Source organism: Myotis myotis, unplaced genomic scaffold (assembly GCF_014108235.1).
Source record: "Myotis myotis isolate mMyoMyo1 unplaced genomic scaffold, mMyoMyo1.p scaffold_m19_p_9, whole genome shotgun sequence".
In the NCBI taxonomy this organism is placed as follows: Eukaryota; Metazoa; Chordata; class Mammalia; order Chiroptera; family Vespertilionidae; genus Myotis; species Myotis myotis.
The window spans coordinates 85,333,221-85,477,399 of record NW_023416401.1 but is presented as its reverse complement, the minus strand read 5'-3'; the positions used below and the strand labels follow the sequence as shown (position 1 = coordinate 85,477,399).

The 144,179-nt window shown below is 47.6% G+C and overlaps 1 protein-coding gene across 9 annotated transcripts; it reads left to right on the top strand.

Moving 5' to 3' along the window:
- Positions 1-37,098: 37,098 nt before the first annotated feature.
- On the top strand, positions 37,099-108,520 carry BCAS1 (brain enriched myelin associated protein 1). 9 transcript variants are annotated; one of them, XM_036323467.1, is made up of 14 exons: positions 37,099-37,226; positions 46,134-46,210; positions 48,725-48,803; positions 55,663-56,243; positions 73,424-73,579; positions 74,468-74,512; positions 77,280-77,414; positions 81,668-81,844; positions 87,356-87,397; positions 92,041-92,214; positions 100,455-100,520; positions 102,090-102,380; positions 104,954-105,024; positions 107,933-108,520. In XM_036323467.1, exons 2-14 carry the CDS (start codon positions 46,139-46,141, stop codon positions 108,000-108,002), a joined length of 1,959 nt encoding a protein of 652 aa, XP_036179360.1. In that variant the 5' UTR covers positions 37,099-37,226; positions 46,134-46,138; the 3' UTR covers positions 108,003-108,520. The 9 variants fall into 9 exon arrangements, with proteins under 9 accessions (XP_036179360.1, XP_036179362.1, XP_036179363.1 ...); XM_036323469.1 differs by lacking the exon at positions 77,280-77,414; XM_036323470.1 differs by lacking the exon at positions 92,041-92,214.
- The last annotated feature ends 35,659 nt before the right edge of the window (positions 108,521-144,179 follow it).

Genomic DNA, 144,179 nt, shown 5'->3' with positions numbered 1-144,179 from the left:
GGTGTCTGCAGGATCTCAGACTGAGACCGGTGTGGGGAGCCTCTATAGGGTTAAGCCTCGGATGACCTGTTGGCAAAGTCACAAACAAGTCCCAGCTTAGAGGGCACAGTCCTCTTAAGCATAATTAGGCTTGACCTTATAGCGCTCCCTAGATCTTACCTGGGAAGCTAATGGGCTGAGGGAAATGCAGCAAGAACAAGAACAAAAACAAGTGAAACTCACAAGAACAGTGTAAACAAGAGAAACTCACAAGAACAGTGTAACCTTGGTAACTACTACCTGTTTACCTCTGACTATAAAATAAAGGCTCAGTTTGCCTCGAGATCTTTCTCTGTGGCTTCAGCCAGGCACAGGAAGATCCACGGAGACTAAAGAGAGCTAGAGAGTTCTGAACGCTGTCTCCTTGTAAAACATTCTTCGCCAACTCCGTCCAAACCTTTGGGAACCCCTGGACCGCGGGGGCTGGCCCCGGCAGACCGGGAACTGAAAGAGGTCAGAGTATTGCTTCTGTCCCCACCATGGCCACATGTGTGCCACTGGCTTTATCTCTTTCTTTCACCGCCTCAGCTCTCACTGGGCACCTGCAAGAAATATTTCCTCTTTTGCCCCTCAGGCTAAAATCCTAGTCCTCAGCACAGGTAGTGTTTCAAAAAGATATCTCAAGTGAATGAAAGAAACAAATGCTTGTTTCTGATAACCAGGGAGAGTACATCCTACCACGTACTCCCAAAATGAACTCATTTCCTCTTGGGAAGAAAAAAAGAATGAATGCCCTTTTCCTCAGAGGCAAATAAATGACATCATGATTACACACTAGCACCACGCTAGCCAGATCTTTCCTTTTTTTTTTTTTTTAAGTAAAAGCAAAGCACTGAATCAGACAAAAGAACTTTAAATCCTAATATTATTTCTAGAAATGATCTCTAAGAAGAAAGAAATGATTTTTTATGATAGAAAAAAAAAAAAACATAACACTTGGAAATAAATCAAAGAAATGGACTAGGACTCCAAACCTAAATGTACCCACTAGAGGCAACTCTCCGCCAAGCTTTTGTGGAACCCTAGGTCCCTTCTCCGAACCACAGGCACAGGCCAGCATATGAGTTCACTGCCCAACCCAAGCGAGAAGCAACCTAGACAAAGAAACCAAAAGACTGTGGATTCCTCTGCTGAGCATTTTATGGCCAAAGGACATACACAAAGGGTCTTCAGGCACACTGGCAAGATATTTCTTCCCACACACCTTGGGAGGTTACAATTATGGCCCAGAAATCACCATCCCCCACAGGGCTATGGTAATTACTAGATGAACTCATCAGAAGCTCTGTGTACAGCAAGTAATTAAAAACCCCCAATAAGAAAAACCTGTCCTGCTGTGAGAGGGCCAGATTGCTCCTGAGGAGCGCTGTATCACAAGGTACATTACCTGCTTTCCTATCAGCTTCAGCCTCCACTAATGCTGGACTTAAACATCACAGACTCAGGAAGAGTTTATTACCCTCTGCTGGCAATTTTGAGGAAAACTAATAATAGTAACCAATTAAAAATGGCCAATTAACTGACAATAAGTGGTAGAAAAAATACAGGAGAAATTTGGAGGGAAGTAAGGTAACTACTTTGGGAACCAACTTTGTAAAGACGACATATCCGTCTCGGGGTTGAAGACTTTTATGTGTCAAATGGAATAAGCATCTGAAGGCCTGAAAGGATTCTGCATTGACAGCAGTACTATTTCTCTTGAAGGAAAGGCTAACGATGCATCTCTGTGGCCCGCTTCCCCGAGCCAGTTAGCCAGTTATCATGTGCATGAGACTGATGTCTCGGGCTGTTTCTTAAACACAGGCTGGGATAATGACAGAGCACTCTGAGTGTCCCGAAACACCTCCAGGAAGGGTTGCACTGCATGTAAACCTAGCTCCTCAGAGGAAAGCCATGTAAGTACATCATGTCTGGGCTCAGAGCACCCAGATTCCTCTTTCCATCCACTAGGGCCAACTCTGACATATTTGTGTGGGGAAAGGAATTCATTCTTGACCTAAAGATGATCAGTTCACAAGATGAACTATGCGAGGTGAACATCCCTGAGTTGTCTCATTCCCCTCAGCTACTGGCCTTGTAAACAACCACAGATGACATCACCCTTCTCAAAAACGCGCCCAGAGCACTTACATCCATGACCTTCTGCTAACTGTTGGCAGCCAGGTGCCATGTTGAAGACATTTCCCTCCCTTTCTCCTCTGAGCGCTCCTCTTTGACTTTCAGACAGATCCTGGCAATCATTACAACGCAGCAGTGTTTTCTGTGGCACAGAAATTAGAAGGCGCTGGCTGGAGCTGGTATTTCTCTCTCTCTCTCTCTTCTTCAATGCTCGTAGTCTTTCCCAAACCCATGCTGCTGACAACATGACCAAGGCAACATTTTCACATTGTTAAAATAAAATGGGACCTGTTTCCTCAAACTAAAGGGGTGCGGCCACCAATTGTTGAAGTTTGGCTTTGAATTTTTTATAAATCACCCACACGTACACTCCTTTTCCTTGATCCAAATTTCTGGACTACTTATTTATTGAGAAGAAAATAACCAAAATCACCAAAAAACACTGTAATGCTAAAAACACAAAGAGTGTAGTGCATTAAAAATAATTAAAAGCATCAAATCATCATGAATCTAGACAGTATTACGTATCAGAAAACCGACTTGTGGAAAGGAAGCATGTCCTCCCTGTGAAGCAAGCCTTGTCATGATTCCCATTTTACAGATGAGGAAATCAAGGCAGAAGTAGCCTGCCTGAAGATCCGTGACAGAGCTGGGGCTCAAACCCTAGCAGGTGGTGACCGCTAACCTCGACCACACACTCAGTGGCCACATTTTAATGTCTTACTCCCGAAAAGCAGTTAGAGGCTTTATTGAGGACTTACTAAGTGCTTGGTGCAGGGGGTAATACAGGAAGCCTGAGCAGACACAGTGCCTGCCCCGTGAGGCTCCCAGGCTGGTGGGAGAGAAGGGCGCTAATCTGAACAGACTTCATCAGGACAGTGTGACGCCTTGGGTGGTGCCTTCATTGCAATGGTGATTGGCAGTCCTTGGTCATTGAGAGCTGCCTCTACAGAGACCCTCCCAAAGGTTGTCCTCCTTTGAGGGTGGCCTCTCTAAGAGCATCTGATTTGCCCAAATTCACATTATTATTTAAAGCACACACTCCTCTCGCTTCAAATTTCCCTTTCAGGGTCTCGGTGCACACACTTGGCCTCCTCGGAATTCCTCCTGTGGTGCTTGGAGCAGGCGACCTTCCTGGTGCTCTCCCCAAGTCAAAGGCGGTGCAGTGTCCCGCCAGCCAGTTCCAGGTGGAGCCGCCTCACGTGGAAGCATGCAAAAGCAGGTTTCTAACCTCAAGTTTATCAACTCTGAAAACCTTGGGACTCGTTGAGTCTCAGAGCAACCTCAGGGGTATGTTCAGTTATTGATGAGGCCATAAAACAAATACTCCCCTAAAGGTGACCCATCTCAGGGGCATGAATAAGGTTTCCCCGGCGTCTATGAAAAGGTTGAGACTTGGAAAAAATTGTGTCTAACATATGAAAAAGAAACATCAAACCCACATGTAATAGATGCATCATTAAATATCTGCAAAACATAAAAGATGTCACTAACCAGCTGTTCCTCAAATTAATGCACACATATGTACATATGTGTATACGAGTATGCATACACGAGAGTGTACGCATATATATAAAATTACGACTTAGTGTGGGATGTGGTTGAAGTCAGATCTGTATGGTGTGGGGTAGGAAATTCCAGATATAAGAAGAAACTGACTTTGAGGAAAAGGAATTTGTGAAAAATAATTGGAGGGGGTGTCAAAGATTTAACAGTGTTTGGAATTATGCTTCTGAAGAGCAACCAAAACAATTATTCTCTTTGCTATTGGTCAGACTTTTTAAAGTAGTTCTGCTACTGGGGAAGGACATGTAATGAGAAGAGAGCCACAGTTGTCCAATAATTCACCTTACTAACTATAGATAAGAAGTTTTCTTACAGATCCTCGGAAACTGGAGGAGGAAACAAGGCTGTAAAAAGATCAGATGCCTCGATGGGTCCACTATTCAGAAAAGAAATACATTTTGAGGACAGACCAAGGACAGGACACGCTCTGATTTGGTGGCTGTGCCCGGACCCTGACCCCTCCGGGAGTTTTTCTCAGGAACGCTGACCGTTCTCCGGTCCCAGGAACTGGCTGAGCTGTTGGTAACATCACAGAAGATGTTATTGGACTTGGAGCTCCTGAAGGCCAGACTGCAGACCTTCCCCTCCCTGTTCCCTGTTGTACTGCAGCTCGCAGCTGCACGTAGCTGTCTTCTCCCTTGTGTGTGTATAACCAGCCACTGGCAAGGGGGGTCAGAGAGCACATCTTTGTGGGTGACCCACTGCTCTCCCATCCTACCGGCATTATTGGAAAAAAATGCTCAGATAGGATTCAACCCCGGCTTCTGCTTCATTGGCTCAAGTGGTGACAGGCAGCCCGGACCCCTTGGTTGTCCGGCTACAGTTCTTTTAATTAATTATCAGAAACAAATGGCCCATTTTTCACGGCAGCAGTTCCCTTGATTCATGCCCTCGGTCTTTCTTGAGCGCCACACTATGAATGACCCTCCCATTTCTCTCCAAGACGAAGCCTCAGGATGTCCGCAAGGCCCTCTGGGCTCTGCTCCAGCGCTGAGAGACTGAGATGAATCAACAGTGTCTTCTTCACAGGCCCTTCGGCGAGAGAAACCTGACTTCCCTTCCCGGTGAGGCTGAGGAATGCTGCCCTGAACCTGCTAACCTCCACTCTCACCCTCCATCTGGGCTGAGTGACTCAGAGGAGACCTGCCCGTGCCTTCTCCTAACTGGGCTTGGTGAGCCGGTAAACAGGCCGTTTGCCTTTGTCTAGACAGAAATGATTCAGTGGCCCCCCCTGAGCTTCCTTAGCAGCTCTGAAAAGCGCAGGAGAGAGACAGCTGGCTGCCTTTGGAACTCCCTGCTGCTGGGAGCCAGCCCACGGGACAAGCGCCCCTCAGTTACTGTTCCCCTGAAGGACTCCCACAGTGACTCACCAGCTGGGAGATCCCGTGCTCTCCTTCCTCATAAACAAACATGAAACTTTGAGCCCAGCTACAAAGTTCCCTCTCACAGCACCTGTTTACCTGTACCTGTTGCCGTGGTTCAGAAAAGCTGGAAGGTAGCCTGACAATGACTGAAGAAGTTTGCACGCCCAAACACACCTGTCCATTGTTTCCGGTGTTTTTAGACAGAGGTTCTTAGCCTCGGGGTTAGAAAGTGGGTGCAGGCGAGATCTGTGGACCCCTGAAAGACCCTCAAACTTTGGGTGTATGTGACAGCGAGCATTACTGGGATAGGGGCCTTAGCTCAGGGCTGGGATGGTAAGAATCTCCTAGCTGGTGTAGCTCACATTTCTTGAGTTGGCACTTGGGGCCAGGCATTGTTCTAAGTATTATTTAGTCCTCCCAACCCACTTATGTGTTTCCACCACTATTTTCACCGTCCCCACCTTACAACCCCAAATTAACCAACCAATAGAAGCGGCCCAACCAGAAATCAACCCAGACACCTGGTTCTAGCACCCCCCTTCTACCGTACAGTTTCGTGGACTTGAAACAGGTAAGGAGACGGATGAACTCCCATTTTAGCTGTACCTAGTCTGAGTGAAAAGGTGGATTCATCTAAAAGGAAATGCGGACTTCCTAGGCTGTAGGCTGATTAAAATACTGGGACATTTAGCCAACTTTCTGTGCATTATACTAGCAGGCATGGCTTGTGTCAAATCTCAGAAGCAGCAACTGCCTACAAAATTCACCTGCTGCCCCCAGGGACTGTGTTTCTTCCCTTACATCTTCTATATCCCCCAAAAGATACTCCATTTCCCCGCCAAGTCATTTCAGAGACCCTATGCTTTACAGAGACATGGACAACTCGTGATCTGGGTCTGCATGGCACACACACGTTCACACTTAGTGGTAAACATGGCCCAGTGTTCACCGTCTCTCTTTCCCCACATGATGTGATCAGTAGACTCCGGTTATGAACTTGGGTTCTATTTATCCTGGTCCTGGGCTTCAACGGAAGAAATATGAGCTCTGGAGTTGGACAGTTCTGTCTGTGTCATTTAATAGTTGGAAGCAAGATACCTGTGCGAACACGAGTAGTGGACGCGCTAGCATTAGTAACACTTCCCAGGAATAGACGTTTTTTATGTACCAGATGCTGTTCTATGAGCTGCATTTTTATATCATTTTATCTTTACAACCACTTTCTGAGGGAGGCACTGTCATTACCTGTGTTTTGCAGAAGAAGGAGCAGAGGCAAGTAGAAGTTTAGTAAGACGGTAAGAGAGCCCAGAGCCATGAAGTGAACTGGTGAGACCGCTCACCCTAAGTAATCCCTCACTATCTTGTGTCTTGAATGCGTGTGTGGGGTGTGAGAGAGGAGGAGGGCATCCCTTGTTACCCAAATTTTAATAGATGAAAATTCATATTTCTACCCCATTATTTTGTTATTGAAGACAGTGGCTCTTTTAACAGTTCTCTGAAAGATGTCTGTTCAATGACTTTCAAGAGCAATGTCTTAAAGTGAACACATTTGCTCACTGAAGAGTAGAAATTACAATCTGGGGAAATGGCCTCATCTTAAATGAAGGTTTTAACCCGAAACTGAAGTTTATGGGGTTTATGACTCGCCTCTGACTCCCTTTCTCAGTTTGCATACAAATCCGGGAGAAAGACTTATAATCAAGCCGCGTGCTGTCATCCTGTTTTTTCTGCCTTAAAGATGCTCAAATGGGATTGAGAAATAGAGCGAAGCAACAGTGCATGAAAAATGGCATGAGCCTCCCGGTCAGTGTCTCGCTCCGAGCGCAGAGGCGGACACGGTTCGATGGCTGCTCCCGGAGGGAAGGGGTTGTGTTGGGCCATTAAAGATTCACCAGGTCATATTTTTGCAATTCTATTTTTGGGCTCAGCTGAGCAAAAACCCTGCACCTTATGAACCCGGACTCTGAACATCCTCTCTCTAGTTTACTATAAAAAGAAGATTCTTTAATGAACAATAGGGCTGGGGTGAGAGTTTAAACCCTTCTCTAGTTCTTACCAGCCTTCCTGAGTTTGTGGCTGGACAAGCAGATTGTGAATGGTAGGCGGGAAACAAAAGTTAATACTGTCTTTATTCAAGGTCCTCATTCAGAATAAAGAGGGGAGGAGATCGTCACATGAGGGCTTCTGACTTCAGAGCAAACAGGCTCCCTGGGAAGGGGAACCACTTGACAGGAAGTGAGGTGAGAAGGCTGTAGCAGAAACGTGTGGGGCACTGGAAGGTTCTTGAACACAAGTCACAAACTGGCCAGTTTCCAGCTCACTGTGGACCTCGGAAATGCTTTGTTTGACTTGCATGGTGCATTTTAAATTTTTAAATTCATTGACAACTTTTAAAAACCGGGAGGTTTCACTCTCAAAATTGAGATTCCCATTTCTCTTCTAACGTTAGATCTGTCTACAGTGGGCCTACTTCCTGGCTGGCACAGTTGACAAAAGCCCCTCTGGTTTGCCCCAGTCTCCACCATTCCCTGTTACCTCCCACTTGGTCCAGCTCACTCATTTAGATCCCTTGCCTTACTCTCTGTACCAGGGGTGGGCAAACTTTTTGATTCGAGGGCCACAATGGGTTCTTAAACTGGACCGGAGGGCCGGAACAAAAGCATGGATGGAGTGTTTGTGTGAACTAATATAAAGTCAAAGTAAACATCATTACATAAAAGGGTACGGTGGTTTTTTTTTTTTTCAGTTTTATTCATTTCAAACGGGCCGGATCTGGCCCGCGGGCCATAGTTTGCCCACTGCTGCTCTGTACATTTGGGTGTTTAGCAGGTGCTCTGGGCCATGGCAAGTCCTTCTTTTAACTCCAGTCCCCATTTTATTTATCTCCAAAATGAAAAAAAATATATTGAAAATGTGAAGTTCCCTTTTGTTGTGTTCAGCTTTAAGATTCTATTAAAGGAGTAGCCCTTTATATTCTTGAAACTTCTCGCTAGCAAAGGTAGAAAGTTACTTTCCCAGTGACTTCTGGGTTTCAGGATTTCTCTGGAGCCCTATGATTAGCATGTCTGAATTATTTTTCTCTTATTTCACCCGCTTTTCTTCTTTCCCCTAAAAAAATCAAAAATTAAATATCGAAAATCTGTTCCCTGGGTCCTGCTTGGTCCCTCACACAGCTCTGTCCTTTCTTCCTGGTGACATCTTCAGATCCCCCGACGGCCCTTCCTCCCAGCAGTGATGTTAGACTCAGTGGCCTGAACATTCCTGTTCTGCTTACACGAGCTGCATCCCCAAGTTCATCCTCCAGCCTCACCCCTGTAAGCACAGAGGCTTGGACTACAGATGCTGCTAGGAGTGCCCTCTGGGCACCTACAAGACAGGTGGACACCGACTACAGAATTATGTTCCAATCGGAGCGGATCCCAAGCCAGTCACACCAGGCCTTGTCCAGCTTGCAGACGTGCGCTATGTGGTCACTGTATTTCTAAGCATCGCCATCCATTGGCAGCATAAACAGATAAATGAGGCCTTTCACATAAAATCCAGATTTCCGGCCCCTCTGGAAGTCAGGTGTGTCTGATGTGGGCCCGCATCTTCATTTGGCAAGAATCAGCCAGGCTGAGCGAGAGAAATGATGGTCCCAGAGGGACCAGGCTGCACAGCTCGGTGACTACCCCAGATTTTTCTTCAAAAATAGCTGGAGGCAGAATAGTAGAGTGGTTTGGAGCTCAGCTCCCCAGTGGGAGAGATGAACAAATAGACAGCCTTCGCCCTTCCCTCACCCTTTCAGTGGCTTGTCCAACAAACAGGAAAAAGGCAATCCTTACCTAGCAGGATGGCTGTGAGAGTTATAAACAATCAGGCATGCAATGCACTTAGCTCAGGCCTCTGCATATGGCTAATCATCACGATCAGGGCAGCAATAACAATAACCAATATCTACTAAGCACTTACTACCTGTCAGGCTCTGTGAACTGCTTCATATATGTGATGATACTTACCCTCCAAACAGCCTACGCCTAGGGTACTGTGATTACCATGCTTGTTTTATGAGGACCAGAATCAGACTCAGAGATGTTAAGTAATTTTCCCAAGGTCACACAGTAATTAAGTGTTGGAGCCAGGATTTGAATCTAGTGTTTGCCGTCTTCACCACGCTGGGATGTACTGATTTCATGGTCACGAAAACTTTATGAAGTGGGTGCTATTAATAGCTCCATTGACAGATGAGGAAACTGAAGCAGGGAAACGTTCATTCATTCGCCCCAGGTCTCCCAGGTCAGGGAGTTCTCACTTGCTGCCCTGGTGGCAGGCACTATACAGAGTCCTCTGTACACAGTCCCATTTGACCTTTGCCAACACTCTGAGTAAGAAATGATAACCCCGCATTATAAACTAGAACAATGAGTTTCAAATACGCACCATAAATTCCTTCTGGCTACACGGTGTCACAGGCTTAAATCTGGCTCCAGCTGACCACAGAGCTCCAGCCCGTAGCTGTCCAAAACCCAGTGGCCTCTTCACCTCGTCCCAATGGCCCAGATCTCAAGTGCCCCCCTTTTCTCTCTTCCATGCCTCTTTTTCCCATAAATCCAAAAAATGAAGATCTTTTCAATCTGGCCCTAACTGGGACTAGACTTTAATCTCAAACGCTCATTTAGAGGTCAGAGGTCCCAAACAGAGAGGCGGGGGTCTGCCAATGATTGACAGCTGAACTTATCACCCCTACCACTCGCTGCGGAGTCATCCAGTTCACATGTTGCAAAATCAAATCAGAGATCTTTCCTCATATTCCTCTTTGGTAGGCAACCAACTCAAAATCTTGATCCCGCACCAGAAATGAATTGTTTTAAGTGCACTGAGGGTGTGGGTGGGGCAATTGGGGAGATTTGAATAGGAACAGAAATAAAAGTAGTATCACGTTAAAAATCTGGAATTTGATAATTGCATGTGCTTATATGAGGGAATGCCCTTGCTCTCAGGGGGTACTTGCTGAGTCTTTAGGAGTCAAAGGACATGATATTTGCAATCGATTCACCAGTGATTTAGCAGAAAAACAATATATGTATATTTTATTATATATTATACATGCTACATAATATGTCCTGTATATTACAAAGAAAGAGAGAGAAAGCAAAGGTGGTAAAATGTGAACAATTTGAAGAATCTGGGTGAATGGTATAAAGGTATTTGATGATGCTATTCTCTCAGTGTTTTTGTAGCTTGAGATTTTCAAAATAAAAATTGGGAAAACATTTCTTAAAGCGCCCCAGTGTTGGATGCAGAAAATGCAGTGTCTACACTCAACAGACTATTACTCCACCTTAAAAAGGAAGGAAATCCCGTCACAGTCAGCCACACGGGTGGCCCTTGAGGACACTATGCTCCGTGAAATAAGCCGGTCGCAGAAGGACAAATGCTGCCCGACCCGCTTCTGTAAGGGGTCCAGGACAGTCACACTCACAGAAGCAAAGACTGGCGGGCGGTGGCCAGGTGCTGGGGAGGGGAAGCCGGCTGCTCAGGCACAGGTACGAAGGCTCAGTTATGCAACAATACTGTATGTGGACTCCACCATCATAACATTTTTTAAAGTTTTTTAAACCCAACCAGCGCTTGTGTTTGCACCTGGCTTCCCGAGCCCTCCCTGCCGGCTGAGTCACCCCGAGTGTCCATCTGTGGTTAGACATGTCAGCTTTCCCAGCGGCTGAGCGGCGAACTTACAAGGCATTATACACAGAGCTGGTGACTTTAGATTTAATGTGTATGTTTTCATGTCCTGCCTCACATATATATACGCGCGCACACACACACACCCCCCACACACACACACAGACACATGCAGACACATGCAGAGTTGCCCGTCGGATCTGCCCCTGTTGGCTCTGGGTCTCATCCATGAACTCGGTGCCTCGTCTGCCCCCGGTGTCCACCTCGCCTTTCCTGGGTGCAGTCACACTTTAACATGGAAGTCACGCACCCCCTGACCTCTCTGAGCCTTCCCTCGTAGGCAGGTCCTAACTCCGCAGGCGCCGATTCCCTCGGGAAGCCTTATCTGCCCTGTGGGGACACTGAGAGGTGACGGGAAGATGCTGTGGACCGAGCCTTCTGTTCTTGCCACCGAGTCACCTCCCAGCCCCTCTCCTTCGCGTGTGAAGGAGTCCGCTGTCACGGCAGCTCAGGTTAGACACAGACCGCGTGGGAGCACCTGAAATCATTAACTCAGCCCTGACTCCAACCTGCACTTTCTGACCTCGCGGCCGAGCCCAGCAGAAAACAAGTTGTAACACTCGGAACTGAAATCTGCAAACCCCCGACCTTTCACAGAGGGGTAGTGGCAGGAAGAAAACACTGTCCCCAAAAATGCACATCTCAGCATGAGGTGCCAAGGGCGTTAAAATGGCAAAGCAGACCAAGAGAAAAGGTCCAATGAGAACAGACAAAACAAGTAACAAATTATGATATTTTTTAAATTGTGAAACACTTCAAGCAGACAGGAAAGTATCTAGCATCCAGCTGTTTTTTTATTTAAATTCTTTACTGTTTAAAGTATTACGTAAGTCTCCTTTTTTCTCCCATTGACCTCCCCCACCCCCCGCACATGCCCTCACTCCCCCCCCGCCCCCCACTGCCTGTGTCCATTGGTTATGTTCGTATGCATGCGTACAAGTCCTTTGGTTGATCTCTTACCCCCTCACCCCGAGCCTGCCCTCATAGGTTGTACAGTCTATTCAATGCTTCTATGGCTCTGGTTCTATTTTTGTTCATCAGTTTATGTTGTTCATTATATTCCACAAATGAGTGAGATCATGTGATATTTATCTTTCTCCGACTGGCTTATTTTGCTTAGCATAATGCTCTCCAGTTCCATCCATGCTGTTGCAAATGGTAAAAGTTCCGTCTTTCTTATAGCGGTGTAGTATTCCATTGTGTAGATGTACCACCGTTTTATAATCCACTCATCTGCTGATGGGCACTTAGCCTGTTTACAAACCTTAGCTATTGTAAATTGTGCTGCCATGTACTAAGGATGCATATGTCCTGTTTAATTGGTGTTTCTGATTTCTTGGTATATATTCTTAGAAGTGGTATTACTGGGTCAAATGGGAGTTCCATTTTTAATTTTTTGAGGAAATGCCATACTGTTCTCCACAGTGGCTGCACCAGTCTGCATTCCCACCAGCAGTGCATGAGGGGTCCTTTTTCTCCGCATCCTCTCCAGCACTTTCATTTGTTGATTTGTTTATAAGAGCTATTCCGACAGGTGAGATGGTACCTCATTGTTGTTTAATTGCAGCCAGCTTTGCTGAATCTTAATATTGGTCATTGATGCCCCAATATGTTTGTAAGATATAAAGTAATTTGGAAGCCCAGCCTGTGTGGCTCAGCAATTTTCCCAGGAAACAAGAGCTTGCACATTCGATTCCTGGTCCGAGCACATGCACAGGTTACAGGCTTGATCCCCAGCAGGGGGCGTGCAGGAGGCAGCCAATCAATGATATTTCTCTCTCATCTATGTTTCTCTCTATCCCTCTCCCTCTCTCTAAAAATCAATAAAAATATATTTTTTTTAAAAAGTAATCCTATAGCCCTAACCGGTTTGGCTCAGTGGATAGAGCGTTGGCCTGCAGACTGAAGGGTCCCAGGTTTGATTCTGGTCAAGGGCATGTACCTTGGTTGCGGGCACATCCCAGGTAGGGAGTGTGCAGGAGGCAACCAATCAATGTGTTTCTCTCTCATCAATGTTTCTAACTCTCTATCCCTCTCCCTTCCTCTCTGTAAAAAAATCAATAAAATATATCTATTTTTAAAAAGTAATCCTATATAATAAAGAGCTAATATGCTAATTAGACCAAACAGCAGAACGACGTCCAGATGACCTTCTGATTGAAGCCAGGGCTGTTAGGGCTGGCCGAGGCAGCCGGGGCTGCGAGCGCTGAGCCTCTTGCATCAATTTCGTGCATCGGGCCTCAAGCATAGATATAGTTGAATTGCCCTGATTTATTTTTTAAAAATCTGGTCCCATTCCTCCTTTCCCAGAAAGAACAGCTATCCTGAATTCCTGATTCTGTCATTTGCTATTTCCAAACATGTCTTCTACAGTTGCTACCTGGGAATATATTCATAATCAATATAGCTATTGTTTGTAGGTTTCGAGTGGCCTGTATCTTTCTGCAATTTGCTAACCATTCAATGTGATGCTGTTGAGCTCTTCCCTTGCTGATACTCAGAGCTCCAATTCATTTCTTTTACCTTCAGTATCACGTTCCCTTGAACGGCTTTACCCCAGTTTACTTGCCCATCATCCTGCTGCTGGAGCTTCCATTCATTTCCACAGTGTCTCCCTGTGCACTGGTACAAGGATCCTCCGGGCACCATGGGATGGCCAGGCAGCAGAGGCGGCCTCCTCACCCGCATCAGGCCTTGCAGAGTGCTTTCCAAAGTGGTTGGGACACTGTATGCTCCCCCGAGTACTATGAAAGCTCCCACTGCTGTACATTTCAATAGGATTTTATTCCAAGTCTTAGTCCATGTCAAATGCTTAGTATTTAACCATTTTAAGTCACTGGAAGGGGGGAGGGGGAGCCTATATAAACTTATGAGTTAAAATAGCATAACTCTTACTTGTCATTTCATGGGCACATATTACTAGTATATTTACCTTTTTTTTTTTTAATCCTCACCTGAGGATATTCCTTTCTGTTGATTTTCAGAGAGTGGAAGGGAGGGGGGGGGGAGAGAGAGAGAGAGAGAGAGAGAGAGAGAGAGAGAGAGAGAGAATGAGAGAGAAACATCAATTTGAGAGAGACACATCGATTGGTTGCCTCCCGCAAATGCCCAGACCAGGGCCGGGGGACAAACCTGTAACCCAGGTACATGCCCTTCACCAGGAATCAAACCTGAGACCCTTCAGTGCACTGGCTGATGCTCTAACCAGGGCTTCTATTTACATTTTGAGTAAAAGGCACCTACCTCTGAGATAGAATAATAGCCAACACGACCTAGTATGTCAACACAGTGACAATAATAATGATTTAAAAATAGCAGCTAACATGTATTGAGTACTGACTGTGTCAGAAACTTGTTTTCAGTACATGTAGTATCTCATTGAATCCCTGCACCAAATCTGCTATTTAGATACTATTATTCTGAGGACACTGAGAATGGAGATGCTTTTCCATCACTATCCACCTAGACCAGGTGGAGGCGGGGCCTACTCCCTCCGTGAGCACACTGACCTGGAAGAAATAGCTACTCAAAAACCTCCGGTGACCCTACCTGGGGATGCACCACTCTCCGGGCTGGAGCACAGCCCCTATCGGAAGCAGAGCTGGCCTTGCAGCCTACACCTGAAGGAAAGCCGACTGTCAGGTATCATCCAAAGGTCGGGGGAAGCTCAGCGTGTGTCAGGCGCCCATCCTGTTTCTTAGGGAGTCGCCTGCCTGGAATCTTCAAAAAATCTGCTCACTCTCATCGTTTTACGCTTATCCGCGTGATTAATGCCACAGGGGTGACAAGTCTCGCATGTTCTTGATTCACTCAGCTTGAAGCTTGGGACAGCTAGGATCACTTTCATCGCTTCCGCATCTGAGTGGGTGGGCCTGTGCTCACCTTGGGGTGTTTTAATTCCGTTAGCTGTGAAACCCCCGCGTTTGTCTCGGGGCTCTGTTGTATCTTTAATGAGAAGGAAAATGGGGGTAGAGGAAAAGGAAAATACTCTTTGAGGTGCATCGGTGAGTTTTGGGTTAGGTTGAATTACACACAGTTAACCCTCGCTTTAACTCACTGGGGTGGGCATTATTGTCCGAGTTTGCTCAGAGAAGTCAAGGAAAGCACTTAAGGATCCAGCTGGTCAGCAGGCTCCAGGACTTGGCCCCAGGTCCGCAAGACAGGAGCCCAAGCTCAAGCTCTTTCACCGTGAGGCCTGGACTGTATCCTAGGAAACGGATGATGAATTGGGTCCTTACAATCTATCCCAATGACGATGGTTGAAACAATACCATGTAACCCTATTAAATCACGGCCTGTAGTCCGGGAGCCACAATCTGCCAGGAAACACAAGAACGAAATGATTTAAGGCGGCTGCAGAAACCCACCCTCTCCTTGGCATCCCCAGCAGGAGTGAAGGGATGAGCCCTCTTTCTATAATCTTTGGGAGAAGATCTTTCCCCCAGCACCCAGCAGGCTTTCCCATACACTGGTAGCTCACTGGCCGCACTGGTCTGCAGCGCCACAGAGAGGGCGGTAGCTGAGAAACATCTGGAAACCTCTAGAGGTCTTCCTGCTTTCCCCCTCCACCTGCCACCCCAGACTATGAGCCGAGATGTCTTCCATTTGCCCCCCAGACCCACCCTCTGCTCTTCTACACCCCATGGAGAGCAGTGAGGACGACCAGTAAGGACTGCCTACCTGTGAGACCTCAGGGTCCCATCATGCCTGACTGGCTTCAGCCAACGGGGTTTCCCGCAGAGGTCAGGAGAGAGACAGTGATCGGAGGGAGGGGACCAGTTCCCTGGCTTCCTCCTGGGCATGACCTCCAGCTGGCTGGCTGGGAACCTTCAGCATAGGCCATTGCCCACCTCCGGGGGTGCCCACTGCTTGACTCTCCTCCATTCTGCGATGACCCTCTGCTCCCTTTGGCCTGGGGACGGTCACAGCTTTCTTGCTGCTAGTCTGTGGTTACCTCACCATCTCTGGGGTCTCACATCTCACACCTCTACCAACAGTCTATTTCACATCAACTCCTTTTAAGTCACTGTGTTCTGACTCTGCCATCAGGTGCTCCATGCGGCCCTTTTGCTATGACCAGTCATTGTCTAGGAAGAAGCCTGATCTAGACCAATGGCGTTTCACCCCATGGGGCCAGGGCACCCGATGGCGTTTCACCCCGTGGGGCCAGGGCACCCGATGGCGTTTCACCTCGTGGGGCAGGGCCCGTTGTGAGCAGACACAGCAGCCTGCACCACCAGCTGCAGCCGAGGAGAGGACACCTCTTTGGAACAGAAGTACCCCAGCCCACAAGCTCCGCAGAGAGGGCAGCCGCTGAGAAACACCCGGAAATCCAAGCAACGGGCCTCCTGCACTTTCCTCCCCCGCTTCCTCTCTGTGTGTCTCGTGCTCTCTCTCTGCCTCACCAGTTCTCACCGGTGGGCAGTTCATTCTCCCAACTCAGCAGCCCGGGGATGAACATCTGGAGTCTGTATCAGTGGCTCTCACAGCGCTGGCCCAGCCGCCTCCAGCATCTGGGAACTCGTTAGAAATAGACATTCTCGGGCCGCTTAACACCCCTCTCCCCCTCCCGCGCAGGAGGATTCCGATGGGCACCATGGCCAGAGAACCGCAGCCTTAGAGGTGGCGGACTGGTGATTGCCTGCTCCCTCCGAGAGGCCCACCCCGCCCCCTCCTGGCAGAAGGAGGTGATGTCCGTGTCCAAGGAGGGCCACTTTCTCAAGCAAGTTTTCCGGAGCTGGAAGGCCAAGTCCTTTCTGTCCGTCCTTTGGGTTTCTGTCCTCGTTGGCAGCCAGAACTACAGGGCTCGCAGTCAGAATCGGTGCGGGAAAAGCAAGAGGCGGGCACGGGAAAGGCAGGGAGGGGAGGGGAGAAGGAAGAGGAAGGAAAAAGAAGAGGAAAGAGAAAGAAATTGTGCAGAACCTCCGGGATCCGGTTGAAACTCGATTGTGGCCCTCGCTAGTTTTGCTCAGTGGATAGAGCATCGGCCTGGGGACCAAAGGGACCCAGGTTCGATTCCGGTCAAGGTTACCTACCTTGGTTGCAGGCTCCTCCTCGGCCCAGGCCCTGGTCAGAGCCCATGAAGGAGTCAACCAATCAATGTGTTTCTCTCACATCGATGCTTCTCTCTCTTTCCCTCTCTCTTCCACTCTCCCTACAAATCAATGAAAAAATATCCTCGGGTGAGGATTAACAAAAAACAAACAAACAGAAAACCTTGATTGTGCTGTGTGGGAGTGAGACTGAATTTTTAACCCCCCCACGTCGGGGTGCAAACTGCTGGTCCCTGGGCTCACCGAGTGTCCTCTCTTTACCGACTCGTATTTGGAGTTAAAACTGAGAGCGAGCTTTGCTCAGCACAGAGGTGTCCCCACCCTGCCACAGGAATCACCAGGAGGCTCATGACGCCCAGCGCTGGGCCCCAGGCATCTACACAGAGTCTCCCATTCAACCCTCTGGAGGTGGGGCTGAAAATTTTGCATTTCTAACAAGTCCCTCTGGTATCATTCTCTCTAACCAGCAGGGCATTTCCTGATATTTTTATAGCATCAAGTGGCAAAGATAGCCCTTATTTATTCCAGATGCTAATAATTCCTAGTGCTGATTAAAAAACAAAAACAAAAACAATTTATTGTTTGACAAAACCCAGGGCAGGAGAAGCACCAAGCCCTGACCATCTAAAATATAATGCAACTCCACCACCTGCTGGTTGTCTCAGGAAATGCAAGGGGTGCCGACAGTCCTGAGTGAAAATGGTTCCTTGCAAATTAACATTGGCAAACACAGTATCTAAGCACCACCCTCCTCACCTTTCTTTCTTTAGCGAATAAATGTGATTTGTGTAGGTAAGGAATCAGTCTCGGGATTCTCACTACATGGCACCTGGCACCTAGAAATAAAAGTGATAGCGAATATTTGCCACCCTTTGCAGTGAGCCAGTCATCTGCACATCAGCAATGTGGATGAACTCCACTGCTCCCGGGATTCCTATGGGAAACTCAGGCACAGAGACTCTAAGGAACTTGCTTACTGTCACACAGCACAGAGGTGAAGATACCCTGGCCAGTGTGGCTCAATGATTGGAGCCTTGGCCCACACACCAGAGGGTCGCAGGTTCAACTCCTGGTCAAGGGCACATAACTGTGCTGCAGGTTCCATTTCTGAACCCAGTCAGGCCCATGTGGGAGGCAACCAATTGGTGCCTCTCTTTCTTTCTTTCTTTTTCTCTCTCTCTCTCCCTCTTCCTCCCCTCTTCCTTCCACTGTCTCTAATTAAAACAAAACAAAACAAAAAAGTCAATGGAAAAAATATCCACAGGTGAGGATTAAAAAACAACAACAACACAGTGGTGAAGACAGAAATCAAGGTAGCCTGCTGGGTGACCTCAAAAACTAGCCAGAGAGAAGTGCCCAATTACATATGTTTTGGATTAATTAACTCACCCTTCCCAGAAATTTAGCGCTGAAAGATGCTTTAGATCCGAAATTTTCCATCCCCTTTATTTTATAAAAAGAAAGCCACTTGGGCACAGAGAGGTGAAGTGACTTACCTATGGTCACTTGGGCTCCTTCAGCCACACGCACTTTCAGCAGCGTTTACTGCGGGTAAATGCCAGGACTCTAGTACTGAGTTATCTTTGGAGACTAAACTCTAGAAATAATAACAACTCACTAAAAATACAAGGTGTTCAAAAAACTGAATACACACGTTAAAAGTGGATACCTCACTTAATTTTCACTCCTTTTCAGATTTAACTGATTTGAAATAATGGGTGAAGCCAGACTAAGCTTTGAACAAAGCAAATTTATCCTAAAGTGCCACTAGACTTTTTTTATGAGGGTACACAAGAGATAAACTTTACCGTACAAACCTGGCAAAGTCAATGAACTGAGCATGTACGAATACCAAATGAGATGATTCTTAATGTTCTCGATTCCATTGCTTCTCATTATCAGCAGTTCCTGGACCAGAATAGTCATCAGTTTGGAAACAGGCATTGGCAAAAAAAATTATTCATTTCTGTAGATTCTTTTAAATTTTGAAAATGAACTGTTTTAATACACATTAACTTTATAATCATTCAAAGTGAGACTACATTTTTGGGGATACCCTGTATATATATATATATATATATATATATATATATATATATATATATATATATATATTCAAAGGCATACCACATTTCTGCCATTTAAAAAAACATTCCCCAGTCACTCAGATAAGCTATTAACACTTCTGACATGTACTACATGGATTATTATTGACTCAAGACTTTTCCTGTAATCTACTCATTTTGGTTTTATTTGTCCTTGTCCTAAGCAATCATATCTGTCAAATTGTGCATGACATCACCTGCTAAAGTTACTGTTTGATTTATTCATTTGAAATACTCAGAATTCATTTGTGTAATGCCTAAAAGTGTCCTGCTCCCCACCAGCCACAACCCACCATGTTTTGGGGAGAAGTGGCTAGGCCTTCAGTTAGCCTGGGACCTGCATTCCTCTCTTGGCAATGACACCTGTAGGTCGTGTGATGTGGGCCAGGTTATGACCTCACTGAATCCCGGTTTTGATATCTGAAAAGTGAGGTTAATGCCATTTCTTATCTGATGTGGCCATTATTGGGATTAAAGGTAATAAATACTCCACATCAGAATTTGACAAGATGCCCCACACGTAGCAAATATCCAATCAATGCCAATATTCTAATGAGCATTAATAATTGCTCTTCTGAGGCATGACATTGCACCTTTTAAAATGAACTGTGAATTTCAAGGCTAGTCATCAATGTTGCACTTCATCATCTTCTTTGAGGATATAGATCTCTATTTGGAAGAAGGGACTATGTTACCCTTTTAACAGCTGGACACACAGAGGCATATCCTATATAATAAAGAGCTAATATGCTAATTAGACCAAACATCAGAATAACTAGACAACCGTCCGGACAACCTTCCGGACAAAGCCGGGGCTAAGCCCCTTGCATGAATTTCATGCATTGGACCTCTAGTGTCATTATAAATAGAGTTACCATATGATCCAGCAACCCTTCTTCTGAATGTCTACCTGAAAGACTCAAAAACATTTATAGACAACGACATATGCATCCCTATGTTCATTGCAGCATTATTTATGATGGCCAAGATATGGAAACAACCTAAGTGCTTTAGATGGATGATTGGATGAAGAAGATGTGGTACACACATGCAATGGAATAGTACTCAGACATCAGAAATAGTGAAATACTGCCATTTGCTACAACCTGGATGGATCTTGAGAGTATCATGCTAAGAGAAATAAGTCAGATGGAAAAAGTGAATTGTTCTTTTCACTCATATGTGGGATATAAAACTGAAAGCAACAAACAAATAAGACAAAAAACAAAAACTCACAGACACAGACAAGTAAGATCTACAAGCAGAAACACAAAGCATATGATTGAAGCAAGCATGTGTGTAAAACTGTTTTTTATGGTATCGTGGTTACCAGAGGGAAAGAGGGTGGGGTGTAGAAAAGGATAAAGAGGGTCAAATATATATATGATGACGGAAGGAGATTTGATTTTGAGTAGTGAACACACAGATGATGTGTTGTAGAATTGTACACCTGAAACCTATCTAATTTTATTAGCTAATGTCATCCCAATCCTATATAATAAAGAGGTAATATGCAAATTAAGCCTCATGCCATCACAAGATGGCTGCACCCACAGCAGAGGCTGGGTTCCCGTAATGAGTGATCAGCAGGGACCTGAGGCTGCATGGCACCGGGCCAGGGCTGGGGACCTGAGGCTGCACCCCCCTGCCCAGCAGAGCTTGACTAGGTACCTCAGGCCATGCCCTTCGCCCTGGGCCAAGGGACCTGAGGCTGCGCCCCCCACCTGGCAGGGCTTGACAGGGGTGGGGCTGGCCAGGTCTGGATCTCGCCCAATGGGGTGGGGCTGGTGGGTCTGGGTCTCATACAATTTCAAGATGCACATGGGTGGGCAGGGACTTGACTCTGGGTCCCGAGACGGGCCCCAGACTCTGACAGGAGAAAGATTTTCATATAATTTTGTGGGGAGCCGGCATGGCCAAGGCATACTCAGCCCCAGGGCGCCTTATGTGCCATGCCAGCTCAGCCTGGTTCAGTGACCCTGAGTGGGGGGATGAAAGGATTGAGAAAAGACAGACAAGAGAATGAAAGCTGGGTCTCCGTGGGACGCTGCCCCCTGATGAGGATACAGCACCAGCGCCCACAAGCCGTGTCTTTATTTTTTAGCAGATGCCATGAGGCAAAGTAGGGGCGTGATCACGTTGTTTACAGCATTCTCGTGAGTTTCAACCTCACTCAACTACATGCACCTGAACTCTATCACAAGGCACGTGGGGCCATGTGTTTGGACCATAGGTTCAAGCTCACAGCTATAGCTGTTGGCTATGATTGTGCTGGGAGGGCCCTGCCCTCCAGCTGGGACTTGCACGTGGCAATGAGAGGACCCTGTCCTTTCATTAGTCCGAGGCTTGAACCTGGCCAAAACACTGTAGCCATGCCCCACATAATTTTACTAATTTTCTTTAATCTCTAACACTTCTATTATAGAGAAAGGGCAAATAGCAATATTAAAGTATTTCCTCTAATTAATTCCCTTTTAATGTGCATGAATTTCATGCACCGGGCCACTAGTCAATTTAATAATTTTTTAAAAAGTCATTATAATGATTTCCCTAAAGTCTTTGCACAACTCAGTAGGACTATGGGCATTGTCAGATCTGTGGGTTGGGAGTTTATGCTGTTAAAAGAGTGTGCAGTCTTCCAATAGCAGGAAACAAGCAAACCATGAATCCTTAATGCTGCTCCCTAAGAATGGAGTGGACTCCGCCTGCTGGAGGATGGTCTCCCCAAGACTCACGAAGGACAGTTCCCTTGCTCTGAAAATAAATCATTCCTGTGGAGAAACCACGTAGAATTCATAAATTCTCCAATCTATTTGGGAGAAGAAATTCAATTTGCATTCTTTGGGCTTCTTATGCCACCGATAGGAACATAAGGCAGCCTTCCAGTTCAGACGAGGACCTGTGACTCAGCGTGTTTAAATAATTGTACACACACAGAAGAGCCGGAACTAGTACAGCAGATTCAGACTCAAGCCTCCGAGCGCTTCAATGGGGCATTGTTCCTCCTGGGGAAGGCTGGGAGGAGAGGCTGTGGCAGACACACTCAGGGGCACATGCCCGAGTTCTCTGCCCTTGGCCTACGCTGCCGGGGCCCATCCGCCCTGGGGAGCCAGCTGGGGAGAGGATCCGGTACCCTGCGATCGATCGGAAGGTACACCACTGTGTTCTGCATGGACGCTTGCTTTAATGATCTCCCTGGTTATCGATGCAAATTAGCAAGACTGCACCTCAGCCCCCAACAGAACAGAGAGAAGTGAGCCGGCACGCCTCCCCCCGCAGGGTGCTCTCCCTGGGTGCACATCGCAATGACCTGAGCAGCTTAAAATCATGCCCCGGACCTGGCCCAGGCCCGCCCGCCAGCACCTGTGGAAATTCATCCCTGGGAGGGCGGCTCCGAGGGAGGCGCCAACATGTGTCCCATTCCCGGCTGAGAGCCACAGAGCAGGCAGACAGGACGGGACAGCTGTAATCACCCAGCAAGCCAGGCTCTCCTGTGCTCAGGAGGTGCCCCGTGAGGACAGCACGGGATCGTGATGAATGCCCAGGTACCAGCAGAGTCCCTCCTGGGTCCAGGCCAGGTCCGGGCTGACTCTGGCTGTCTGGCTTTCCCCAGACTCTTCTGTAACCTGCCTGCACCTCTCTGACTGCGATTCTATGAATGGAGGGGAAGAGCCACCCACTAGCGACTCATAAAATCAAGGTTATTCCAAATCACAAGGAATATTGTTACATGGACCAAATACAGTAGCTAGAACAGGGTAGAATATACTTAAAATAGAAGGTCTCACATTAAGTGAAAGCACTTTTCCCAGAGTCCGTGTGTGCGCACACCCACGTGCGTGCCTGTGAGCAGGCTCCCGATGGAAAATGTGTGTCAATTTGTGACCGTCAGAAACGTTTGAACAACTGTTGTCACCACGGGGATTGTGTGAGGATGGAGTCAGAGAATGCTGTGGTGCATGTCACCTATGAAGATCAGGTAGATTCACCGATGGACAGACAGACTGCCGGACTGACTGCCGGGCAGGCAACCTGAAGCGCAGCTGTGTAGCTCAGTGTCAAAGGACAGATGGATGGGAGTGGAGCCATCAGCTGTGGCGCCCTTAGCGGTGCTGCTGGAGGGTCTTTGCTCCTAAGAGAGTGTGACTCCCAGAGGGACTTGAACCCCATTAATCCCCCAACGTCATAGATGAAAATGTCCCCACCACATTCAGATTCAAGAAATGTCACATGGGGTTTAAAGAGTTTGGGTAATGTGTTATTACCTATAAATGCAAGGTCTCTGGGTCCCTTGGTGTCCCTGACCACACTCTTCAGAAACTTTCCAGATAATTCCATAAGCATTTATTGCCCCTCAGGAGGTTCCAGGGGATGCTGCCGTGAGGGGACCAAGATGCCTGCGATGGGGCCCCGACCTTCATGGAACTGACTGTCAAGTGGAAAGGTGGTGATGGAAAGAGAAAACCTCAAGCGTTCACAGGATAACTGAGCTGAGAGGGGGGACGCTCTTACTGCACACCACCTCCATTCCTCTTGGTATAGAGCAGAAACGCTCAGAGATGGGGAGGCGGGGCACGTCTCATCCTTGGTAATGTTAAAAGACAAGGAAGAAATGTTTCCAGGTATCCCCAAGACGTAAGAGATAAAGGGACACCTGGCTGGGTGGCTCTGTTGGGTGGAGTGTCATCCTATACACCGAAAGATTGTGGGTTCGATTCCCGGCCAGGACACATACCCCGGTTGCAGGTTCAGTTCCCAGTTGGGGAAAGTATGGGAGGCATACAATGTTCCTCTCTCACATCAATGTATCTCTCTCTCCCTTCCTCCTCTTTCTCCCTAAAATCAATAAAAACATCCTCGGGTGAGGATTTAAAAAAAAAAGAAGAAGAAAAAGGAATGAGGAAAGTTTTTGGATGAAAGAAAAGAGATGTTGAAGATTCTAGAAAGTGACTTAAGCTTTAGCAAGTGACCTCAGAAGAGAAGTTTCTACCCTTCTTGAAAAATCCCTCAAGACAAGAATGTTAGAAGTTTGGCCATTAGCTTGAATTGGGGACAAGGGGGAACTATGGGACTCACAGCTATGAATTATAAATAGATCCTTCTGGATTCTTATGTTTTCTCCACCATTCACTATTCCCTTGCTCACAACTAATCTGGTAGCAACTAGTTTTTAAAGATGGCTTTACTGAGTTTCCCCCCGCCCCAAGGAATTCAGCTAAATTATCAACAAAGCAACAACTCTCTTTATTTTGATCTTTATAGGTTACCAAATTATTTATTATTTGTTCTCATGATTATGAACAGGCACTACTGGCACAAGCAGGTATGAGAACAAACACAACTTGAGGGCTGGTAAGCATACAATTCAACAGGTGGACACACAGGGTGCCCAGACCCAGGAATTACCAAGCCCCATGGGCTGCAGCTGCTGGGGCTCCCGCAGTGTGCCCTCCGGCTGGGTGTGTGCAGAGGAAAGACTCACCTGTACGCTGAGAGCAGGAGGCGAGGTCCATCCAGAGTGAATAACAAGATCTAGTTTACTTCAGTCAGCCATCTGTTATCTGGGCTTCACAATATACCTCCCTGAGACAGATATGCTAGTTCTTGGATGAAGATTTGCCCCAGTTTAATTGGTACCTTGAGTTGCTAGCTCAGCAATCCATTGATAATTGATCTCCCAGGACCAGCTTCTCCAATGCCTTCCAACCCAGGCAGCTCATTAGCTCGCCCCACCTGGGGCAGCTCCCCACCCCCATTGACTGCCTACCCCTTTCCACCTGCGCTCTGCCCCCGAGGCCAGTCTGGATGGACTGTGTCAGTGATGTGGTGCCTGCCCTTGGGCTTCAGGTTGGGTGTGGTCAATCAGGGTGCCTGGCAGGAAATTGGAGGAAGAGGGGAGAGTGAGGTGACCGCAGGCTGGCTGTGACCTTCTACAGCAGCGGTTCTCAACCTGTGGGTCGCGACCCCTTTGGCGGTCGAACGACCCTTTCACAGGGGTCGCCTGAGACCACCCTGCATATCAGATATTTACATTATGATTCATAACAGTAGCAACATTACAGTAATGAAGTAGCAACGAAAATAATTTTATGGTTGGGTCACAACATGAGGAACTGTATTTAAAGAGCCAGAAGGTTGAGAACCACTGTTCTACAGAAAGCCACTGTTCACCTGACAGCAGCAGGCTTTATCCCACTCTGAGCCCCCGAAGCTGCCCTTGGGATTCATGCTGTCCTGTCTCCACCCACACCTTGATCAATCTTGCAAGCGATAAAGCTGCCTTTGACTGTCCTCATTTGCGTGCACCTTCGGTCTCCTTTTGACAGAGATGGGTGCACCATGGGATGGCTGTCTGGAATGCGGGGGGAGGACTCTGGTGGGGGATGATCCAGTTCCCCTTAGGAGACATTGTCAAGCATCCCGAGCTGCTCTCGGGAAAACAAACGAGGTGGCAGGGCATGGGGTTGTTGGAGAGGCGCCTGGCGCACCTGCTCTCTGCACAGCTGTCCTGGCTGTCAGACAAGGTGGCGTCCCCTATGGAAGTTTACACACTGTCACTTAGATGATAAAAACTGATTCCCAGGAAATCCGCAGCAATCAGTGAGTCATCGCAGATGCCACTACAGGGCGAGACAGCGGTGGGCCCTGGCTGGCCCAAAGCCTCTTCTCCCTTCCTTTGGGGATGTCAGGTAGCGTTGGGAACGTGCTAGTTGTGAGTAGCAAAAATTACTAGTTGCACACTTAATCATTGTGAACACTGATCGAGCGCTGTGTGCCAGGCACCGTGTGGTGCCCTCCCTGCCCTGACTCACCTGAACTTCACCAAAGCCCTGTGACAGTGGCCTCTATTGTTCTTCACGTTCACAGCTGAGGGATCTCAGGCTGGGGGCCCTGAGAAGACTCGCAATCGCTCACACAGCAGATGGCAGGGACAGTGTTCAAACCCAGGTCTGTCTGGTTCCTGTCCTGCCAAGGGCACGGCACCAGGTAAGCAAAATGCAGACTGGGTTCCAGGCTGTCTTTGTCACTTAGGGTTTGGGTCACCTTGGGCAGGTCACCAAGACTCAGAACCCACATTTATAAAATAAGACTACTATTACCCGTGGCCAGGCCTGCTGTCAAGATGAACCTGGGTCCCCTCTGTCCCTACAGAGACGCCTGCCGCCTGGTGGATGCTGGAGGATGTGCAGGCCCCAAGGGCATGGAGGGTCTCTGCTTTTCCACATCTGATTTTGTAACTCTCTATTTTGGCCACCTCAGGGCTTACACTGAGGAATAAGAATTACATTGAACAAAACAACCAGCACTTATCTTATGCAAGCATTGTGCCTAGGGTGCTGTGTGCGCTACCTCATTCCACCCCACACAAGGCTACAAGGGAGGGACTATTATTGTCCTCATGTTAGCAGTGACTGAACTGAGTACCAGAGAGATTAAGTAACTTGCCCCAGGCTACACAGCTGGGAGGTAGCAGAACTCACACCAGAGCCCAGATCTGCCTAGCTCCTGCACCACTACTCCTAACCGCTGCCCTATGTCACATTCCTATTTCTGATTGCATTTAATGAACATTTCTATGCTTACTCTATGCCAGGAGCTGTTCCGGACACTTCAAATATTAACTTATTTAATCCTCATAAAACTGTCCTGGGCTAGATGCTGTTATCACCCTCATTTTTACAGGCAGAGAAAACTCAAGCCCAGAGAGACTAGGTAACTTGCCTAAGATCGCACAGCTTTTCCAACTCCAAATCCACTTTTGCTCAAGGTTACAGATGAAGCCAATGCCAGTGTTTTGGGGAGTGACAGGTTTGGGTTGCCCACAGACTTACTGATTTGTGCGGCCATGCAATCAAACCGTACCCTTTGCAGAAGGGTGAAGAAAACAGACATTGGTTTTCAACCCTGGACTTCGCCGTAAAACAGCTGGGGGTGGGTGCTGGCCTCAGTGGGAATGCCAAAAAGACGCAAAAGCAAGCCCTGTGCTCTGCTGGCTTCACCGCAGACATCTGAGAGCCTCCACCCACTTGTCTGTAGGCAAAATAATTCTGGATTAAATGTCAGCCACCAGGCAGCCCTGGGGGGGGGGGGGCAGGAGCGGGAGAAGAGCCCAGGCTCTTGTTGGACAGGGAGACAGTGGGTATGCGGCGCTGAGCTCTAAAGGCTAATTGCTCTGCGTTACGTTGTGGCACTTGGTCCTGGTGCCACATGGCCTAAGACAATATTGACCAGGAATCAGCCAACATCAGAATGCAAACACACATGGACATCCAAGTCCTCAGGCAGAGAGAGTCCAAGCAGGAATCTGAATGCCAGCAAGATCGGCCGAGGGTGAGGCAGCCCCCTCAGAACCTAAGACCTAGGGCAGTGATGGTGAACCTATGACACGCGTGTCAGAGGTGACACGCGAACTCATATTTTTGGTTGATTTTTCTTTGTTAAATGGCATTTAAATATATAAAATAAATATCAAAAATATAAATCTTTGTTTTACTATGGTTGCAAATATCAAAAAATTTCTATATGTGACACGGCACCAGAGTTAAGTTAGGGTTTTTCAAAATGCTGACACGCCGAGCTCAAAAGGTTCGCCATCACTGACCTAGGGCCATGCATGCCAGCATTGTGCTGCTAGGAGCTTTGCATGTGCCGGGCCTTTGCACCTGTGGCACTCTGTGCTAGAAACAGCTTTCTCCACACGAATGCCACTTTTTATTCAACTCTCGTACATGAGGACTTCTTTTGGGGAAGTGTTTCCCCACCGTAGGCTGAGCTAGACACCTCTTCGAGCTGCATAACCCCCCTTTGTTGACTGCTGTTTGAACATTTTTTTTCCAGTTTATACACATGTCTTTCTCCCTGTTAGTCTGTGGCCCAGACAGAAACTACACTCTTTTTATATTTGCATCCTTTTGTAATCTTAGCACTTAACACAGTGCCTGGTATGTAAGTGCTTGATGAATGTTGGAAGGAAAAAGGGATGAGTGAACAAATGAATGAACAGGTGATTAGATGGCTGCATGAATGGATGGATGGATGGATGGATGGATGGATGGATGGATATTTGCATGCATGCATGGATGGGTGCATGGGCTGCATGGATGGATGCACAAATGGATGCATGATGGATGGATGCATGGGTGGGTGAGTGGGTGCATGGGTGGTGCATAGGTGGGTGCATGGGTGGGTGCATGGGTTTGATCAATATTGTCTTAGTTCATTTGGCATCATGATGAAGTGCCACAATATTACTCAGAGCAATTAACCTTTAGATCTCAGCCCACACACCCATGCATCCACCTGTGCATCCACCTGTGCATTCATATGTGTGTGCATGGCACTTGGATGGATGGTTGGGTGAATGGATGATTGAGTGTATGGATAGATGCCTCTAGCAGGAGTGACAGAAGTTTGCATTTTCTGGAATTCAAAAAATCATGTCTTCTCCCACTATAATTGGTCCATAAAATTATGTAAATCCTGTGACCCAGACAGGAACTACACTCTTTTTATATTTGCATCTTCATGGGCCTTTGTACACGTGGCACTCTGTGCTAGAAACAGCTTTCTCCACTGTGAAGAAAGCCCCAGCCACACTTCCCCTTTCTCAGAACATAAGGTGTCTTATTGTGAACTATTAATCATTAACTAACTGAGTTGAAAATATCTGTATGACTACTTGGGTTACTTCTACCTACCAGCTACTGTGTCAACAGGTTATTGATTGAACAATTACTACCCAGTGCTATTTTTCTTGAATCCTGACACAACCCTTGGAGAATGAGAGAGAGAGAAAAGGGGAAATAGCATGTCGGTATTATTGTAAACATCGTGTGACCTCTTGGATCCCCTGAAAGGGTCAGGGACATTCCTGGATTCCTGGACCACACTGAGAATCCCTGTGTTAAATTATGCATAAGAAAGTATTTGGCTAAAGGAGATGGGGGAGGTCGCAGAGAGTATAGGGGGCATAAATGGTGATGGAAGGAGATTTGACTTGGGGTGGTGAACACACAAAACAATATTCAGATGATGTATTACAGAATAGTATACCTGAAACCTATATAATTTTATTGACCAATGTCACCCCAATAAACTCAATTAATGGGGAAAAGTACATGGCTCTAAGAACTGGAGAGATAGGTCCGCTTTTTTGGTTTGTGCGTTTGGATAACCTTTTGAATGGTTTATTGCACTTTTTCCCATGTGCATTTCAATTTTAGAAATCAACTTTCCTAAGGCCACTGTCACAGCTTGGCTCTATGAGAAGCAGCCACAGAGGGGGAGGTTTGCCCGTAGGGAGTTTATCGGGTGTGATCGTGTAACCCACCCTGTGAGGGAGGGACAGAAGCAGAACCTATGGGAGGAAGAGGGTGGACTCCATTACATAGTCACATTGAGGCCTCAGCCCATCTGACCGGGAGCTCAGAGCTGGTCACCCTCCTGAGTTGTTCCCATGAGGCAAGGCCACCAGGTCCTCCTATGTCTGCACCCACCAGTCTCTGCGCACTGACTGCCCAGGGAAGGGGCCTGATCTGGGGATGGCCAGTGCTGGAGAGAGGAAGACCATCCACAGCCTCCCTTCCAGAACTGGGCGCTGAGCCCTCGGGACTGGAGGGGTGATCGGGGCCGGGCACCGGCCTCCACTGCAGCCAGGGCTAGTCAACACCAGGCCTGGAATTAGAAACCGGTTTGGCTCGGTGGATAGAGCGTCAAAGGGTCCCAGGTTCGATTCTGATCAAGGGACTAAAGGGTCCCAGGTTCGATTCTGATCAAGGGCACATGACCGAGTTGCAGGCTTGATCCCCAGTGGGGAGCATGCAGGAGGCAGCCAATCAATGATTCTCTCTCATCATTGATGTTTCTATCTCTTTCTCCCTCTCCCTTCCTCTCTGAAATCAATAAAAATATATTTTTTTAAAAAGAAACCCCGTCCCTCTGTTTGACGCTGGGAGGGACCCTCTGAACACTGCTTCATCTCATGCAGGCTGCATTCATCAAGTGTAGGCAGCGCCTAGCCAGCATGGCTCAGTGGTTGAACATCTATCTACCTATGAACCAGGAGGTCAGGGTTCAATTTTCGGTCAAGGCACATACTCGATCCCCAGTTGGGATGTGCAGGAGGCAGCCAATCAATGATTCTCTTTCATCATTGATGTTTCTATATCTCTTTCTCTCTCCCTTCCTCTCTGAAAAAAAAAAATATATATATATATATTTTTTATAAAAAATATGTATATATATTTTAAATATATATATTTAAAAAATATATATACATTTAAAATATATATATATATATATATATATATATTTTTTTTTTTTAAGAGTGTGGGTGGCAAGCTCTACCAGTCTGGTCCTGGCTGCATCCCAGCCTTTATTGTCTGTGTGAACAGTGACAATAGTAACTGGAGTCACCATGTCCTGTGTCCCCGCTGGGCGAGGGTAACCCCAGGGCCCGCCGCGCCCTTCCCTGTCTCCTCCCTGCTCTGGTATTTCTGTCCTCCATGCTCCAAGCCACGTGTCCTCACCTGGCAGCTTGTAGAGGCAGAATATGATGCCACCCATCTTCCTACCCCAGCGCTTCTCCACTGGGGCAATTTTGGCCCCGAGAGATCATTTGACAATGTCCAGGGACTTTCAGGGTTGCCACAGGGGGGGATGGAGGTGCTGCTGGCACCCAGTGGGGCCAGAAATGCTGCTAAACACACCACAATACGCAGGACAGTCACACCTCGGAGAACGACCCGGCCCCAAATGTCAACAGTGCCGACACTGTAAAACCCCAGTCCACCGCGCCCAACATAGGTGGCGTCTCCCTTTCCATAGTAATAAAAACAGGACCTACCCTCCGCTGTTTGCTAAATATTTTATACACATCAGGCATCGATCCCAATGTGACCTGAAGACACTTAGTCCTGGGGCCTGGGAGGAACTTGCCCACGTTCCCAGGGCTACTCTGAGGCAGCAACAGGTTCCAGCGCTGAGGAGGACCCATCCCACATGGGGTCCGATGCCAGGGCCCTGATCTCAGCCCCTCGGCTAGTCGCCAGCCCCCCATAGAGGCCAATGAATAGCATTAAATGGTGGGAGCCGTGGTTTGGGATTCCGGGAGATGGCAGATGGGCCTTCGCAGATGATGGCAGTGAATCTCCAGGGACACGGACTGAGACCAACAAGAAGCTGTGCTCTGAACTGAGTCGCATGGGCCTGGCTTGTGCTTCGCAAGGTACCCTCTCGCTCACAGAGCCGGAGGGTCAGACTATCTCACTATACCCAGTAGTTCCCAAAATAGTGCTTCTGTTAAAAATGTGCCTCAGAGCCCTGGGCCGTTTGGCTCCGTGGGTAGAGTGTTGGCCTGTGGACTCAAGGGTCCTGGGTTCGATTCCAGTCAAGGGTACGTGCCCAGGTTGCGGGCTCGATTCCCAGGGGGCGTGCAGGAGGCAGCCAATCAATGATTCTCTCTCATCATTGATGTTTCTATCTCTCTCTTTTTCTCCCTTCCTCTCTAAAATCAATAAAAATATTTTTTAAAAAAGAAAAATTTAAAAAAAAAGGTTCCTCAGAGATCCAGGGATTTATGTGAGCATAGTCAGCGACCAGCATTCAATGAGGGCGGCAGGCAGCTTTTAGGTTACATGTGGGTTTTGTTACTATGAGTCTGTCCCTTGAATTACCTGTGTTTGTGTTTGCTTTTTGGTTTATGTGTGCAGGAGGGAGCATATCCTATTTTTACATATGCATACTGAACAGTCAATTAAGAGCAGCCCCTGAAGTCAGAGGGTATGTAGCTGTCATTTTGTTAATCATACGATGCGCCAGGCACCGTGCTAAGTGCCTGTGAATTATCTCATTTAATTCCCAGAAAACTCCATGACTTCGGCCCTGCCAGTATCCCATTGTACAGATGATAAGACGGAAGCACAGAAAGGGCAGGCCACCTGCCCACCGTCACGCAGCTACCAGCTGCTGCAGCGAGATTCTTGCTCAGATGCGTGACCCCAGAGCCCGGTTCTCACAGGGCTGGGCCCCGGGTTAGGCCTTGAGAGACTGACCCAAGCGTCGGTCCATGGCCCAGTTTGGGGTGAGATATCTGTCCTCTCTGAGCCACGTTTCCTCCTTGCCCATCCTTCTTAAGGTCTAATAAGGAGCACGTGGACAGGAGAGCGATCTGGAAAATGCAGCCGATGCAGGTGGACTCGCAGGACCACCCTGAAGTGTCTGGGTCGAGCGCCTCCGGCTCGGTGATCAAGAGCAGTGCCTGGAGGCCTGCGTGCAGGAGGAGGTGTGTCTGCGGGGCAGCCCGTGAGGGAGGCCTGGGACAGGGTCCGAGAGGTTCCGGGGCCTCTTCTCAGCACAGCGACCCGCTCCAGCCCGGATCCCAGGGCGCCCGTGGATAACAGAGCTGACAGCTCCACGAGTCCGTCAATATTTGAAGAGGGTGGAGGCCGTCGAGCCGGGAGATTGTGAGGCCAACCAAGCAGGCGTGACGGTGAGCACCACCTAAAGCATGTCCGGTGGGGAAGCCTGTGCCCAGGGAGCCGCTGAGTGGGCGCTGGGAGGCGGTTCCCCACCCTGAGGTGTGGGCCCGGGGACTCCCTGATGCCCGCAGCCAGGGCTCTGCGCGGGTTTAATGCTCCGGGGTCACCACCTTTAGAGTTTTGAAGAGTTTTATCTTTGAACTTGTGTTGTGGGAGTAAATCTCGTGGGCAACCTGGTAGAAGGTCCCAAAGCAGAACACTGGCAACCCCAAAGCTGAAGGGAGGGGTGGGGTGGGGGGCACGGGAAGTCCGCCCGCTGCTGGTGGCCATGCAGAAGGTACGGCCACTGTGGGAGAGCCTGGCGGTTTCTTATAAACTGAACACGCTCTGACATATGACCAGCAGCCACACTCCTTGGTGGTTGCCCAAAGGACTTGAAAACATACGTCCACAGAAACACCTGCACACGGATGCTTACAGCAGCTTTGCTCATAATTGCAAACATACACGAGCCTTGAAGCCATGAGAAGGCGTGGAGGAACCTTGATTGCATATGACTAAGTGTAAGAAGCCAATCTGAACAGGCTGTAGGACCCCAACTATTGGACCTTCTGGAAATGGCAAACCTATGGAGACATTTAAAAGATTAATGGGCCAAAACTGGTTTGGCTCAGTGGATAGAGCGTTGGCTTGCGGACTGAAAGGTCCCAGGTTCGATTCCGGTCAAGGGCATGTACCTGGGTTGCGGGCACATCCCCAGTAGGAGATGTGCAGGAGGCGGCTGATCGATGTTTCTCTCTCATCGATGTTTCTAGCTCTCTATCTCTCTCCCTTCCTCTCTCTAAAAAAATCAATTAAAAAAAAATAAAAAAATAAAAGATTAATGGGGGTGCCCAGCTAGGGGTGCTCAGTGGTTGAGCATCAACCCATAAACCAGGAGGTCATAGTTTGATTCCCAGTCAGGGCACATGCCCGGGCTGTGGGCTCAACACCAGTGTGGGGACATGAGGGAAGCAGCTGATCAATGAGTCTCTCTCATCATTGATGTTTCTCTCTCTCTCTCCCTTTCCCTGAAATCAATAAAAACATATATATATTTTAAAAGATTAATAGGGGGTTACCGGGGCGGGAGGGGACTGGGGAGAATGCGAATTGAGTAAAGGGGGTCAAATCTATGGACAGGGAGCCATGCTGTGGCCAGGGGAGAGATGTACAATATACATGCCCTGTCTGTTGCTGCCTCGTTCGCACTGGGCATCCCACAGGCAGAGGGCCCGGTGGCCACCCTCTCAGCAAGCCCCACAGGGAGTATAAGGTCTTCGTGTCACATGTGCAACTGGGTTGTAGGGGCCCTGACAGCCCTGAGAAGCCACACCTTCCGTCCAAATCAGAAAGTGTCTCAGATACAGAAAGAAGGTCTTTCTAAGAAACATGAGCAACCGAAGAACAGTATCAGATCCCTGCCGACTCGGTTCCCTCCCTGTGACAGCCCCTCTGCTGGGGACATGGCACAGAAGGGAAAGACGTGACCCCTGGCTTCCCTCCCTTCAGCCCTCATCATGAGCTCAAGGCAGAGGGTGTCGGGAGGAAGTGTGAGTGTCTAGAGGGGACATGACAGCCACTGGGTTGGCTCATGTGGCACTCGCTGTGTGTTGGTAAGAAGGAGCTAGGAGCCGTGGGAGTGCGGGGCGTCTGCCCGTGAGTTAGGGCTTTTGAAGGCGGCAGAGCACAGCACACGGGAATGGTAATGTTCATGCCGATCCCTGGCCAGGGGCTCGGCTGGTTGGAGCGTCATCTGTGTGCCAAACGGTTGCGGGTTTGATTCCTGGTCAAGGCACATACCTAGGTTATGGGTTGGATCCTCAGTTGGGGTGTGTACAGGAGGCAACGGGTCTCTCTCTCTCTCTCTCTCTCTCTCTTTTCCTCCCCCCCCTTCCTCTTTCTCTCTAAAATCAATGAAAACACATCCTTGGGTGAGGGTTTAAAAAATTCATGCTAATAACTTGAAATTTTAATTTTTCCTTTTTAAGAATGACTTTGTATAGCAAATGAAAGGTACGACAAGGAGAGAGAGAGAGAGAGAGAGAGAGAGAGAGAGAGAGAGATGTCGTGGAGGAAGGAAAAGCTGTTTGCACATCTAGTGCCTTCAGCCATGCGTCTTCCTCTCCTATAAGGGACTTTGCTTTTTTATTTGTTTGCATCTGGTCCTGCAAATTCTGTCACCGGCCCTGCCTCTGCCACTACCGCTAGGTTAACACTTGGTGAGAGTCTGCAATAGACACGCTGCTCCGTGCCCTCCCTCCCTCCCGGCCCAGTCACTCCGATCCCTAAGCCCCATATTCTTCTTCTGTAAAATGGGTGCAAAGATCCCAGTCACAGTGTGGACACAACTGAGAGGGAGGGATGCAAAAGGCTTCGCGAAGAGCCACATGCCATTCACGCGGCGATTGTTGTCCCAAATAATTCAGAGTGAGCAGGTCCAGTCAGGAATGGTCGTCCCAGCACCGGCTCTGTGGTGGGAAGACAGCCTGTCATGGTTTGCAGGGTGCTGGGGGTTGGGGATACAAAAATAAGCACAAAGGCGCTCAAGACCAAGGGCAGCGACGGGGGCTGAGGGGGCAGAGCAGCTGTCGGTCTAAGACGGGCTGAGCCAGGCCAGAGCCCACGCCGCTGCACCTGCAGCCGCTCTGCCTCTGCTCCTAGGCACAGTTGTGTGCACGGAGGCTGCTTAATAAAGGGGTCGATGACATTCCAGGCTTAAAGGTACAGCACGGAGCTGGAGTCAGGTTCACAGCCCTCGTTATGGGGCATCCCTTTGTGAATTCAGTGTTTATTTAAATACCATTTTTGTCCCTTCCCTGTTGCATTCTGAAAGGGGTCTTCTCTGGCTCGCCCTGTTCCTCTCTCTCTCAGCAGCCTTGCCTTTTGCTTCATGGTGGGGATCACACTCTGTGGTTCTGTTTATTTGTAGGACTCTGTGTTCAGTCACAAGGAGCCCAGGAGGGTGGGGGCAGGGCCTCTCTCCTCACCTCTCTAAACCGGAGTCTATTTATAGCCTGGTACCCAACAGGTATTCATGATGGAGGCTTGGAGGAGCATATTAATGAATGAAGCCACAGTAATTACTAGTCTGCATTTCTCCTACATGTTTTTTCAAGAACACTGAAGAGTATAATTTACTATGTTTCCCTTTTTGCCCTGGCTGTTAGGAAGCTCAATCCATACTAATAAAAGGGTAATATGCTAATTAGGGCGGACGTCTTCCAGACAGCTATCCCGACATCCTTCCGGACAAAGCCACAGCGGCTGCCTGAGGCTCAGGCAAGCCGCGGATGGTGGCTGCTGCTGCCCAGGGCTGGCCCAAGGCTCAGGCAGCCATGGTTGCTGCCAGTGGCAGCAGTAGTAGGGTAATGGGGGAGGCGCCTTCTCCTGATCAGCCATATTGCCTCCGGCAGAGGGAGGCCAGACTGCGGCTTAGGTTGGGGGCCTAGGCAGAGGCGGTTAGGGGCAATCAGGCTGGCAGGCGAGCAAGGTAGGGGTGATCAGGCCAGCAGGGGCCAAGGTAGGGGCGTTCAGGCCAGCAGGGGGGCAAGGTAGGGGCAATCAGGCCAGCAGGGGGGCAAGGTAGGTGCGATCAGGCTGGCAGGCAGAGTGGTTAGGGGCAACCAGGCCAGCAGGGCGGCAAGGTAGGGGCAATCAGGCCAGCAGGCGGGCAAGGTAGGTGCGATCAGGCCGGCAGGCAGAGTGGTTAGGGGCAACCAGGCAGGCAGGCAGAGGGGTTAGGGGAGATCAGGCAGGCAGGCAGGCGAGTGGTTAGGAGCCAGTGGTCCCAGATTGCGAGAGGGATGTCCAACTGCCGGTTTAGGCCAGATCCCACTAAACCAGCAGTTGGACATCCCCCGAGGGTTACCAGATTGGAGAAGGTGCAGGCTGGGCTGAGGGACGCCCCCCACCCCACCCCCACCTCCCGTTTACCAATTTCATGCACCATGCCTCTAGTATCTTCATACCAAGTCTGTAAATCAACATGCACATTTTTGATGACCCTCGTCCCATTGCTGTACCCATTTTTGTTTTTCTATCTCCTTTAGCTATTTTTAATGTATGCTCTCAGACTGTATTGCATGGTCCTTGTGGGACATTTTAATAAATACCCCTCCTGGAATGAAATAAATTAAACAGCCTGTCCTGACCTTCCAATGTCACGCTCTGACCCCAGAGCAATGAGGGTTATCTGCTTTCAGGTGCCCAGAGCCCTTGGGGAGTGATGTTTACATGAGCAGGGCAGTTCAGTGAGTAAGATGTTATTTCCTCCCAATCTAATGGTTTGGTTAGTGGTGGTGGAGGTGGTATTCCGGAATAAATGAAGGTGAAAGGTAGACAGAACTGCAAAACCCCACAGAACGTGTTTTCCCTGCTCTGCCCATGACTCATGGTAACTGGGGAAGGAATCAGCTACCCAGGTCAACCTGAGCAGCCGCAGTGGGTGAGGGGCCCTGGACGGGATGCTTGGAGTGCCAGGGAGGCACTAGAGCGAGAGAAATCAATTGGTTGGCTTTTATTGAAGAGACGCTGCTGCCACAGGGCAGTCGGGGCACAGGTGGCCCCACCCAGACCGTGTTTGCCCTGCCTGTGTATTCAGCCAGCAGGCTCCGGATGAGGAAGCAAAGGGCAAGGAGCCGGCTCAGTTGGCAGCTGGTACTGAGACAAGGCGCCCTGCACCAGAGCAGCTCCAAGTGACACCGGGGACTGAAGACACTCCCTCCAGGGACTCAACAGGTGAGCTCTCCTAGGTCCTTCGAGCGTGGCGTGAGGGTTTGCAGTTTGTGGCGGGCAGGGACCTGCAGAAGCAGGGGTCAGCGAGGGTTGTTTGGCCCCAGCCCTGCCCTTGACTCATTGTGTGGCCTTGGGGGTCTGTGAGCCTCTGTTTCAACTTCTGTGAGATGGATCCGAAGACAGCCTTACCGGAAAGGTCTGCAGAGGATCCAACGCTTATGTGGGCAGTGCCAGGTGCAAAGCAACAGAAATAGCTCCTATTTGCAGAGAACCGCTGAGGGTCATTTTCAGTGTGAAATTTGGGGTGGGGGTGGGGTAACCAGCAGTGGGGGAGTGAGGTATGCGATTTGGGGACCTCTGTCAGGACAAGGATGCCCACGGTAAAGCTGACTTTGGGGGCCCCTGGGAGCATTGTCTGAGACGGGGAGGAGAAGGGAGAAGAAACCTTGAGTGTCATTTGTGAGCCTGGCTTTTTGCGCAATTTGTCTTATTTAACACTTGCGGTTGTAATCCCAGCTGCACGACTCCAGGAACTTGCATTGTCTGCAGCCTCGTTCTCTGCCTGGAGAGTCATGATGATTGAAGGGCGGGGGGCCCTGGAGCTTTAGGCTCCTGATCTGTAAAATGGGGTAATAATAGTGCCGAGATCAAAGCCAAGGCCGTGAGGGCGGAAGGACCAGGGCGCGAACACATGTGCGCGTGACGTATGTGAGCTGTGATTTTTGTTGCTGCTGTCCTGTTGTCTTCTCCACTTACATTTAGAAAGCTGAGGCTGGGCAGGGGGAGGGCACCTCTGGGTCTCACAGAAAGGAGGTCACGTCAAGACCAGGACTTGAGTGACGTGGGTGAGGCACTCCCCGCAGGAGCAGACTTAAGCAATACCAGAAACTCAGTCACCAGAATAAATGATACTTTAAGGCAATATTTAAAAAATTTTAAACCAATGCCAAGAGATCTATGGTGAGCAGAATAACATGTTAGGTACAGATGGGAGAGTCACAGCACTCATTCTGGTTCATTAAAGGTTGTGTGAAAATACGTTGTTCATCTTGAGGACTAAGTTTTCTGGATCCTCCTTACATTTCGCACTAGTGGCTCACTCCCCCCACCCCATCCAAGCTGTGATGGCACCGCTTCAGGCCTGGGGTGTGCAGTCCTGCTCCCTCCGTAAATAAGAGGGGAGAGGGGCACACTAAGGTTTAAGGAGAGTGGGCCACCGAGCCAGCACCCCAAGTCCTGGGAGATGCTTTCCCCGAGCGCTCGGAGCCCTGGGAGGGAGGGCTTTTCAGGGAGAAGGCAGGCACTTGGGGAGTGCTGGCCCGGAAGAGCCCACGAAGGCTGGTGTCTGATGGCAGGAGGTGCACGGGGCGGCGTGGGTAGGCCTGGGGAGGCTCGGGGGCCCAGTCCACACAGGCTCACCTGTCCTCTCCAGTGTGAAGCTGTTGGCTGTCAGTGTCAGCAGCGCCTCTGGCCTCTGCCCAGAGCTGGGCGGGAAGTGGTTAAGGATTCGAGTGCCTGAGTCACGTGGAAACAGGTCCGACCCTAACTGCCTCTTCACAGCTTCCGGCCTGGGGACCACTTCTCCACTTAATCACCAAATCTGGATTGGGGGCTCACCAGGAGCAAGCAGGACAAGCGAGGTGCCTGCCCTCATGCAGTTCACCTTCAGGGGGTGAGGGCACTGCATCACGGTCTGGGAGTCTTTATCTGTGTAATGGGGAGTGACCGCTGCTGCAAGGAAAATGCAGCTGATGGAAAGAAAATGCCTGCCCCAGGGCCGGGACTAGGGTGAGGCCAACCAGGCCCCTGGGGCAAAGCAGGGAGACACTCCCTGGCCGAGCCTGCCCAACCCTGAGAGGGCGCCTGTTTGCATTTGCACCTGGGCCTCTCCCTGATCCTGGCCCTGCCTGGCTCATCATCAATAATTCTTCGGTCAGTGTTACCTGCTGCTCTTAGCTCAACGATGTTTGGGCAATGCTGAGAATAGGTAGTGAGCTCTAAGACACTGGGAGCATCAACCATTTATATAAACACTAGAGGCCCAGTGCATGAAATTCATGCACTTGCGGGGGGTGGGGGGGTGGGGGGGGGTGTCCCTCAGCCCAGATTGCAAGAGGGCATAGGCCAGGCCAAGGGACCCCACTGGTGCATTATCAGGGCCGGGGAGATTGGTCAGCCTGGGAGGGACCACAGGAGGGCTATAGGGTGTGTCTGGCCCATCTCACTCAGTCCCGATTGGCTGAATTCCAGCAGCAAGCTAACCTACCAGTCAGAGTGTCTTCCCCCTGGTGGTCAATGCACATCATAGCGAGCAGTTGAGCAGCCTTAGCATATCATTAGCATATTATGCTTTGATTGGTTGAATGGCTGACCAGACAGCTGGACACTTAGCATATTAGGCTTTTATTATATAGGATAATTGACTAAGACATCAGTTAGCAAGTATACCAAAAACACGCAGTTCTGTTTTATTGAAGGCACCCCTTCCCCGGACCCAGGCGGTCCCATAGCAGGATGCAGGGTGGTCAGTCCTCATGCGCCCCCTTGTGGAGGACACAGGTGGTACCACTGCACTGGCGGTGTGGTGCTGGGGAACTCGGGGGAAATGCAGGACCACAGGGCGTGGGGGAGCAAGTCTGCTCTCTTCACTCACCTTGACCTTGCCTTTGGAGATGGGGGCACAGGGCTTGTTCTGCTGTGTGTGCCAGGCTGGCCATGTTGGCACCGCCCTCCACTGGGGGGTGTGGAGGGCTCACAGTTTGCCATCGTTCAAGGCATTTCTGTTTGCTCAGTGACTAATTCTGTCACCATCCACCTTCCAAGGACCTGCCCCTCCCTGTGACAGTCATTTCGCTGCCACGGCTGCAGACTGATTGCTCTTTCTCCGGCCTCTGGGACCGGGTTTGCTGTTTGATGGGTTCCCAGGAGGTGGGTTCACTGTTAACCTGCATGTAAACCCAGTGAATGTCAATCGTGGGTGTAAAGGCCACTGTCACCTCACAGGAGCCCGATGAGGTTGGGTCTGCGATTTCCTCTCTCCGGCCCTCACCTCACAGACAGGAGAGGAGGCATCTGTCCGCAGCTGGTGCCAGCAGGACCTGACCCCAGGCGGAGGGCCTGACCCCAGTGGAGGGTTTGCTGTTTCATCTCCAGGGACGGCTCCCTAACCAGATCTCAGAAAAGCAGGTCCCAGGAGGCACTGGGCCACCACAAGGAGAAAATCACTAGGTCCAGTCCCGGAGCAGGTCCCTCCACCGCGACACTGGCGATATTGGGCAGATCGTCCTCTGCCGCCGGCATCCTGTGCACTGTGGCCGCTCACTCTGAGTCCTGACGCTCAAACCTGTCTGCAGAAATGTCTACGTGTGTGTGTGTGTGGGGGGGGGGCGGGGGCAAAACTACCCCCAGTTCGAGAAACACTGCCTGTGAGTTACTGAGAGCCAGAACGGAGGGCAGCACATTTCTAAGGAGAACATTTTAATAAGATCATAGAGAGAGAGATCTGCCGTATATCTATACGTCTGTCCCAGGACCACTTGGGTGCCCGCCTCATTTAACCTTCCCTGAAACACTGTGATGTACAAGGCCTGTTGGGCTGGTGCCACGACCTCTCCGTGCCTCAGTTTCTCAACAGAAACTTGAGTAAGTAATAGCATCTAACCCAGAGGGTGGTTGCTCGGGCCTGGGGAGTGAGGACACACACAACAGCAAGCACGCAAGGTGTTTAATGTTGTCATCATGGTGAATACTGGCCCCTTCCACAAGGCAAATGCATCCGGGAGCGCATGCCTTGCTGCAAGCCTCATCATGGTGAGACTGACGGAGGCTGGCTCAGGCCTTAGCTTTCTCCCGGAGGAGGAGGGTGAGTGGTCCCCAATCAGGCAGCCCCTCCGCCGTCCTCCCAGGGGGCACCCATACCCTCCTCTCTTCTCACAGCCAAGTGGGAAGGCAGGCTGCCCAGGAGAAAGCATGGCCTGCACACCTTTCAGGGCAAGAACGCTGCAGACCAGGTGTGTCTCTGCAGGCTGACACAACCGGCCAACAAGGTGTGCCCGGAATGTTGGGGACATGCTCAGGTGCCCCGGCTGGTGGTGATTGGTCCCCAGGTCCCTGCCTGCGTCTGGAAATCCCCAGCCTGGCTCTTTGAGTCAGGGAAGGCTGCACCCAAGAGTTTCCCAGCCAGGGACACGCGTTCACCTCAAAATACCCAAAACAGTGGCTCTCAGTGTTGGCTGTCATGGAAACCACCTCGAGATCTTGAAACTACAGGGATGCCGGGCCCCAGCCCTGAAGAGGCTGATGGGATCGGTCTGGCTGGGGCCTGAGCACGGGATTGGAATGTCACTGGTGATTCTTAAGTGTGGTCCAGTTTGAGGACTGGCCTCAAGGACACAGCCGGGAAGTGGAGAAATAAAGGGACTTCCTCATCTGAATGACCTCCACCCAGAGAAAGATTTACCCCACATTCTCAAAATGCGAGGCCCTCAAAAACGAGTCCAATTTCAAAAACAAAACGCTCTGCCATAGGGCAGCTCGTATTTAATGTCAGCCACGGTCACCAAAGCAAAACAACTAACACCATCAGCTCCTGAAAGAAAGGGGAATGTGACACCACCTTCAAACGTTGCCCTTCTCCAAAGAGAAGCTAGCTCTTTCAAATGAAGACATTTTCCTGGATGAAAACCTCTATCTGATTTATTTGTCTCTTTTGTTGGAGACTTGAGAAAACGTCACAGGAATCATTGCCTGAACTGCCCTGCGCCTCAGTTTTGCCATCCGTTAAATGGGGATAAAAAGAGTCCTTACTTCACAGAGTCCTGGAGCGGCTAATAAGGTGTTCAGCCCATCCTAGTTGTAACAGCAAAGTCCTGCCTCCCAGAACACCCTTGTCCCTGGGACAGATGTCACCATCACTGTACCTGTGTATTTGCTAAAACTACAGCTCCAGGGCCCCAACCTGGCTTTTTGGTGAGAATCTGAAGTGCTGGCGGGTTCCTCAGTTGAGTCTTACCATCAGGGAGCTTTTGGGGGGGCACTGACAGAAAATCCTATATAATAAAAGGCTAATATGCAAATTGTCCCCACGGGTGGGAGTTTGACCAACTGGGAGTTAGACTTGCACTGACCACCAGGGGGTGGTGTGGAACATGGCAGGTGTCAGCGATGTGGCGCTGGCAGTGGGCAACAGTAGAGGCGATGCTGGCCCCGATGGGCCCCAACAAGTGCAGGACCATGCCTGGATGGTGAAGCAGGTGAGTAGGCGGCACCAGGCCTAAGTGGGTGCTAGCGGGGGCCCCAATCGCCCTGCCAGTCGCCCCACAGACAACGACCAACGGTGGGGGGGAGGCCAGCAACTGGGTGGCACCAGGCCAAGACAGGTGCGAGCAGAGGCCCCGATCACACTGCTGGTCACCCCACAGATTGGCCCTGATCGCCAGCCAGGCCTAGGGACCCTACCCATGCACGAATTTCATGCACCGGGCCTCTAGTACCAATAATAGTGATGGCAATAATCCTAACCATGGCAACACTTGCATGGGCATCATCGTGTGCCAGGCTCTTCCCAGGGCACCTTGCATAGATTAATTTAATTCTCACAACAACCTCTTAAAATGGGGGCTGTGGTTATCCCCATTATACAGACTAGGAAACTGAGGCCCAGCAAGGCTCAGTAACTTGCCCAGGGTCACGTACTCAGAATGAAGCCTGGCAGGGATTCCAAACTCAGGGTTCATCCCCAGAGCCCACATCCCTGCCTACATTCTACACTGCTCTCTACCCAGAGTGCCCAGCACTGGCTGGCACATGGTAGGCCCATCCTGCACGTCTGTTGTGATTATCGTCACCGTTCTATTCTTTGTACTAGCTTTTGGGCATTAAAAGACTTCCATTCCGTTGCCAACTTTTAATTGCTAAACTTTTAACTGATGTTTTAATTGTGAAGGTTTAATTGGGAAGCATTTTCTTTGCCCTCCCCAGACGTTTTGACCTCACCTTGTGTAGGCTGAATATTCATTTCTGCTGATAATGACATTGGCCAATAGGTGGCCTCAAACAGTTTTCATAACCTCAAACCCCAACTTGGACTGAATTTAACTTGAATACTAGGAGCTTTAAAGGTTGTGTAAAAAGCTGCATTTAGGGAGACAGAGTTTGGTGTGTGTGTATTTGTGCATGTTGCCTGGGTCACAACCTTTAACCTAGGAGCCTCAGTTTTCCCATCTGTAAAATGGTTATGCTGATTGGCTGTAAAGGAGTGAATTAGTTTACCACAAGCAACCCTCTTAGAAAGTTTCTCAACACGTGGACAGCACTCACCAAATATGTTGTTACTATTTGATTAGTATGGTTGTTAGAGCTGTTATTGTCGTTACTTTTGTACACAGTGGGTTCAAATCCTGGTCAGTCTTACTATGGGTAACATACAATTTCTCAGCCGCCTCAATCCACTTATTTGCAAAATGAGTGTATATTACCCAGAGTGATCTTGAGCAGGGATTGATAAGCTTTCCAGAAAGCTGTACATCGATGATAAAAAAAAAAAAAAAAAAAAAAAAAAAAAAAAAAAAAAAAAAATTAAGAAGATGAGTGTGGCTGTCTTCCTTTTTTTTTTCCTAGTAAAGCACAGAGATTAATTAAAACAAAAGTACACTCTCAGATCAGGGAGTGTGGGCAGACTCAAGAGGTGAGTTGCCCCCATGGCTATCTTCCAATAAAACCAACATTTGAATTTCATATCATTATGATGAGTCGCAATCCATGATTCTTTTGATTTTTCCAACCACTTCTGAATGTAAAACCCATGCTGAGCTCACTGGCTGGACCAAACAGCCTGCAGGCGGGCTGTGTCCCTCAGCTGCCATGTGCCGACCCGGTCTTGAGGATTCAGTGTTATATTCATAATGCCCCCTTTGTAGATGGAGTGATGACCTATTGAGATTACGCACACTGTGGATTTTACAAATAGAAAAACTGCGAGACACCAAGTGTCCTGTATGTGTTAGTGCTGCTCAGCTGTATTACCTGGTGCAATTAAAGAGCATGTCAAATCCCCAGCTCCTGTTATCTACCAGATTCCCCGAGAGAACGGGAGGTGAGATCTACGACCCTTTCCCGCCTCGGTAATTTCTGCTTACTTGATGTGTCAATTCTCAGGGCATAAAAACTCACACGGCGGGCGAGAGGCCCATGGGACCCTTGGAGGAGCACTGGCTGCTTTCAGACAGAAATCAGGCCCGGCTTGTATTCTGAAAGCCACCGGAACGGGTGGGCCAGCATCCAGGTGTTGGAGGTGGGGCTCCGCTGGAATCGCTTGCGGTGTGTGAAGTAGTGATTAGGTAGCCAGGCAGCAGGTCAAGAGCAGCTGGAAGAGCCCACTCCGGGGACCGGACGGACTCTGGGTCAGATCTGCGCTCAGCCACGTGTCCTGGGTGGGTTTGGGAGACTCAACTACCTCCTCTCAAGGAAGGTGATAAATCGAGGAGCTTCCCAGGGGTCAGGAGCGCGGCAGCCTGTGTTTGCATCTTGCCTCTGCCACACACGTGGGTGACCTTTGGGACATAATGGAGCCTCCGGGGACTCAGCTTCCTTGTATCTAGTAGAGAGAGATGATGACACCTGTCTCACAGGTGCTGTGGGGCACATGAGAAGATGCAGGAAAGGCACTTGGAAAACAGCGTGGAGGGCAGCATGCTGAGTAATTGCTGGCTGTTATTGTGATTATAACAAGGCTCAGAGGCGCGCGGTGGTGTGAGCTTGCCTGGCCCAGTATGCCCGGTGAGGGTAGTTACCAATGAGGCGTCCCTCCCTCCAACCAATAAGCAATGGTTAGCACGAGATGAGTGTAAATGCGGCGCGGAGAACAGGAGATGCAACGGTGGGTAAGACAGACAGTCCTGCCCTCGTGGTTCTTACAATGTATTGGGGGAGCGGCAGAAGTTACATATTCAGTTTTGCCCTCCAAGCCTGGGCCAGTCGTTACTTGGGCCTCTTGTCCTCTACCATGGCCCCCTCTTGCTATGTTATCAATTTATTTTATTCCTAGCATCACATCCTGTGTCCTTTGTTTAACAAACACTTCTATATTGCTTCTTCTGAGCTAGACATTATTCTAACCACTTAGCAAGAATTAATTGATTTAGTACGTAGGATTCCTGTGAGGCACAGAGAGGCTAATTCACTCACCCGAGGACACACAGCAACGAGAGGCAGGAAGAGGGTTGAAGCTCAGGTTGTCTTGCTCCAGCTTTGTGCTCATAACCACCTACCAAGCTGCCTTGTCATCAGAAATGGCCTGGTTTGTGGGTTTCTTGTTTATTTGTTTATTATTTGTCCACCCACCACCACTACCCTCCCTCCCCCGCCCCCAGGTTGCAGCTCTGTTAGGTCAGGGGCCTCATCTCTTTAATTCATAGTTGTAACCCTAGTGCCTGGGGCAGCCTAAGATGCAGAGTTGGTGCTCGGTATATATTTGTTGAATCAGTGAATGAGGAAAATACAGCCAAATAAATATACAATTACAAGTAGTGACGAATGCTATATAAAAAAATATATATCGTGCTACGACGGGCTTTAACAGGGGGTCTAATTTAGTTTGAGGATCAGAGAATGCTAAAAATTATAAGTATTCCTTTAATTATCTTCATCCTAAAATCTCCTGGGTATGAAAGCTGTGACCGAGAGGGAAGAAATGCTACCCACACTGAACACACTGTTCATCATGATAAATATTTACCCCAGAAATGAAACGCAATTGAAAACTGGGGCTGCATTTGACTTGAACTTGGTGGATTAACGGTCTAAAATGTCTCTCTCCCCCAAATAAATGTAGGCCGTTGTGATGACATGCCACAGTCACCTGTCCGGTCTCTACTTTTGTTTGTCTTGAATTTTAATTTCTCTCTCTTGCAGGAACCATGGGTAACCAAATGAGTGTTCACCAAAGAGCTGAAGAGCAAGAGAACGATTCAGAAGCAGACGCTCATGAGGTAGAGTAGTTGCGGTCACTGGACATGAGCTACCACCAGGCAGAACCGGGGGAGGGGAAGGCAGGAGGCAGGGGGATGAATAAATGGCCTGCTCAGTGCTCACTCCATGGGCCCGCTCTCCCCATGGCTTGTCCTGTTGCATTGAAACCTCCGGAATCCATCACGGAGCTTGGCAAAAACGCAGGCGCTAGGGCCCCACGGAGACTCCCTGAATCAGAAGCGGCAGGGCTGGGGGCCTCGGGATCCTGTGTCTTTAAGGACCTCCAAGGTGATCCCTCTGGAACCCATGTGACACCTGCTCCCAGGTGGGTTTGGGCCAGTGGTTCTCAGCTGGGGGTGATTTTGCCCGTCCCCACCAGGGGGCACTTGGCAATGTCTGGAGACATTTCTGGTCGTCACAACTCAGGTAACACTACTGGCCTAGTGGGCAGAGGCCAGGGATGCCGCTAAACATCCACCGTGCACAGAACAGGGGTCAATGTCACCGTGCGAGGATGACAGCCCCCGGGACAATCCATCGTTCGAAGCCTCGCTGCACATCAGAGTCAGCCGGGAGCCAGCGGCCACCCAGGACCAAGTGCATAGGAACCTGTGAGGGAGGGAGGCCAGAGCCCCCCGCCTGTTGCTTGTGCAGCCAAGGAGGAAGGGGGCTATTCATTTAGGAATTCGTCTTTGAAAGACTTCTCTGGAAGCCTTCTCCTCAGGTCTCCGTGGCCAGGGAGCAGAGAGCCAGCACTTCCACCATCAGGGTGTCAGAGATGGCGTCAGTGTGAGACCTGGAATTCCTCCAGGAGGAAGATGATGCCTGTGAGCGAGTACTGATCAGGTCACAGCGGGAATTCCTGCTCGGAATGGAAGGCTGGGTTTGAAGAAATGGCTGAAAACTCATAGCGGGTGTTCAACCTGACCGCACACTTTCATTACCTCGGACTTTTAAAACCCTGAGGGCTGGCCCCACGGCCAGCTGAAACCCGCCGGGTGGGGCCTGGCAGCAGCAGGTTCTAAGCTGCCCTGTGAGTCCATGTCTGGCCTGGGAGCCTCTGGCCTCCAGGGCGAGGCGGTCACAGGGAGCCGAGCCGTGTGCTGAGCCCATTCGGAGGTGCGGGTTCTGCCCAATGTACACTGCCAAGAGGAGTTGGAAAACAGTGTTGATGGAATCTCCTGATTTTTAAATATTGGCAGCTGATTCCAAAATGCTTTTTAAAATTCTGTGAGCCAAATAAATCCACTTTGCACCCCACGTTTTGGCCCAGGAAAGCCGGCTGTAACCTCGGGGCCACATGGTCACGTGGGCTTGACGTTTCACTTTCATGAATTCTTGGTAGAGTTCACGATAAACTTGAGAACACAGGCTTACTTTAAACAACGAAAACCATTTAAAAAAATGTAAAGAAAGAAAAGTCTTCTGTGTCCCCCCAGGAAGGCCCCACCTTTTAGCTGGTTGCTGCTGTTTAGTCTTTTTGTTTTCATTTTTCTCTACACTTACTAATGGCTTACACTACTAACAGAATCTGCAAAATAAGACACAATGTGCAAAGCACTTAGCATAACATCAGCCTTCAATTAATGTCAACTATTAGTGGTATAATTCAGATGATTTTATTACTTAAACTAGAGGCCTGTTGCATGAAGAGATTCATGCAATAGGCCTTCCCTTCCCTTGGCTGCTGGCACCGGTTTGCCTCTGGCACCCAGGAACTAGGCCTTTGCTCTGGCCAGGCTCCAGCTAGAACTGGCCCCGAAGTCGTCCAGCTTTGCCCCAGGTCTCACACGGGAGGCCCGGATGGAGGCGGGGCAGGCAGTGGATTGTGCTGTCCCGCCCTGCCTGCAGTATGCAAATTTAATGGCCATCTTTGTTGGGTTAATTTGCATACTCTTCTGATTGGCTGATGGGTGTACTGAAGGTATGGTCAATTAGCATCTTTGTCTTTTATTAGTATAGATGACATGACATACCATTATTTTCTCTATTGTGACTTTTTGCTTTCCATGTGTGTATATGTGTATGTCTGTATGTGTGTGTGCACACACACACAATCTTCTTTAATATCTACAATAAATAACAGAAGAGAAAAATATCAGGTCAGGGCCCTAAAACTGGAAAAAGGCTGCAGCATGAGGTGAGGGGAGTGTGGAGCAGGCAAAGGCTGCAGCGAGGTCCCTGGGTGTGACAGGTGTGTTGACTAAGGGCCCGGCTGTGTGTGCAGGACGGTGGGGCGAGGTTAACCTCACAGGCTTTGGAGTCACATGCTGAATGTTCCCCACTGATCAGTCAGCCTGGGCGTTCCATCGCCCGTGGGTCCCCCCCTGCTGTGCCCGCGGACTCCTGAGCTGAGATGCAGACAAGTGGTGTTCTCAGGGTCCTGGGAATCCAGTCTTTAGTGGGGAGATGGCATTTCTTGGAGGGAATGCTGGGAGTTCCCAGAAATGCGATCTTTAAATTAAGTTTCATCTTGGGAGGCACCCCGTGGCCTTGAGGTCTGACTTGACTGATACTGACACGTGTCTGTGCAGGTGGCGTCGAAGAGGGACTGTGTTCACAACGGGACGCCGGTGATGGTATCGACCTACACGGTTCAACTCTACGACGAAGGTCAGTGCCACAGGGCCTCTCAGGGCCAGGACTGCTGATCCTGGTGACGGGGAAGTGAGACGGAGGATCGGAGGCCCAGGCTCACCTGGACACACCTGTGTCTGTCGCCGGGGGTGCCTAACAGTGTCCCATCGGGCGGTTTACGCCACTGAAATGGGTTGTCGGGCAGTGCAGAGGCCAGAAGTCCCAGCTCGAGGTGTCGCAGGGGTGACGCCTTCTGAGGGCTGTGGGGGGCCTTTCCCTTCTGAGGGCTGTGGGGGCCCGTTCCCCACTTCTGTGCGAGCTCCTGGGGCCTCAGGCTTCCTCGGCTTCCACGTGGTGTTCTGTGTCCCCACAGCACCGTCCTTCCGTGCGTCTGTCTCTGTCCAAATACCCCCTTGTATAAGGTGCAGCCACACCGGGTTTTCCTCCTCGGTGACCTCATCTGTACCTGGTCATCTGAAAAGGGGGTCACGGGCACTGGGGGTGAGGACTCCATCCTCTGTGGGCACACAGTTCAGCTCGAACAGCTCTCAGCTCTCCTGGTGCGGGGCAGCTGAGGAGGCCAGATTTACAGCCGGTGAGATGCAAGCATCGGAGTAAAATCACCGAGTGTGGCCTGTGGAGGCAGACAGGCCCCTGGTTAAAACCGCTGCTCTGACCTTCCCTGTAAGCCGAGCCTGGCTCCCTCCGTCACTGCGCAGGCTGTGCCCGTGCCCCTGACTCCCAGGGCGGTCCTGGGCCAAAGCATCCCGGCCACAGCGGGAACCGTTAGACCTGCAGATTCCGGGGCCCCAGCCAGACCTCCTGGGTCAGAAGTGCTGGCGGTGGTGAACCCCATGTTTTCTCGCATGTCCTCCAGGGATTCAGCCTCTCCCTCTGACCCCTGCTTCTGAGGCCCCGCGGGCGCCTCTGGGCGGCATAGAGAGGACTGGAATCGCTCTGTCTAGAACAGTGGTTCTCAACCTTCCTAATGCTGCGACCCTTTAATACAGTTCCTCATGTTGTGGTGACCCCCAACCATACAATTATTTTCGTTGCTACTTCATAACTGTAATTTTGCTACTGTTATGAATCGTCATGTAAATATCTGATATGCAGAATGTATTTTCATTGTTACAAATTGAACATAATGAAAGCATAGTGATTAATCACAAAAACAATATGTAATTATATATGTGTTTTCCGATGGTCTTAGGTGACCCCTGTGAAAGGGTCATTTGACCCCCAAAGGGGTCGCGACCCACAGGTTGAGAACCGCTGGTCTAGAAGGAGCCACTCAGCTCCCGGCCGGCTGCCCTGCGGGAATCCCTCAGCCGATAAGAAGAGGTTGCAATGAAAGCCGGATTTTAGGAATTTCAAATGAAGTTTCCCAGTTCAAAACAATCTAAACACTGCGGGCCAAACCCCAAGCAGGCCACATCATAAATGCCAACCTCTGCTATTGTAGTTTTTTCCTACTTCACATCTCTTAACAAAGGTCGCTTCTTTCTTTAATCACCACCACCAGGTTATCCCAGCAGGAAGCGTTAAACATTTAAGCCCTATAGCCAACTCCACGCATGCTTGCTTGGCTCTGGGCTCACCAGGCATCCTGCCCACGATAAAGTGTTCCTGTGTGTGTGCCCACAGGGAGGGGCCGCCTGGGTGGGAGGTCACCAGTGGCCTGTCCCCTTTTCAGCTCTATTTTCTCCTCTTAAACCAATAGACTGCCCAGGGGGTTAAATCATGAGTTCTTTTTATTTTATTTTAAGCTTAAATCCTCACCTGAAGATATTTTCCCATTGATTTCTAGAGAGAGTGGAAGGGAGAGAGGATGGGGGGAGAGAGAGAGAGAGAAACATTGACCTGTGAGAGACATATCGATTGGTTGCCTCCTACATCCACCCCTATGCCTCTCCCCAGGGCTGGGGAACCTGCAACCAAGGTATGTGCCCTTGACCAGGAATCAAACCCTCAACCCTTCGGTCTGTAGGCCAACACTCTAACCATTGAGCAAACCAGCCACAGCCATGAGTTCTTTTTAAAATGACCTCTGAGAAGATAATCCTTCCTCCAAAGTTCTCCATATTGTAATACAAACTGTATATATTTTTTAAATATCTCATTAGAACTCTGATGAAGCAGCTTGCTTTGACGCAGAATACTCGGTGCCTAAATGATACCCCTACCTGAAACTTCTCTGGCCCAGATTCTCAGATTTCTGAGAATAAATTAATGCAATGCATTCCTATTTTTAAAGTCTTTCCAGAGCCCTCGGGTTTGTAGGCTGACCCCTTGGAATAACTCATTGTTTTATGACTGATATCTAGGAATGTAAGCTGGTGATTGTAGTAATAATATGTAAATATTATGAAACAACTGATGTTTATTGAATACCCACCACCTGCCACCTGCCGTGTTCAGTGTCTTCCAGGAAATATGTCATTTAATCCTTACAGCCACTCTGTGAAGAAGGCACTGTGATTTCCTTGCTTGTTTTATAATCATATTGAGGCACAAAGAGAAGACATAGCCCAGTGGCTCTCAACCTTCTGGCCCTTTAAATACAGTTCCTCATGTTGTGACCCAACCATAAAATTATTTTCGTTGCTACTTCATAACTGTAATGTTGCTACTGTTATGAATCATAATGTAAATATCTGATATGCAGGATGGTCTTAGGCGACCCCTGTGAAAGGGTCGTTTGACTGCCAAAGGGGTCGGACCCACAGGTTGAGAACCGCTGACGTAGCCTGACCAGGCCAGGTGTTTAATAAATGATGGGTTCAGCGTTAAACCCAGGCCTTTCCCATCCACAATGTGAATTCTTTAACAATTGCCCTGAGCTGCCCTGGAAGCCAGTGCTCAGTCCCCGCGGGATAGCATGACTTTCTTAGGAAAGAAAACCGGGCCCCCGACACACAGTGTCTTTCCTGCACTGAAGAGATCAATGTCCCTCCCTCCTGACGCCGGGCTGCCCTTGGCCTGTACTTGATGCCGTTTCATCTTCCTTAAACTCTTGCACATTTTTTTCATGGAAAGTGAAACTCTTTAGTATGTCGTTTGTTTGCTCTAGGAGAAAACCTTTTATTGAAACCAGATTCAAGATGGGCTGGGTTTTCCCAAGCTTCCTCCTAGGGAATGAAAGCTCGGTTCTGCTCATCGGAAGGGGAATTTTATTCTTTCCAGAATAATGTTGGCAAAGCACGTAAACTATCCCCATCTTTGCAAGAGCATAAAACCTGTCACTCCAATGGGTGTTTATTTTAATTTTTTACTGATTTTAGAGAGAGAGGAAGGGAGGCAGAAAGACAGACACATCAGTGTGTCATTCCACTTACTTATGCATTCATTGGTTGGTTCTTATATGTGCCCTGACCAGGGTTCGAACCCGCAACCTTGGCATGTCGGGACAACGCTCTAACCAACTGAGCTACCCGGCCAGGGCTCCAGTGGATCTCCTTCTGCTCACTCACGCAGATTGGATTTATGTGTGTGAGTATGTGTATGTGTAAGTTAAAACATGTTTGTTTTTAATGTTATCTAAGGCAGCGGTTCTCAACCTGTGGGTCACGACCCCTTTGGCAGTCAAACGACCCTTTCACAGGGGTCGCCTAAGACCATCCTGCATATCAGATATTTACATGACAATTCATAACAGTAGCAACATTACAGTTATGAAGTAGCAACGAAAATAATTTTATGGTTGGGTCACAACATGAGGAACTGTATTTAAAGGGCCAGAAGGTTGAGAACCACTGATCTAAGGTCACAAATGACTGTAATCTCATTTCCCCAAGTGGATTTCTTTCCTCTTACTGAGAAGAGAAAGTGATTTTTACTTCTATCCAGCTCCTTAGAACTCACTTCCTCCCATTTCATTCTCTTTACCTTCTTTCCTCCCATACTAACTGCCTCCCAGGCAGACTTGAAGAGCCTGGAAACTCCATTTCAAGGAGAGAATTGGTTGCCACTAATTGGCTAGTGAAATAGGTACTGACCAAGCCCCTGAAATTCTCTCCAAGTCACTGAGTATGTACATAATTTAAACTGAATTAAGTGAGTCGGGGGCGGGGTGGGGGATTGTTAGCCCTGTAATGGTAAAGTCCAGCTTCAGGCAGAGCTGGATCCAGGTGTCCAAATGCTATCCTTGGGCCTCTCTCTGCTCCTTGATCTTCTGGCTCTGTTTTCATCTGTGTTAGTGTCATCTGCGGGCAAGCATTCCCAAAAAGGGATGGCCAAGGCCACCAGCTCCGATGTACCCCCTACTTGTTTGCCAACCCAAGCACAAAGGGCAAAACTCTGTTATAATGGCAAAACTCCCAGGATTTGATTAGTCTTGCTCAGGTCATGTGCCCACCTGGGAGGTGAGCATTTTAGCAAGCTCCAGGGTATGGGCGTGGGTATGCACTCACCCAATTTGGGGGGGCAGAGCTTCGATGTCATGGAATGTCCCATGTAAGGAGTCCTAGATCTCACAAGTTATCAAAAAACACTTCACCCATTCTCTGATATCAAGAGTGATGGTTTGCATCTGTTGTAATCTCTAAATGCACTGAAGTCTCATCTGGATCCCGGGATGTAGGAAATGTATCTTTGATCAAAGCAATATATTGGCATTTTAAAAAAATCTGTCCACAGGAAATGCTTTTCAGAGCCGTTTTCTGTGGCTGTAGCACTCGCCTCTGTTCCTCTTGTTTCCAGCGAGAGAGAGAGGAAGAGAGGAAAAGGACCGAGAGAGATCAGTGATGCTCTTGGCATTTTGAAAAGCCCTTCCTTCTTCTGAATCGTAGTCTCTCCCTTTCTGTCAGCTGTTTCCTTTTCTCCTGGCATGGACCAGCCCCGCAATTCATTTATAGTCACTCTGACACTTCAGCCGCTTACTGGCTTTCTTGGCACCCAACATACTCATCTATCACTTTCTTACTCCTGCGCTTCCCCTCCCTCCTGTCCCCCTGAGAGTAACATTGACCGTGATGATGAATTCCAGAACCATAGAGAAAAGGCTAAGAAGAGCTAGAAGTTATGGTCAATGTTCCTGCAGGCAGTTCCTTGAGGTCTGAGTTTAGGGGGAAACCCTGGTGCTTGCCATGGGTCCCCAGTGGGTTTCCTCTGTGCTCCTCAGAGCTTAATGGGGAGGCTGCCCTTCTGCACAAGAATCCAGCTCTCTCTCTCTCTCTCTCTCTCTCTCTTTGTTCCTGACTGTAGACACTGGAAGATACCAGAATTTGGCAACAATTGCTAATGGATGGATGGATGTAGTATGCCTCACTCCATGTTCATGCCCACTATGAGCAGACCAAAAGATCCTCAGTTCCCCCTTCTCTTTCTCTCTGTCTTCCTACAATCAGATATTTAAGAAGTAGCTGTTGCCCAGACAGTGTGGCTCAGTGGTTGAGCGTCAACCCATGCAGGAAGTCGCTGGTTCGATTCCCGGTCAGGGCATATGCCCAGGTTGCAGGCTCAATTCCCAGTAGAGGGCGTGCAGGAGGCAGCGGATAGATGTTTCTCTCTCTCCCTCTCCCTTCCTCTCTCTCTCTCAAATCAATATTTTTTAAAGCAGTAGCTGTCAGCAAATTATAAATCAGAAAGCAATGTTGGCAAAGGCGTAGCAGAAACCTTAATAATAATCACAGCATCTGCCAACTACCAAGACCCACTATGGAAAAGGCGGTGTGCCAGGTCCTTGGCAAGAGTTTTCTCCTTCAAACGCCTCAACAGCCCTGCAAGGGAGCTACTGTTATTCCCATTTTACATACGAGGACATTCCAAACGTTTAGTGGCTCGCCCAAGGCCATACAACTTAGCAGTAGAACATCTTGATCTTTAACTGTGGTTCCAAAATGTGTGGTACATCGCACTGCTTTATAACAGGGACCTAGAGAAGAAGGCAGTTGAAGGTCAACGCAGAGGTCAAAGCAAAAGAGATGCTGGCAGCAGAGTCCTCCTTGCAGAAGGGGCGGTCCCGGGCAGCTCACCCCGGTGTGTGTCTGACCCCACGTGCCTGAGGCCACGCAGGCCTGGGGTCCGAGTGGCTTTCTTGTGTGGACATCTGCTCTTCTAGCCTTAAAATAGAAACTTCTGAGTCTTCGTTTTTGAAATCCTTTCGTATTCTCAGCAGATTTCTAACTGTAACCTCCCTGGCTGTTTCCTCACTCATGAGTCCTGACAATAGCTAGTGTTCCAGGCACTGTTCTACGTGCTCTAAGAATGCTAACTCACGCATCTTCCTAACAAAACACCTCCTTTTACCAGACCGCCGAGGCACAGGACAGGTAAGTAACCTGGATTCAAATAGGCATTCAAGCCCAGTGGTTCCCAAATGCGAGTCGTGCCCCCCCCCCCTTCCCCGTCCCCCACCCTCACCACCCGCCTGCCACCAGGGGTCAATTGGCAGTGTCTGGAGACATTTTTGGTTGTGACAACTTGGGGGTGCTACTGGCATCTGGTGGGTTGAGGCCAGGGATGCTGCTAAACACCCCAATGCAACACCCCGTAACAAAGGACCCACCCAGGTGCCAGGAGTCCCAAGGCTGAGCAGCCTCTTCCAGATGCTGAGCCCAGGCTCCTCCCGCTCCTGCCTCCCAGGGGACATCGGGACAATGCGCCTCAGGGTCCCTGCGGAGATGTAGGAGGTCCTGGGCCTGAGCCTGGGGAATGCAGCACCTGGTGGGGCTTTCCACCACGGCTTCCTCCTGGGGACCTTCTGTTCCTCTCTCCCGGGAGGAGTAGGGTCCGGGACAGCTGACAGCCAGCCTCTGCTCTGCAGGGTGATGGCCACGGGCCCATGTGCGCGGTGGCGTTTGTGTGTGAAGCGGGTGTCGTCCGTCACCCACCCTTGCGTTTCCTCGTGGGGCTGGGCTGAATAACGGCTGTTTGTGTGTGTGTGTGTTTGCAGTGGATTTGGGAATCAGCGTCCAGGAAGACAGTGCGGCCGCTTCTTCCCCCAAGACAGTGGAGACCAGCGCCGTCGCGGGTGCCGGCGGGCAGAATCTCGGGAAGGAGGCCAAGCCCCGGGCACCAGCTGCTAAATCGCATTTTTTCTTGCCTCTCTCGCGGCCGGTACCAGGGCGTGCCGGAGACCGAGGCGAGGATTCATCGGAGCCACCCCGCGCGCCAGGGCGGCCCGATGTCAGCTCCGCCGGCGGCGTAGGGGACAAAGGCGCGAGTGACAGCATGGCCCTGCGGCCGGCAGCTGCGCGGGGCACCGGCCCCGATAAAACCCCCGGCCGCACCCCCGCCGACCACCACGGCCTCGCTGCCACTCGGGGACCCGCGCCTCGGCCACCTGAGTCAGGCGGGGCGGCCCCGTCCAAGCCTAAGGACACTGGCTTTTTTAACAAACTCTTCAAACTGGACAAGGGGCAGGACCAGGCCCCCGCTGTCAGCCACCAGGACGCCGAGTGTGCGGCGCGCGAGGACCAGGCCTTCGACATCCCTGCGTGCCCCGGGCCGGCCCACGATGTCCCCGCAGAGAGGGTAAGTGCTGGCGGGACAGCCCGTCCTGCTCTGGGGGCGAGCTCGGGCCGCTGGGTAGGACGAGGGCACACAGGGGCCTCTGCAGGCGCCGGGCCCTGGCAGGTGTCAGGCCCTCGCCCCCCGCAACAAGCAGCACATTGTAGGGGTGCCTCCCGGGCGACGGGGCAGAAACATCTGTTTGCAAACAGTCCCAGCTGTGGCATCTGTTTTATGTAAAAGCCAGCGGAGGTGAGTTACATACAGATGAATCCGTCCTTCCATTTATCAAAGGGGAAGAGAGACAGGTTGCATCTGTGATTGATGGCGGCCGGAGGGAAAGGCGTTAGCAGAATAAAAATGGTTCCTGAAGATTTAACTAGCCTCCACGGCTTAGGGGCTTCCCGTGGAACACATTTCGTTTCTTACGTTTCATAGCCCGGATTGATCTTTAACTGTCTTTTGCAGTAAAGGGTGGGTTTATGTAAAGAGCTTTTACCGCTATGGGCTGACTCTGTTATGTACTAATTATTTTCCAACAACCCGGAGTAATACCTTTGTAAAAACTAGATTTTTTTTTTTAAAGGAGGCATCCAGAATTCATTTTCTTTTCTTGACACTTTTTGGCCTGTACAAAGAAAGGCGCCAGTTCTTTTGATCTTAAGAAGAGCATGAGCTTTGAACCATGGAAATATTTGTTTGTGTTCGGGGAAGAGAGAAGAGATCCTTGCATGAAGAAGGAAATAAAAATGAATACATTGCCTCTTACGGGATTTGTTTCCTTAGTTAATGGACTTTTAAATGACAGCATTTTTCAGACTTTGGGGTTAAATCAAGTGCCTCTAGTTGAGGTTAGAACCAGGAAAGCATTAGCGGGGCTGAGTTATTGATTATACGCTCATGTGTCAAGACGACCAATATATTTGTCTTAATAACAGCTAACTTCACGGCCACGCTATGGGTGCTGACACTGGCTGCCGTTTGTTGAGTACCGACTGTGTGCCAGGCTTTGTTCTAAGCATGGTACATAGATGGTGTGCATTGCTCTGCAGTTTCACCACCTACTGTGTGCCAGGCTTTGTTCTAAGCACGGTACATAGATGGTGTGCATTGCTCTGCAGTTTCACCGCATCTGGGGTAGTGTGAAGAGTTACATTGTAAATATTAAACAGCAGCTGAAAATTCCGAACTGTTAAAACTGGGAAAAGATCACTAGGCTCATGTGTTTAGTTTCTTAACTATCAGTATTCTTGCTGTTCTGTAAAAGTTGATTCCAAGAAATACGATATTCAAATGTTCCTTCAAAAGTTTAGAACAAGTGCCCTGCAAATGTCCTCTTCCCCAAATGCACCAGTTCGGGAGCCCATTGACCTGCTTTCTGTCTAATTCAAAGTAGGTCTGTCCATGCATCCAGGCCCCAAATCTTTGCTGAGTGTGCCACAGCAAGGCCGGGGGAGGCCCGGCCTCATGGTGGACAGGTCAGAGCGCTCCTGTCCTCAGAGAGTGTGCAGTCCAGCAGGGAAGAGGATAAAAGCCCCACAGGTGTTATACGAGGTGTCAGGTGTCTGCTGGGGGGGGGGGAGGAAGTTAAGGGGGGCAGATGTTGGAGAGGGAGCCCCAACATGGGAGAACTAGCCTCGCTAGCCCAGGGAACAGTCCCTCACTGTATAACCCCCTCGCAGAACGGTGCTTGTGCCGGGGCTATAAACGGGCCATCGAAATTCATGGATGTCTGCGAAGCTATGTGCTACTTCACTCCGAGTGCAGACACTGAGGGAGCTCGCACCATTGGTCACAGGCCCCAAAGCCCATCCCGGGCGGGTGACCCACTGCATACTCACTGTTCGCAGGGGCATCCGAAGCCCACCGTTGCCTGCCTTAGGGAAAGACTGAGCTGCTGGTGGGAGACCCACCTTGGGGCAGGTGTCGAGTGCCTCCTCCTAATCCCCATCTGAAGGAAGTAAGCCAGGTCAGCATCCCATCGCCACGCCTCACACGCACACACGCGCATCCCCATAGAACCCAGCGCACCCAGCCCATTCCTGTTTCAGGAAAAGTGCAGACGTCTCCAAGCGGTGCTTTCTCGGCTCAGCTTTCCTTTTCACTGACGACTCTTAGGGGGAGCCCCTCGATTTGAGTGGAATCAGTTTCAAAATGAGGCTGGAGTCAGAAGAGAGGGGCGTGTGTAGGGAGCATGGTCGGTATCTGATATAGTCAAGCCCCAGAGATGCTCTGAAGGCACAGTGACCTCTCAGAAGACCCCCTCCCCCGTTGTAACTTGTCTTCCTCTCTGAGTGAGTCCACGCCCTTAGGTCCATGAACAAAATGTGCATCTGATTTTGTGATACTACCAACCTCCAGTCGTTGCTGGTGGTATCCTTGGAATGGATGCCACTCTGTACTCTGCATATGAAACACAGACACGGCGTGAACTAGCCATTCCTGGTTCTCCTTCAGTGTGTGAACTTGGGGATATGTATGTACATAGGTCTGCAAAGATCTTCACACAAGAAAGCAGCCTTCTGATTGCTAAGGTTTCTCATCTGGTTGCTGGCGGCACAGTGTGTCTCTGGAGCGACACACACACACACACACACACACACACACACACATCAATTGTTCTAGATGTGTCATGAGAGAACACAGCCCTGAGAAAGTAGCAGGAGGAAAACTCCTCGATCCATGGCCTTCTGGGGGAGTAGCACTTATGCATAAATGGCCGTCAGTATACTGATTCAGAGCCCACAGAGTGAATGATGCCTCGGGCTCAGCCATGCCAGCTCCCCCTCCCCTCCCCCAGGCGATCCGAGCGGTGTGCCCAGCCCCTCTCCGGATTGGCATTCCAGCCACAAACCCACGGAGCTGCGAATTGGGAGAAAGATGCCACCATTTCATTCTGGGGGGGAACACAAATCTTCTGTTTTCAGGACGACAGTCTGATTTTTGTGCCTCATAAAACTACATTCAGGGCCAAGCAGGACTCAGACAAGGCCAGGATTCATGAACAAACGCAGCATTTACTGCGCAGGCCGAGGAAGGATAAAGTCTGTGCCTGGAAGGTTTCGCCGCGCTGGGATTCCCACGGGCCAGCACGTGGGCAAGGATAAGACTTCCTTTCTTAATTTTGCTCTCCTCTCAGCAACTGGCCCAGAGCTACGCATTGAAGATTCATCACACACACAAAATGACAATTTGACCTTTACTGGTTAAAACACACACACACACACACACGCACACACACACGCACATGCACACACACGCATGCGCGCACACACAATTTCTGTTGTCAGCCAGGCTTCAAGAAGTGTCTTAGTGTTGGGGGCAGAAGGAGGTCCCTCAAAAGTGTTGCCAAGCACAGATGTGTGAGATGGAAGCAGGAATATTCCTTTTCTTTTCAACGTTTAATTAAATTCTGCAGTTGTTATTTAAACACCAAGCTTGTGCAAGGCATTTAGGAGATAAATCATCATTCTAGCCCTTCAATGATCGTACAGTTTCCTAAGAGGCACCATTTCTTAAAGGAGAATTATGATACTCACATTGATCCGCAAATTCGTTCTGACTACAGATATGAAGAAAGATACTCAATGGTTTGGTGTCCTCCTCCTCTTTTCTGTCTTGAACACACTCCGTTCAGGTTTTGTCCTCCACAAAAAGTGCTCTTGTCAAAGCGGCCGACGTGTGGCACCTCCCACCCTCAGGGCAGCTGCCAGCTCAGGTGTGTCTCAGTCCTTGCCCTTCTGGCCGTGCCCTCACACCTGACACAACAGGCCCCTCCTTGAAGCAGCGTCCGCACCTGCTTCCCAGGCCCCCCCTGCCTGGCTGCTCTCCTTATCTCCTCGGCTGGATCTTGCCCTCCCCCCTTGGTGTCCCCCAGAGTTCAGCTCCTAGTTGTCGTCTCTCACTGCCCTCACTTCCTTACAAATCTCCCCCTGGAACCAGGGATTTAAATATTATTATTTGCTGACGAGTCCTAAATTTCTATCTCCAGCCTAGATCTACCCCTGAATCCAGGCTGCACTATCCAGCTGCCTCTTCTGGTTGACTGCTCACTGCATCTCCATCTGAGCGCTCACTGAGCATCTCAACCTCCATATGTCCAAAACCACAACCACAAAGTGCCGACATGCTGAATGCACAGGTCCCTCATCTCAGTGAAGGGCGACTCCGTCCTGCAGCTGTCATTTAGGATTGGAATTATAAAATCAATATCTTTAGTAAAGTAGTCAATTCAAACAGAAGCATTGCAGTCAAGGAGACTAGATTTCAGCTCTGCCTCTGTCGCCTACTGGCTGTGTGACCTTGTGCAAGTTACTTAACCTCTCTCAGCGGCAGTTTCCTCACCTGTAAAATGGAGATAATAATAGTATCCAGCATGTGCTCACATGATTCACACATGGGAAAATTAAATGTCATGTAAAATACTTAGCATAGAGATACTGCGTTTTGAAAAAAAGAAAATGTAGCTATTATTAGGATATTGGTTTTCCCCCCCGTCTGTCACTCCACATTTTAGTCTTTTTGTTCCTCCTTTCCGTAGTCCTCCAGAGGCAGCACAGTTGAATCTAATTTGAAAGCTACATAACCAAAGACATAAGTTCAAATGTAGGTTTTAAAAAGTGCAGGAGTTGTGAGATTATTTTAGAAACAATAGAATTTAAATGCCCATGCCCATTATACCTGGTTTCTTGGTCTGCTGTTTAAGGGTCTCTACACCCTTCACTCTGTATTTCCAAGTGTACTTTCCACTATTTCCTTAAACTTCTCCCGTCAGCACGGCCAGCCTTGACCCTGGCAGATGTCCACTGCTTCCCCGTTTTCTCTGTTGGTATTTCTTTTTCTCTCTGTTTATCAAAAGTTTACTTCACCTTCAACCCAAGTTCTGAAACTGACCAGACGTCCCTCCTCCTGAGGGGCTTCTGGCAGCATGCTCTATCTTACGTCAAATTATGTGATAAAATCACTTTGAAGGAATCATCTCATTAAAACACCATAACTAGCCAGGGCCATGGTCGGCAAACTGCGGCTCGCGAGCCACATGCGGCTCTTTGGCCCCTTGAGTGTGGCTCTTCCACAAAATACCACGTGCGGGCGCGCGTATAGTGCAATTGAAACTTCGTGGCCCATGCGCAGAAGTCGGTTTTCAACCTGGGCGAGTCTATTTTGAAGGAGTACTGTTGCTATTTGGCTCTGTTGACTAATGAGTTTGCCGACCACTGCGCCAGGGGATGTCTGTGTTTTTAGCATTTATAGAGATGAAGAAATCAAAGCCTGAGAGAAACCAACTCACTTATTCCAAGTTTCACAGCTGAAGGAGAATTGGCCAACTCCATACTTACCATGTTCAACATTATGTTTTTACCAATTATTTGGAATGTGTGCGATAAGGTTGCAACTAGGTAAAATGGAAAACTGTTACTTTGAGGAAGTGCTATTCAAAAATATTAGTAAATAGAAAATCATAAATACCAAGTTAATCTCAAATTTAAAATAATAATTAAAAAAGAACCACCTGATTCTAACATTAGAAGGACAAGTGAATTATAATCTGTGTGTTTTATTTTGTTTTGGTTTGGTTTGTTTTGGTTTGGTTTGGTTTTGTTTACGTCAGGGCCCCAAGGCCAGGCCATCAGGCTAAGTTCCTGAGGCAGTCAGAGCCCCAGGCAGGGTGCCTGAGCTGGCTCAGGGTTGTCACAGCCCAGGGGCCCAGTCCCTCTTCTCCAGTGTCCTCTGTGGACTGGCTAGGCTCATGGGGTCAGCCCTGTGGTTTCAGATGGCTGCCTTGGTTGCAAGTTGTCATCATCACAATGTCCTATCAAATGAAAGGGGTTTCCTAAGACTTACCCAGGGGCAATATCGAGTCACATGTCTATGTTTAGGTAGAAGGGAGGCTTGGGAAGTTTCTTCAGCAGAAAGCAGGCTCTGCCCTAGCGGTTAGCCTGCAGACTGAAAGGTCCTGGGTTCGATTCTAGTCAAGGGTACATACCAGTTGTGGTTTGATCCCAGGCCCTGGTCAGGGTGCATGCGGGAGACAACCAATCGATGTTGGTTGTTTCTCTCTGTCTCTCCCCTTCCCTTCCACTCTCTTTAAGAATCAATGGGAAAATATCCTCAGGTGAGGATTAACAAAAGAAATGAAAAGAAGGCAGGCTCTGCCAGCAAAGATGATGTACCACAGATAGAAAACAGATACATTTTTTCCTACCCAACTTTGTATCAGGAAGTCATGAAGTGTGTGGAATTGATAGAGCTGCTGCAGCATCATTTATTAAATACACTATTGCACTAACTTTTACCTTGACTGTGACCCACAAGAAGAATAGATTTCACATCTTGACCATAGATACATGTACATACATGAAACAAAGAATTCACAAAATGATGCTATTTGTACAGCGCTAACACAGGCTGCTATTTTCTTTTTATTCACTTTGTTCGATGTGAGTTTTGAACCACTAAATTAGTTTCTAATCCACTAAGAGTCACAAACTAAAGTTTGCAAACCTCTATTCTCCCGTAACCACCTTCTTTTCAGACATGGAGACAGTGGTCTTGCTGCCTGACTGTTTCTGATGCCCAGGGTGCCCCGTGCCCAGCACACACAGCAGGCACTCACGCTTCCCAGCTGCCTGACCAGGGCGAGCATGACACTTACGTTACCACCTTCCAGTGGTGCTCGAATATATTATCGCAATCTCACTGTCAGCTCTGCCTAGCACTCCTTTAAATGGAGCATGGTTTCAAAATATGTGTCTGACATAAATGTGCTCACTTAGGTACACTAGGTAAAATCATATATGTGCACCATTTAGTTGGTGTTTTTAATTCAGACTTTAACCCGCCGTGGTGTTAATCATGGCTAAAATATCAAGTGAAGGCTATGATGCAGAGTTTGCAAAATGAATTTTGAATTAACTGTCCCTTCCATGTTATCCAGTTTGATTCACTCCTTCCAGGGTGATAACAAAGCCCTAATTACTGAGCGGTTACTAACTCACAGGGAGGTGAAGTCAGTTGTATAGAATCACACAGCTAGAAAGCCTACATGCCTAGCCTCTGTGTCTGTAAGTTCAAAAAGAGGGAACACTTTGAACCTTTTGAGACATCTAATATATGTATAAAATTTCTGGAAACATCGGTCCAATAAAATCGACCTAGAAATAGGACTCCACCATCAAGTAACTTTGGAAAATACTACTTGCTGTATACTATGGGTTCACAATGGACACCAGCCTACCAAAGGCTCTGAGAAGTCCTGCAGCAAGCCACCCACTTCACTTGGTTTAGCTGAGTGTTTCTCAAATGTAAATGTCCATGTAACTATTAGTTGTCTAATCAGCCGGCCATGTCTTCCACGGAACCGCTCTAAGAAATGATGTTAGGCATGTAGACCAATGTTGGGAAATGGTTTTGTTTGACCTGTAGTGTGTTAAACAATATTTTAATTAATTGATAGCATTTTAATTGGCAAAGTTGACAATATTTTTAAATTACAAGATCTCAATACAATTCCACATTTCAGACATTCCTGAAAAATGGGACATTTTGTGGGACGTGAGTTGTGACTCTCCCTTGAGATGGGGCATTCGCTCTCCTGTTCACCTGAGTCCCCACCCCTCCATGGATTCCCAGCGGGGCAGCCAGGGGCCGTGTCCCTTACTGCAGCACTGCCCTGTCATTGTCTGTGGTAGAGTGGAGCGTAAATTAAAATATTTACTTCCTTCACAGCACTTATCACAATTTGAAGCCACTTAAGGTGACCATCTGGCTAATAAACTGTAAATCCAGCCCAGAGTCCATCCGTTGACAGGTGTCAAACAATAAATAGGAGATGTGAATACTTCTATTTATTCATTCAACAACCATCTGAGTGCTTTCTCTGTGCCAGGAATGGAGTTAGGTTCTGGGGTGATAGAACCACATACCTCAGGGGAGCTTTTATTCTATAAATAATATACAAGAAAATTAGTAAACAAAACAAATCGTTCCTGGCTATAAAAAGGGCTATAAGTGAAATAATTGAGTTTTGAAATGATAGAAAGTGCGGGACTGACCGGCAGCCCCTGAGAGATGGATGAACAGATTGCTCTAACACACGTTGCTGTGAAAGAGAGGCTAAGGCACTACTTGGCTATCGCCGCCAAGTAGCCCTGTTCGCCTGCCTCCTTTGGCTTTTATTGTCACAACAGCTTGAACTAAAACTAGGCTCTAGATACAATCAGCAGGGTAAGCATCCTTGAGAAAGCACATGCTTCTACAAGGTCAGGTCTTTAAAGACTAACCATAGAGATTCTAGCAAAACACCTCGGGGGATCGGACTTGTTTGGAAAAGTCAAGGTAGGGGCTGCTGCCTTCGGCAAGGTCCCCTCAGAGGCCCAGCCTTTGGGAGAATCCTCCTTACAGACCTTCCAACCCAGGCCTGTGCTTCCCCACAAGGAAGTAGGAGGCCGATCATTAAAATGGGGTGAGGGGGGAGTGTGGTCTGATCAGGAAATTCAGGGGTAAGGCTGTGATTTCTTTCCCTTTTCGCACAATGCCAAACCACTCTTAGAGAGCCTGCAGCCTGATTCTGCCAGCATTTGCCAGTTCTCCCACCACGGGAAAGGGTCTGTTAAACAGGTGACAAACACGTTCTAGGCTTTGGGTTATGTTATTGCTTGTGCATTTCGAAGTCATTTTTAATGGATGTTTTTTCCCGTAATAAATGTGAATGCCACTGTCAGAACCTGTTGGGACTAATCGTAGAACAGAAGACGCTTCCACGAATCTCTTTGCCCACATGACTTCCCTAGGAATCACTGTCCACCCACTCTGTGCCCAGAGCAGATGTACGTTTCTGTTCCATCTCATGCTCAGTGGACTTTGTTTAAGAGCGTGCCAACTTATGTGTCCTTAAAAATGTCCCCAAACTAATGGCTGCTTCCAAAAAAAGAAAAAAAAAAGTAAAGAAAAGAAAAGAAACAAGAAAGTAATATCTTACTGCATAGTTCTCTGCCTGTATTTCACTTGCCACTGGAAGTCAAGTTGACAAATTCCCTTCCCCCTCCAGTGGAGGAGTTGCTGGGAAAGTGGGAAACTCTTGTTTATAGGGCGCAAGCATGAATTGCCTTCTTTAATTGATTTTTCCCACCCTCCATCTATGACTACGATAAGCAACCGGTTTATTTAATCTCAGAAGGATAGCATCCCTGCCTCAGTCGGTGCCACGGATGAATGAGGCCCCTCCATGAAGGTGCTGGGCGCTAGGCTTCTGCCAAGATCGAGTATATAGTATCCTGAGGATATGTCGACAGAGCATTATAGCAGGTGTTGATCCGATGATGAACAATAAAAAGCATCTTACTGGGTAACTGGTCCGGCCTAGCCCCATTCAGTTCGTGTAAACAGATAAAACCAACACCGTTGCCTCTCTTCTCCCAAAAAGGGGAGGAGCAATGGGTGAGGAGCAGATTTAGATCAGTGTCATTGCAGCTTAGATCCCCCTCATGGAAAACATTTCAGAAGGCAACAAAATTCTACCTTTCATGTTTCCATATTTTATGTTCTTTTTCTTGCCCTCTAAAATCTCCAATAACTTTTTGTTGTTGTTGTTGTTAATCCTCACCTGCAGATATTTTTTTCATTTCTTTTTAGAGACAGTGAAAGGGAGGAAGGGATGGGGGGAGGGGGGGAGAGAGAAAGAGGAGAGAGAGAGAGAGAGAGAGAGAGAGAGAGAGAGAGAGAGAGAGAGAGAAACATCAATGTGAGAGAGATACATAATATAATTGGTTGCCTTCTGCACACGCCCTGATCAGGGTTGGGAATCGAACCTACAACTCAGGTTCCTGCCCTTGACTGGGAATCGAACCTCGACCCTCATACTTGGGCCAATGCTTAACCACTTACTCACACCGGCCAGGGCAGAAACCTCCAGTAACCCTTAATCATCTACCTGGGTCGCTAGGAGGCTTATTTGAACCATGGCACTTGGGCAGTACTTAGTTTTAAAGTCCTAAAACACGCATGCTTTCTCAATGAGCAATTTGATATCGAGGGATTTATTGAGAAAAGGAGCAAGATTTCATGCACAAGACTTTTTTTTTTTTTTTTTTTTTTTAGTTCCAGCATTACAAGAGAAAAGCTGGAAAGATACAAAGGTTCCGATAGGGTGGCTTTTATAATGATTACGGCACCACCCTTCCGCTGGGCATCAGAAACAAGGATGACGTAGAAATAGAATCGTGGGCCTGTGAGACAGGCATCGTACGATGTTAGTCAGGAAGAGCGGTTCCACAGTAGCACATACAGAAGGAGCCCTTTGCGGGAATGATGCCCGCCCGCCCGCCCGCTGGCCCACGCCTCGCCCTTCCACCCGGAGGAGTGGAGAGTAAACACTTGTGGATCGTTAGTAGCAGTTTCTGTCAGTAGGGGGATAAAGGGAGGATTTTACGTTTTCCTCTTTGTTCATCTATATTTTCTCTTTTTTTAGAAAAGGAGAAAGCTCCACATACTGCCTAGCTAATTACAAACAAAACACTACAATCTAGGCAACTTCCTGATTTCTCCACTAGGCTGCGCTGTGAGGCTTGAGGCATCCTGAGTTCAGTAGAAATTGCAACAGCAGCTACTAAAGGCTTCTTTTTTTCTTTAGCTTTTATTTTTTTATCTTTAATTTCTTTATTGGTTAAGGTATTACAAATCTAACGGCTTCTTTAACGTTACTTTATGCTTACAATCATTCCCACATTGTGCGGCCCTGAGCCTGCGTGGCAAGTCCTTGTTCAGAAATCACGCTGACTTTTAAAGATACTCGTGTGCAGTAACCGCCAGGAGGAGATGGGAAGGGGAGGTTTTGTAGTTGCTGGGCAGCTTGGGGAGCCCTCTCACAACTGGCAGTTCTTGTGGTGGTGCTGTTGGTGTTCATTCCTCTTTTTTACCAGAGGGTTCAAAGATGGGGATACATTTGCACCCTCTGATGCAAATGGGGCAGGAATCGTGGGGGAAATAAACATACAAAATCAGCTGCAGTGATAGGCCCTCCTTGGGTGAATTTCAGATTTGTAGTAAAGCAAAGGAAAATGATAATATTAATTACTTAATTAATGCCAATCTGCTTAGGGAATTGTGATGTTCCACAAAACATTTTAGTAGACTTTGGGTTTGGAGTGAGTTCCCGCTTGTTTATTAACTTGCTTTCTTTTCAAGGCAAATTGGAAGACGTAAATCCCACCTTCAAGAATGAACCCAATGCCATTTTTCTCCCTAAATCTGACAGGCTCTATGCAGGTGACGGTGCTCTCAGAAGGAGGAAAGGAAAGACGTAGTGATTGCCCGGAGACCACTGTTGCCTAGCAAGTCGCCCTTTGTGCTGTGGGGGCATCCAAGTGGGAGAGGAAGCTGGGCTTTTCCTTTTATTTTAGGCAGCACGTGGCTCAAATTTCTAACAGATGGAGAGGAGCGGAGTAGTGGGTTTTGTACCGGTCAACATTTCTCAGACAAATTTCCCTGTGTTAAACGGTACGTTAGGCCTGACTCTTGGTACAGAGGTACAACATGAAACCAGTGAGGTACAATCAATGGGGAACTGCAGACGGGACAGACGTTTATCACAAAGTGTTTCAGACGAGGCGTTTTTCAGCCTTGATCGTCTTGCCTTAACTTATACTTTCACTTTGACACTGTCGACTTAGCTTAAAGGAGCCTGAAATCCAGTTGACAATTTACGGATGAAAGAAGGCCCCAGAAGTTCCATATGGGTTTTATTACAGACAATCAAATTATGATACAGCAGCATTATCTTTCAACATGACAAATTGTGATCACTTAACCAGCGTTCCTGTCTGATTGCTCTTTGAAGCCAACAGAAAGGGGGGAGATGCAGGCTTCATCCACACAATGTAGCACAAGCGGACACCAGGAACACCTGTTGGCTTCAAAGAAGCTTCCAGACGTTGCCTGGAGAGTGTGTGTGCATCTGTCTAAGATTTCTGTTTGCTGAGAATGATCTGGTGGCCTGATGAGAAGAGCAAAACCCTATTTGTAGTTAAGGACCAAGATCCTACCAACAACCCAATAGTTAAGGCACAGGCCACACACTGCTGGCCTTCGGTTGGTCATCTTCCCAACCAGGTGAAGTCTGGCCCGTGGGAGAGTTTTTAAAATTTGGAATTAGTGGCCCACATTGTGTGATCATTGTAATTTTTAATGAAAATTAAGAAATTATAGAATGGTGTACTTGTCTACCAACACCACCCTAATAGATGATCATTGTTTGTATTTTTAAATGTATCCTTCTAGGGTTTTTTGGGCATCCACAATAAATACAAGCATTCTTTGTCCTTTTTTTTTTTTTTTTTGCACAAAAGGTAATCTAATATACACTGCTCATTCTGTACTCTTTTTCAGTTAGCGCTGCTTTCCATATCTGTATAGAAAGAACACTGCTTTCTACTGCTGTACCACTTGCTCATTTGCAACACTTACGTAGTTTTCTGTTGAGTAGATGTACCATAATATATTTAACTAGGACTTTATTAATGACATTTGGTTGGTTTCCAAACATTCACTATTGCCTCACTGCAAATCTCGTATCTTTGTTATTTCACACGTGTGTGAATTGGGGTTTAGTATTAACTCTTAGAAGTGAAATTGCTGGCTAAAAGAACATATTCTTTTCTTAAATTTTGGTTGATAATGTCGAAATGTTAACAGGACTGAATTAATTTAGACTCCAGTCAGCATTGTCTGAGTGAGTGCCTGTGTCTCACCCGAGCCTCCCAACTGAATGTTTCCAAACATTTGGTTGTTTTCACTTTCAATCTTTCTTTTCATAACCTCTGGATTTTGAGTCAAAGTTACAAAAGCCTTTTTGATCCAAAATTATAAAACATTTTTCCATGTTTTCTTCTAGTATTTTTATTCCTTTGGATTTTATCTTATTATAGCGTTGAGTAATGACAACAGGTTAATTTTTTTTTCAAATGGCCACCTTGTTGTCCCTGCATTATTTATTAAAAAAGTCCTTCTTCACTTTGATAGATTTGAGATGTCAGCTTTATTATACACTAAATTCTCATATGTCTTTGGATAAAATATATTGTATATGGATGATGAAAAAAATGGGGAAAATATATATAGCAGGGAAAAGGAATACAAGGAAGTAAAATAGGAAAATCTTTGGTGAGAAGATGATATTTAAGTAAACACCTGAAGGAAGAGAGATGATTGAGGCAATGCAATGTGATACTTTAAACAAGCTTTTTGGCCCTGGCCAGATACCAGATAGCTCAGTTGGTTAGAGTGTCATCCCAATATACTAAGGTTGCAGGTTCAATCCCAACCAGGACACATACAGGAATCGACCAATGAATGCATAAATGAGTACAACAACAAAGCAATCTCTCTCTCTCTCTCTCTCTCTCTCTCTCTCTCTCTCTCTCTCTCATCAATAAAAGAGCTTTTTGCCTCTAAAATCACTTGGGTATTGGGTCAAATAAATCCCAGCTGCATTATATGACTATAGGCAAGTTTGCATCAATTTATTAATCAGTAAACATGAAATTACAAATACTACATACTTTATGGGATCATTCTGAAAATTAAATTTGATCTTTTTAACTAGCTTAGCATTGAGCCTGACCCATAAAATTTGGTCATTTTTCTTATTATCACGGACATTTGTCCTTCTCATTATACATTTCTGAAAGAATTCATGGCTTCAAAATATTCCATTGTGTGGTCATAGGTAAATCTCAAGTGTTAATATCCACGTGCTGCTTTATTTACCTACTAGGGGCCCGATGCATGAAAATTCGTGCAAGAGTAGGCCTTCCTTCCCCCAGCTGCTGGCACTGACTTCCCTCTGGCACCCGGGACCCAGGCTAGCTTCCCTTGGGCTGCCCGCAGGCACTCGGACCCGGGCTGGCTTCCCTCCAGCCCCAGCTTGGTCAGGAAGGATGTCCAGAATGAGATCCGGAAGGACATCCAGTCTAATTAGCAAATTACCCTTTTATTATTATAAATTCCAGACTTTTTCATGGATCTTCAGCCTTACTCTTCCAGCACTACCCTATAATCCTTTTTAATTTTTTTTTTGGTATTTATTTATTTATTTAATCATTTTAATCATTTTTTTTTATTTTCACTTTCAGTTGACCTACATTATTATATTAGCTTCAGGTGTACACCTCAGTGACCAGACTTAATTACTTATTATATAACTTAATACGTGATCACCCCAATAAATCCCTCACCCATCCAGCACCATGCCTAGTTATTAAACATTATTGTACCCTATAATGCTTTTTAAAAACTTTTTAACCTTGAAATTCTTGAAGATTCACATTGTTGGTGTTTGGCTGATGCAGAGCAGTTATTGTGTGAAAGCTTTGTGTCACTAGACTGGCCCTTCGGTTGAGAGAGTGGCTTTTTGAGAGGATTTTTTTGGTCAGTGCCCACTGGTATTTTCAGGTAGCCAGCCTCTTTAATTCTAAGTCTAGGATGTATGAGGCCAAAAGGAACCCTGGGGAATTCATGCCATGTTGTTCCTCAGGTCCCAGCTGGTCTGCTTCTCCTCTCCACCTTTCAGAAGCCTTTGTGTTTGTTTTCTATCTAATATCGAGAATTTTCCATTGTGGGGAATAGAAGGATGAGGGAACGTGTATATTCTCCATCTTCCTGGAAGAAGAATCCTTGTCTTCTTTGTTAAAAGGCAGTCTAAGAAGAAAAACAGGGCTCAAGTTCAAGCTTAGTTTCAATTTGAAAAATAATAGAACTCTCCCTCAGAAAGAGGCCCCTGTAAGCAAACCACCTCCTTGCACTGAGCGCCTGGTCATCCTCAGTTGCTGTCCAAGCTCTGAGACGTTGCTGCACCTGGAGTCAGAGGTGAAAAGGACTCCCAGGGAAACGCGTTCAGGTGGAAACTCCCGGGGCAGACGGGAAGGCTGGGGGACTCCTCTCTTCCTGCGTTCTGTGGAGCTGCATCCCCTCTCAGAGTCCCTTTCCTCCGTGAAGAAGTACTAAGGGTCCCCTTTCCCTTGCTCAGAGAAGACCCTTCATGGCAGGTTTTCCCTGATAGTAACCTTGTCCATGTGAACCAACCTGATCCATGCGGATCCAACCTGGTCCATGCAGATCACCTGACATTCTACCAATTCATTTCCTTTTCAGTTGATTTTGCTGTATTTCATGTTATTTCCAAGAAGTTCGATAAATGTTCCCTTGTGTTTAGTACTGGAAGCAGGGTGACTGAGACTCAGATCCTTCCATCCCCTGTGAGCACTGGGGCCCAGCCGATGGTCTGTGAGACTGGAGTGACTCAGAGCAGCTGGCCCAGCCTAGGAGTCAGGGACCTTCCAGAATAGATGCCTCCCCCACATCCCCACACACAGCCTCTTAAAGAAGCCTGTTCCTCTTCTTTAGTTTCTCCCTTGCAGTCCTCACTGCCTGAGTCATATGTCACATTTACTGATTTATTTGTTTTGCGGGGGGGGGGGGGGGGGGGGAGGAGTGTCAAGGTATCAGCTTCCCTCACTTTATCCATCTCCAGGCCAACCTCCCCTCTCTGGGTCCACATTCCCCAGGCACCACCCTGCCTGTCCTGGATGTGTTCCATATATCACCTGCCACCCCTGCCAATGAACCAAACAGCTTTTCAGACCCAAAGTCATACCTGGTGAAATTTTCCTTTTTGTGTGAGAATATAAAGTTATAAAATGTGCACACTTCTTGACCCAGAAATTTCACTTCTGGGAATTTACTCAAAGGAAATGTAGATACACATGATTGATTAAAACCACTGTTTATAACATCCTAGATGTAAAACCATAAGTGCACATCAATAAGGATATGAGACAGTAAATAATGTCACAACCAGACAATAGAATAGCACGTGAGACATGAAGGATGATACAGATCTAAATGTATTGCAATGGAAAGGCGTTTGTGCTATTTTATTACGTGGGGGGAAAAATAAGTTGATACAGGTAGCACCATCCCATTGATAAAAAATTTATTTACATCCATTCATCTATTAAGTAGTCAAATGGTCCATATATATTGAATGCCTGCTGTGGCCCTCCCTGCCCTAGATATTAAAGAAACAGCAGTGAGCAAAGTCGATGTAACCCCTGTCTTTGTCGAGCTTCCAGTCTCGTGGGAATAGGAAGAACGGGATAGATACCGAGTAAATAAAGGAAAATGTTATCATAGCTAAGACAGAAAAGGGCAAGGGACAGTCTTAGAGCAGTGGGTTGCGGGGGGGGGGGGGCGGGGGGGGGATTGGGGAGGTGACTTAAGGCTTGAAGGATGAATGGAAATTATGCATGGGCAGACAGAGAGGGACAATGTTCCAGAGAGAAAGCCTTGAGGTTGGAACTAGCTTCCGGTATGTTTGAGAAACTCAAAGAAAGGTGGCGGGAGAGAGTGGAGTGAAGGAGAGAGTGCCACCCAGAGACTGGAGATGAGGACATGGGCCAGACCATGTAAGACATGGGAGCCCCTGACTCCATGGGCCATAGGAAGCCTTTGGAGGGTGGGGAGGAGTGGGAGGCTAGGGTTTGCTGAGTCAGTAATGGATTGGAGGAGTCCAAGCAGACCGGGGCGGCGGGGGGCGGGGGATTGCAGTCATGGGGTGGAGAGATGGCCAGGACTTGACCCAGGGTCACAGAAGTGGAGATGAGACAGGAGAACAGAGTCAGAATGCATGCTACCCCTTGGCTGAGTTAGAGAGAAACTCAGTCCCTATATCACCTTCCTGGCACCAGTAAACAACCAGATCCAGACAACACAATTATTATTTTAAAATATCAGTTCTTTTTTTTTTTAGTTGCTATGATTCACCATTGTGTGGATCATGAGAACTCAGACACGTCTCTGGGGATCATTGGACTAGGAGACCACAAAGATGGAGACCGTTGGCATCATGCACAACCTCTTTGCAGAATTGGGAGAAAAGGGTTTTTGTTTGGAATGCAACGTGCACGGCTGTGTTTGTTACCCTCCAAACAATGTCCCTCCAGCTAGCTGCAAATGCTGAATATGTTAGAAAGAGCGGAAGGGGGAGGAAGAGTGACTCTCATAAGCTCCTGATTGTTCTACACACCCGTGGGCAGACGAAGTATGGCTGGAATTAGGGGGCAAGGGAGAGAGGGGTGTGAACCAAAAATATTACTTTGAGAGTCTACATTCAACAAGTTGCAGCTGTGAAAATGCTGTTTTGCTCCTAGGACATAGTTGAAGGCCAAGACAAGGGACAGGAAGTCACACCCGTGAGTTGCTCTCTCCTCCGGGACCCTGAAGAATTGGAGATTGCCAAGGAGGACCCCCAGACAACAGCTATCACTGAGGATAACAATCCCATCATGAGCTTCTTTAAAACACTGGTAAGTCATTTCCTTCCTTTTCCCCTCAATTCTATTGCTCAAAGTTTTGTTATTCTAAGAATAATGCACATTTGAGTGTCATTGTTCTGACGCAGCTGGGACACTAGAGAACAGCGACAAGATGTGTTTTGCAAGGAAATTGTTATAGCAGGCCTTCAATGAGGGAGACTTCAGAAATGGGAGCCATGGGTGCCCAAATTCCATAACGTTGAGCAGGATTGTAATGGAACTCTCTTGCAACTGGATGGTCATTGATCATGAAAATACCTGGAGAATGCTTCCTCAAGTTCTTAACCTGGCAAAGCATTTTGACACTCACATGGCAAATATGATAGAAACCACTTTCTATCTTGTTCCAACTCAGTCAACCATTTAAATTGGATGGAGGCAGGAACCCTGTCTCCCATGGCTTGCTCATCTCTGACCCTGAGGGGAAGAGCCTAAGGCCTGGCACATGCCAGATACTCAGAAAGGGGCTGGTAAATGAAGTCATTAAGCAGACAGCTCCAAGTGTGTCTGAGCTACTTCCAACGGCCAAGACTGACTTCAGAGGAAAAACCCCAAAAACACCAAAGGGTTGTGCCTTTGTTGGATTAGTGGCAGAATCGATGGAAAGTCTGTGGCATTCCACCAGTCAATTTTTTAATGTGGTCAAACTCTTGGTGAATGCATGAGATCTGATGCATTTCATTATAAAACATTCTCTTTTGTTAACTTCTGTATAGTAGATATACCAGAAGTCTGTGGGCTTCTGCTCTATTAAAAGGATTTTGGGTTACATTCTTTACCTGTAGAGTGAATTAGAATGACCTAAAATCTATGTGTCTATGAAATAAAATCACCCTAAAGAGCTATAACTTTTAACATTTGATTTCTCAAACTTTTAAGGTGTCACCTAACAAAGCTGAAACAAAAAAAGATCTGGAAGACACGGTAGGTAGTTTGAAGTGTGTTTGTGTTTGGGTTCGTGTATAGAATTGGATTTGAATTGGTATCTGCTTCTTTGTTTCTTGAATTTTTGTGTGTGGATATGCTTATGCACATATGTACATTTTTAGCAATTTAATAGCACTGTTAGATTATCTTTAAATGTCTCATTTATGTTAATGGCATTTTAATAAAAATTTTAGTGGGAAGCTTGAAACATATGCCAATTCTGACTAAATAATGTCACAACAATCCATTTCTTATATAGAAGAAGAGCAGAGTACTAATAATTACCTATCATCTTGGTCTCTTTAGCTGTATGTAGAGAGACCCAGGGAATATAGTCAAAATTAGCTCATGGAAATGAGGAAGAGGTGAGACTCAATTTATAGTGGAAGTAAAGGCTGCTATATTTTTGGTCTTTAAAAAATATGTTCCTTGTTTTTCATGTCGTTTGGGGAAAAAATAAATCTCACTGCAAAGGCACTTATTTGATGAAATGAAGTAGTCACCAGTGGACACACCCAAGGAGTTAGGATGCCCTAGAGACCCGGGATTTTTTCACTATCATCCTGAAATTCAGCCAATTCCCCTCAAACTAAACTTGTTTGGAATGACTACTTTCTAGAGATGTTTTCCCTTCACACCTGACAAAACTGATTATCTCTAGTGGGTCACGTGGCTTAAAGTCCGCGGGGCTCCGAAGGAAAGTTTAGCTTGGTGACAGCTAAGGGTCTTTCGTCCTCCTTTTAATAACTGAGAGTGTTTTGAAAGACGCCAGGACCAAATAAATGGCTTGGCCAGCCCGATGCATCTGCTGTCCGTATTTGAAGGGGCTACGTTATGAAAAGGATCCTAGAATTTGTCACAGGCCTGTGTTGGAGCTCTGGTCCTTCAGTCCAGTTGCTATGTCATCCTGACCTGTCTGAACCCAAATCTCCACATTTATAAAATGGGGACAGTAAAAAAGTTGGTAAACCATGGAGCTCTGTTCAAATGTCAGTGATCCCTCTTTCCATAACCACTGTAAGGCAGACAGCACCGTGACTACATTTGTCTGGTATTGACTCGTTTCTCTAGAACTTTATGCTTTTATTGAAAAAATAGAGCACAGCCAGTGTGGCTCAGTGGTTGAGTGTCGACCTGTGGACCAGGAGGTCATGGTTCAATTCCCGGTCAGGGCACATGCCCAGGTTGCAGGCTCAATCCCCAGTGTGGGGCGTGCAGAAGGCAGCCGATCAATGATTTTCCTCTCATCATTGATGTTTCTATCTCTCTTCCCTCTCCCTTCCTCTCTGAAATCAATAAAAACATACTTAAAAAAAAGTAAAATAAAAAATAGGTATCTGAGTCATGTACATGTGTTTTCCTGTGGAATTATTCATTTGCTATAAGGCAGCCAGTGTCAAGTTCAATGAATATTTCGGGTCCAAAGTTTCTCTTTTGGGTCTGTGTTTTGTATTGTTTGAGGACGCATGGCACAATAGGCTGTAAATAGTGGGGTATGTGGGTGTGTTTTGTGGCTTAAGTGACCTGATGCTCTCACTCCCTTCAGCTGCTCAGACACCAGGCTAGTCCTCCACCCAGAATGTGCTCCCAACTGAATGGGCCTGGCTGATAAAATCTCACTGTCCAGCCCTGACAGCTGTGGGGTCCCTGCTGGTGGAACCCGGTTTCAAAAGAGGGTTTTGTGAATGTAGGTTGTCCTTGACACCCACAGACCTCTTTCTACAGCCCTGGTTCTCATACCTGGTCTTTTTGACATGTTTTCTATTGCAGTTCTTGGAATCATACTTTTGAAATGTCTGTGCCATTTGTCCATCCTTCCATTTGGGGAATTTTTAGCACACTGCTCACCCCACACAAAATCGTGCCCCCCCCCCCCATTTGTACCTTGAGTCAACAATTCTGAGTGGTTGTGGCTGGACTACTTCAGTTCCAACCTCTCCCCACTTTGGCTCAGTGAACTGGCTCAGACTAGAAACTTCTTTGACCTGGGAGATCTGCCCATCTGGAAGTCAGCTAACATTTTTGTGGGTGATACTGCTTCCCTGAAGTCCCTAGCACTGAATCAAAGGAGGTTCGTTTGGGAATGAAATTCTCTTGATTCTAGGGCGCAAAAATCTATCATTTGTTGTCTTCAAATATTTGTTTTCTTTCCCATGTGGCAGTACCACTTAGATCAGCGGTTCTCAACCTGTGGGTTGCGACCCCTTTGGCGGTCGAACGACACTTTCACAGGGGTCGCCTAAGACCATCCTGCATATCAGATATTTACATTACGATCCATAACAGTAGCAACATTACGGTTATGAGGTAGCAACGAAAATAATTTTATGGTTGGGTCACAACATGAGGAACTGTATTTAAAGGGCCAGAAGGTTGAGAACCACTGACTTAGATATTTAAAACTGTCAAGTAGAGACTGTGTTACCTTTTTAACTTGGTAGATTTTTCATCTGGGTATTTTATGTCCTATAGACAGAGTTGAAATGTGCTGTCATTGTCTTTAGCAAATAAAGTTGTGTTCATCTGGGTCATTGAACCAAGTTGCCCTGGTGAAAACCCATGTGTGCCTGCCATGGACTGTGCTCTTTAGCAAATCACCTTTGAGAGTCTCAAAGAGAGAAACAGCCACATGACGTCTTGTGGTTGGGGGATGCAGGTGATATGCTGCGAATTGTCGAAGTGTTTGAATGTACTTAAAAACAATGGAGGGAATGGGTTTTGTTTAAAAACAAAGTGCTAAGCTGTGACTGCTGTTGCCCAAAAGGCGTGCAAAGCAGAAAGTGTCTGTGATGGGCAAGCTGGGCAGAGGACACTCGAGATCCAGGCGAAAGGCGCCAAGAAAAAGCATCTGGACAGCCCCAGGCTAGGACTCGCCTTTAGACGGTTCTTTAGGCATAAGGTCTGTATTTGTTGAACTAGGAGGGGAACAAAGAACCCTGGTCTTCACCACGCAATGCACGTGCCATTCCGTATCCACCCAGCTCCGCTTCGGGGAAGAGAGAGCCTTGGTGGTTGGGACTATTAAAGGGGGATTCAAGATTCTGTGAATCAAATTTCAGTAAATTTTTTTAAACCCTCCATATTTATAAACATCCCACACTGGTTTCTTCCTAGCGTGGACCAGGGTTCTGAAACTATTCTTCTAACCCAGTGTTTCCCAAATGTTGAAAGTATGCATGCCACCGTCATCACTTTTGTCATATACACTATTATTTACTTGATATTTTTATATTGAGGTCAACCCATTTCCTAAAGGCATCTTTAAAAGAAACTTTATATTACATTTTACGTAGGAATTCAGAATCCTCAGACGAGGAAGGTAACTGTTAATATGGCTAATTAAAAAAAAAGAGCTTACATTTTTGTTTGTGCTAAGTCCAAATCTAATACCCTTTAAAGGCAGTTAGCCACCAGCAGACCAAGAATTTCCCCCAGATCTTTTTGGAATAATTCAGTGAGAGTTGAAAAAGGAAAAGTATTTTCACTATTTGAGTGTCATTTCATGTCATATCTCTGTGCAACGTAAAATCCTTTCTGATATCATCAGTGGTATGCTTTCTACACTTTGGGAAATACTCTTCTAACTTAAAGATAACAATTTTATCTTTCTGTGACTTGCTCCATCCATTGCCTGCATTAACTGAGCTTATACTGAACCCACATGAAAACCCAGGCAGAACAAAACAATGAATGGGCAGAACAAATTCTATCTCCATGTCCTTAGGAGTCCTTGGGAGACTTCACTCTTCTCGTGGCTAAGAAGATGTCAGTGTTGGTCTGAAACCATCAATTAAAAGCACCCTTGAATTGGGCCAGCAGGCTTGGGAATGTGTCTAAAATATCAACCATTCTGCACTAAGTTGAATGATCTTATTAAAAAATGTCCCCAGCTGGATGTCATAGTCCCAGGATTGTGTATGCAAATAAAAGCTCCATAGAAATTCTCATGGGTGAATCTATATTTGCATAAACGTGTTAGGAAGCCACCCTTCAATTTCCATACAGGCTTGTTTTGTTCTGTAAAGAGAGAAAGGGGTGATAGAATTTGCGATGGAAGGGGGAACGTTAAAAAGCAGTGGTACTGTGCGGGGAGCCCGTTTGGTAACAGCTAGTGAAATGCCATAGGCCTCATGCAGGGGACCCAGCTGAGCTCCTCTGGAGCCCTGATGAGTAGGGGCATTGGAGTGTGAGATGAGTACTCAGCCCCAGCCCTGCATTTCGCGATGACATTCATCTCACACCCAGAATTCCTCCCCTTTCCCTGGACCCCCCAAGTTCAATCTTCCTAGGACCTCCCCAAATCACTGGCCTCCCCTCCTGCCCCTGAGGTGCATATTGGGTAGGACGGGGTCGGAAACGACTGGAAGGTGCAGAGGCAGTCCCTTTCTGGGATGCTGTAATTCGAGTGCAAGGACTTTGGGGTTTTGCCTCGAGTCACACTCAGTCTCTTTTCCTGTAAAAGTGGAGGAAGGGGATTCCCAAATGTTCTTAATTCTCATATGCAGCAGTTTGGTAGCTCTCCCCGGCTCTTATCTCCAGACCTAGGACAGTTTGTTTATTTTCTTTACTTGATTATCCTGTTGTGCAAAAAGATCGGAAAATAGGGCCATTGAAACTGACAGGGCAGATTCTATCAATAACCCTTCTGGCATAATTACAGGAGGTGTGATTAAAATCATTCTTCTTGATTTATTGTAACCTAGAACAGAAAAGAAGAAATCCAAGCCCTAGCTGGTTTGGCTCAGTGGATAGAGCATCATCCCAAGAATGGAAAGATCTCGGGTTTGGGTATGATTCTGGTCAAGGGCATGTACCTCTGTTGCACGCTCCATCCCTGGCCTGGTCGGGGCACGTGCAGGAGGCAACCAATTGACATGTCTCTCTCACATCAATGTTTCTCTCTGTGTGTCTCTCCCCCTCACTTCCACTCTCTCTAAAAACCAATGGGAAAATATCCTGGGGTAAGGATTAACGAAACAAAAGAAAAGAAATTCAAGGATGAAATACTATCTTCTAGTTTTGCTCTAAATGGTTACCAATTCTGGTTAATGCCTAGGTTTGTTTCTCTAAGTCTCAATTTTCTTCCTCTAAAAAGAATTCTTTAACCTAAAAAAGTGGAGAAGCCTGGAATTAATAAATGGAATAACATTCTTGCTATAAAGAATAAAAGTGTCAGCTCTCCTTGGGCTGAATCTGAATCCGCAGTGCCTCAGATTGGGACCTTCTCATGAGTCCCCAAACACTGGGCGTGACCACAGGCTCAGTGGCGGGCGTTGTTTTAGTGCTTTGGCCATGCCCAGAAGTGCCCCGTCCCCACTCAGGTTTTCCCGAGGGGCAGTCATCAATCCTGCTAGTGCCCTTACGACCCCACCCACGCTGTTTGGACGGTAAATCAGTGCTTGCTACTTACCCTGAGGTGCTGGGGTATCTGTCCAGCTCGCAGCTGCCCCGCCATTGTGCTCAGCCCGTTCAGCCAAAGCTGCATGAGGGTTCCACACACACAACCGAAGCCCCCAGATTCTGAAGTTCTAGAATTTCTCCTTCTTAAAAGAAGCACAGAAAACACAGCATGTGGCTTCAAATAGTCAAATTGCAAACACCCTTTGGAGAAGCGATGTGCTGTGTGGAAAGAAAGCCAAAGTTCAGAGCTGAGGCCAGGCTGTGGCCCCTAATTAATGTCGAGCAGATCATGGGCCTCAGTTTCCCCGTTTGTGAAAATTCAGGCATTGGCCCAGAGGGTCTCTAAGACTCTGTCCAACATCAAAAGTACCATGAAGCTTCCTGAATTTCCACACCCCAGTTTTACTGCCGGATTTTTTTCTTTTAGTCAGAGATCTGACATCCCTAGAATTGAAAGGGCTTGTGTCACTAACTCCTGGAGCACAAATCATAAAATGAAGATGCTTAAAAGAGGTCAGGTCAGAAGGACCGAGTGTTAATATTGGTTATGCTGGCCAGACCCATGTGGCTCAATCAGTGGCTGAGTGTCAACCTATGAACCGGGAGGTCGTGGTTCAATTCCCCGTCAGAACACATGCCTGGGCTCAATCCTCAGTGGAGGGCATGGAGGAGGCAGCCAATCAATGATCTCTCTCATCATTGATGTTTCTATCTCTCTCTCCCTCTCCCTTCCTCTCTGAAATCAGTAAAAATATTTTTTAAGAGAAAATAATTGCTAATGCCGGTGTTCACTCATGTTGAGATCAGTTGAGACTCTCTTCCTCCCAACTCCCTTTACCCCATGACTCAGGGGGAGGCTGAGCATGGGAGGTCTGGCCCTGTCCCTGAGGAAGTCAGGCATCCTGGAATTGGACCTCAGCGTGGCCCAGAGGGGGACAGGGAGAGAGAATGGGGAAGGAGGACAGGAAGAGAAAGAGAGAGGAGAGGGAGAGAGGAAAAGAGAGAAGGAGGGAAGGAAGGAAGGAAGGAAGGAAGGAAGGAAGGAAGGAAGGAAGGAAGGAAGGAAGGGAAAAAAAGAGAGAGAAAATAGGGGTCAAATGAGTAACACTTGAAGTTTTGAGTCAATTACAATCTATTCAATTACTTCTAATTTAGATATAGAGGCTCCATCTAAAGGTGAAGAAATGGGGTTTGTGGGGGCTCTCCCCACTCAAGAGCCTTCACTCAGTCTAGCTGTCTCATTCGTCCTCGTAGCCTGGGTCAGCGATCTCCACAGTGGAGTGTGGGAGAAAAATCGAAAACTTCCATTTTAAATTATATTTATTTTAACCCTTCTGTAATTTTGAACTGGGGTTAGTAAAACAATGCATCTCTATAAGATAAACAGACATGCGTGTTGGAGGTGCATGTTCAAAATGTTTGTACTGATAGGAGCATAATCAACATCACCTGAAGACCAACGGCCTGGGTGCGCATTAACCTTCTAACAGCAAAGTTTCTCTTACAATCAGCTGGGTTCCTAATGAGCTACTTACATAAACATGATCAATAACGGTTCCGTAGGTATTTTTGTCCAAAAGGAAAGTCTCTTGACTTTTTCCAAGATTTTAACACAAACCCACATTCATAGTAGCATATTTGGAAAAGTATGAAGAAAATTAACATGCACAACCCCAGCCCATGTTTATAAAAGAGAGATCTTTCACTTTTGAGATCTGGAGATCATTTTCAATTTTGCTTAAAACTCTATAGGGGGCTGAAAAGTCACCTGCTACGTCAGCAGACCTGAAGTCAGACAAAGCCACCTTTGTACCCCAGGAGACCCAAGGGGCAGCCAAGAATCCTACACCCACAGAAACAGCAAAGGAGGGTGCCAAGCAGAAGGGGGGGCCCTCCCCTCTGCCTCTGGGCAAACTGTTCTGGAAAAAGGTAAGTGCTGGTCTCAAGATGTGGAGAGGGCGTGGGGCCGGGATGACTTGAGAAGTTATTTCCGTTGGGCCAATCAATGAACTCAGAAACATGTGGTGTTTCTTTCTCTTCTGCAAAATGACTCAAGTAGCCATTGAGTGGAAGACTTGCTCATTGACTCAGAATGACATGCCTCGCATAGTATAAACATGTGTTTCGTGGGAAAGGAAGGGGAAGGAACAAGGAGAATACTTCATTCTTGGAATTACTCCGGTTCATGACTGCGGGTTGTGGTATTTCATGACTTCATTGTCTTTTGAAAATCACTTATTACTTGACCCCCTCCCTGCCCCGGCTTCCTCTGAGCACTCTGTCCCTGGTGAGATGAGCCCCCCTGGGCTCTGTTTGCCCAGCCAGATGTAAGCAGTCACTAGAAGCACCAGGTTTCACGGTCCTTTGGAAAAGCCAAGGTGTCCACCGGCTTCCCATGGGGCAAGCACACAGCGTGCTCTGTGATGGGAAAATGTAAACCACGGTCTGATTTGTTCCTCTCTAGAACGGAGGAGCCGTGCGAGGGAGTGGTTTGGGTGGGGCTGAGTCATTCTGAGAGCTATTGTTCGGTCATCACAGCTGCCACACATGTTCTCAAGTCTTGCGTGTTTTCAATGTGGCCAAACGATGAGCAAGAGGTGGTGGGTGAGGCGGGCGGTGGGTGTGATCCGTAGAGCTGGGAAAATCCAATTTAGTAATTTCATCAAAACCCATGCCACTTGCACACACGGCCAGGCAGGTGATGATACAGGTGCCGCTGTGGAGTTAGTTTGTTCTCTCGTCTGGAATCCTGGATTCCTAGCTGGTTTCTGAATGTCCTCCTGTGTGTTTTCCTGCCGTGAGGAATTCTTCCTTCCAGGTTCTGCCCAGGAACAAACTCCAACACCAAGTGAAAACTTAGGGTGATGCCATTTGGTGTTCAGTTCAAACCCTCTTCCCTCACCAACCACCGATGACTTACTTTTAAAAATCTTTTATCAGCACTATAATGTAGGGGACAGTTTCTAGTGAGTGGCATCCACATAGGGGCGGCAGGGCACATGAGTTTGGTGGCCCATAGTCAAACAGGTTTACTTTTATTTAAATATATATGCATTTAAAATGTTTTAGGAAAAACAGAACTGGCACATTGAACTTGGTTTAACATATATTTTGTTCAAGGTAAGAGATAGGTTTCAAAAGCAGCCCAATTGCAGGGCAAGTGCAGCATAAGTCACGGTACTGACAGTAAGTAAGTAAAGGTAAAGTGGATCCTCCAGGACGCAGACCCCGAGACAGAAGTGAGGTGCAAGAGGAGAATGAGTGTGAAGGGTAACGGGAGTGGCAGGAGGAGGCACAGAGCCTGCCCACCAATCAGAGCTGAACACCGTGACCTGTGGCTGAGGGAGGGAATGGAGGGGGAGAAGGTCCCTCAGCCTGAGGGTGGGCTGGGCCAGAGGGGATTCCCAGCACAGACACTGGGCATTCTGGGGCCACACTTTGGGCAGAAATAGCCCAGCACCCCCAGTGCTCAGTCATGGGCTGGGAGCAGCCGGGGAGAGCCAGCCTGGGCATTGAGGATGCTGAAGGCGCCACCCGATGGCGCATACAACCAGGCAAAAACCTCACAGGAGGCCGGCAGGTATCAGACGCTGGAGGATCCCTTACGTAAGGGTTAAAAGTCTGTTGTCAGACAGATCTGACTTTGAGTCCCCGTCTGCTTGGATGAGCCTCAGTTTCCCAACCTGTAAAATGCAAATAAGAAGAGCACCACGTCATGGAAAGGAAGCCAGGGTTCGGTGAAATAATTCTGGTAAAACCCTAACACGTGCCCAGCGCAGAAGTGGCCGGTGGGCGCTGTCCCCAGGTCATTGATTTCCTGGCCTCCGCTCGGGAGGGTTGGGCACTGCCCACATCCACTTCTCATCCTTCTGGGCCGCCCGGTTTGGGGGCGCCTCTAAGCCAACAAGCCTCCGTGCTTCATCCTTTCTTCCCTTAGGGCTCTATCGGAGGTGTGCTTTGAAATTCAAGCTTTTCCCATGGAGATAAAAGGCGGGTACTGGACATTTATCTCCCTAAAAACAGAATTTCATTTATTTCCGTTCCACTCTTTTTTTTCCAACATTATCTGGTTTTACTTCTTTAGTCGATTATAAAAATTACTAAAAGCTGAATCCCCTGTAAATCTTGTTTTTCCTTCTTTCGCCGGGTCAGAAAGAACCGTGCCCTCTGGAGGTGAAATGGAACGATTCACTCCCGTGACAGTATTTTTAATTGGTTTCTTTCATCAGTGCTGACTTTTTTTGTGCTAAATACTTTGTGTCAAGTAATCAGCATTGAAAAGTCAGCAGTGCCTTTATTTTGTTCGTTAGATTCTACTTATAAGTGAAAGCATATGGGTCTTGTCTTTCTCTAAAAAAACAAAATAGAAACAGACTCATAGCTTCAGAGAACAGACATGCAGCTGTCAGAGGGGAGGGGGAGGGGCTGGGTGGAAAAGGTGACGGGATTAAGAAAAAACAAAACAAAAGCCTCATAGTCAGACAACCTTATGGGATTGCCAGAGGGAAAGGGGGGTGGGGGAGGCAGAAGAGGGTAAAGGGTGATGGGAGTTGGTAGTGAACACACAGTACAGTATACTGATGACGTGTTGTAGAATTGCACCCCTGAAACCTAATTTTATTAACTAGTGTCACCCCAATAAATTCAATCAATTGATCCATCAATAAGAAAAGACAGCAGTGGGGAGATTGCTGACCTCTTGCAGTTTACAGTCTCATGGGAACTTCTCTTCTAATTGGAAATAAAACTGAGACCTTTGTTTTCTTTAAATTAAAATAAGTTTAGCATAATACTCTCCAGGTCCCTTCATGACATCTCAAAGGGTAAGAGATCCTTCTCTTTTACTGCTGATAGTACTCTGAGAGAAATAAGCCAGTCAGAGAAAGACAAGTATCACATGGTCTCATTCATATGTGGAATCTAATGAACAAAATAAACTGATGAACAAAATAGATTCAGAGACATAGAAGCACCAAACAGACTGTAAAACCTCAGAAGGAAGGTGGGGGTAGTGGGTGGGTGCAGAGAGATTAACCAAGGAACTCATATGCATATATGCATAACCCATGGACACAGACAATAGGGTGGTGAAGGCCTGGGGTGAGAGGGCGGGACAGCTAGAAGGGGTCAGTTGTGGAAAAGGGTGATGTATGTAATACTTTAAACAATAAAGATAAAAAGTAAATAAAGTAATTAATTAATTAAAATGTTTTAGTTATAAAATCGTTCTTGTAAAAATTTTGTAAAATGCTGACAAACACTAGAAAATTCTGGTGTTTCCAGCCACAAACCCGCCGTGCAAGCTGCTCCAGACATGGGCTCTGAGCGGGTGTCTCTGACATGTGACCACCACGGAAGGTGCAGGAGCCCAGCCAGTTATTTATCCAATTATCCCAACTGGATAGGTCAGCCCCTGCTGACCTAAGGGCGACACGCACGGCCAGTGTGCGAAAGGGGTTTACGCAGCTCTTGGACGCTGCCTTAGAAGGTAACCAATCACCTCCTTTTCCCAACCCCCACTCCTCGGTGACACTGAGAAGAAGGTCTCCCCTTGCTATTGGCAGGCACCTCTCTCTGTGCCACACGTGCCCACCTCCCTTTCAACAGGACTTTAACTAGAACTTAATGAGCATTTGTGAAACGTCAGAAAGACCTGGAAGTCTGAAATCATGACAACGATCACAGAAGCATCGTGTCCCAAAGCAGCTCCTGCTTCTCACATCACCTGCACCAGGTTCCCAGTCCCATCTCGAACACCGTGAGCTACAACGGCCAGGACTCCCCAGGCACGGAAACCAGACACAAGCTAAGCTCATCCCAGCCAGCTGGGCCGGCAAAGAGGCTTGAAGAACTGAAAACTGCTCTTTGGAAATGGTGGGAGGACTGTCTCTACCTAAAGTGGGCAGTATATTGCCTCTTGGAACTTTAGCAGGTCAGGTTGGAGGCGGTCTGGCTTTCAAAATATTGTTTAATTACTCACCTGTTCATAATATTAGTAGCATGCAACTGTTCTCAAGGAGAAAGAGTGTAATTCCAAGAAAGCTACTCTTCTGGATGGCCTATGGTTTCTTGACAATCAGAAGCTTCCAGAAAACCCACAGTCCTTTTTAGGGGCATGTTTGTGCCCAGGTAAATGTCATTATAAGAAGCAGATAAATACAATAAATGATCCACACCGAAGTCTAGAGAGAAAGAAGTCTGGTAATGGGAAAAGACACTCAAACAAACACCCACCACCACCACCACAAAAAAAAAAAATGTTTCTGATCCTGGAAGTCATCGTGGCAGGAAGAAAACTTGGTCCAAGAACCACCTCCACCACTTTTTAGCTGTTCCACCTGGGACAAGTGACTGCCCCTCTCTGAGCCTCCGTTTCCTGCTGTGTAAATGAGGGTCCCCATTCTTACCGCTCGGGGCCACAGTAAGTGAGAGAACATATACAAAGCGCCAAGGGCAAAAGATGGATTTGTAAATGTCAGTTCCCGTCTCCCCTTCCACTGGATGTCTTAAAAGTAAAAATAAAGGCAGGACTGGGAACTAAGTAGATATGGGGAGGAGTTCTTAACCTGAATCCAAGAGCAGAGATGTGAGAGTGAATGAACACCCGGAAACCATGTGGAAAGTACGTTCTTCATGCTCACTTTCCAGGAAGACAGCCCGATCTGTCCAGTGAACCTGGACTGAAGTGGCCTGTAAACACCACCACCCGGAAAGTTTAGGAACAGCTGCAGGAAAGACGCAAAGGTGAGCTCTGCAGCTGGAGCTTGGCAAACCGACATAACGATTGTGGCATCGACTTTGGATAGAATAGGGATAACTCCGCTCCTGTTTGGGGCAGGACAGGGAGTAACCGTGTCTGAACTTGGATGTGTTGGGCCCCAGCCCTCTGGCTGTCCATTGACGTGTTTTACCAGAATTAGGCTTGGACATAGGAACATGGACCCTATTGAGGGCTGACATGAGCAGCTTCTGACTCTGGCCACTGTGCGATGGTCAGGACAAGGCCAAGGGCCTGCTTGTTACGCGCGCCTGCTGCTCTCTGCGGACCGTGGATGACTCTCTCTGGTCCTGCTGCAGAATTTTCCTGATCATCATTTGTTTTTACCTAACAGTGTCCATGTATTGTGCGACCGAACATATTTCCCCCTTTCCAACAGCTGCCAGGACATGTCACCATAAACGTGTTACAGCCAAGACTGCGGCTTGTGCTCTCTATAGTGACCCCTCTCCAGGCTGCATCTGGCTGTTCATTTTCCCTTTGTTGCATTTAAAACTACATAGCATATATGATCTTGCTCTTCTGTGTACATTTGTGTCAGCTCCTTCGAGTTCTTTCTGGAACAAGGCACATAAGCAACGTCCTGGAGTTGCACCCGGAGGCTGTCAGCCCCGGTGTCTGTAACGTTCTGACTCTTGCTTTTGTTTTTATCTTCCCTTCAGTCGGTTAAAGAGGAGCCCGTCCCCACAGGTGCAGAGGAGAATGTAAGTGACGCATGATGCGAGACTCATTCCATTCTCATCTGCATGTTGGACAGGGGCCCCTCAGCTCCCGAGTTGTGTTCCTGCATGCTCCCAGGGTTGCTCCTCTGCCGTGGACTCTTTCACCCTTGCACGGGATCAGGGACTCTGGGGAATAACTTGGGGTGAACATTTGTAATGCCCATTGAATCAGTGCCAACTAAGTGCAAAATCAGAGCACACGCTTTTATCATTTGTTATCCTTTAGGGGCTGAAAGAGTCTACTAACTGTAAGAGCATCTTTTTACTTCCTTGCGGGACAAGGATGCCACACCCTCTGCTCCATTCTGCTCTGGTTGCTTCTTTTCTTTCACGTTCATTTGCATGACAACCCAGATTCTCTACTAACGGTGGGTGGTACCCAGGACAGGCACTTGCCTCAGGCATGAGAGCCTCTTGCTGCAATAGGTGCTGAGACTGTTGGTCTTGGGTGGGAGAGCCAACTCCGTGAGTCTGTACCTGAGAGACTGAGGTGGAGCCCCACTGTCTTTTTGGCCTTGATCTTCGGAGCAATGGCCAAAGTTTTCAAGACTGTGCACTCATGTCTGAAGGAGCTGGCTCCACACCAGACGCCACGAAAATGTTATCTTTCCAAAACATCTTCCCGGGAATGAATGAATTGGCCTCGTGCTCTGAAAGTGGCAGTCCCTGGAAACTTTAATGAGTGGGGATGGTGAGTTCACTGCTCCTCAACTTAGAAGCTGAGCACCATCGTTTTGCCGGAGCAAAATATACTCCGCTCTTCTGGGTGTCTCTTGTGTACTTGCCATGGATAGGGTTGCATTTTCGTTTTCATTTAGTTGCTGGAACTGAACAAATACTGAAAATCCAAGCACATTCCAGAAATATTGTTGGCGATGTGGAATAGAAATTAGAATGGCTATGTTATCATTCTTGTGTGTGTGTTTTTCTCTGCAAAAACTTTGTGGCCCTGAGTTTTTTTGCAGAGAAACTTCCTTTAGGCATTCGTGAGTGGTGGCCTGTCTGAGGCACCGGGTCTCCCACAGCTCACAGGCCGTGATGCAGAGTTAATGTCTAGTGGGCAAACAGGAAATATTTCACTTTCTAGTAAGGAATTTAAAACAGGAATATAAACATAAGTTAAATTACTGATACCAAAGATAAATGCAAAAGCTGAGAGATAAATGAAAAAAAGCAAAATATTTTCTCAAGAAAATAAAGAAGCATTACAAAAATTGGCTATAAATCAGTTTACAAAACTCACAGCTCTAGTAAAAACTGTATAAACCAAATTTTAAGAGTAAGTATGGTATAATATTTGAGGCAGAAAGTGAAACTGTATTTTGCCAAAATATGTATCTTCATGCAACATCTAATATCCCCTCCTGGCATCAAGCAAGGGGGATTTAATCCTAAATTATAGTGTAAATCTGACTCTAATTGTGTTCATTAAAATGTGCAGATGCAATCATACATTCTAAATAAGGAACAACTTTTTCCAAAGCCCTGGCCTGGAAGGAAATCAGAAAACTATCCAAATAAAAGTGAAATTCTCATGTCTATATATTCAAATAAGCTCCTAATTTAGCTTAAATCCTTCTGGGTTCCCACACTGGACTTTCCTTGGCTGCTGAAAGCCAACTTTTGGGGGAGCCTTTTTTTTTAGAATAGACTCTGGTCAAGGATTTATGAGTTGACACCTGGCAACCTTAAGAAAGGCCCAGCAAGAGAACCATTAGCAAGCAGATCAAGTTGATTTATAGAGGTATCACCATACAACCTGATCGCTTTATTGTGTGAGTAATTTTCCCTCCAGCCCGGCCTCAAAGCCAGAATAATTCCGAACCAGAGTCCGTGGATCAGACTGTTCATTACTTACCTAAGGCCATTTCTCTTTCTCCACCTGGCTTCCCTTCATCTTAGGCACGGTTGGTAACTACTACATCCCCAAAGTATTTGATCATGATTAGTCTAAACCAATAATTCCATATTCTTCCCCAGTAATCAGTGTAGGAGTAAAAATGTTACCGACTTTTGGCCAATGAAATGGCTCCTGAGGTAGGGAATTAAAGTACAGAAGTTCATTTGGAGCAAAATCTTTTGCTGTGATCTTCCTTCCTTCTTAGGACCCTGGGTGGAGGATGTGATGCCTGGGCCTGTGGCAGCTACTTTATATCCATGAGGTAGCAAATAAAAGCCAGCATGCCAAGGATGTCAGAGCCCAAGGGTAGAAAGAGCTCAGGTTCTCAGAGAAATTGTGGAGCCACTAAACCAATCCCAGAACTTCTGACTTTCAAACGTTTTGTTCCATAGCATTCTTGGTTAGGTCACTGTTAGCTATTCAGTTACTGGTAGACAACTTCATCCTCACTGAAATGGCTACTGACCTGCAGTGTGACATGGGCCAAGTCATTCAGTCATTCCGACGCTTCCCCTGTCGGTAGAGATAACGCTGCCTGCGCTGAGCTGTCTCTGAACTACTTACCGAGGCCAGTATTAAACTGCCTCGCTCAGTGACAGGCGCAGTAACAGGTAGTTATTAGCATCATCTCTAAACGGGGCGCATGTGCATGGGGGTGATTCCAGAGAGCCTGTGCCCACAGGGCAAACAGCTCTCATAACAGCACACGCAGCAGCAGGAGTGTGAACTGAGCGTATCACGCACCAGGCGCTGTTCTAGGCACTTTACCTGCTTTGCCCGGTTTGATTCTGAAAACAGCTTTCTGATGTGTACGCTGTTCCCATGGAAAGGTGAGCAAATGCAGGCCCAGCGATGCTGAGTGGGGACTTGGCGTGTGAGAGCCGCTGGGAGGGGCAGAGTCGGACTTAGGCCCAGGCAGGCTGGTGCTGGAGGCTGCGCTCATAATCACCGTGTCCCCTGGCTGCACTGCAGGCTGACCCAGGGCTCCTGTGGCTGAAGTGTACTGTTCAGAAATGCAATTGAATTAAATCGGGCCTAGACGTGGGAGTCCACGCCCACCCCTGACTGCCAGGCCAGTCTCTCCTTTGGCTCCAGTCTGAGCTGGTTTCCTAAAGCCAGAACCGGGTCCCAGGCCCCGCAGAAGCCTCCTCACGAACGTGTTTTCTTTGGCTGGCCCCGTGCTTTGTTCTTCGAATCCCTGTAGATGGAGCAACCTGTCTTTTGTTCATGCAGTTCCCACCACTCCTCCTTGTCTTCTATCTGGTCAGTCCGAGCTGAGAGCCCCTGCTGAAAGCCAGCGTCTTGGCTCCTGGGACTTTTGAGTTTGTAACTCTCCAACCGAGATCTTTGTTTACAAAGCGAAGATGCTGGAAGCCATGCCAATATTTTAAGAAAGAAAAGGTGGGGGAAACAGCTGAGATGTAACTGCCTCATTTCGAGGTGTTCCTGTGTGCTGATGTGTTGGTGGACAGACAACTTCCTGTTCCCATTGACAATACTGAGATAGGTTCCCAAGGTCATCATTTGGGTCATTTGCAAATCCTGAAGGACAGGAGAGGGGTTTCCCCACAGCCTGCTCTGCGTTGGAAGTAAGTTCCTCCCCCTACTCCCTGCAGTGAGGACAAGACGGAGAAAGCTGGGGTCTGGCACCAGGAAACCAAACACTGCTTCCCTCCAAGGCAGGGACAGCAACCATATGTCAAGGGCCAGAGAGTCAAGATTTTAGACTTCGCAGGCCACACACAGTCTCTGATGGACATATCTCTCAGTTAAAAAAATATTTACAACCTTTAAAAATGTGGACCCATTCTTAGTTTGGAGGCCATACCTCAACGGACGCGGATGGATCCGGTAATGGTTTGCCAATCCTGCCTGAGGAAACAAACTAGCAAACAAAAGTTATAAACCCTCTCAGTTAACTTTGGTCCTGTTGCAGGGACCAAAACCAATGCAGAAACTGCCCCAGATGTGACCAGGGCCCGGCACAAAGGCAGGCCATGCACAAGGACACGTGTGGGATCAGAGGCAGGTGACCTGGACCTCCCAGCTGTGCACCAGGGCTGGCCAGCATCCCCACAGACAATCAGGGGCACTGAGCTCACCAGGCACCATGCTGGGGGCTGTAAACAACTTTGCCAAGTTCATTTCTCTTCTGAAAGTCTGAACTTGAGCTAAGCAACAATGACGGTCTGGGGTGGAAAAGGAAATGAGTTAGCGAGGACGTGGAGTCTATTGATGGAGGGGCTTTCGCATGATCCTTTCTGCACAGAGGACAGTTACCCCCAGGTGCAGGGAGCAAGGATGTGGAGTGGAAGTTGTCCAGGTCATGGTCTCTGAAGCCGAACTCTTAGGGGAATGATTCCCCCGATGTTTACACAGGCAGGTGCAGGTCACCTACGTCACATCAGAGGTGGGCCTCCTAGAAGGGGAGGCGTTTGGGGCAGCTTTGAGGGCCCATCCCCAAAAGGCACTTCCTGTCCAAGCATATACCTTCCTGGGGCGGGTTTTGCTTCCAGGCCGCCTGTTGGCAGCTGTGGAGAAAGCAGCTGTGAGCGCACCTTGTAAGACATGAGTGCCCCCTCTTGAAGATTTGCCTGCGTAGAAACAGTCATAGACTCAAACCTGTAGCCACTGGGCCGATGCAGGGCAACCAGGACCCCGCTTTATAAAACATGGTTGGGGGCAATGTTTTTTTACTGTCTTATTACCTGGCAAAACAATCCAGGTGGTGTGTGAGTCACCGGTAGAGGTTAGAAGGTCCCAGGAAGTAGACTCCGCCTTACAAACAGTGGATCTCAACGAAGAGGCGGAGGCCACACCTGCACCCCCAGAAGGAAAACTCAAAAGAGAAGAACGCAAGCCACCGACAAACTCCCTGATGGCATTCCTCAGACAAATGGTAAGCTGCTCGCTTCTGGTGCAGGCCAACCCGAACCCCTCGCACAGCTTCCGAGGCTAAAATCGCATGTACACGTGCGTGAGATAGAATTGCAGGCGGGGTGGAGGGCATGTGAATTGTGCAGTGAGAAAATTCCCTTTTATGCTTCAGATTCAATCACAGAGAAAGTCTGTTTATTGCTAATCCTGTATAATAAAGAGGGAATATGCAAATTGACCGTTGCTCTGTCACAAAGATGGCGGTGCCCACACCAGAGGCAAGGTTTCCATAATGAGCCTTAACCCTTAACAAGCAATCAGCAGGGACCTGAGACTGCACCCACCCACCCCACCCCCAACGTGGGGCTTGACAGGGGACCTCAGGCCATGCCCCCTGTCCCAGCACCAGACCAGGGGACCTGAGGCTGCGCCCCCCCACCCAGCGGGGCTTGACAAGAGTGGGACCAGCCAGGTCTGGATCTCACCCAATGAGGGTGGGGCCGGCCAGGTCTGGGTCTCACGCAATTTCGAGATGCACGTGGGTGGGTGGGGACTTGACTCTGGGTCCCATGGTGTGCCCCAGACTCTGACAGGAGGAAGATTTTCATATACATTTTACTAATTTTCTTCCATCTCTGACACTTCTGTTATAGAGAAAGGGCAAATAGCAATATTAAAATATTTCCTCTCATTAATCCCCTTTTGGTGTGCACAAATTTCGTGCACCAGGCCACTAGTATTTCATAACCTTTTGTTAACCTCTACTAACTCCTTTTTTATTGTTTTCAGAGAGAGGAAGGGAGAGGGAGAGAGAAACATCAATGCAAGAACATCCATCAGTTGCCTCCTGCACACCCCCCACCAGGGGTTGTGCCCCAACAGGGAATCAAACCGGTGCCCTCTTGGTACACAGGATGATGGTCAACCAACTGAGCCACACCAGCCAGGGCTCTACTAACTCCTTTCTTAACAAAGAAAGAGCTGGCCTTGGATCCTGAGTTTTAGCAGACTACAGTATCCACCTAGAAGTTAATATTATTGTTTACTTTTATTTATTTGTGAAGGTTCTACCTGTTTATGACAAAAGACACTGCTTTTCTTATTATGGGAATTATATGCCATTTCCTTTGAAAACACATTTATGACATAAAGAACATAGGCATTTTTAAAGGATTAAGTAATGAATAGTCAAAGTTATATATTGATGTTGAAAAAATTCTGAAAGTGGCACAGACTTGGATAAAGCTGACTTGTAGATATTCAAATAAGGAAATGAGAACATAATTTTCTAAGAATGAATATGTATAACTTAGTTGGTAAATTCGCCATGCTCTTAGTTATATAGAATGGAAAGAATTCAGGCATACAGCCTTTGGTGTCTATAAAGCATCATCCACATTAAATATCTAAAGATCCAAGAACCTAAATAATATAATGAACTAACACCCAAATCAGTCAGAAGACAAAAGGCAACAATGCATGTAAAAGGTCATTGGTTTAATTCTCTTTTAATGAAAAACAAGAATTTCATTATCGTGTGCCTTCATGTTCATGAGTATTTGGGAATTTAATCCTTTAAGAAAGCAACTCTAATTTCACAGGCCCAACCTGTTAAGGAATTCTTTCTAGTCCTCAAAATGAAACAACACAACACCCTTGCCAGTGGGAGTTGAGGCATATGCGAAATAACTCTTAGAAACTGTTGGCAGGAACTGTTCTCTTTCGTTGCTGGTTTCTCATGGAGAAGCTGCGTAGGGGAAGGCGTGGGCAGCCTGTGTGGCTGGAACCCCATCCATATTCCTGGCCATTTGCTCTGAAATTTGGCTCTGAAAATGGGGATCAAGATTGGAGATGTTTAAACCAATTTGTACACAATGTCAGGAAAGAAAAGAACATTTGGCCTGTTTCTGGAAACCCACCTGCATCACAAATGGGGTCCCCAAATAGCTCGTCAGAGCCTTGAGTGTGATCCAGCTGGCCCATGTCTGAATGCAGTTGAGAGATAACATGTATGTCAAACAGAATGACTTTCTCTTCCAAATAACCAACATGCTCAACTTCTTCACTTAAAAGAGAGGAAAACACAAGAGACTCCAAATAAAGCATGAAAGACGTGTAAACCATCCATTCAAAACAAATCCTTACATTCCAGTGAGTCCCACATTTAAGTAAACCATCCTCCAGAGCCATCCATTGCTTGGTGATAGTTTCTAGCAGTAGAAACTGAGTAATCTGAACTGTTAGGGGAACAATATTGGAAACAAAAGTCCTTTGGAATTGATTTTCCATAGGATAGGATAGGGATAGAGGTAGACGCCTTTTATTTTCTGAAGCAGACTTCAGGGGATTCATAGTGTCATGTCTCACAATGTCCATTGTTTTTAATATCTGTTGCCCAAGAAAAGGGTGGTGCCTGGGAGCTTACACATTATTCCTTTGATTGTGTAAGCTCCAAAGCTTCCATGATTGTTGGGATTTCCCCTAAAATTCCAGATATCCTAATGGCCCTTGTCTTACATTCTGTTTTGATTTCATGATAACATTATATTACTACTAGAGGCCAGATGCACAAAATTCATGCAAGGGGCTTGGCCCTCGCAGCCGCGGTGGCTTGCCTCAGCCCTCGCAGCCCGGGCTTCGTCCAGAAGGTCATTCGGCTGTCCGGTCTAATTAGCATATTACACTTTTATTATTATAGATTGTGATTAATTCAAATCCACAAAAGACTTGGGTTTGCTAGTTTACCATAATCCCCACTACTTCCTATTGTCACATCCAGCCCAGCTCACTCATTTATGTCACTGGCCCTACCCCTGTGAGCCCCTGATACAGAGCCACGTCATCCTTTATAACAACTTCATTGAGTCTCATTGTCTGGATTTATTAGACTCTGATTCACCCTTGCTCTGTTGATGGACAATTGGTTTGTTTCCAGCTCATTGCATTTCATTCATTCACTTATTGAACAAATAATTATTAAGCACCCACTTTACTCAGGCACAGGGGATACAGCCGTGAGCATCAGATATGGTTCTTGTCCTCATGGAGATGAAAGCTAAGGAAGAAAACAGGCGTCTATTTTTCTTTCTCTGGCGCATTGAGTGAGCACAAACCATGTGTCTTACACACAAGGTCTCACCTACTTTGCTAACTGGCATGAACACCCCTGCCCCCTGCTTTTATGCATCTGTGTTAATATGCCCTTAGTGTAGCCTCCTGGAAGTCAGCTTCAGCAATTATTTTGAGGAAATATTTTTAGATTATATTTAATGACTTCCAAACTAATCTAAAGTCTTTGTATTTATGCAGGAAGGAAAAAAATAAACTGCTCTAAGGGCTTGAAAATAGAGACAGTACCTGGTCCATCCCTATGGCATTCTTTGTTTTTTTGTGTTGCTGTTTTGTTTTTTGAGTAAAATAAGGAAACATTTCCACTGATTTTAGATATTGTTACATAATATAGTTTTTTAAAATAATTGACTTAATAGAAGAGAAAACTCAATTTCAAATGAATCCCTTTTTTGTAAGCTATGTCTCCAGTCACCAGATCATTGATTTTCCACCTTCTAGTCTTTGTCACCCTTAAGTTTCCTTCAGATAATGCGTTCACCATCCCATGACAAAGTAACTCTTGGTTGAGTTTTTATTTTAATAAATGTATTGCCCAGTTCATTTCTAAAGAGAGCCTTTTCCTTCCAGAAATTAACCGCATAAAAGTAAAAATAGAAAGAATATCATTTTTTTCCAAATAATTTTATTTCAGAGAGGGGGGAAAAAAATAGAGTCATGTAAGTACTTACCTTACAAGTACATATAGCACTTCACAAAGACCCTTTGGGCTCCTACAGATCTTCAGCATAATTGCAAGGAACAGCTGAAACATCTGTCATGCCCCAATCAAAAATGATGCTTCTATGCATTAAGTCAACTGTATGTCAAGAAATTGGATAGTTGAAGCATTATATTTTTATAAAGTGAGTGGGTAGAGGACTGTATTCATGTACCTGCAAACCAGGTAGGCAGATGAAACCATAAAGGTGGTAGAGAGAAATAGAGACATACAGATCCATCATTTGTCAATATTAATAACACCTTGTACTTGAAAAGTACAGTACGTTCCTCCTCCAAATTAGTGTCACATACATTGTTTCCTGAATCCTCCTCCAGTCTCCTTAGACCATTCGTTTTGAAGGAAACTCTTTGTTAGAGTAACATTCTCGGGCTTAGGTAAGAAAGACTGTGAGCTTCCGTATTGGGCAAAATACATTCAATCTAATGAGTCTAAGAAAACCTGTTGAGATTTACTATCTGGAACGGGGTGGGGAAGACGGTGGTTTGTAATGGCAACTATAAAACAAAACAAAACACAAGAGTTTTCTAGCCAAAGTTCGGGGGGGGGGGGGTTGTTGCTGTTGTTTTTTTAATATATTTTTATTGATTTCAGGGAGGAAGGGAGAAGGAAAGAGAGATAAAAATATCAATGATGAGAGAGAATCATTGATCGGCTGCCTCCTGCATGCCCCACTCTGGGGATCGAGCCCACAACCCAGGCATGTGCCCTGACCAGAAACTGAACCCTGACCTCCTGGTTCATAGGTCGACGCTCAACCACTGAGCCACGCCGGTCAGGCTAGCCAAATTTCTTTTTTTTTTTTCTCTAAAGTTTTACATATGTCTCCTTTTTCCCCAACTGACTCCTTCCCTTCCCCGCCAGCCATTCCCTCGCCGGGCAAGCCCCCACTGCCCCAGTGTCTGTGTCCATTGGTTATGCTAAAATGCATGCATACAAGTCCTTTGGTTGCTCTCTAACCTGCCCTCCCCTACCAGTTGTCTCTGGATCTATTCTTGTTTGTCAAATTATACTGATCATTATATCCCACATATGAGTGAGATCATGTGATATTTATCTTTCTCTGACTGGCTTATTTCGCTTAGCATAATGCTCTCCAGTTCCATCCATGATGTCACATGCTGTTGCAAATGGTAAAAGTTCCTTCTTTTTTATAGCAGCATAGTATTCCATTGTGTAGATGTAACACATTTTTTTAATCCACTCATCTGCTGATGGGCCCTTAGGCTGTTTCCAGATCTTAGCTATTGTAAATTGTGCTGCTATGAACATAGGGGTGCATATATCCTTTCTGATTGGTGTTTCTGGTTTCTTGGGATATAGTCCTAGAAGTGAGATCACTGGGTCAAATGGGAGTTCCTAGCCAAAGTTCTTGATCCCAAATTCTTCCCTGAATATGAACTATAAATGCTGAACTGCTCATAAGGAAGGGTTTCTGGAAGCAGTGTTTGAGCAAGTTCTGTCTTCACCAGCAATTTGCATTTCTCTCTAATCTTAAAGGGGATGAATTCTGCACTTCTCAGTGATTAATAGTAATGAAAATAATAGCTTCCATTTGTTGCGTGCAAAGGGAGTGGCTGGTACTGTGCTAATCAGCACATCGCGTGTACCACTCACTTATTAATATAAAAACCCTGCAGAACAAGTACTCTTCCTGCCCTGCTGTGCGGGTGAGGGCACAGAGACTCGGGGCTGAAGCGACCTGCCCGAGGTCACAGAGCTGCTAACTGGCCAAGCCAGAGCTCAAACTCGGTTTTTGTTGATTCACCCTTCTACTCGTGTTATTTCTGCTTCCTGGGCTTCTCCTGGAAACTGGTTTTCTCTGAGACGACCTGGAGATAGGACAGCCATAGCTCCATTTTGGTGATTCTCTGAGTAATGCTTTCTGAGAAAACATCATTTTTATGTCGTGGTCCTACCTGAAATTCCCTAAAATTACACTCACTTGGAATTACAAGGCAAAAGTGCCGGAGTCCAACCCCAGCAGGTCCAGGGGTCCCCAAAGGTGTAGACGGAGTCGGCGAAGAAGGAAGGACACGGAGACAGCGTTCAGTTGATCAGCAGCCTAGCCAGGATCTCTAGCCAGGATCTCCAGCCAAGTTCTGGTCTGGATCTCCAGCGAAGTTCTGCTTAGGATCTCCAGCCAAGTTCTGTGTCCATGTTCTCTTGCTAGGTTCTCCAGGTTCTCCAGCCAGATTCTGTAGCCATGTTCCCTCGCTAGGTTCTCCAGCCAGGTTCTGTCCAGGTTCTCCATCCAGGTTCAGGATCTCCAGGTTCTAGTCATGTTCTCTTGCCAATTTCTGTAGACAGGTTCAGTCCAGGATCTTTTGCCATGTTCTCTCCCTAGGTTCTGTCTCTAGGTTCTGAGGCCAGTTTCTGTCCAGGATCTTTTGCCATGTTCTCTCCAGCGAAGTTCTTCTGTCTCTAGAGAACGTTCTGTGTAGGTTCTGTGCCTAGGTTCTGTCTCTCTTGGTTCCGTATTCTAAGTTCTGTCTCTTGCTGTCTTACTACATCTGTATTTATACCAGTTGATTCAATCCTACCAATCTCTATTACAAAGGTTATGGCGTTTCTTATCTCCATTCCAGGGAGTAAAGATTATGTAGCTTAAGCATGATTGTTCGTAGTTAAAGTGATTAATTACCCACCTGGCACTTAGTTAAGAGGTTTTATTCCCTCCCTAACTTCAGGGGAAAATCCCTACCTGGGCAAACAACCTTTCTCAGAGACCTTGGTTAAAACACATAGTGCCAAGAAGGTGAGCAAACATATTAAGAACAGTATGCTATATACGCCAGGTCCCTTGAAACATATGCTGTGCAGATGTTTCTTTCCTGCAGCGACTGTGTCAAGCAGCAAGGATGGACCAGCTTCCGGCACAAAAGGGGAGGAATGAATACATGATGGGTGTAAAGCTTGGACATAGTTTTCTGAAAGTTTTTGTCATTAAAATGAGATTGGCTTCCACTGTGTAATTTTGTCTGAATTGTCCAATTTCGTTTCAAGTGAGCATCTTGGTAAAACACCAAGTTTGGACTCATAGCCTTTGTTTATCCTAGAAATTTCTAGCAGGTCCTGCTCTTTGGATGTATTGTAGTGAGGCCGATCAAGTAAACGGTGTTGCTGATATGCTCACACCACATTAAAATGGCTTCCCAATTTTTCTTGTAAATCTCAATTTGAGTTGGATAACATCTCCATCAAAATACACACCAAACGTCCCCATGAGAATTCTGAGTACCTAAGAGATATATGTATTGGAAATGGTTCAGACATGCCTCAGAGTATCAAGCTGTAGGAATGTACGACCCAGCAAAAGGAACAGAAAATAACTTTATGCAGACCCAAGGCTTGGATGTCACAACCAGGTCCCGTCTCCACCCTTTGACGATCATGAACAGAAATAAACTCCATGAAGACAGTTGCTCTGTATCATGTTGGAAAATTTCTGAAATTATTTCAGAGTCTTCAGACTGTTCTTTAAAGTATTTGTCTCTGAAAGAATTTTAGTCTCTTTAAACAGGAACTCTGCTATTTTTGACAGCTGGAAAAAACAAGTTTCCGTGGTTGTGGTCCTTTTAATACAGAGCCCAAGATGAACTGTTCCAATTCGTCTCTGAAGAGGAGTTCTGCCCAGAGGAGAGAAGGGGAATAGAGAGAAATTGAACAGGGGACGAGGGAAGGAATTAAGGAGGGAGGGAGCAATGAAGAACCACCAAATGTCACCAATGAAAGGCTACCAATGGTTTAATTGTTTATGCATCTACTTTATTTTTATTTGTCCCAGTTTTATTAAGATATAATGGACATATATCACTGTATGACTTTCAGGTGTACAGCATAAAGGTTTGAAAGTTTAGTTAGCATTCATGATCTCATACAGGTACAATGAGAAGAAATGGGGGGGAGAAAAAATGTTTCTTCTTGAGATGAGAATTCTTAGGACTTAGTGTCTTATCAACTTTTCTATATCACACAGCAGAGGACACTGTAGTCATCTCGTTGTACATCACACCCTAACACTTATTATCTTATAACTGGGTGTTTGTACCTTTGGGCCACCTGTTTGTTCATTGACTCATTCATTGATGTTTTCAGTCACTTCCTGGTTCCAACATTGGTATTTTCATCACCACTTATTTATCCCAGAATGACCTAACCCTGCAGTCGAAGACTTGTCTTGTTGTTGTCATTTTTGGATGCTGATGCTTGAATTTATTAGACTCTCTGGGTGCAGACCATGTGGAAAGTGTGTATCTCATAAGTAATCCATTTCCACTTGGTCTTCCATTTGTCTTGATCTCATTCTCAACAACGAATGACTGCGGCCACCCGTATCAGAACGGCCTTTGCCTGCTCTATTTTGCTGTGCGAGCGGTATCTGAACGGCCATTGTCTGTTTGTTATTTTAGTCAGTGAAAGGGGATGGAGGGACCACCCACTCAGAAGACATAAATGGGAAAGACTCCAGCTACCAAGTAAGTGACGGGTGACCTCGGTTCGGTGGTGGGTTTAGCTGTCGTGCCCTCGGTTCTTTCCAGCCTCATTCCCAGTGCAGTCCTCAACCATGCCAGCTCAGTCAGTGTCTCCAGGTTAAGCGCCTACTGTCTACCAGCACTAATGGGCTCTGCAGATACAGCAGGAACAAGCCAGAATTCCCCGGCTATTTCTTATTGCAAAGCTTTCCCACATGCTCTTCCCTGTTCTCCACATGGAAAATGCCTCCCTGTCCTTTAGGTCATGACCTAAACATCACACGGGGACTTGAATCAATGAGTATTTCCTGAGTGCCTCCTCTGTACTGGCACTCAGATCCACACAGTCTCTCAGGATCACCTCTGGCGATGTTAAACCAGATGAGCAGTTTTCCCAGGACTTTCCCAGTTTTAAAACTGTTCCATGTCCTGACCCCCCCCCCCCCCAATACTCAAACCAACCAAGACAATTGGCCCCCTCATTCACATGGGCCCGGCACGGTGTCATTACCAGCTCAGGTAGTCCTCCCAGCGGCACAGGTATGATTTCTTTAGTTGCCTCCATACAGAGGAGGAAGCTGAAGGACCGAACACACAGCAAGGCCACACAGCCAGGTTGTGACAGCACTAGAACCTGGTCCCTTTGACTTCACACACCAAGCTCTTAGCTATTCGCTGTATCTTAAAATTGTCCATGCAACAAAATCAGTGGGGGAGCTGTTTGAATGGGGTCACTGGTTACTGATCTTTTCTGGTGGGAGCCTCTGGCTCATTGTCTGCTGTATTTGGACTTTCTGTGTCTTAGCATTTGCTAGAACGTAGGCAGCAGGGGTCCAACAGAAATACTGAGGACACACAGTTGCAGAACAGCTTCTCGGGTGCACTGAGTGTCTGATGCTGCTTTCTGCAGGGGAGGCTGCCCTCTGGGGGCTGCAACCTGCCGAGACCTGGGGACTGGGGACTTCGCTGTCTTCCTACTTCCTTCCAAGAGGCGTGCTCAATCCACAACGTCAGTGACAGCTCTCTGGCTGCTCCTTCTCAATCAAACTGCCACCTTGTCATAGAATTTCTGGGCCTTGGGACAGTAATAACTTCATAAATCAGAGATTGTGAACATATATCCAGTAGATCGAACGTGGCTCACAGGGTACTGGGGCTGTGGTTGGCTATAAACAGCGCTTTAAAACTTGAGAAGTCAGTACTTAAAAATACACATATGTCACATTTAAAAAAATAAATGTAAGTTTCCATTGAAAAGCCAGATCTGACGATTACACTGGGCTGGGATCCTACATAGCCTCTCTAGGCTGGGTCTGAGCAGCTGTTTAAATAGGACATGTGACATTCAGCACACCACAGTCCCCCTACTCCAAATAACTGTTCCCTGCTGTGACTGTACCGTACGTAATAAGTATTGGCGCATTTCTTGGTTTTCTTTTTATTATTTTCTTCATTTCACCCAGTACTCCTGAAAACCTAGATCCCATCCAATGTTTGAGTATCTCTGTTTTAACGTATTTATTGAGAGTTGTCTTGCAGCCACTGAGATGCATTTGTTTGAACTTGCTGTAGACCTCGCACTCCGTGCAGAAGGCCACCACGCCGCCCGAGCCCCAGCCCCAGCCGGCAGGAGCGAGCCAGAAGGGCAAGGAGGGCTCCGCCAAGGACAAGAAGACGGCCGCCTCCGAGAGCAACAAGCAGAGGAACAACAAGCAGGAAGCCAAAGAGCCGGCCCCCTGTGCGTGTGCGGAGCCGGCCGTGGCCGTGGCCGTGGCCCAGGCCAACGCGCTGCAGAACGGGGACAGGCCCCAGAGGAGACGCGAGAAGCGGAGCCAGTCCTTCAGGGGCTTCTTCAAGGGCCTGGTAGGCGGAGCTTTCAGCATTTCTTTCTGAGCTCTCGGGCCAGGGGTGTGCTGCTCACCTCCTGAGGGGACCGTTGGCTAGGGGCTGGCGGGACATTTGTCAAACAGTATTTATGGAGCACCTGCTCTGTGTCAGGTGCTGTGCTGGGCACAGAGAGAGAAGGTGGGCACAGGCCTTGCTGTCTGGAGTGACAGTCCTGGTGGGATGGATGGGGTGAGGGTGCCGGGTCTGGAAACAGCTGGGAGGCAGAAGGCAGGCCTGTGAGGGGAGCCTGAGGGTGAGGGCATGTGGCCTGGCCTTGGACTTGAGAGGAGCGTCAGGGAGCGCTTCTCCGAGGAAGTGGAGTCTCAAACTAGTCTGCGGACAGAGGGACAAGGGGAGGTCTGAAGGCAGAATGTGTGCCAGGCAGAGGGAAGACAGGTGCCAAGGTGTGCTGGAGAGGTGGCAGAGAACTGGAATTCAGTCTGACTGGATGAGAGAAGCAAGGGCGGGAGATGTTGGCGGGGACAGGAGATGACTAGAAGCATGGATGGCTGTCTGTGGTCAACGGGAGTCTTGAAGAATTTAACCCAGGGAGATTGCTCTAAGCCTGACCCTGCAGGCCGGGTACACAGAGGTGACTACCAGTAAACTTAGCTCCTTCCATCCAAGGAAGCCTGGTCAGCATGAGAGGAGGCCAGACATTAAATAATTAATCAACTTTTTTGTGTTCTTTATTTCTGTCTGTTTAGTTGTTTCCTCCCTAGGCTATTGGCTTTGGGAGGGCCGTGACCATATCTGTCATGGCCAATGTCCTTTCCTTCCTGGTGTGGTGGCTGGCTGGATGCATGTCTCATGGATGGATGAATGGGCAGATGGATGGGTGAGGGGATGTATGAGCAGATGATGGGTGGATGGGCAGATGGATGCATGGATGGGTGAATAAATGGATAGATGCATGGATTAATTAAATATTGTATTTTCCATACAAAAAAATACAATTAAAACTACTTTTACCCACCCCTGTATGTACTATACTATACTATGCTACCCTATATATATATTTATATTATATATGTGATGGTTTACTACACTGTACTATATATACTATATACTATGCTATATTAACCATACTAGATTTCTATATGTATGTATCTATACTAATAAAAGGGTAATATGCTAATTAGACTGGGTAACTGGCCATCTTCTGGATGTCCAACTTCCTTCGGGACAAAGCCACAGTGGTGGGGGCCGAGGCAGAGGCAGTTAGGGGCAATCAGGCCAGCAGGGGAGGGCAGTTGGGGGCCATCAGGCCAGCAGGGGAGCGGTTAGGTGGCAATCAGGTCAGCAGAGGTGGTTAGGGGCGATCAGGCAGGCAGCCAGGTGAGCGGTTAGGAGCCAGCAGTCCTGGATTGTGAGAGGGACAGAGTTCTATGCTCTGTGATCCCATTGCTATGGCATCCTGAAAGAGGCAAAGGTCTAGGTCTGGAGAACAGCCCCTGGTTACTAGTGTCTGGGGCTGGGGGAGGGGTTGACTCTGAAGGCCTAGGGATTTGTAAGTGATTGAACGCCCTATTTTGGTTTTGGTGGTGGTTACATGGCTACTTGTATTGGTCAAAGACCATAGAACTGTACACAAACAAGGATTAATTTCATTGTATGTAAATTATACTGGACAGAAAAGGTTAAATAATAATAATAACAGTAATAATACTACTTGATTCCTAGAGTTTATTCAGCCGCATTCAGGTGGTGCCTACTGTGTGCCGGGCAGGTACTGGGCACCGGATACAGCCGGCAGTCCACAGCGCTCCATGCAGGTGGAGACAGTGTGGATAGAGAGTGGTTAGAGAGGGTGACTGACATGAGCTATAATCATGGAGGGTTTTCTACGCCCCAGGCACGGTGCTAAATGCATTACAAGTACAAACTCACTGCATCTTAGAACAATTCTCTGGGATGACTTGTATCACCCACAATTTTATTTTTTTTTAAATAATAGTTTATTGATTTTGAGAGAGAGAGAAACATCAATGTGAGAGCCTAACATCGATCGCTGCCTCCTGCATACCCCAGCCAGGGATCAAGCCCACAACCTTCCAGTGCACTGGATGACACTCAACCAATTGAGCCACACCAGCCAGGGCTGTCACCCCATTTTAAACATGAAGAAACTGGCCCTGGCCAGGTAGCTCAGTTGGCTGGAGCATTGTCCTTATATGCCAAGGTTGTGGGTTCGATCCCCAGTCATAGCACAAACAAAAATCAACCAATGAATGCATAAATAAGTGGAACAACAAATCGATGCTTCTCTCTCAAAAAAAAAAAGAAGAAGAAGAAGAAAGAAAAAGAAAGAAGCTGACTGAAGCACAACCAGTTATTTGTCTAAGATTTCACAGAGCTAGAAAGTAATAAAACTAGGCATTGGATTTGGGCATCTCATGGGAGACTATTCTCTTACCCACCGCTGGCGAGTAAGGTGCATTTATTGAGCACAGCGCTTGGCCCAGAGTAAGTGCTAAATAAATGGCAGTTGTTGCTATATTGATATTACAGAGCCTCATTAGGACATACTTTCTGATATTTTTCTCCAGGGACCAAAGCGGATGTTGGACGCTCAAGTGCAAACAGACCCCGTATCCATTGGACCAGTTGGCAAATCCAAGTAAACAAATCGCCACAGTTCCCACCACGTCCTCCTGCCACCAAGAGGCCTCCTCCCTATCCATCTCCTCCCCAACCCACTCCATGTATATATTTTTTCTTCTGATGGCCATCGAATGAAATTCTGCCTACAAACCAAGCCTGAGCTGTTGTATATTGAGGTGTATTATTTACGTCTCTGGTCCGATCTTTGCTGGTAAATAATCGTAAGGATGGTTTAGCAGGTTAACTTGTCAGGTCAGAAGAGTGGATGGTGGGGTAGGGTAGGGGGATCTTTCTGGTTAAACTATGAAGCGTGGCAGCGACAAGTTGCAGGAAAGAAATGGCTGCCTTGTGTAATTTGCATAATTAAGCTTTGTCTTAAACGGGCTCATCCAAGAAGAGAGGAAAATCTGTTTGTTTAGGTTCACCTTTCAAGGAGGGAGGACATGGCTCTGTATTGGGAGGTTGCCAATTTCCTGGAGTGGAATGTGTGGGGAGTGAGAAAAGGAGTGAATAAGAGTTGTTTTTTACATAGGGTCCTTGAAAGTTATTGACGAGAGGGGCAAGGTTGACTGGAGAGAGCTTAAAACAGTTTGGGTAAACAATTGCTTTTTTGAGGCTCAGTGACAAGGGCGAGGATTACAATTTAAAAAACAAAACACACAAAAAAAACAAATAAATGCAGTTGCTAGTTTATTTTGCAACACAAGGGGGCGCCCAGGGCTCCATGTGACTCCTGCATCCTGTGTCCCTAACAAAGATGTGGTCCCTGCGATCTTATGTTCATGTTTCTCAGGTGGCTGAGGGGCTTGCTTCATCTGTTCTGTCTGGCACTTGTCTCACGTCTGTCTGTAATTTCCTAATGTTCTCAGGATGTGCTCTGGTAAAACCTTCCCCATAACCCCAATTAATAAAAATTTACAGATGATTATTCACATATGAGTTTTTGAATACTTGTACAGAGGAATAAATAGGACCATGAGTCTATTAAAATGTCATTCAAAAGTCGCATATGATTGGCTGATATCATGTACTGTATCTTTCTTTCTCTGAGTTAATAAAAAAAATACATTGACATCTAAAGCATCTTTTAATTTTCCACTTTTAAAGCAGGTCTCTCACATCCTATGTCTGAGATGCCTTTATCTTCCCCAGTAAAATATATATATATATATCAGTGCTCTTCCTCCAGCTTGCCCTCTATCCCAGCTCCTCCCAGGTTCCCTGTATGTGGGCACACAGGAAGACCACCGTGTGCACATGTACATTTGCATATGCACATGCACCTGTATAGAAGTGCTGTCTTGGGCCAGGCTGCCTAGAGCTGAGCCTGAGATGGGATTCATCCCGATGCATGTGAAATCCTGAGAGAGAGCTCCCGTCAGAAAGGGAGGAAGAGAGCAGGGCTGGGGAGGAGCTGAGCAAAGCCTGGGCTCAGCTGGAGCTGGGCTGCACGCTGCCGGGGGCGCTGCGGTGTGAAGTGCACCCCACAGCAGGTGCTTCCTCCAGCCAAGGGGCCACCCTTCGAGGCAGGAAGGCAAGCTCTTCCATTGCGCTGAGAAGCTGGGCTCCCTGAGCAGCTAGAGGCCGTCTGCATGTGCAGCGTCCGCTCACAGATACACCCACGGGGATTCACATTCACACCCCTGAGCATAAATGCATGTGTTTATACATATATACATACACTGCATACAGAAATAAATGCATGCACATGTGTATACATATAAACATAAATGCATACAGGGATCGATAAATACATGCATACATTCATATTCAACACACATACAAATAGTGTATGTAACTAACACAGATAGACACACACACACTTGCCCATACAAATCCATCACATGTGTGATCCATCACACATTGATTGGAAATAAATTGAATATATTCTAAGACTGCACTTTAGCCAAATAAAACCATGGATTGGGCAACAAGGTGTTTAGAACGTGTGTTTGGGAGAAGCAGAAAAATGATATCTCTAATGAAACAGATAAGGGGGCCTTTGCTGCTGGGCCTGCTGAGTGCTAGATTTCAAATAAAGACCCGAGGTGTCTCCCATGAGGCTGAGTGACTTCCTCAGACCGCCTGCCCTAGCCTGGGCGTTACTTTGAGAATGACCTCATGGCACCTCATGTCCCAAAGCTTAACTTGGCACAAATCAGGGAAAAACCCTCTGGGGGAAGACTTTGCAGGGGGTGACGCTCCCCAGCCCAGGGTCACAGAGCATGGGAAGAGGGCAGGGAGCCAGGCCGCTGGGGATTCCTTTGTGTCAGGAACCAGCGGGGGTTTGCGGGCCACACCAGTCCACTGAGAACGGGGAGAGGGTGAGAGTATCGTTTGCAAGTTTCGCCTCACTGGACGCTGGGGCTTTGGGCCTGATGAGCATACGCAGGAGGAACTGAGTCATATGCAGAAGGAGCCCTCCCACCTGCCATCTCCCCCCCCCCCCAAAAAAATGTAAAATCTTTAAAGAGGTCCTTTGCTGAGAATCCCCCTGCAGAGCAAGCCAACAGTTTCTGTATCTGGCTTCCCATCCTCCTGGCCAAGAAGGAAAGCAATCTTTTCATGAAATTGCTCGCTTTCTACGGCATGAACATTGAACCCAGCTGACTTATGTGGGGAGCTCTATATCGAATTGTTAATACAGCGCTAGGAAGCAAGTTTGAGTGTTGTGTGGTTGCTGTTTCATGGGGAGGGGGTGGTTGTGCTTTTGGTTGTGTGTGTGTGTTTTAGTTGAGAGCCCATTCCTGAGCATTTACAATAAACACGAAGAGGGACTGACGTTCCTCAAACTAAGCCACTCGGGCAGCGAAACTGCCTCAGCAAAGCCTTCGAACACCCGAAACTGAGAGCCGTGGCCTGGGGAGGGGCACGGGGCCTGTTAGTCTGTGCTCTCATTTACTTGTTTGCTTATTTACTTTTAGGTGCACAGGGAAGTGTGTCTTCTCCAAAGTCAAGAAGTGGCCTTTCCCAAGAATTGAGCTATTGAGCTGAAATGGCTGCCACTGGGAAAACAAAACAGGAAAACTCCGCTCCCAGGCCCAGCTGATGGTGACTGACTGATGCCCACATATTAACCCCTTCACGGCGCCGCTGTTCTCAGCGGCCCTTCGCGCCCTCATGAAGTTACCTTTAGGGGAAGGGACCACATACCCAAAAATGCCCCAAGGGAGGAAAAAGGGAAAGAAAGTGAAGTTCTTTTATTTTTGTTGTCACCCCTCCCCCACCCCCTCCCCTCTTTAAACAAATGATCAGGGATTTAAACACACAGACACGGTAGCGGATTGCCCTAGTTTGTTTGCAAACAGCCCAGATTCAATTAGATTCCAGGAGGCCGGAATCGCAGCCTGTTCCCAGCCCCGCTGGCTCCTTCTCAAAGCGGGAGCAGATTCCTACCCACTGAACCTGGCAAACGTCATTTCTTATGTCAGAGTCCCAAATTGATCTTCAGCTTTAGAAAAAAAAAAAAAAAAATGCAGTCGGCTAGCCCACCTTCCTTAAAGAGCAGGAAAGCGATTGCAATGATTCCCTCCCCCAAGGAGCAAACGCGGAGCATGGCTCGCAGAAACGGAAATGGTAAGGGTCGGTTCTCACCATCCTCCCACGTGCCCCGTAAGCCTTTGTCAAAGGCGCTCCCCAGGTGAGTACAGTCCGGCTCCTCCGCGGTGGAGAATCCAGATCTCGTTCCCTCTCAGTGGAGAGAACAGAAAGGAAGGGCTCCGTCAGGAAGAGCAGAGATTCCCGACGGAGCAGCGGAGTGCGTACATTTGTAATTCAGATCCTTAGCGCTGGCCCGAGGCCGGTCAGCACCCAGCCCTTTGCATAAATTGGTTTTCTGGGGAGTTTAACCCTTTCGCCTCTGTTTCCCTTCCCCAGAAAGCCACTCTTGGAGCCTCTCCATCTCTCAGCCCTTTAACTAGACATAACAGCCCAAGCAATTTCACCGAAATAAGGGAAGTCACAGTAATACCTTAGGCGACCACATTTCACAGCTTGTAGAATGGTTTTTGAATGCATTGTCTAATTTGAAGCTGTGCCCTTCACTGAACTTAATTGCTTCCTTTGTTACATTTCATTATGAGGGGACTGTCGTGTACCTGTATGGCTCACCCTCCCTTCCGCTCCCCTGATATCCCTCCCGCCCCCCGCCCCCCCCCGCCCCCCCCCCCCCCCCCAAAGGATCACTTCTTGACAAAATGGCCCCCAGCTGCATTGCTGACAATGGTGGCCAAGGAAGGAGCACCTTGCTGGCGTAATTTACTCTCCAGAAGGACGTTTTCTTTAAATCTGGCCACACGGGGGAGTTCCAGGACAGGGGGTCTGGAATCTCTAGCCAGGCTCTTTTCCCTGAGTGCCTAAATCAGCGGTTCTCAACCTGTGGGTCGCGGCCCCGTTGGCGGTCGAATGACCCTTTCACAGGGGTCGCCTAAGACCATCCTGCATATCAGATATTTACATGACGATTTATGACAGTAGCAACATTACAGTTATGAAGTAGCAACGAAAATAATTTTATGGTTTGGTCACAACATGAGGAACTGTATTTAACACTAGATTGCCCAAGGAAGTCATTTTGACTGCTTTTTAATTTCAATTAGAAAAACAATTATGTCTTAGAATTTTGTGACTTTTTGTACAACATATAAATGCGTTTATTAATAATTGTAGTTACCTCCCCCTCCTTCATTTCCGGTATATATATATGTGTTATACCTATATTACCCAAAAGCAGTCATTTTGACTGCTTGGGAAATTTTAACTCTTATTATTGAATTGAGTAAATTTCTTATATGACCAGTTCGGGTCTGTATTGAAATAACAGTTTTCATTTTTTTTCGATTACCGTCACATGATAACATACAAGTACATGATAAATTGTTGATACTTGATAAGTTGCAGTTGCTCAATAAGCTAAACTAGTACTTGTTATTCGAATCTTTATGCAGTGATACGTGTTCTAATAAGTTGTCTATTTTATTTCTCTTGCGCCCTAAATTCATGAAAGAAATGTCGAACAGAAGTGAGTTATTGGAAAAGCTAAGGAACATAAGTGAAGAGTGCTCCGATATTATTCCTTCACAGTGCAGTCATTTTGACTGCTTTTGGGCAATACAGGTATATACTAAGTTTCAGTCTTTCTAGTGTTAAAGGGCCAGAAGATTGAGAACCACTGGAAATGGAGGTTGGGGAGAAGCAGCTCTTAAGAATGTGTTTCTTGATTGACTTCTAGAGAGCAGTCAAGTTGAATGAAGAGAACTAAAACAAGGGGCCAAACTGGGCATGCTCCATCTCCCTTCGCACTCAGCTCTGCCAAGCAGGCACCACCGCTACCCGGCTGCTCAGGAAGGGAACTAGAGGTTAGGCCTCCTGCCCTCCAGCTGAGTGTGGGAGGGAAGGCTGGTGAGGATGACTTAAATGCTTTGCTACGACACCAACTTAGATGTTTGCAATCACACTACCCTTCCTTACCTTCTTCCAAGACTGAGCTGATGGGGATGGAAAAACAAACCAACCAACTTGATCTTTATCTTTGGGCTGGGACTCACAGGAGACCTGGACATAGTAGGTTTTCCATCAATATCAGCTGAATGGATAAATCGGTAGATCAATATTCTATGCCACATCCACTAGAAATTGAGTTGCCTCTGGTATGAGTTGGTTTTAGCTCCAAGTGTTTGGTCACTCTAATCAGACATCCACCTCCCCAGGTGGCCAGCCCAGTGGTTCTCAAAGCGCGGTCCCATAATGAGCAGCACCACCTAAGAACTAGGTAACGGTGCAAATTACTGGATCCACTCCAGGCCGCTAGATCAAAACGTCTGGGGTTGGGACCCAGATGGTTCTGATGCACAAGAAAATTTGAAAATCACTGATCAGGGTAGAGCTACCACTTCACTGAACATCAGCTTTAGGAAAACGGCCCTGAAGATGCAAAGATAGCAGCTATTGGGTCTGAGTCTATGCCAGATTGAAACTTAAGCTAAGCTCTTAAAGGCATGTTTTCATGTTTGTGGGAGAGACAGGCAAGCAAAAGACAGTAATAATGCCATGTAAGAGAGGTAGATGCAGGAGCTGTAGGACTCAGAAAGGCACAGATAAGAGCCAGAGGGGTTCTCAGTAGAAGAGGAATGCAAAAGCAAGTAGCTCAGTGTGGCTGGAGTGAGGCTGAGGGAGGACAGATAGGATGGTGGGGGCTGGAGAGGCGGCTCAGACCTGATATCAGGACACGTGGAAAGGAGCCCAGAGGAAGTTTAAACTTTCTCCCAAGGGCAATCGGGAGCCGTGGGAGAGATCTGACTGACTCAGATTTGTGTTTTGGTTGCAGATAGGACCCAATACAAAGTCAATTCAACTAATAGTCATTGAGTGACCTGAACTGTATACTAGAAATAATTCATAATCATTTTCTTAAGCCTTTCTGAAGAGTATAAGGAATTCCCACTTTGCCCCGCCAGAGTGGCTCAGTTGGTTGAGTGTCATCTCATAGACTGAAAGGTTGCTGGTTCAATTCCCTGTCAGGGCACATACCTGGGGTGTGGGTTTGATCCCAGTCAGGGAGAATACAGAAGGCAACTGATCAATGTTTCTCTCTCACATCGATGTTTCTCTCTCTTTCTCTCTCCCTTCCTTCCTCTAAGCATGTCCTTGGGTGGGGATTAAAATAATAATAATAATAAATTCTCACCTACATAAAACTTCTAAATGGCTTTGGTCCTTACGTGGATACTTAAATGCTTATTTCCCAGGGTCATAAGTGTGAGCCTGGAAGTTGGCCCCAACCACTCAGATGTTCCACACCTATGACCCGAGGCTGTGAGATCTTGATCAAGTGACTTCACTTCTCAGAGCCTGAGTTTTGTCCCTGCAGAATGGGAATAACAAGGGTACTTATCCCCGAGAGTCAGAGGGAAGAGGAGGGAGACAATGCATTTATAGCAAGTACCCACAGTGCCTGGTGCGTGATAAGTGCTCACCCAGCATTATTGATGACATCTGCCCACCGTAGAATGTATGTTTTCTCTGGCCCAGGCTGAGAGACCACCGAATCTTTGGGACACCCTTAAAGTGTGTCCCAGTCTCTCCCCACCCAGGTAACAGTTGGCTGGCTGGCTTATCCAAAGCAAGAGAAAGGGAGGAGAGAAGAAAAAATAATGTTGATTTTCCCTGGTGTCCAACTCCTTCTAAAGTAAAGTCCCCTCTGTAGGAAGGGACTGCCCTTGGCTTTCCTCGGTTGTATGTATCTATAATATTAGCCAGGTTGCCATGGTGGCATCTCTCCGGCCCACCTCTGAGTTCACCTGCAGCAACGACAGCCTCCCACCTCAGAGAGCCCTCCCTTGTTTGCTTTCCTTCTGGGTGGCCTTGTCCAGGGGTGGTGGGGATTTGTTCAGCCCAGGTTGCAGGGCATTGTGGGAATGATTGAGGTTTCATGCCCCTGGGCATCTCTCAACCAATGAGGCACGGAAGACAGCAGGCAATATCTCAGCTCCCCATTTCTCAGCAGGACAATTTGGAGGCCTCTTATCCATGTTCCCAAAAGGGTCCCCAGCAAGACCGAAGCCTAGCTACCCCCAGCAGTAACATACTCATGAACACCCCACCCCCATGTGTACGTCCTGGGATCTCTTCCCAATAAACTACCTGCACCCATGTTCTTGTCTCAGGGTTTGTGTCTAAGGCACACACGTCAGTGTCTCACGTAGGGTCCTATCTGGAAAACCCAGCTGGTGCCAAGGGGTTCCATGGAGGGAGCCCACATGGGCACCAGTTGGAAAGGTGCTGGAAGAGTGGAGCAGGCAGGCCTGTGACAAGGAGACATTAGACAGAGAAGGAAGCGGCAACTACCTTAGCGCCAGGCAGACACAAAGAAGTGATGTGCCCGGAGCCAGGGAACCTGGGCCGGAGGAGAAACAGAGCACCATGTGGGGGTGGGGAGGGTAGCCGGGACTAGGGGGCTCTTCAGAAGCCCGGCTTGATGATGACGAGAGGGTGCCAGTTGGCAATGGAACCTGCGCAGAGCAGTTTGAAGGGCAACATGGCAAATAGGCAATAAGAGCGAATAGGCAAATGCTGGGCACACTCAGAAGCCCTGCTTTGAGGGAAGATAGAAATCAGGGCGCCACTGTGGCTAGGGCCCTACTCCCTAGCCTGGAGGGTGACCATGGAGCTTATGGCTCCAGGGACGGCCCTGCCACTTCCTTTATCTTCAGATCCTAGTAATGGTTAACCACGCAGGCTCCTGGTCCAAAGGCCTTAGTTGGAATCCCAAATCACTCAACACCTTCAAGCCTCACTTTCACAGCCATGAAACAGAGGTGACAGCAGAATCCACCTGTGGCGTTGCGTTGCCATGGGGGTTGAATGATAGATTCCAGGGGAAGCAGTTAGCACTGTGCCTGGCACACAGTAAGTGCCAAATAAATGCTCATGCTTATCAGAACATCTGAAGACTTAGCTGCTCTCTGGCTATCTGGCAGCCCATTCAAATTCCTGCTCAACCTTGTTTCTTTTCTTTGCTACCCAAACCCCCAATGTCAATGTCTAGAATCTGCCTCTCATCTCTATTTTATTGCCTTTTTAAAAAATATTTCCACTCTCACAGAAGTTCTGCCTTCCCCTCCCTCCTGGGCTGAGTCCTCTCGCCACAGTCCCACCCCCGCCCTCTCCCGGCCAGTTGTTCACAAGTAGCTGAGCAGTTTTGAGGATACAAAACAGGAAATTATGCACAGCTCTGACTAGGGCAAGATCTTATGCAAACCCTTCATCAGGCAGATTGCTCCTGCTCTCAGAACCTGGGGCCTTGGAAACCAGGTCCCCTCGCCAAGATCTCCTGGTCTGCTTAATCACTTCCTTTGCAAATGTACCACCTCTTTGACTCTGGAATGGAAAAGAGACGGTGAGAAAGAGGGAGGCGGGAGCTGAAAATGCTTTACGTCAACCACAAGACGGGACAGGAAATTCTGGAATGAGGGGAGCATTTTTCTTTAATCTCTCAGTGAGAGCCACAGCAGCCTAAGACAGCCGCTCTGGGCAAAATGGCCATTCTAGCATATTCTTTTGCTGTTGATGCTCACTCAGGGAAATGTGTGGCCTTCTTCAGTCAGGGGCTTCATAGAGAGTATTGGAGCAGCAAAGATTCATCTGACCCTTTAGTTGACTCAGGCAGCAAACATTTGTTGAGTGCTCACTGTCCCCGGTCCTTTGTAGAGAGGACTAGGGGGGGCTCCAGACAGGCAGAGTAACTTCCCCCCCACCCCCTCATGCCAGGTGAAAGTTCAAGGGCCTCCAGGAGGCTGCCTTCTACCAGAACCTGCAGTGGGTGATCCAAAGCTGTTGTGTCATTAAAATCCCTGAAAGACAATCACAAATGGCTTCTTTTCCTTTCTCCCCCTCACTTTCTGAGCTTTCCCTGGCAAATCAGAGCTATGTGCTCTAATAATCCTTAAGGGAAAGCACAGTCTTACCTGTGATTTTTATCTGCAACTGGGGACCAACCCATTAATGTTGAGCCAGTATATGGGATGGGATGGGATGGGATGGGATGGGATGGGATGGGATGGGATGGGATGGAATGGGATAGAACATTTCATGTCTAATTATAGGTAATATAGGTAATAGTGATTAGTGAAGGGTCAAATTTTTTTATTATGAATATGTATATATAGATTAAATATCTATTTCTTACTATGGTTTCTAATCAGAAAAGTTTAAAAGTCTCTGACCTTTAGGATAGTTTAGTGGTTAAACATGTGGGCTCTGGAGTCTACTGGCATGGGTTTGAATCTCAGTAGCTGTACTAGCTGTGTGAGATTGGGCAAGTTCACTTACCCCCCTGGATCTCAGTTACTTCAGGGAGGTATCCTATAGAATAAAAGCATAATATGCAAATTGACTGAATAGCGGAACGACCAGTTGGTGGGGGGCGGGGCCGGCAAGCAGGCCACAGCAGGCCAGGCAAGGCGCGTGCCAACGAGCAGAGGGAGGGAACGGCAATGGGGGCAGTTGAGCAGTGACCAGCAGCAGTGGAGGAGTGATGGGGGGGCTGGCACCGTCCCCTAATCACCGTCTAGTCGCCTCCTACAGAGGGAGGCCAGGCGGCAATGGCAGGGTGATGAGAGGGGTGCTGTCCCCTGATTGGCCAGCCCAATCACCTCCTGCAGAGGGAGGCCAGACTGTGGCTTAGGCCCGCTCCCCCAGAGGACATCCCTTGAGGACTCCTGAACTGTGAGAGGACACAGGCCGGGCTGAGGGACCCCCAGCCAGTGCACAAATTTTCATGCACCGGGCCTCTAGTCCTATATAGTAAAAGCCCAGCTACTGAAATGGCAGAACGACCAGAACAACCAGAGACCAGAAAGACTGCAGCTCCTCACCCTGCTGGCCCCACCCCCAGTGGGGACCCACACCCCAATCAGGGGCATGGCCGGCCTGCAAACTGCCCGCAGCCCCTTGCCCTGCCAGCCCCATTCCCCAGCAGGGACCCACACCCCAATCCAGGGCCTCCATCAGGGCAGGCCAGCCGGCCCCCACTCATGCACCAGGCCTCTATTCTATATAATAAAAGGGTAATATGAAAATTGACCCTAACAGCGGAAAGATTAGAATGACCACTGGGCCCATCACTATGAGGCACACTAAACACCTCTTGGTCCCTTCCCCTAGCCGGCAGGCACCAATCACCCAATGGCGAATGGGAACCAGGGGTGGATGGCAGGAGACGCAGGTGGCGCCAGGCCAAGGCCCCCACCCCACCGGTCACCCCACACACACAGAGGGTAACTCAGCGGGGGCGGGGCCAGCGAGCAGACGGGAATAGCTGACCTCTCAGTCTCTTACCCTGGCCGTCAGGCACCAATCACCCAATGGCGAACGGGGAACCGGAGGCGGGGGGCGGGGGGTGAGTGGCAGTGAGGGGGGAGCAGACTGTGGGCAGCCGAGGAAGATGGCCCTGATCACAGGCCAGGCCTAGGGACCGTACCCGCACACAAATTTCATGCACCGGGCCTCTAGTCTATATATATAAAAGTAAAGCGACCAGAACGACCAGAACAACCAGTCGCTATGATGTGCACTGTGGCCAGCCAACTGGCTCAATGGGGGTGAGGCCTGCCAGCCAATCTCCCACGGCCCCTCCCCCTGGCCAGCCCCTCCCCAATTACCCCCCCCCCCAACCCCGGTCAGGGCCGGTGGGGCCAGCCGGCCAACCTCCCATCTCCTCCCACTGGCAGGTTGGCCCCAATGGCCTCAATTGGGGCTGGCCAGCTGGACCCCACCCATGCATGAATTCATGCACCAAGCCTCTAGTAACACAATAAAGAGAACTATAAGATGTGATATTGGCCCTGACCGGTTTGGCTCAGTGAATAGAGAGTCGGCCTGCAGACTGAAGGGTCCCGGGTTCGATTCTGGACAAGGGCATGTACCTTGGTTGTGGGCACATCCCCAGTAGGGGTTGTGCAGGAAGCAGCTGATTGATGTTTCTCCCTCATCAATGTTTCTAACTCTCTATCCCTCTCCCTTCCTCTCTGTAAAAAATCAATTAAAATATATTTTAAAAAAAGATGTGATATTGGATATCACCATCTCTGAGGTTCTGGGGCCATCTATTTTCAGAAAGTGCCATTCTGTCCCCTATATCTCTCCTTTGCCTCTAGATTACTGCTAATCTTTTGAGGGAAACCCGAGCCATTTAATGTATAAAAGTTCTCTGGAAAATTGACCAGATAACTAGTTGTAGACCATCTCATCTACTGAGAACAACTAGAAAAGCTAGACAAAAAAATTGTTCTGAAGGCACCTGAGCACAGATACACTATGTCTACTTCCCTGGAGAGGACAAGGAGACTGGCCCGACTCTTCAGTAGAACTGATAGCGGCTAGAAGACAAATTCTTTAAGAAAAAATTAAGGGCTGGAAGAAAATAACTGCCCATCTATAATTCTATACCCAGTAAAAAACAAAACAAACAAACAAAAAAAACAACACATCAATATTTAAGCTGAAATAAATACATTTTCAGACAAAAAATAAGTAATACATTACCAATAGACTCTAAACAAAGACTAAAGAAAGTTTTTTAGGGAGAAAAATCATTATCTCAGATACAAGAATAAAAATTTAGGAAAGAATAAAGAGCAGCAGAAGGATACAGTTATTAGTAAGTCTAAATAAATACTAACTGTATTAAAACATAATAATAATATCTCTTGGGATTAAAAACAGATGTAGAATTAAAATATATTACAGCAATAGCACAAAAGGTAGGCAAGAAAGAACAGGGAATTAAACATGTCCTAAATTCCTTGCATTGCCTGAGAAGCAGTAAAAGCACTAATTTTATTAGACTCTATTCAGTCAAGGATCACACTTGTGCTCTGTAGGATAATAATAAAAAGAAAAGAAAACATGAAAATAACAAGCTAATAGAGAGGAAAAATAGAATGATCTAAAAAAATAAGACCTCATTAATGTAGAGCCACACTGGCTAGGGCAACAAAAAGGGTCATAAAAGAGAAAGAAATAAATGCATAACAGATAGAACTAATTGAAAACAGCTAATAATATATTAGTATTGTGTTCATAATATATGAACAATTGCATTAAATGTAAATGAACTAAATACTCCAATTAAAAGACATTGTCATACTAAAATTTTTAAAACTATATCCTGCTTACAAGAGGCAAACCTTAAACATACAGAAAGGATGAAAATAAAAGGGATGTAAAAAGGTATTGCCTACACACACTAACGAAAAGAAAGCTGATTAGTTATTCTAGTACCAAATTAAGTAGATTTTAAAGTAAGAAGAAATACAATACAAGGGAGATATTTTAAAATAACAAAAAGAGCCAGTCCCATCAGAAAGATAGAAAACTTCTCAATCTACAAACACCTGCTAATATAGCCTCCATATATGTAAAACAGAGAAAATACCAGATCTAAAAGGAGAAGTAAAGAAACCCCACAATCATAGTGATAGTCTTTAACATTCCTTTATCAGTAATTAATAAACTAACCAATAAAAATACATCAGTAGGAATAGAAAAATTTTGACCCAACACATTTAACCTAATTGTGACTGACTTGTAGCCTGGCCAGTGTGGCTCAGTTGGTTAGGTGTCATCCTGTGTACCAAAAGGTTGCCAGTTCAATTCCCTGTCAGAGCATATGTCTGGGATTGCAAGCTCGATTTCCAATAGGGGGCATGCAGGAGGCAGCTGATCGATGTTTCACTCTCACATCAATGTTTCTTCCTCTCCCTCTCCCTTCCTCTCTCTCTCTCTCTGAAAATCAATAAAATATATTTTTTTATGGTAAAAAGAAAAAAAGAGTGACTGATTCATGTTAGCATTTTGGAAAGATGTGTGTGTGTGTGTGTATATGTGTATGTGTGTGTTCATGCATGCGTGCATGTGTGACAGTCATAAAGTAGTCAGGAGTATTTACATGTGTGAGTCAACCTGGGAATGAACCTGTGTCCAACTGAACATGAAGCAATTTTTCAGACTTGGTTTCCGGAATATCCCCAGGGTGAAATAATTTCCTGTTTTAATCACTGTCTTCTCGGCCTAAGTGTTTTTTGTGTGAACTGAGCTGGCATCACCTGTTTCAATTTGGAATGGTGGGCACACAGAAAAAACTCTATGAAAGTCCCACAAAGCTACAGACACTTCTGAAAAAATGAAGTGTCAACCCAATTCCTGGCCTCTTTTACCAGAGTGGGATTGGTTGATTCCTCGACTGACTATCAGCTGTGAGTCTGGGTCTGGGAGAATGATAAACAAGAGAAGCAGAGAACACTCCAGTAGAGCCAAGGAAGCATCCATTCCAAAGGCCATACAACAAGGAGACACGGGGGGAAATCTCACATGCATCATTGGGTCATGTTCCCTTGTGTGATGTGTTTGCAGTAGCAGCTAAGAACATTCTAGAACTCAGTTCTATGCACTAGTTCTGAGACATTGGACTTGATAAGAAATAGCACATCTCAGTTCCTTCACTGTAAAATGGGCTGACAGACCTGAGACCACCATCGTTTTAAAGTAAATCAGATAATACACAGAGACTACTCGGAGCAGTGCCTGGGATTAAGTCAGCAGAGTTAGCATGTGCAACTTTTATCATTGTGCTGTTTCAAATATTTCTTTCCTTTTTTATTATAAAACCATAGTATTTTTAAAAAATGTATTTTTATTGATTTCAGAGAGGAAGGGAGAGGAAGAGAGAAAGAGAAAAACATCAATGATGACAATCGCTGATCAGCTGCCTCCTGCACGCCCCCTACTGGGGACTGAGCCAGCAACCCAGGCATGTGCCCTGACCGTGAATAGAATGAACTGTGACCTCCTGGTTCATAAGTCAACGCTCAACCGCTGAGCCACACCAGCTGGGCTAACACCATATTTTTTTAAAATCTTTATTGTTGAAAGTATTACATATGTCCCTTTTCCCACCATAGACCTCTTCTAGCCTTCCCCATCCCGGCCCCCCCCCCCCCCCCCGGCCTCCACCACCCTATTGTCTGTGTCCATAGTTCTACATATATGCATGCAAGTTCTTTGGTTGATCTCTTCCCATCCACCCACCCTCCCCTGCCTTCCTTCTGAAATTCCACAGTCTGTTCCATGCATCTATGTCTCTGGATCTATTTTGTTCATTAAATTCCACATATAAGTGAAATCATATGATGCTTGTCTTTCTCTGACTGACTTATTTCACTTAGCATAATACTCTCTAAGTCCCCCTATGCTGTCTCAACATAATATTTTTTAATCTTAGGGGAGAATAAAGGTAAAATAGACCATCATAATCCCATCTCCCTGAATCAATCTTATTTTTAAATAGTCCTTTCAAATATTTTTTATATTGACCTTTTCATGAAAGCAGGCATATAACAGGTGCTCAATAAAATGCATGCTTACTGCCCAATTGTCCAATTCAATGTAAACTATTTTGTTTTATGTTCTTTGTACCTTAATTATAATGATACTAGAGGCCCAGTGCACAAAATCTGTGCACAGGTAGGGTCCCTAGGCCTGGTTAGTGATCAGGGCCGATTGGGGCCTTCCTTCCTCCAACTGCCGGCTGCCGGCCGGGGCCTTCCTTCATTCTGTGTCGCTCCCCGGGGGTCAGCGCATGTCATAGTGAGCAGTTGAACTCCCAGTCGGGCCAACTCCTGAGAGGACAGTTTGCATATTAGCCTTCTATTATATAGGATTATCCTATCTAATAAAAGAGAAACATGGTAATTAGCGTACATCCGCTACCCTTCCCATTGGCTAATCAGCGAGATATGCAAATTAACTGCCAGCCACGATGGTGGCCGGCAGCCAGGCAGCTTGAAGCTAACATGAGGCTTGCTTGCTTCAGTGACGGAGGAAACCAACGTTCCCTGCCTGCCTTGCTGGCCTCTGAGCTTGCAGTTTGAAACATTGTTACAAATATAGAAGCTAAACAAAACCCCAGAAACCTGCTTTCAGCCAACCAGGATCTCAGAGCTGCAGTTGATACAGTGTTTCGATTATAGAACCCAAACAAACCAGATACCTGCTTTCAGCAGCAGAGGCCTCAGAGCTGGAGCCAGAGCTAAAGCTGGCCCAGAATAAAAAAAGAAAAAGAAAAAAAGGATCAATTGGGAGCTTCAGTCACCCACCAGCCCGAAAACAGCCCTCAGCCCCTCACCCAGACTGGCCAGGCACCCCCATGGGGACCCCCACCCTGAAGGGTGTGTGACCAGCTACAAACAGCCATCATCCCCTCACCCAGGCTGGCCAGGCACCCCCGTGGGGACCCCTACCATGAAGGGTGTGTGACCAGCTGCAAACAGCCATCATCCCCTCATCCAGGCTGGCCAGGCACCCCAGTGGGGACCCCCACCCTGATCCAGGACACCATTCACGGCAAACCAGCCAGCCCCCACCCATGCACCAGGCCTCTATCCTATATAGTAAAAGGGTAATATGCCTCCCAGCACTGGGATCAGTGTGACAGGGGGCAGCGCCCAAACCCCCTGATCACCCTGCGGCTCTGTGTGTGACAGGGGGCGGGGCCACAACCTCCCTATCTGCCCTGCTCTGTTCGTGACAGGGGAAGGCGCCCCAACCCCCTGATCAGCCCTGCTCTGTGCCTGATATGGGGGAGCTCCCCAACGCCCTGATCACCCTGCGGCTCTGTGTGTGACAGGGTGCAGTGCCCCAACCCCCCCCCCCCACACACGGGCCCTGCTCTGTGTGTGACAGGGTAGAGCCATAACCTCCCCATCGGCCCTACCCTGAGTGTGACAGTGGTGGCGCCCCAACCCCCTGATCGGCCCTGCTCTGTGGGTGATAGAGGGTGGCGCCCCAACCCCCTGATCCACCCTGCTCTGTGTGTGACAGGGGGTGGTGCCCCAACTCCCCTATCAACCCTACTCTGTGAGTGACAGGGGGGAGCTCCCCAACCCCCTGATTGACCCTGCTCTGTGCGTGACAGGGGGCAGCGCCCCAACCCCCTGATTGGCCCTGCTCTGTGCGTGACAGGGGGTGGCGCTGCAACCTCCCCATCGACCCTGCCTTGAGAGTGACAGGGGGCGGTGCCCCAACTCCCCAATCGGCCCTACCCTGAGAGTGACTGAGGGTGGCATCGCAACCTCCCGATCCGCCCTGCTCTGTGCATGACAGGGAGCGGTGCCCCAACTCCCCAATCGGCCCTGCTCTGAGCCTGACCAGTGGCTGCACCTAGGGATTGGGCCTGCCCTCTGCCACCTGGGAGCAAGCCTAAGCCAGCAGGTCATTATCTCCCGAAGGGTCTCAGACTGTGAGAGGGCACAGGCTGGGCTGAGGGACCCCCCCTGCCCCCCGAGTGCACAAATTTTTGTGCACCGGGCCTCTAGTATATATATATATAAGCCTAAGAGATCATCTGACCATCCGACCATTTGACCGATAGCTATGACATGCACTAACCACCAGGGGGCAGATGCTCAACACACAGGCATGGAAACATGGAACAGACTGATGAATCTCAGGGGGGTGGCGGGGGGGGGGAGGGAAGAGATTAACCAAAGATCTTATATGCATACTAGAGGCCCAGTGCATGGATTCGTGTACCAGTGGGGTCCCTCAGCTTGGCCTGCAGGGATCGGGCTGAAACCGGCAGTTGGATATCACCCGAGGGGTCCCAGATTGCAAGAGGTACAGGCCAGGTCAAAGGGACCTCACTGGTGCACAAATCTAGTATATGATATAATACTATATTATGGTATTATAATTATAGTATGTACATTCCCCTTATTTTTTTTATAAGCTGCATGATTATAATTCTTTAGGCTCCAGGATATCTTGTTGTGTCACTCTGCAAATGTTGGATAAGCCATTTCTCTTTTCCCTTTAAGTTAGCTGGAAGGGAGCCCAAAAAGTTGAAACCAAAATGGAGTTCCTTCCATAAGACTGGGTTGTAGTAACAGTAAGTCCACAAGGTGATGAGATTATGAGGTGATCCTAGTTTCATTTGAAGCTTTGCTTTTCACTCTTTCAAAAGAAAAATGTAGTAAAATTCACAAATTCCCCAACACAGATCAAGAAAAGATATGAGTATGTTGATGTATTCATGAACAAAACCGACAAATCCACCCTGAGTATATATGTAGGCTCTCATCAGACCTGATTAATTCAAAGACTGGCTTTAAAAAGCTACAAAGAAAATTTTTCAGCTACGTATTATGTTTCCTGAAGCAGCACCCCCAAAATCTTGTGATGTGTGGGGCGGGTAAATTCCTCCCTCCTGGTCTTGGGAAAGCAAGAGGAAGCTGAGTACAGCCATGCACAGGAGTGAGACAGCCCGTTGCACATCGATGCTTGCTTCTCATAGCAGCCATGGGGGCTGCCAGCCTGCTGGTCCAGAGTGGGGTCTCGGACCAGCCATGGGTGCGGTCAGCCATGGGTGTGAAGAGCGGCTTTTGCCACGGGCTACCTGTGACCACAGGTAAGTTAGTAACTGACCAAGGCAGGGTTCCGTCCCAAGTCTCCCTGCCTCCAAACTTCCTGGGCTCCCACACATAAAGCTCCTCTGTCCAGATTGGTTCTTCTCTTGTTTTGGTTGATTCAAAACTTCACCAGGAAGAACAGCCAAGGACAAGGCTATTGCGCTCACTTCTTGAGAGAGGGTGGTAGCTTAGATTAGTGTGGGTGCTTAAGAAGTGGTGGGAAGCCCCTGTTTTCAGGATAGGTTTGAATAAAACTTGACAGAATAATGTAGTCTATGTGCAACCCACACATGCACCTGAAGGGGGCGTAAGCACGCCACCTGGAAGGTCGCAGCCTCAGCAAATTGGGTCATTGGCTCCCAATGGATACCGAGGTGGAATTGGGTGCCTTTGCCTTTCCCAGGAAGACCTGCAGGTTAACAAGACTATCTTTCTCCCCAAACTGCCCTTTCTTATTTCAGCCCGTGAGTGACGGCCATAAGGTGTGGTGAGCAGAAAATAAAATGAGACTCCACCTGAGAATAAGACCGCCCATTCGATGACTGCCACAGGCCCACTGCATGTATTTTATTTCATTCATTCATCTTCAAAGGGACCCAATGAAGCAGGGATTTTCACCCCCTTTTTACACATGAGAAAACTCAAGTACAAAGAAGTTACGGAACTTGCCGGAAGCCACAGAGCTGTGAAGTAAAAGGGCAAGGATTCCAAGGGGTTTGTTTGATTCCAGAGTTTGTAGGCTTCATCATGAGCTGCCTGCCATGCTGGCGGGAAGGAGGGGATCTCGGTGAGGAACAGGCCAGCCTTCGCTTCTCTGCAGGTCACAGGACACTTTCAGGGGCAGCCTGGGCGGCGGGGCCACACCTCTGCGGTAGCCGGTGGCTCCAGCCCAGCGGAGTTCTGAGTTTTCTCTTGTAAGTGTAGGAACACACAGCAGCCCTGGCTGGGAGCGGGAAGGGGAGCATTTGTCGTCAGTGTCTGGGGAGTTGATAACAGTTCTAGATCCTTTTAACTGTATGGGAGCCTGACATTGACATTTGGGAAAAGGGGGGAAAAGTCTCCACAAGGCTGCCTGGGGCCTGCCTGCCCAATTCCTTGCCAAACAGGAATCCTTCCTTGGCGACCTTCCCTTGGAAACGATTCCCAAACTGCAGTTTTAAAAACAGTTCCTTCTGGGAATTATAAAAGCGATCGTGTTTTCACTAGAAAATGGTTGTGTCAACAGAAATGCATGAAAAATAAAATCACCAATTTCCCCATCACCCAGAAAGAAGCACTGTTAATAGTCGAGGGCTTTTCTTTCTGTTTTCCTTAGGCATAGAAACTTAATTTTGTCAGTGCAATTGGACTCGACTGCATAAAAAGTCTCCCAGCATGCAGTTTTTAACCAAACCTCATATACAAGCATTTCTCTATGTTTTAAACTTTAAAATTTGGAGAACGTGACTTTTTAAATTACTACCTAATAGTCTATTCCCAGTGGTTATTAAAACATATCTAATCATTTTTCCATTGGTGGACATTCCTTTGTATTCTATTTCAAGCCACATTATCCCCATATGAATGTTTCGCCTTTACACCGGTATTGGGGTCCTATCCCACCAATCAAACACTTTTTTTTGTTGTTCTTGTTAATCTTCACCCCAGGATATTTTTCCATTGATTTTTAAAGAGAGTGGAAGGGAAGAAGAGAGACAGAGAGAAACATCGATGTGAGAGAGACACATCGATTGGTTGCCTCCTGCACGCGCCTGACCAGGGCCAGGTATTGAGCTTGCAACCAAGGTATGTGCCCTTGAGTGGAATCAAACCTGGGACCTTTCAGTCTGCAGTCCGACACTCTAACTGCTGAGCTAACCTGCTAGGGTCCAATCGAACACTTTTCATTTCCTATCAAAACCCTTCTAGATTTTTCTACATCAGAAGAGTCAAGATGCAATTTATAGGTGCGATCTCGGCTCAGAAGCAAACCCATGCTCTACTGTAAAAGCAGTGCCCTGTAGGAGAAGCCAAAATGCCTTACATTGAGTTTTCTGTTACCCAATTAAAAGCAAACCAGCCCTGGCAGGTGTGGCTCAATTAATTGGGCACCATCCATGCACTGAAGGGTTGCTGGTTCCATACCCATTCAGGGCACATACCCAGGTTGTGGGCTCAGTCCCACTGGGGATGTGCGAGAGGCAGCTCATCAATGTTTCTCTCTCTCTCTCTCTCTCTCTCTCTCTCTCTCTCTCTCTCTCTCCCCCTCTCCTTCTCCCTCTCCCTACCTCTCTCTATTAAAAAAAAAAAGCAAACCAACAGAGAACTTTCCCTATCCCCTCACCCCAACTCAGCCTATAGCAGTGATGGCAAACCTATGACACGGGTGTCAGAGGTGACACACGAACTCATTTTTTTGGTTGATTTTTCTTTGTTAAATGGCATTTAAATATATAAAATAAATATCAAAAGTATAAGTCTTTGTTTTACTATGGTTGCAAATATCTAAAAATTTCTATATGTGACAAGGCACCAGAGTTACGTTAGGGTTTTTCAAAATGCTGACATGCCGAGCTCAAAAGGTTTGCCATCACTGTCTGTTCCTCATTCCCTTAGCCTGGATCACCACTCCTTACCTGCCATTTACTCAAGATATTGTCAACCCTTCTTCATCCCACTGCTTCGCTGAGACAGACCAGACCTTGCAAACTGCCAAATGCGGAGTTCTATGCTTTCAGTTCATGTTTTACTGCACAGGTGATACCGAAATGCATTTTCCCAGTTAAAATAATTAACAACTTTAAGATAAAGGTAGATTCCCTTCTAACCACTTATTCCTGATCTTGGACACTTTCTCCTTCAACAAGGACATCTAGCATTCTAAGTGTGGTGGTAGGTCCTCAGGTCTGAGAGAGAGGGAGAGAGAGAAGGGTGGCGGGGGGGTGGATATAAGAATACTGCTATGGTGCTATGTATTGTTGGGAAGTTTTTCAGTGTAGCTTATCTTTTTCACTAATCCTTGGGTCCCCATAGCACAGATGTAGCATGGACCATGGTTTATTCACCTGGAACTCTACTGATGGGCATTTAGAGCGTTTCTACTTCATCTCTACACAAAGGAGCACTCTACCTGTCTCTCCAGGGCGGCGACAGAGCGCTGGGCCTCCAGGCCATTGAGCGCCTCGTTTTCCTCTTGTGGTTAAGAGGCATTGATGAACCAGCCCCTCCAAGAGGGCTGCAGGGTCCACGTGAACACCCCATTTCACCCTTCAACTCCTGAGCTCCCCGGAGCAGCAGGCAGCAGGCAGCAGGCGGCCGCTGCGGTTTCCTCCTCCACTTCTTCCTGTTGCTGTTTCATTCTCCCAGGCTATTGTTTTGTCAACGTAAGAAACGTTCAAACCTGTGAGGAATTTCTGTGAGTTTATTTGAGCCAAAATGTCAACCATTGCCCAGACACAGAATCTCAACAGTTTGAGATAATGGTCTGGAAAATGGCAGGTTCGTGCCTTGTTTTATGCATTACAACCAGAAGAGAAGACGCAAGTGGGCTACCTGAAATCCGTTGGTGACAGATTAGGAAGGTGGGAGAAAGCAAAGGGGGTGGTGGGAGGAGGGAGGACCCTGGGATTGGATAAAAAGTAAAATGATAGACGTTTTAGGCTGGTGCAGGATAGTTAACAGTCAACAATTAACTCAGTGACAGTGAGGGGATTTGTGCCTGTGCTTTGAGGGTCTTGAAAAGGAAAACTACTTTGACATCCCAACGATATGTTATCGTAGATGCAAAAAGACAATACACGGGCTTAGTTAAGGTCAAGGTTGACCTTTGTCAGGGAAGATACTGGCCTAGGACTTGACTACCCACCATAAACTGCTTTTTAGTTTAAGAAGTTTTCATTTCAGACCATCCTTTGTGGTTACTTTAGGTCTCTGAGTTTGCAAGGCTGCCACGCAGGCCTCCATGAGCTAGTCAGGCTAGCACTTGGCCCCTTTTCATCCACAATCCATAAGTCTCCTTTGCAATGTTCCCTGAGTGTCCTGAACTGTGGTTGGAGCTGGGAATTCCTGTCTTGCTCTGACTGGGTGACCACATCTACTCCTGTGGTTGGCACAACAGCTCCTGCAGGGGTCACAGACTCAAACGCTTACAGGAGCCCAGTGGGTAAAAATATTCCACGGGTCCCCCACCACCAAGCCCCACCATCCCGACCTCCAGCTGTTCTTGCATTTTTGGAATCTGTGCCTTCTACTCTCAGATTTTTTTACAAAAGGAGCTAGAACTCTAGATTTGTATGTGAATGCTCACAGTTTTTAAGAGTTGAAAATAAAATTAAGGGGAATTTTAATCCCATGTGGTCCATAAAACACACCTCTGGGCTGATTCAGCTGCCAAGATGTCAGATTGGAACTTCTACCTCAAACAAAGCCGTTCCCTTCCTCAAATCCCCCTTTTTCTGAACTGGCTCTGTCCCTTACCCAACCAGTCGCTCATCTCCTGATTCCACCTCAGAAATTGTTCCCAGATTCAGCCCACCCTTCCCTCCTCACTGCGTGGCCTTCATCCCAACGCTCACCAAGCCGAATCCTGGCTGTGACTAGAGCATCCTGCCCCCAACTGATACCACCCTGCACCCCTCCCTCCCATGTGCTACCCTCCTCTCCATTCTAGAACATACTCCCCATGGCTGATGGAGTGAGAGAAGGACAAGGAGAAGGAGGGGCAAGTGTCCAGGCCCCGCCTCTGCTCAGACAGCCTTCCTGGCGCCATATCCCCCATAAAGAAAGTTGCCGATGGTGGCCACGTTTGATCAGCACTTGGCCCAGCAATATAAAATTTGACCCAACATTATCAAGTCAGGTTTCACATAAATATTCAGATACTGGATTCAGCTATTTCCTGAAAGGTCTGACTGACTGACAGCCCTGGGTCTGCATGTTTGATAATACGCACGATCATTGTTTTATTACATGGTAGTTAGTTGTAAACAAAAGTGGTTACATGGACTCAATTGGCCTGAACCCAGGAGTGACCATGGCTTTGGTAAGCCAAGCACTTGGCTCCCTTTCCTATTTCCTGACCTCAGTCAGCCTCATGCACCCATGTTACTGGTCCTAAAGGGGGTTGCAGCCTCTGAACCACGAGCTAAATCTATTCTGTTTCTGTGCACTTAAGACCCTGTGTGATATGGCCCTGACGCTCCCACCCCCAGCCCTTCCCCTCACCCCCTTCCCCATCACTAACACTGGCTGACTCTCTAAGAAATTGTTTCAGACTTGAACCACTCAAATGCCATGACTGTTTTACTTACTTAAATCAAGGCAGACACACTCCGTTCAGAGAGGTCTTCCCTGTGGCTCAATAAATCTCTCTTCAAATCACTAATGAAGTTGAACTTGCTCTAGACAGTGCGTTTCAGGTTGAAGAAACTCCTACTGGAGCTCTTTATTTAGTTCTCAGGAGTATCCTGCTCATGTCAGATTCTAACAGAAGGAGACTGCGCTGCCGACTGACAAAGTCACCCCTAATTCATCGAAACCCCCAGGAGAAATATACTGAAGATCCTTCAGTAAGAGTGCGGCTCACATTCATGGAGAACACACACACACAGACACACACCTCTGAACGAACTGGTTTTCTTCCTTTACAAATTTGATAATATAAACAACCGTTGTTTTATTACATGGTGATTAGTTGTTCATGAAGACTATTGAGTCAGGCTTATTTTTGCAAAACTAGATTAAATTTTTTAAAATTTGTTTTGTTTTAAGATTCTTTAAAGCGGTAAAGTCTGTTTGATGTTTATCAACAGAACACTTTAATGGAGGGGAGGGTGCAGTAGCTTTAAGACTATGAGCTTTGAAAACTACATTTCCCAGAATCCTTTGCAGCTATATGTGCCCATTTAAATGGGTCTGATCAATGAGCTGTCAGAACTCATTGGGTGGACTTCCCAAAAAGCTCATTAGAGGCAGTGGGGGGCAGGTGAACACTCAGTTGATCTCCTTTTCCCTCCTCCTTTTCTGCTACCTGAAAGGCCATGAGACTATGAGAAAAAGGCCAAAACGTCTGGCCTTAAAGTCCATACCACACCAACACCAGCAACCACCTACCTCCGGATTCTTACTGAATAGGGGGAAATAACTCTTATTTAAGCTGCTGCTATTTGGTTTTTCTCTTATAAGCAGATAAGTTGTATTCTATTCCAAGCTACTCTAAACAACGGGGTTGGGAGGACATATCCCCCATTGGCTAGCCCACCAAAAGTCACAGGAAAAGACTAATTAAGGGACAGCTGTAAACACTATTACTTTATTCATAGTATCTCAAAATTCCTCATGTGCTATTTCACCATTTTCTGCCTTTTGGCCTAAATGCAATCCAACATGAAATTTATCAACTGTGCATGTAATAAACAGTCATGTGGAAGCCTGAGCCATCTGAAAAAATTTAAACCCAAATCTTTAGTTCCATTTTGGCTGAAAGCTAGATGCTGCAAGGCTCTCGATTCTCACTTTACTCTGATTGTGTGACTCAACCTGAACATGCTCCCAGTGCCATTCTGGATTTTTCTATAATCTCCCCTCCTTAAGAAATTCAAGATAGCGCCACAAATCACCATCAGATTGTAATAGGATTACTGTTTCAGGGCTCAGTTGGGGCTGCAACCCTGGCCAGTAGCTGTGTCTGTGGCTATCTGAATAACTGCTTCAATTCCCCACTTGTTTCTGCGTGAGTGTAGACCTGACCTCTGGGCACGGCGGAACATTACTCATAATCAAACCGAGAGCTTCGACGCTAAATGTGACCGTGTGTGCTATATCTGTTTTCTCTCTGGCGCATTATTCAAATACCATTGAGTTGAAGTCAAGTTGTCCCAGCGCCCACGGAATCTTTGCCCAATGGTCCCTGCAGGAGCCCTTCCTTAAAGAGCTTCCTTTGCTGTATTGTAATCTGTTTCCCAGTGAATCTGTGATGATTGCATGTTTCAGCCTGATTCTTTTCTCCTGCCTCATGTCCCCTGGCGATCCCGTGGCCTCCATAAAAGCCATGTGTGTCTTATCTCCCCCAAAGCAGTTGCTAAAACCAGAAAGCAGGCTGGAAAACATTTCCCCAAACTGGACTGTGTCTCATCATTCCTTCCTGACACCCTGAGATAGCTTGTTAACATATGTCTCCCCCTATTCAGCATAGCCCCCTGGGCGTCGGGGCTGAATGACATCACCCAGGAATGTATAATTAGAAACAAACACGCCTCTTTCCGAATCTGTGACACCAGGAGAACTTTAGAAAAATTGTCCAAGGAAGAGGTCTTCTCTGGCCAGACGGAAACTCCACTGTCTTTCAGGACACCAGCAGGAAAGGACTGGAAAGAAGTGGCAAATAGCCCTAACCAGTTTGCCTCAGTGGATAGAGCCTCGGCCTGCAGACTCAAGGGTCCCAGGTTTGATTCCGGTCAAGGGCATGTACCTTGGTTGCGGGCACATCCCCAGTGGGGAGTGTGCAGGAGGCAGCTGATCGATGTTTCTAACTCTCTATCCCTCTCCTTTCCTCTTTGTAAAAAAAATCAATAAAATATATATTTTAAAAAAAAGAAAGAAAAAGAGGTGGCAAATAACCTTTCCAACGGCTGGTCCCAGTGCCATGTCGTAACCTAACCCTCCAGACCTGGGGTTAGGCTCAGACACTTGATGGGCTCCTGGCTCTCCCAGGCAAAACTGGGCCTCTCGAGAAGTGGCCTGAACTCCTGCCACTGTGGAGACAGACCACAGTGACTTTTGATTATTGATTTTTTTATTGTTCAACCAGTTCTTCTTAAGGGCCTCTCTCAGCAAGTCCTATGTCTGGGGATTCGCTGCTGCTGTCCATGGCTGTCATCTCCTCCCATGGATAATGTGGCGAGAGAGTTCCACTAATGCGCTCGCCCTACACACATGCAAGTATTTCCATTTAAACTGACATGAACAGACAGGAAAGGAAGCTACCCATGCGTCTCAGTTTTCAGAGCCACATCTCAGATGCTCAGTAGTCACATGGCTGCTAGCAGTTGCTGTATTAGATGGCACAGATCTAGAATATTTTTATCGTCGTGGAAAAGTTCTTTTGGGACCATGTAACTAGATTGTGTGACTGGCCTGGGACATCCTGAATCACACCTATTGACCTGGTGTAATTATGAATGGCACCCTCTTTCACTCTCATCACATCCTGGTTGGGAAACCTAACGGTAATGAAAATGAACTTGGCCACCGTCTCTATGCAACCCCATGAGCCACAGTCTTTGCCACGACTTCCCTGACACTCAAAAGTTTTGTCTTGATGAAACCGCTGGAAGTGTCAACAGAGCTCCTGTCGTTTCTTCCTGCTTCTCTCCCGCCTGCCAAATCTAACAATGTCAGGAACAGAAGAAAAAAAACCAGGTGAAGGAATTTTCAGTTCTCCCAAATGCATGACTAACGTGTGAGCTGCTTTGGGCTTGTTTTATCATTTCCCCTCGCTGGAAAGAGCTCAGATGGGCCCTTTTGCTCTGAAAGTTGCCCGGGGTCATGGAAGAGGGGGACAGGCCTGCTGTGGCTTTCCCTCTGAGCTCCCAGCGCAGCTTCCATCCAGGGCCCCTCACCTGGGGCCCCCAGCCACCAGCTCCCAGCCACCAGCCCCCAGCCCCCAGCCCCCAGCCACCAGCGCCGCCCTGGCCTCCGCCCCTGCCCATCTCGCCCAGCAGAGGGCATCCAAGTCTAATATTCTGGGTAAAGGATATTTACAGGATCTGTAGGGATTTTTTTTTTTACTTCAGTGACACTTTTCTGTGAGCAGCAGTCTGAGGTACCAGATAACAGAGGTCACCTGAAGGACGTGTGGTTGGACCTGGGAGCTGAGAGCCGTGGGGGCCGCAGCCCGCTCGGTGGGTCCTGCCTGGGCTCAGGGACGCAGCCTGAGGGGGGACCTGGGCAGACACCATTTTGCAGAACCTGAGAAGTGAGGTCTAAACTGGCACAGATGTCCGTGCGGCCCAGTGAGGAGGCCTGGGGGATGAGACTCTGCCCCCGGGCTGCACCCCCTGGGGCTGGCACCCCCCTGTGGGGCTCCAGGAGCAGCCCAGCATGTCACTCCCTGGCCAGGCAACAAAATGGTGGTGGCCCTGCAGGGTGGCGGCAGGGACCTCAGGGGACCTTTGTTCAACCTGCTGGGCTGCCTCCCGCCTCGTCAGTCCACATTCACTATCATCTACCTATTTGTCCATCCATCTATCTATGTCACCCTCTCTCGATCTTTCTCTTTCTCCCCTTCTCTCAATCTCTCTCAATCTCTGTTCTCCCCCGCTCCCTCAGCCTTTCTCAATCCCGAAATCTCTCTCCCCTCCCCCTCCTCCATTTCTCTTTCTGCTTCTCGCTCTCCCCCATCCCCACTGCTCCATTCTATTTCCTATCTGCCCTTCCCCATTCCTTCTGTGTGTGTGTGTGTGTGTGTGTGTGTGTGTGTGTGTCCCTACTTCTCTCTCTCTTCTCTTTTCTCCCACCTTCTCAGTCTGCCTCTCTGTCTCTGTTCTCTCTGTCCACCCCCTCCTTTTCTCTCTCTCCACTCCCCGCTCCTTCTCCCGGTCTGTCCTCAGAGGAGCCTCCCCCCCCCCCCCCCCCCCCCGCCCCCTCCCGCCAGTGGTGCAGTCCCGCTGACTGGATTCCAGCTTAGCTCCTCCTGTGGCTGATTGACTAGTGAGCAAAGTTGAGCTCTGTCCTATGAATCTAAGGGCTGAGTGAGGCACAAGGCCAGCTGTGAGTGGGGTTGCCTGGTTTGCTGTTTGGGAGCATGGCACATACTGAGGGCATCATGGATGTTTGCTGCTCTTGGGAAGATGCCAGGACACTTTGGAGGAGCTTGTAAATGGCAAACACTCAGCGTCTGGACCTTTCGGAATGAGAGCAGCAGGTCCCCTGGGCCCTGGCAGCTGGGCCGAGCGGGACATTTGTCCACTGAATCGCGTTTTCTTTTCTGTAATAATCGCACCTTCCTTAGGAATAAGTAAGACCAGGCAATAAATAACGAAGGCATGTGGTATGGGTGAACACTGGGTGTTACTATTTTATTATTTCCTCGCCATGACCTCCCTCAGCAAGCCTGGAGCTTAGCTTCCGCACACAAATGCTTGATGGAGAGGTTTGGCCCCACCTCACCTGAGACTTCCTCTCTGGGACTTTGTAAGTCATTGCATTGTGATTCAGCTTCTCTCTGAATAAAGCAAACAAGCTTTGCTGATCACCTCTTCTGAGACTGTTGATAAAGCACTCAGCACAACTTTAGGGAGAAAAATACCTGGCCACCCCCACCCCATGCTCCCAGGGTGCCAGGGGCAGCGCCGGTACTAAAGGTGCCACATAGATTGGATGATAAATAAGGTCACTCTACAGACACATAACACAGACCTGGCTAAGTTCAAAGTCAGGGACAGGAGAGAGATAGAAAGAGATAGAGAGGGAGAGAGAGGGAGAGAGAGAGAGAGGGAGGGAGAGAGAGAGAGAGAGAGAGAGAGAGAGAGAGAGAGAGAGAGAGAGAGAGATAAATAGATAATAGATGATAGGTAGATGAATAGATAAATAGATATTAGAAAAATAGATTGATAGGTAGGGAGGGAGGTAGATAAATAATAGATAGATGGACAGATAAATAAATCGGTAGATGATAGAAAGATAGATGATTCATAGGTAGGTAGGTAGATAGATAAATAGATGATAAATAGATAATAGTTAGATGATTGATGGGTTTATCAGTAAGTAGGTAGGTAGGTATGTAGGTAGATGATGATAGATGATAGATAGATAGATAGATAGATAGATAGATAGATAGATAGATAGATAGATATAAAGAGATGGGAGAGAGGGGAGATTAAGACCTGGCATGAAATCCTACTCCCACAGCTGAGCGGCCAGGTGACCATGGACAAACCACCCACTTCACCTGGCAAGCGGGGCTCACCGCTGTGCCCACGGGCCGGTGTGCTGACTGAATGGCAGGTGCTGGTGCCCAGGCCACACAGGCTTCTCCGCGGGCACCGACCAGGCGCACAGCGAGGCCCCAGCAAAGGAGGGATGTCCCTCCCTGAGAAAGAAAGAGGCGCCTCAAAGGAAAGTAACTTCGTTGTAGCACATAACTTCACGTGGCATTTCAAAAGCCATCATTCTATTTTATGCTTTAATACTTTTTCCTTTGAACCCCATTTGGAGTGTGGGAGAGGGCCGCATTGGCACGCTGAGGCCACTCACATGGCCTTGCAAAGTGTCGGGGCTCGGCCTGCCTCCTCTGTTAGATTGTGTGTCACCTACAGTGACAACTGCACAGCAACAGGAGGGGGGCTGAGTACAGGGCAAAGGTGATGGAGTGACGGCTGCGGCCTACGCTGGGGGGACAGCAGGGGGACGGAGGACAGAGCGCACAGAAAAGGGCCTTTGGAATGAGCCCAGACCCCGACCCACATCCTGTTTGCTCTGCCCCAGAGTGGGTGAGGCGGTGGAGGAGGGAGGCACAGCTTTCATTTAGAAACATCCATATTCCCTGTTCCACCAGCTCTCCCAACACCTCTTTGGATGTTACTCAGGCTCCTAAGTATGGCAGCAGCAGTCACGTGCGGCCAAGGCCAGACCAGGCTGTGCCATGGAAGCCTGAGGCAACCTGTGGGGCCAGCCCCCTGTCCCATCCCCGGCCCCACCGAGGGCAGCTGGAGCCAGGGAGACTAGACAACCAGGGTGTCCCACAGCTGCAGGCCAGAGCACCAGGCTCTGCATTCTCCTCCTTCCATGAGGCCTTGCTGCCTGAGAACTTCCCGCCTCCGGCCAAGGTATCAGCATCTGAGTAAGATTTGTCTTGCCTGCTCCTTAGACCTCAACTCAAACGGACGTAAGCAACATAGAAATGGAGGGGCTCATCTCACTTAAAGATCTAGGACTCGGTAGCTTCTGGCACTACCGGACCCAGGGCTCAGCCTGTAGCCACCATGCGCATCCCTTTTGCTGCTGCTTCTGTGTCCACTCCCCTCCTGGGACGGTCCCCTTCCCTAGCAGCCCCCGGGAGCTTCACATTTACATTCTCTCCGTGTGAAACAGAACACCTTGCTGCCAGTAATTCCAGCAAAAGTCTCAGCTCAAGTCTCATCAGAACAACTTAGACCAGTTTGCCAAGCATAGGCACCAACACCCACCCCCAAAGTTGGGGGTTAGGGTCAGCCCCCCAAAACCCCATGAGCTGCAAGCAGGGGCTGGTCATGAGCCAGAGGAACAGCAGGAGCTTTTACCCAGAGAAGAGACATGGATGTGGGCGCTGTGAACACGGGATCTATGACCCAGAGTAGGTGCTCAGTATCCTGTACTATTGCAGGGGCCACCTGACCAAACGGTGCCGGAGACCAATTCCAGCATGTCACAATTTCATGAGTTTCATCAAAAGGTGACTTGGGGACTCAACAGGGTTGAGTCACACATGTAGTCACCTGTTGGGAATGGCTGAGGGCATTTCCCCAAACCTGAAAAGGGATTATTGCTTGGCTGCCAGGCAGCTAAAAGGCATCTTAATCTACATGTTATTGCCTCCTACTGGCCAAACACCTGTACAGCCATAGGCTAATCCCTCCACCCCCATTCTGACAATGGACTCTGTACCAAACCCTGACCTTTTGAAGTGTATATCTCTGCCTCGCCTCAGGACAAGTTGTGTTCATAAAAAGCATGGAGTCCTGGGGACGATGAGAGAACCTAAGGCCTTAGACTTAAGACCTTAGAACTTAGCTCCTTTAGCTAAACTCCTCTGACCCCCAATGCCTTTCAAAATTATATTTCGTCTCCGGACTTTTTATTAGTCTCCGGATTCCTATTTAACATCTATGCACAGCCTTCTCCAGATTCCTGAACCCTTCTTGATGCTGGGATAAGAACCCCGGCAAAACGGTAAGGACCGTTGGGGACCAGTGACGTGCTGGAACCATGCCTGTGAGCTGGTGGGTCTCTCCCTGGCAGGCCACTAGAAGTTTCTGCAGAGTTTTTAAACCTCTTCTACCCCAGCCCCACCCTCAGACCCTGATGCAGTTGATCAGGGTGGGGTCTTCGTAAATGAATGGAATGAGCCGCCAGGGCTGGAAACCCCTGCTTTAAGCAAATGCATTCATTTGGCCCGGTGCCCCCAAGCCCCTAACCAGAGCACAAGTCCTTTAAGACTCAAGGAATCATTAGGGAGTAATGATTATAGGTGAAGCCTTCATGCAGAATTTGAAAATCTCTCCAAATGATTTCTCCCAATGCCCCCTGTGCGAAGACAGGATTTGGATGATAGCTTTTAAAAAGGCAACGTGGAACTGAGCCTGTGTCTGTGTGTGTGTGCATGTGTGCGTGTATGTGTGTGTGTGCGCGCGCGTATGCAATTCGCCCACCCCTGTGATTAGACAAAACCTGGCTTTTGGGTGGTTAAGTCAGCAACACGCATGACTCAAGAACTGAACTAAGTGCTGAGTCATGTGCCTCCCAGTTTTTTTTTTTTCCACTTTCTTCCTTCCTCCCCCTCCTCCTGTCATCCACCAACATTGGATGAAAGGTTGTGGGTATTTCACATCACTAATGACAGACAGATGGACATCATGTGCCTCCGGCAGAGATATCCTGAGAAGGATACAACATCCTCTAAGCCCCACATTCCAGCCAAGCACGCATAACCTATATCTAATCACGAGGAAACATCAGACAAACACAAACTGAGAAACACTCCATTATATGGGGCAGAGGGGAGGGGAGGGACTGGATTCTTCAAAAATGCTAATATCGCAAAAGACAAAGAAAGGCTGTGGAAATGTTCTAGATTAAAGGAGGCTAAAAGGACATCAAAGTTAAATGCCAGCCCTGCCCCTCGACTAGACCCTGTGCTGGAGGGGGGATGTCCTAAAGAATGGTATAAGGTCAACTGATGACCCAGAGTGTAGATGATAAATTAGATCAAAGACTCACATCAGTATAAGTGGGTGAAGTTGTTTACTGGCGCTATCTATGTGAGAAACTGCCCCATTCTTTCTTCCTTTTTAAACTATATTTTTACTGATTTCAGAGAGGAAAGGAGAGGAAGAGAGAGATAGAAATATCAATGATGAGATCCCTCCCACCCCCCGCCTCTTGGGGGGATCAAGCCTGCAACCTGGGCATGTGTCCTTGACCAGAATCGAACCCAGACCCTTCAGTCTGCAGGCTGATGCTCTATCCACTGAGGCAAATCGGCTAGGCCGAGACTGCCCCATTCTTAGCAAATACACACTTGAAGAATTTAGAAGTAAAGGGCCATGATAAATATAACAGCCACAAATAGTTCAGGGAAAAAAAAATGTGTTTGTGTGTGTGTGTGTGTGTGTGTGTGTGTGTGTAGAGAGAGAGAGACAGAGAACTCAACCCATTAAGCAAATGAAGTAAATTATTAATAGGTAATCTCATAAGGAGTATACAGGTATTCTTTATGTTATTCCTACATTTGCAACTTTTTTGGTAAATTTGAAATTACTTTCATATGTAAGGTGTTTTTAGAAGCTGGGAACAAAGAACGATTAGAAACAATAAACAGAATGTGCAAATACACTTCATGAGTCATCCAGCTTCAGAATCTGAAACGCACATGCGCGCACACACCCCATACAGGAACACTCACTCATCCCAATACAATCAAGGTTCCTGTTTGCACCCAAGACTCCTCAACAGTCAAGATGTGAGGGACACCCATCTCTGAACAGTATCATAAATTCTCCCAGATTCGGGGGTTGCAGGAAGCTGCCAGATGGCACCACCCCACGTCAGCGGTTTCTCAGGACTCTGGAAGTTTCTGAAATACAGGCCACTAAGTAACAGTGAAAACATCCTAACTTTCACCTGGCCTCAGGAAGCCCAATGGGCGTCCACTCTCCGTCTGTCCGTCGCACTTCATTGCAAAGACTCTCCCATATTAGCCTGCATCTTGGTTCTTTAACAGGCCATGCCCTTTCTTACCTCCAGACCTTTGCACCTGCTGTTCCCTCTCCTGGCAAGCTCTTGTCCAGTGCTTCCTGTAGCTGTTTGTATCTCCTCATTTACTTCCAATGCTGTCTAGCCTCTTTATTTTGTTTATAGAAATGACCACTAAGTGGAAATACTGAAAACTTGGGTTGTTTCCTCTATACAAATACGGTGCAGAAAGCTTATCTAACATTCCCTACTCTACTCAGGCTCTGAGGCCCTGGTCCCTTCTGCCCTGAGGAGAATGCCTTACTTGGCTCAGCCCCCACACCTCACATGCATACAGACCCCACCCCCTCCCCAGCTCCGTGGGGTTATGCTCACTCTCAGCTCCACAGAGAGCCCCTCCCTCACCACTCTCTTCCTCCTATTACTTTAATTTTCTTCACAGCAATTTCTATCTAAACAAACACACACATACAAACACACACACAACACACATCACACACACAGTGCATATCTGACAAATGAAACATCCTATATAATAAAACCCTAATATGTAAATCGACCAAACTGCGGAACAACCAGCAGAATGACAGGTCACTATGATGTGCACTGACCACCAGGAGACAGATGCTCAACACAGGAGCTGTCTCCTGGTGGTCAGTGCACTCCCACAGGGGGAGCACCGCTCAGCCAGAAGCCGGGCTCACGGCTGGCGAGCGCAGTGACAGTGGTAAGGAATAGCAATCTGAGTGGTAAGGAGCAGTGAGCAGGTGGGCTGTAAGGAGTGACAGGTCCCGGACTGTGAGAGGGCACAGGCGGGGCTGAGGGACCACCCCCCCCCCACCCCCAGTGTATGAATTTCATGCATGGGGCCCCCAGTATTATATATTTCTGATTATCATTCCAGCTCCCCACCCCAAACTCCCAATAGATTATAAACTCCATGACTGAGTCAGTGAACAGTGGGCAGGCTGGATATAGTTGGCACTCCATAAATGAACATTGAAAAGAACACAGTTAGAAGACTTCAATGACCTGAGTTCCAGACTCACTGTAAAGGTACTGTAGCTAAGGCAGGGTGTTACTGGTGTGAGGATAGATATGGAGAGCAATGGAACATGCAGAAATATACCCACCCAGATATCATCAGCTGAGTTTGTCAAGAGGTGCCAAGTGAATTTAATGGGACAATGGTAGTCTTCTCCACAACAATGCTGGGGCAATTGGGTATCTATATGCAAAAATAACGAATCCTGACCCTTGCCTCACAGTATACATAAAGCATTACTTTGAAATGGACCAGAGGGAAAAGGGGGGATGGTGATGGACCACCCATGATGGAATGCCACTCAGCAGTCTAAGGGAAGGAGACTCTCAACTTGGGGTTAAACACACAATATACAGATGATATATTGTAGAACTGTATACCTGAAACATATATAAAGTTATTAACCAACTAGTGGCCCGGTGCATGAAATTTGTGTGTGTGGGGGGGGAGGGGTTCCCTCAGCCCAGCCTGCACCCTCTCCAATCGGACATCCCTCTTGCTATCTGGGCCCACTGGCTCCTAACCGCTCACCTGCTTGCCTGCCTGATCGCCCCCAACTGCCTCTGCCTGCCTGCCTGATCATCCCTAACTGCCCTCCCCTGCCAGCCTGATCACGTCCCCAATGGCCCTTTCCTGCCAGCCTGGTTGCTCCCAACTGCCTCCCCTGCTGGCCTGATCTCTCCCCCAACTGCCCTCTCTGCCTCGGCCCCCACCACCATGGCTTTGTTAGGAAGGAAGTTGGACGTTTGGAAGATGGTTGGTCTAATTAGCATATTACCCTTTTATTAGTACAGATAGATTATATAGGATAGGATTGTTTAAATGGGGGGTGGAGGGCTTTTCCAGCAGGAGGAGATGCTCTTGGCAGACAAAAATACATAATCACTATATCTGGACTGATAGCCAGCTATTTGCACTATACTGCCAAACCAGTCATTAAAAAATTGAACCGCTTTCTTGCACCTTACACCAAACAGCTGTTGCCCTTAAAAACCCTCCTCAGTCCCCACCTTAGGTTCTGCCTTCACAGTTCACCCAGATTGGGTTCTGATTGGTCAGTTTCTATGCCAATCAGTGTCAAAAGCCCCGCCTCCTAAGCAGCCATTGGCTCCTCGCACTTCACCCAGATTTGGTTCTGATTGGTCAGTTTCTATGCCAGTCAACATCTCTGGGCTTATCTACAGTCCTGATCAGAGAGGTGGGGCTCATCAACAACCTAGAAGAGAAACAGAGGTGCAGCTGCTGGCGAAGCCCAGAGAGAAAGAGAGAGGCAATGGCTGACCAACAGCTGCCACAGATGCTGCGAATTATACCCTGCCTCTCTCTTCAGGCCTCTTTCCGGGCCTGATCCACAGCCCCCCTCAGCAGTCAGTGCTGGGTTGCCGCTCCAGCAGCGGCAGTCAGTGCTGGGTTGCCATCACCATGGCAACCCAGCACTGACTGCAGGACTGACTTCCACTCGGTCAAGCCTTCAGTCGTTATGGACCCTGGGTTTTTGTATATTAGGATTCGTCTCCCTCTTGATAACCCTCCCCAATTTGTTTTTAAATGGGAAGGACTATGCTACTCAGAACCCAGTCCCTAAACAGAGATAGGATTGCCTGATGTTGGGTGATGTGGCACAAACCCTGAACCAGGCCAACAATAAATAAGGATGATTATATTTTTATTTTTATTATTTATTTATTTATTTTAATATATTTTTATTGATTTAAGGGAGGAAGGGAGAGGGAGAGAGAGATAGAAACATCAATGATGAGAGAGAATCATTGACTGGCTGCCTCCTACATGCACCCTACTGGGGATTGAACCCGCAACCCAGGCAGGTGCCCTTGACCAGAATTGAACCTGGTACCTTTCAGTCCACAGGCCGACGCTCTATCCACTGAGCCAAACCAGCCAAGGCAGGATGATTATATTTTTAATACTAGAGGCCCAGTGCATGAAATTCGTGTGGGGGGGAGGGGGTCCCCCTCAGCCCATCCTGCACTCTCCAATCCGGGACCTCTTGGGGGATGTCTGACTCCCAGGGATCAGGCCTAAACCAGCAATTAGACATCCCTCTCACAATCCTGGACCTCTGGCTCCTAATCGCTCACCTGCCTGCCTGCCTTGTCACCACTTACTGCCCCCCCACCAACTTGGTTGCCCCTAACTGCCCCCCCCACTGGCCTGGTTGCCCCCAACTGCCTCCCACACCAGCCTAGTCACCCCTCACTGCCCCCCTGCCAGCCTAATCACCCCTAACTGCTCCCCCTGATGGCCTGGTTGCCCCTAACTGCCCCCCTCACTGGCCTGGTTGCCTCTTACTGCCCCCCCTGCCAGCCTGGTAGCCCTCAACTGCCCCCCCACACACACACACTGGCTTGGTCGCCCCACGCAGCCTGCTGTTCAGTTGTTTGGTCATCCCTCACTAACCCCCTCTGCCGGCCTGGTCATAGGCAGCCATTTTGTGAGGGTGTGAGGGTCAATTTGCATATTACCTCTTTATTATATAGGATGTCACCCCAATAAATTCAATTTCAAAAAATTGAAATGGACCATAAAGCTAATAGACCTAAATGTGAGAGATAAACTTATAAAACGCCCAGAAGAACATAGGAGAAAAATCTTTGTGACCTTGCACTAGGTAAAGATGACTTAGGGTCCAGCCAATGTGGCTCAATGGTTGAGGGTGGACCCATGCACAGACAGGTTGCCGGTTCAATTCCCCGTCAAAGCACATGCCTGGGTTGTGGGCTTGATCCCTAGTAGCGGGCCTGCAGGAGGCAGCCAATCAATGTTTCTCATTGATGTTTCTATCTCTCTATCCCTCTCCCTTCCTCTTTCTCTAAAATTAGTAAAAACATATTTTTAAAATGTCTTAGGCTATAAGATCATCCATATTTTTAAAAAATGAATAAATTAGTCTTCATAAAATTTTTAAACTTATGATCTTTAAAAGTTACTAATTAAGAAAACAAAAATGCAAGTCACAAATGGGAAAATATTTGCAGAGAGTATATGTATCAGATGAAAATCCAGAATATGTTTTTTTAAAAACCTCTTTAAAACTCCTTAAAATAATAAGAAGACAAACAATTTGTAATGGGCAAAATATTTAAACAGATAAATTCAAAAAACATCAAATAAGCACATATCATCAGTCATTAGTGAAATACTAATGAAAACACAATGAGATATTTCCATACATCCACTAAAATGGCTAAAATTTAAGATTGATAATACCAGCTTATTGGCAAGGATGCAGAGCAATGAGAACTTCTGTACAGGGCTGATGGGAATGCAAAAACAGTGCCGCCGCAGTGTCAAACAGGTTGGTGTCTCTATAAAGTGAAACATACACTTTGCATACCACCCAGCGATCCCCCCACAACGTGTTACCTGGGAGAAATAAAAGCGTTTGTCTGCACAAAAACTTGAACTCAGTCATTCATGGCAGTCCTATCCATCACAGCCCCCAAACTGGAAATCACCCAAATGCCTATCAACTGGTGAGAGATAAAAAACAAATAGCAGTACATCCCGGTGATGGAATACCACTCAGCACCAGAAGGGAAGGGATTACTCATCTGCTCAAGAACATGGGTGAATCCCAAAAACATATTCAATGAAAGAAGTACACAAGTTCATTTATTTAAAATTCTAGGAAAGGGAAAACTAGAGAGAGAAAGCAAATCCACTATCACGGTGATTGGATGAAGATTACGTGGCTGGAACTACTTGTCAAAATTCACCACAAGATTTTAGCCCTGGGAATTGTGTCATATGGAAATTATACCTCAATAAAAGACATGCATGTCGGATGGGGAAAAATAAATGAGTATCTGATGAAGTTGGTATCTCTTCGCTCTCTACCTCCAGCTAAAGTCCAGCCTGTCTGTGCTGACATTCTTGTTAAGTTGCTGGGTCACCTACCCCCTCTGGTGTTGCCCGAGGACAAGTAATAAAGATGACTCACAATCACGCCCCTTCTGTAAAATGGGACCATAGCAGTGCCTGCCTCCTAGGCTGGTTTGAGAGAGAGTGAGAGGAAGGAATACAGGTGAAGGAGGATTTGGCTGATGCACAATCAATATTAGCAAACACTATGCTAATAACAGGTTGGGCGTTTATTGATGTGCCCAACCCTGGGCTTTGTCTTTGGAAACAAAGTTCATTCTCCCTCACAAGGCGGGGCTTCTTAATCTCCCCTTGCAAAAAAAGAAAGGCTAAGGATCAGGCTGGTCACACAGCAGCTAAGTACTTAGAGTCCAGATTCAAATCCAGACCTGCCTCACTCCTGGGTACTCAGTAGTGTTACAGAAATCCCATTCTGACCCTCCCTTCTTTCTCCTCTCCTCCTCTTGACTCACCAGGGAGTCATTTCCTGTATCCATCAGATGCTTCAATGGCCCTTCTGCCCACTGAGTCCTCCACCCACCTCTATGGCACCTCCTTTGTTGTTGTCTTGCTTCAACAGCATCCCAGCAGATGGGAAGCATTAGAGTTCATCTCTCCACAGAGGCCTTCCCTGACCACTCTATCTGTAGTGTTCTTCGTGGCCTCCACCCTCTGTGACATTGTACAGCTATCATTTTTGCTGATTGTCAACACACACACACACACACACACACACACACACACACACCACTATCTACTCCCATCCCATGCCACCCCCCATAGAATGTAAGCTCCCTGTAGGCAGGACTGGATCTGTGTGGAACACTGTGTTTTGTTCTGTTTTTACCCCACCGCTGTATCCCTCCTACCTGGCCATTCACATGGAACTGGTATAATCATGAAGTTCTGGAAGGAATGTACAAGACCATCATCATCCAACACTTACATTTTTATAGATGGGGAAATCCAGAGAGGTTAAGTGACTGCTCCAAGGCCACACAACTGGTTGGGGCAAAGCCGCGGGGCAAAGCCGCAGAGCAAGCTTTGAATTTTTTGGATCCCTATCAAGTAATGGTTCTGCTGCTTCACATTGCCTTTTATGTCCAGGTCTAAGAAGGCAGGAGGCACAAGACACAACATAATCATTTTTTAATCTAAATTTTTTAAAAATTAATGTTAATGTCATGCAGTAGGGCTGGCAGCGAGGGGTCGAGAGATCCTTGGCCTCTTATCAAACTTTCAAGGTCATCTTCAAAAAGATCACAGGCTTCAGGGAAGCAGTAATAAGACAACTTGAAACTGGTGTCCCAGTTTTTTCCTTTTCGCAGAATTATGTTGCCTGTAGCTCATTTT

Coding starts and splice junctions, on each gene's coding strand:
- BCAS1 (XM_036323467.1), top strand. CDS start 46,139: ATGGGTAACCAAATGAGTGTTCACCAAAGAGCTGAAGAGCAAGAGAAC. Junction 73,580..74,467: donor TGAGCTTCTTTAAAACACTG/GTAAGTCATTTC, acceptor CAAACTTTTAAG/GTGTCACCTAACAAAGCTGA. Junction 77,415..81,667: donor GACGGTTCTTTAGGCATAAG/GTCTGTATTTGT, acceptor AAAACTCTATAG/GGGGCTGAAAAGTCACCTGC.